Source organism: Chlamydotis macqueenii, chromosome 6 (assembly GCF_036417535.1).
Source record: "Chlamydotis macqueenii isolate bChlMac1 chromosome 6, bChlMac1.mat, whole genome shotgun sequence".
Taxonomy (NCBI): domain Eukaryota; kingdom Metazoa; phylum Chordata; class Aves; order Otidiformes; family Otididae; genus Chlamydotis; species Chlamydotis macqueenii.
Genome location: NC_141561.1, coordinates 41,218,683 through 41,332,568, shown reverse-complemented (window position 1 = coordinate 41,332,568; position 113,886 = coordinate 41,218,683). Strand labels below are relative to the sequence as shown.

The 113,886-nt window shown below is 53.5% G+C and overlaps 7 protein-coding genes and 37 non-coding genes across 48 annotated transcripts; 21 read left to right on the top strand and 23 right to left on the bottom strand.

Moving 5' to 3' along the window:
* The first annotated feature begins 4,509 nt into the window (after nucleotides 1–4,509).
* On the top strand, nucleotides 4,510–27,829 carry COL6A2 (collagen type VI alpha 2 chain). 2 transcript variants are annotated; one of them, XM_010122933.2, is made up of 27 exons: nucleotides 4,510–4,647; nucleotides 5,609–6,201; nucleotides 6,777–6,797; nucleotides 7,483–7,548; nucleotides 8,111–8,164; nucleotides 8,256–8,300; nucleotides 8,486–8,512; nucleotides 8,788–8,814; nucleotides 8,933–8,977; nucleotides 10,050–10,103; nucleotides 10,494–10,556; nucleotides 11,012–11,074; nucleotides 11,949–12,038; nucleotides 12,912–12,974; nucleotides 13,335–13,397; nucleotides 13,545–13,607; nucleotides 14,138–14,200; nucleotides 14,639–14,689; nucleotides 15,082–15,117; nucleotides 15,485–15,547; nucleotides 15,769–15,831; nucleotides 16,122–16,157; nucleotides 16,419–16,464; nucleotides 17,044–17,196; nucleotides 17,454–17,906; nucleotides 18,213–18,251; nucleotides 26,238–27,829. In XM_010122933.2, the coding sequence occupies exons 1-27, from the start codon at nucleotides 4,542–4,544 to the stop codon at nucleotides 26,843–26,845; spliced, it is 3,054 nt and encodes a 1,017-aa protein (XP_010121235.2). In that variant the 5' UTR covers nucleotides 4,510–4,541; the 3' UTR covers nucleotides 26,846–27,829. The 2 variants fall into 2 exon arrangements, with proteins under 2 accessions (XP_010121235.2, XP_086606928.1); XM_086750802.1 differs by lacking the exon at nucleotides 26,238–27,829 and adding an exon at nucleotides 21,199–22,724.
* Nucleotides 27,830–29,013: 1,184 nt separating this feature from the next.
* LOC147600314 (uncharacterized) lies at nucleotides 29,014–31,538 on the bottom strand. 2 transcript variants are annotated; one of them, XM_086750803.1, is made up of 4 exons: nucleotides 31,350–31,538; nucleotides 30,871–30,906; nucleotides 30,246–30,622; nucleotides 29,014–29,335 (listed from the first exon to the last, which is right to left on the bottom strand). In XM_086750803.1, exons 1-4 carry the CDS (start codon nucleotides 31,525–31,527, stop codon nucleotides 29,297–29,299), a joined length of 630 nt encoding a protein of 209 aa, XP_086606929.1. In that variant the 5' UTR covers nucleotides 31,528–31,538; the 3' UTR covers nucleotides 29,014–29,296. The 2 variants fall into 2 exon arrangements, with proteins under 2 accessions (XP_086606929.1, XP_086606930.1); XM_086750804.1 differs by lacking the exon at nucleotides 30,871–30,906.
* An 884-nt stretch (nucleotides 31,539–32,422) lies between these two features.
* Nucleotides 32,423–38,334, bottom strand: FTCD (formimidoyltransferase cyclodeaminase). The gene is made up of 14 exons (XM_086751008.1): nucleotides 38,233–38,334; nucleotides 37,362–37,545; nucleotides 36,907–37,035; nucleotides 36,632–36,720; nucleotides 36,221–36,400; nucleotides 35,995–36,132; nucleotides 35,563–35,694; nucleotides 34,874–34,935; nucleotides 34,042–34,171; nucleotides 33,740–33,901; nucleotides 33,477–33,520; nucleotides 33,258–33,396; nucleotides 32,758–32,853; nucleotides 32,423–32,565 (listed from the first exon to the last, which is right to left on the bottom strand). Exons 1-14 carry the CDS (start codon nucleotides 38,284–38,286, stop codon nucleotides 32,479–32,481), a joined length of 1,626 nt encoding a protein of 541 aa, XP_086607134.1. The 5' UTR covers nucleotides 38,287–38,334; the 3' UTR covers nucleotides 32,423–32,478.
* Nucleotides 38,335–38,752: 418 nt separating this feature from the next.
* TRNAS-CGA (transfer RNA serine (anticodon CGA)) lies at nucleotides 38,753–38,834 on the bottom strand. Its single transcript has one exon. It is a non-coding gene; the product is annotated as a tRNA-Ser (tRNA).
* A 258-nt stretch (nucleotides 38,835–39,092) lies between these two features.
* TRNAP-AGG (transfer RNA proline (anticodon AGG)) lies at nucleotides 39,093–39,164 on the top strand. The gene has a single exon. It is a non-coding gene; the product is annotated as a tRNA-Pro (tRNA).
* A 316-nt stretch (nucleotides 39,165–39,480) lies between these two features.
* On the top strand, nucleotides 39,481–39,552 carry TRNAA-UGC (transfer RNA alanine (anticodon UGC)). The gene has a single exon. It is a non-coding gene; the product is annotated as a tRNA-Ala (tRNA).
* A 278-nt stretch (nucleotides 39,553–39,830) lies between these two features.
* Nucleotides 39,831–39,902, bottom strand: TRNAP-AGG (transfer RNA proline (anticodon AGG)). The gene has a single exon. It is a non-coding gene; the product is annotated as a tRNA-Pro (tRNA).
* Nucleotides 39,903–40,382: 480 nt separating this feature from the next.
* TRNAS-CGA (transfer RNA serine (anticodon CGA)) lies at nucleotides 40,383–40,464 on the bottom strand. The gene has a single exon. It is a non-coding gene; the product is annotated as a tRNA-Ser (tRNA).
* Nucleotides 40,465–40,722: 258 nt separating this feature from the next.
* TRNAP-AGG (transfer RNA proline (anticodon AGG)) lies at nucleotides 40,723–40,794 on the top strand. The gene has a single exon. It is a non-coding gene; the product is annotated as a tRNA-Pro (tRNA).
* Nucleotides 40,795–41,415: 621 nt separating this feature from the next.
* Nucleotides 41,416–41,487, top strand: TRNAP-UGG (transfer RNA proline (anticodon UGG)). Its single transcript has one exon. It is a non-coding gene; the product is annotated as a tRNA-Pro (tRNA).
* Nucleotides 41,488–41,766: 279 nt separating this feature from the next.
* TRNAA-UGC (transfer RNA alanine (anticodon UGC)) lies at nucleotides 41,767–41,838 on the top strand. The gene has a single exon. It is a non-coding gene; the product is annotated as a tRNA-Ala (tRNA).
* Nucleotides 41,839–42,129: 291 nt separating this feature from the next.
* TRNAP-AGG (transfer RNA proline (anticodon AGG)) lies at nucleotides 42,130–42,201 on the bottom strand. Its single transcript has one exon. It is a non-coding gene; the product is annotated as a tRNA-Pro (tRNA).
* A 466-nt stretch (nucleotides 42,202–42,667) lies between these two features.
* On the top strand, nucleotides 42,668–42,739 carry TRNAA-CGC (transfer RNA alanine (anticodon CGC)). Its single transcript has one exon. It is a non-coding gene; the product is annotated as a tRNA-Ala (tRNA).
* An 878-nt stretch (nucleotides 42,740–43,617) lies between these two features.
* On the top strand, nucleotides 43,618–43,689 carry TRNAP-AGG (transfer RNA proline (anticodon AGG)). The gene has a single exon. It is a non-coding gene; the product is annotated as a tRNA-Pro (tRNA).
* A 294-nt stretch (nucleotides 43,690–43,983) lies between these two features.
* Nucleotides 43,984–44,055, bottom strand: TRNAA-UGC (transfer RNA alanine (anticodon UGC)). Its single transcript has one exon. It is a non-coding gene; the product is annotated as a tRNA-Ala (tRNA).
* A 152-nt stretch (nucleotides 44,056–44,207) lies between these two features.
* Nucleotides 44,208–44,279, bottom strand: TRNAP-CGG (transfer RNA proline (anticodon CGG)). Its single transcript has one exon. It is a non-coding gene; the product is annotated as a tRNA-Pro (tRNA).
* A 5,072-nt stretch (nucleotides 44,280–49,351) lies between these two features.
* Nucleotides 49,352–64,645, bottom strand: LOC104479998 (feather beta keratin-like). Of its 3 annotated transcripts, none has more exons than XM_086750934.1 (2): nucleotides 64,530–64,645; nucleotides 49,352–49,922 (listed from the first exon to the last, which is right to left on the bottom strand). In XM_086750934.1, the coding sequence occupies exons 1-2, from the start codon at nucleotides 64,615–64,617 to the stop codon at nucleotides 49,606–49,608; spliced, it is 405 nt and encodes a 134-aa protein (XP_086607060.1). In that variant the 5' UTR covers nucleotides 64,618–64,645; the 3' UTR covers nucleotides 49,352–49,605. The 3 variants fall into 3 exon arrangements, with proteins under 3 accessions (XP_086607060.1, XP_086607062.1, XP_086607063.1); XM_086750936.1 differs by lacking the exon at nucleotides 64,530–64,645 and adding an exon at nucleotides 50,488–52,567; XM_086750937.1 differs by lacking the exon at nucleotides 64,530–64,645 and adding an exon at nucleotides 50,576–52,567.
* On the bottom strand, nucleotides 54,963–55,044 carry TRNAS-GCU (transfer RNA serine (anticodon GCU)). Its single transcript has one exon. It is a non-coding gene; the product is annotated as a tRNA-Ser (tRNA).
* On the bottom strand, nucleotides 55,578–55,652 carry TRNAT-AGU (transfer RNA threonine (anticodon AGU)). Its single transcript has one exon. It is a non-coding gene; the product is annotated as a tRNA-Thr (tRNA).
* On the top strand, nucleotides 56,291–56,362 carry TRNAP-AGG (transfer RNA proline (anticodon AGG)). Its single transcript has one exon. It is a non-coding gene; the product is annotated as a tRNA-Pro (tRNA).
* TRNAA-UGC (transfer RNA alanine (anticodon UGC)) lies at nucleotides 56,656–56,727 on the bottom strand. Its single transcript has one exon. It is a non-coding gene; the product is annotated as a tRNA-Ala (tRNA).
* Nucleotides 57,007–57,078, bottom strand: TRNAP-UGG (transfer RNA proline (anticodon UGG)). Its single transcript has one exon. It is a non-coding gene; the product is annotated as a tRNA-Pro (tRNA).
* Nucleotides 57,700–57,771, bottom strand: TRNAP-AGG (transfer RNA proline (anticodon AGG)). Its single transcript has one exon. It is a non-coding gene; the product is annotated as a tRNA-Pro (tRNA).
* On the top strand, nucleotides 58,031–58,112 carry TRNAS-CGA (transfer RNA serine (anticodon CGA)). Its single transcript has one exon. It is a non-coding gene; the product is annotated as a tRNA-Ser (tRNA).
* TRNAP-AGG (transfer RNA proline (anticodon AGG)) lies at nucleotides 58,602–58,673 on the top strand. The gene has a single exon. It is a non-coding gene; the product is annotated as a tRNA-Pro (tRNA).
* On the bottom strand, nucleotides 58,928–58,999 carry TRNAA-UGC (transfer RNA alanine (anticodon UGC)). Its single transcript has one exon. It is a non-coding gene; the product is annotated as a tRNA-Ala (tRNA).
* Nucleotides 59,280–59,351, bottom strand: TRNAP-CGG (transfer RNA proline (anticodon CGG)). The gene has a single exon. It is a non-coding gene; the product is annotated as a tRNA-Pro (tRNA).
* On the top strand, nucleotides 59,602–59,673 carry TRNAA-UGC (transfer RNA alanine (anticodon UGC)). Its single transcript has one exon. It is a non-coding gene; the product is annotated as a tRNA-Ala (tRNA).
* Nucleotides 59,993–60,064, top strand: TRNAA-UGC (transfer RNA alanine (anticodon UGC)). The gene has a single exon. It is a non-coding gene; the product is annotated as a tRNA-Ala (tRNA).
* On the top strand, nucleotides 60,333–60,414 carry TRNAS-UGA (transfer RNA serine (anticodon UGA)). Its single transcript has one exon. It is a non-coding gene; the product is annotated as a tRNA-Ser (tRNA).
* Nucleotides 60,914–60,985, bottom strand: TRNAA-CGC (transfer RNA alanine (anticodon CGC)). The gene has a single exon. It is a non-coding gene; the product is annotated as a tRNA-Ala (tRNA).
* Nucleotides 61,348–61,419, bottom strand: TRNAA-UGC (transfer RNA alanine (anticodon UGC)). The gene has a single exon. It is a non-coding gene; the product is annotated as a tRNA-Ala (tRNA).
* On the bottom strand, nucleotides 61,698–61,769 carry TRNAP-UGG (transfer RNA proline (anticodon UGG)). The gene has a single exon. It is a non-coding gene; the product is annotated as a tRNA-Pro (tRNA).
* Nucleotides 62,014–62,085, top strand: TRNAA-UGC (transfer RNA alanine (anticodon UGC)). The gene has a single exon. It is a non-coding gene; the product is annotated as a tRNA-Ala (tRNA).
* On the bottom strand, nucleotides 62,741–62,822 carry TRNAS-CGA (transfer RNA serine (anticodon CGA)). Its single transcript has one exon. It is a non-coding gene; the product is annotated as a tRNA-Ser (tRNA).
* TRNAP-AGG (transfer RNA proline (anticodon AGG)) lies at nucleotides 63,081–63,152 on the top strand. The gene has a single exon. It is a non-coding gene; the product is annotated as a tRNA-Pro (tRNA).
* Nucleotides 63,441–63,514, top strand: TRNAT-AGU (transfer RNA threonine (anticodon AGU)). Its single transcript has one exon. It is a non-coding gene; the product is annotated as a tRNA-Thr (tRNA).
* A 962-nt stretch (nucleotides 64,646–65,607) lies between the features above and the next one.
* TRNAS-GCU (transfer RNA serine (anticodon GCU)) lies at nucleotides 65,608–65,689 on the bottom strand. Its single transcript has one exon. It is a non-coding gene; the product is annotated as a tRNA-Ser (tRNA).
* Nucleotides 65,690–65,814: 125 nt separating this feature from the next.
* TRNAM-CAU (transfer RNA methionine (anticodon CAU)) lies at nucleotides 65,815–65,887 on the top strand. Its single transcript has one exon. It is a non-coding gene; the product is annotated as a tRNA-Met (tRNA).
* Nucleotides 65,888–66,155: 268 nt separating this feature from the next.
* On the bottom strand, nucleotides 66,156–66,228 carry TRNAM-CAU (transfer RNA methionine (anticodon CAU)). The gene has a single exon. It is a non-coding gene; the product is annotated as a tRNA-Met (tRNA).
* Nucleotides 66,229–66,353: 125 nt separating this feature from the next.
* TRNAS-GCU (transfer RNA serine (anticodon GCU)) lies at nucleotides 66,354–66,435 on the top strand. The gene has a single exon. It is a non-coding gene; the product is annotated as a tRNA-Ser (tRNA).
* Nucleotides 66,436–67,401: 966 nt separating this feature from the next.
* On the bottom strand, nucleotides 67,402–93,103 carry MCM3AP (minichromosome maintenance complex component 3 associated protein). Its single transcript, XM_086750725.1, has 28 exons — nucleotides 92,329–93,103; nucleotides 92,018–92,241; nucleotides 91,278–91,356; nucleotides 90,067–90,214; nucleotides 88,923–89,119; nucleotides 87,789–87,928; nucleotides 87,144–87,341; nucleotides 86,656–86,924; nucleotides 85,727–85,889; nucleotides 84,539–84,699; nucleotides 83,089–83,333; nucleotides 82,160–82,350; nucleotides 81,119–81,219; nucleotides 80,719–80,850; nucleotides 80,009–80,122; nucleotides 79,364–79,516; nucleotides 77,624–77,821; nucleotides 77,248–77,316; nucleotides 76,489–76,623; nucleotides 75,904–76,057; nucleotides 75,179–75,437; nucleotides 74,714–74,811; nucleotides 73,002–73,392; nucleotides 72,603–72,860; nucleotides 71,723–71,852; nucleotides 70,549–70,755; nucleotides 69,763–69,913; nucleotides 67,402–68,890 (listed from the first exon to the last, which is right to left on the bottom strand). The coding sequence occupies exons 1-28, from the start codon at nucleotides 93,101–93,103 to the stop codon at nucleotides 68,732–68,734; spliced, it is 5,499 nt and encodes a 1,832-aa protein (XP_086606851.1). The 3' UTR covers nucleotides 67,402–68,731.
* Nucleotides 93,104–93,218: 115 nt separating this feature from the next.
* On the top strand, nucleotides 93,219–94,100 carry YBEY (ybeY metalloendoribonuclease). The gene is made up of 3 exons (XM_086751043.1): nucleotides 93,219–93,557; nucleotides 93,724–93,792; nucleotides 93,963–94,100. Exons 1-3 carry the CDS (start codon nucleotides 93,219–93,221, stop codon nucleotides 94,047–94,049), a joined length of 495 nt encoding a protein of 164 aa, XP_086607169.1. The 3' UTR covers nucleotides 94,050–94,100.
* Nucleotides 94,101–94,142: 42 nt separating this feature from the next.
* POFUT2 (protein O-fucosyltransferase 2) lies at nucleotides 94,143–110,074 on the top strand. Its single transcript, XM_086751042.1, has 9 exons — nucleotides 94,143–94,309; nucleotides 95,545–95,795; nucleotides 97,234–97,378; nucleotides 97,720–97,830; nucleotides 102,075–102,141; nucleotides 105,384–105,509; nucleotides 106,103–106,283; nucleotides 107,114–107,237; nucleotides 107,525–110,074. The coding sequence occupies exons 1-9, from the start codon at nucleotides 94,143–94,145 to the stop codon at nucleotides 107,676–107,678; spliced, it is 1,326 nt and encodes a 441-aa protein (XP_086607168.1). The 3' UTR covers nucleotides 107,679–110,074.
* Nucleotides 110,075–113,886: the final 3,812 nt, after the last annotated feature.

Genomic DNA, 113,886 nt, shown 5'->3' with positions numbered 1-113,886 from the left:
GTTGGAAAAGCCTCTTAAGATTATCTAGTCCAAGCGTTGACACCATTTCCCTGAGCTCCACATCTACGCATCTTTTCAGTAATTCCAGGGATGGTGACTGCCTCACCTCCCTAAGCAGCCTGTGTTTGATAACTAGTGAATAATTTTTTCCTAATATCCAACCCAAACCTCCCCTGGTGCTACCTGAGGCCATTTCCTCTCGTCCTATCACAAGTCATTTGGAAGAAGAGACCAACACCCACCTCCTTTCAGGTAGCTGTAGAGAGCGATGAGGACTCCCCTCAGCCTCCTCTTCTCCAGACTGAACAACCCCAGTTCCCTCAGCCGCTCCTCATCAGACTGGTGCTCCAGACCCCTCACCAGCCTCATTGCCCTTCTATAGACGCGCTCCAGGAACTCAACGTCCTTGTTCTGAGGGGCCCAAAACTGCACACAGTACTGTTTCGGGGGGGGGGGTGACAGAATGTTAGGAAACACCTACAAGCTCGTTGCGCTTACCTCCGCGGGCCAGCTGGGTTTTTTTGGTGGCAGGGCTCTACGTGGGTGCTGTAGACGGAAGTTTCTGGCTGCCAGAACTGAAGTTCTGGGGGGCTGGAGCATCTTCCTGCGGGGCAGGCGGGATCCCGCGGCCGAAGCACCTGGCCGGGGCTGCTCCCCCCCACCAGCCTTCCCACGACCTGGGCTTTCCCTGGCTAAATTCTCAGGATAGTTGGAGTAGGAGAGCTGGAGAACAGCTGGGCCCTTCAGTTGGGGTACCTTCCCCCAGGGTGCTGTGCCCAGGGACTAAAACTACGGGATATGTTTAGAGACTGTGACGAACGCTGAAGTTCCCCTCCGCGGCCGATGTGCAAACCATGGGCATGCAAACGAGGGAGGGGAGGTGCATTTATAAGAGCATTTGTTCCAAATGGGACACTTTTTTTTTTTTGTTTCCCTTGGTTTTATTTTACTTAGCAAACATTTGAGTGGAGCAAAATGCTGCCTGCAGAAGTGCATGGCACCACAAGCACTGCCCGCTGGGCACGGCCAGGAGAAAAGCTGGGATTGGGTTGATGTCAGGGCAGCAGTCCCATTTCAAACTTTATTCTGCATAGGACATAGCTAGCATAATTTCACTTTCTTGAGAGTAATGCAATTTTTGTGGCTTTAAGTAAGCTCCTGGCAGGCAGAGTTCACTCGGAGAGCGGAGCACCTGAATTTTTGTGAATTTGGGAGAAATTTGCTGAGCTGTAATAGATGTTGTGGTATTGAAGGAGAAATAGGCTGTGCATGAAGAGAAGCTTCGGATGTGTCAATGTGTGGGGTAAGGCATGGCTCTGCCTGGCCAGGCGCGTGAGGTGACCTTTCTAGTGCGTTGAAATCTCATCTATCTGACGATCAGCTGCGAATGCGCCAACTGACGGAAGTAATTTGCGCGTTTGAACGAGACGTTGGGAGTCATTTGTTTGCCGTAATGCTACATCTGGTTCCGTTGCTCGGGGTGGGAAGAGGTACCCGCAAGGAGAGAGCTCAGGTCCCCCTGCGAGACCACCGTTTTTGCAGGGTGTTAGAGATAACTCCCTGTGCTTTTGCAGTTATGTGGGTAACGGCCAGGCCACCTGGGATCTCAGTGTGGGAGCAGCAGACCAGGCCGTGCGTTCTTCTGCTGAGCACCTGAGGTGTTAGGTCAGAACACAGACTCTAGTGCGGGGAGGATGGTGCAACACAGTGCCCTCAAAATCTGTTTGGAGGACCCAAAACCACTGCTCGAGGTTCCCTGTTGGTTTTTTTTTTTTCCTTTGTGTGCATCTCATGGGGAAAGAGGGGCATCACTCAAAAATGCAAGTACTGAGAGAAGGAAATTTCGAGAGAAGTCCTTGCTGGGCCTTGCTCCTATGACACTCTTGCAAAAAGAGAAAGGTCAAAGAAGAACAGGATGGGCAGACCCCAGTGTTCTAATGTAATGAGTCAGCTCCCAATTTGTTCTTTCCATTAGTTTTCTGGACTGCCAGTGTTCAAAAATTGTCTTCAACATCCAGAAAACGCATTAGTCTGAAGTACACTCTTTAGCTAGTGAAATCTGAGCTTTCCTTTTCAGCGTTCCGCAGCAGGAGGTGGGGCTTTAAAGGAAAATATCAAATGTTACGAGATTTGTGAGAGAATCACTACAGCTGATAGCTCTCTGAGGATGACAGAATAGGCACTGTTGCCCACTCCAGCCTTGGAGACCCCTTAAATGGGGAGAGGGGCTTCCAGAAGCCCCCCCAGGAGCTATGTGTCCATCCGCTGTTAATGACCCAGTGGAAGGTGGAAGGACCACGAAGAAGTGAGGTGTGTCTAGCATTTCCGGCTGTTGCTCTTCTGCCCCGCCATGGTGCCTCGTTGATCCAGTCCAAAGCCCGGGGGGCTGCAGGCAGGGGCCGTCCTGTGCCAGAGCTGGCCCTGGTCGCCCGTGCAGTTTGACTGCTGGCCACGGCGCTGGCTGGAGAGCAGCTCTTCTGCGCAGGCGCCTTTCCCACCCACGCGCGCACGGCGGGAGGGAGGTGGTTAAACTCAGCACACTGCAATCTGTGAGTCAGACACTTGACCGAAGCCTCCACTGCTCCCAGCCTCTCCAAAAGCTGATGTCTCCAGCTTCCTCAGCCGTCCCGAAGGGCTGGCTCTGAAATGGTGCTGTCTGAAGGCACAAAGCTGTTGCATCCTACAGGCGACCAGGATCTCCTGCAGCTCTGCTTCGTGGAGGGCAAACAAGACGAGGGAAGTCTGTAGTAAGGCTAGAAGGAGGAAGTCTTGATCTTAACTAAAATACTCCTTTAGCAATGAAGTAAGTTTTTTTATCCTTATGGTACCTCTTCCATTCTCTGCGGTGGGATGAAAATTGAGCCACACTGACCTATGCAGGGACTTCGTGAGGTCTCTCTGCAAACAGCTGTGCAGCCTCTCTGAGCTGGAGGGGGAGGAAAAGGACCCCTGAACTGCTCCATAGGGACATTTGGGTGCTGAACTGGGGGCATGTGAGACTCCCTTGATGTCAGAGGGCTTTGCTGAGCCGTGTCTGTGAAGCACTTCAAGTTGGCGTTCCTGAATCTTTTGGATCTCTTGTCCCGTCTGCCCAGCAAATCTCCGGAGAGCGTGAGGGTTTCTTCTTCCCCTAAAATCCAGCCTGAGCTGGCTCTCAGAGACTTGTTTAGCACATGCGCAAGCCCCAGTAAGGAAGGAGGCCGTCACTGTTGTGAGAGTATCAGCAGCACTGGTAGGAACTGGCCTTTCCAGCATAGACCAGTTTGCAGAACCCTGTGATGCGCTGCAGCTTGCAGCACGAACTGGAATGGCATGTGTCCCACCAGGAATAGCAGATCACCACGTGGAGAGGGGTCTCCGGGGAGATGCGGGGGGAGCTGAGCTGTCTGTGTTCCTCAGGTAATGTCAATTTTCCTGCGACTAAGGCAGCAGCTTAGCTGCATTACTAACTTGACCCCCCACTCCCGCACTGCCAGTGCAACCAAATGCGCTCTCAATGTCCGTTCAAGCCTTGGACTCTTCCAAGAGCCACCCGGAAAGGCCATTTAAGGAAGAAACTCTCTTTCTAGACTGGACTCAGGCCTTCTTTTTTTAATCATACATGCCCCTTTTTCATTTGTGTTGAATTGACAACCGTGCAGGAAAGTGTCTACACTACTACTTGGTCTGTGTGCCATGGAGGGGCCATGCTGGTCAGCATCTTCCAGACATAAAGGCGAGCATCGCCTCTTCCTCCGTATTCTTTGCTGTTGATAAGTGTCGCGTGGGTTTTGTCTGTGAGTATCCTTTCAAAACCTGAGCTCCTCTGAACACTTATATATACATTCCCGAGAACTTTTCAGACTAGATGCCGCTCAAGTTGTCATAACCCTACGCAAACTATGTACAGCTGGGCCTCGGAGGCCCAGCTAAGGATGTGCACTTCTTCAAGAGCTTCTTTGTTCATCCTTTCACTCCATGGGTTGTGCCGCCTACCAACCCATGCTGTTAAGCAAGGTATTTTGTACCTTTTTGGTATAGGGAGGCGTCACCATACCCACATAGTTAGTTGGATGTAGAAAGGACCAGCTGCACGCCTTCACTGGTGGGCTGGCCAAGCAGGCGGAGAGAGGAGCATGGATGCTTACATCTGTGCAGATCAGGGGGTGATGGAGTCAATGTGATCATGGGATGGCCAGGCACACACCTGGAGAGAAACTATGAAATCAGAAGATCTCTGATGCACTGTCCATATCTCCACCACCTGATCCCTCCCTTCAGACTGACAGTGGAGCTAAAGCGCATTGAAATCTTTAGCCTGTACTCCAATGAAGGAAATATTTTAATTGCTTAGCTTTCAAGTCAATGTAAAAATTGACTTGACATTAGTAGCCCAGTGGTGCGTCACAGTGATGGAGAGGTCTTGTTTTTCACACACAGGGTTTACAAGGAGCATTTGTTGGCTTTGAATCTTCCCGGCAGAGCTAGGGGGTTGTATGTGGTGCTTACCGTGTAACTTGTGTTTTCCCACAGGCATCTAAATATCCAGAGGAACTGCTGAGATGTTCCGAGAAGCCTTTTTTTCCACTCTCCTTTGTGTGGCTCTAGTTCCTCTCCGTGCCCAGCTTGATGTGGATTCTGGAGATGTCAGTCCTACCTTATGTACAGGTAATCAACCAGATAATTTGTGTCTCTATCTCTCCTTTGTAGGCAGCAATTTCACCGAAAGCAATGGCCGTGCTCAGCCGTAGAGCCTGCTTACAAGGAACTGACAGGGGCACTTAAACATCTCCTGCCCCTTTACACTCCTGGGCAGTGCCCTGGGGTAGTGATCTGTCTGTAGGGAACACCGTCCTCCAGCGGAACGCCCGTTTCTGGGTTTGCGTTGGAGTGGAGAGAGGTAGCTATTGAAGAGCTGGGGTCTGCCAGCGGTCGCTTCTCCCAGCTCTGTGTCTGACGTCAGAAAATAGTCCATCTTGAATTTCATAGAATCCTTTAGGTTGGAAAAGATCTTTAAGGTCATCGAGTCCAACCGTAAATTGACCATTTCAGCACTTTTCAGTTGCAATGCAGAGAAGGCGATTTAACGTGTCCGGCCTGACTTACAAAAAAAAATGGCAAGATTTTCAAGATTGATTCAATACTGAGCAGATCTTAGGATTTGGAAGTCCTGGGCACTGGAGAGTCGTCTGACCCGAACACAGATGTTACTCCTAGAGCTAAGTGGGACTTGTGCTTTTTCCAGCGTTGCACTTGGGTATGATATTTTTGAAAACATTTGCAAATTAGAGAGCAACCGGCAGCCTGGCAGGCAGGGCACTCGCTTAGCGCAGGAGAGTAAAAGTCATACCCTTGCCGCCTTCATCAGAACCTGGCGCTTCGTCCTCAGTTTCCTCGTTTCCTCCAACCTGGATGGGAATAATTCCTGATTAGTGAGAGCTGCAACACCCTCGCGGGAAGCCGCACCTCCAGCCTTGCGCTGCTGTTTGCTCTCCTCACACCTCCATGTGCTGTCCTCTGCGTGCTGTCTACGTATGCTTCTCGGTCCAGGTTTCTGGGGGACGGTGAAGGGGGGTTGCAGCGGCGCATGAAGCGCTCTGACGTGATCTGAATAATTCTTTCTGTGCAGAAAAGAGGAACTGCCCCATCAATGTGTACTTCATCATCGACACCTCGGAGAGTGTCGCTCTGCAGACTGTGCCTATCCAGAGCCTCGTGGATCAAATAAAGCGGTTCATCCCCGTGTTCATCGATAAACTGGAGAGTGAGCTCTACCAGAACCAAGTCTACATCACTTGGCAGTTTGGCGGACTTCATTACTCGGATGTGGTGGAAGTTTACAGCCCTCTAACGAGCAGCAAGGACATATACCTCCCCAGGCTCTCTGCTATTAACTACCTTGGCCGGGGCACCTTCACGGACTGCGCTATCTCCAACATGACGGAGCAGATCCAGACGGCCTCAGGCGTGAACTTTGCCATAGTCATCACTGACGGCCACGTCACTGGCAGCCCCTGCGGGGGGATGAAGATGCAGGCTGAGAGGGCACGAGACATGGGGATCAAGCTCTTCGCAGTGGCCCCCAGCGAGAACGTCTACGAGCAGGGGCTGCGGGAGATCGCCAACCTGCCGCACGAGCTGTACCGCAACAACTATGCCATCACGCAGAAGGACACCCTGGATATCGACGTGAACACCATCGACAGGATAATCCAAGCTATGGTAAGGAGTGACACCTGAGGTGCAGGGTGTGTAACCGGGGGGGGGGACACAAGAGAAACGGTGCGTGGAGGGGGAGGGTGCTTTCTTAGTGGCCCCGTGGTGGGTTTTGGCAGGGCTCTAGAGACCACCGCTAGCAAGGAATAGCCTCCCTTTTGTTTCTCTTCCTTTTTTAATGTCCTTTCAGCACTTAAGGGCCAAATGGACTCCCGAGCATGTCTGATTTCTCTGGTTTGGTGCTTAACCAGCACTCCTTGGTTTGCAGCTCTGTTCCCCAGCGTGTCTGGGCAGGCTGTCGCCCTAGTCCTGGCTCTTGCCCATGGCCAGACCCATACCCCAGCCTGCTCCCCATCCAGGAGCACATGGAAGAGTATGCAGCAAAGACCCCACAGGTCTTTGAGGCCCCACCTGTGAGGCACTGTTCGTCAGGGACCTTGCTGAGAACATTTTTAAAGCCGTGGGACCTTTACCACCTCCTCTCCCTTGCTGTCGCATGCACCTCCAAGGGTGTGATGCTGTTTTTCTCTCGGGGCTGACCACCTTAACTGATTCTGTTCATCCTGTTTTCTCCTTTGCAGAAACACGAAGCCTACGGAGAGGTGAGTGAGCAGCACCTTTACACCCTTGCCACACAACACAGGTTTATAAGGAAGACTGGGTCATACCCTGAAGTACCAGGCCAGATTTCGCTTCACAGTGGGCTGCGCAGGATGGGCCTTTGCCCACCTGTGGATCAGTGCAGAGCCTGGGGACCTGTCCCTTCACCCAGTGGTTAAAATGGCGTGCTGGACTCTTCGGTCCCGGCCTCCCCCTCCTCTGCAATGAAGTCAGGTCTACTGAATGGACTCCTTTCCTCACTTTGGAGGCGTGTTTTTTAGGTGCTCTGCAGGCTGAAGCTCCTGCCCTGCTGGTATCAGGTGGATAGGGTTTGGCACACGTAGGGAGGAGGGTGCAGGGTGATGCTCCAAAAGGTATGCACGTCCCCGACAGCTCCGGAAGAGCCGGACTCTGCGCAGTCCTGTTCTTTCGATTTGGGCCCAGAGCCAAGCCGTAATTAATGTGCTTGTGGCAACTTTCTGCTTTTGATTTACGGGCAGCATTTTTCCGCATGCTGGTTGCTGTCTCATCTCCGACCTAGCTGGAACCAGGGTAGTTTTTAGCACTGTGGCCACGGGAAGAGGTGCGTGGGGGGCCGCGGCGCTGAGCCGAGCTTCAGGTGTGCGCTGGCTCAGCGCGTGAAACGGCACGGGGGTCCCACCCCCTGTTTGATTTGTTGTCTTTCAGTGCTACAAGATGAGCTGCCTGGAGATTGCAGGTCCACCTGGTCCCAAGGGATACCGAGGGCAGAAGGTAAGCTGCCTAAACCTGTGGAAGGAGAATAACGTCAATGCCTGCCGCAGAGGCTGCCGAACGCCCTAGATCTCACCCTGGCTGCAGCGGCCTCGGCAAGCGTAGCACCCAGGTGGGAGATCCCTCCCCACCGTCTGACTCGGCTGGGGACACTGCCGTGCTGCAGTGAGTGAAGCACACCGCCAGCACCGGTGTCTCCTCGTGTCCATGCCGAGGCCGACACGTCCAGAGCAGCGCAGAGAGGCATCCAAGCATCGGCTGTGCCAGGCCGCAGCCGGCACCTGAGGGCAACAGGAGTGAGGCAGCAGTTGTCTCCGGTTCTCCCACTGTCAAGAGCAAAGCTCTCACGTGTGCAGGGTGTCCCAGTCTCCTACCCCCAGCTCTGCGTGCTCCCCTCCCAATCTAGCCTGGCTTCCCCAGAATAAAGCAGGTCCTGCTCCGCCAGCACGCTGCCCCAAGCTCTGTAGGAGCAGCCGCAGTGAGCCTGATGCTCCCAAAAATTGCCATTTTTCTCATGGTCAGCACCAAGCCCTGACTCATGTTGTTTTTCTTCTTTCCTTAGGGTGCAAAGGGGAACATGGGTGAGCCAGGCTCCCCTGGGCTGAAGGGACGGCAGGTGAGTTGAGGAGAGTCCCCCTGTGCCTGCGTTAGCTGGGGCCGCGTCTCTGCCATGCTCAAGTTAACTCTGCGTGCCTTCTTCCCTTAAGGGTGACCCAGGAATTGAAGGTCCAATTGGATACCCTGGTCCCAAGGTAAGAAACCTATAATCCGTGACTGAGCTCTTCCCATTCGATGATTTTTGGTAAAGCAGGGGGAGTTCTGCTCCTCCCTCTCCACCTGCCCATGTCCCACCCGAGACCCCTGGCACTGCACTGCCTCCGCTCCTGCTGATGCCCAGGCACTAACACAGCACTTTTCTTCTTTTCTTTATGTCTAGGGTGTCCCAGGGCTGAAAGGAGAGAAGGTGAGAAAGAAAAACCCAAATGGCATGTCTGGGCACATGGGGGGTGGGGATGCACACCTTACTGTTGCAAAGGGGGAGAGTTTAGCTGTGATGGGGAGAATAACAGCCCTATTAATACGTAGTTGCAGACATGGGGAGGGATTTCCCGGTGCAACCCAAAGCCTGTCTCCTTCAGGCACTGCTCATGATCTTGTGAAGTCGTGATGTTTTTAGGATGTAAATGGTTGGGCGGTGATGTAGGAAGACTGGCTGACTCCTGTCCTCTTCTTCCCCAGGGCGAGATTGGATCCGACGGACGGAGGGTAAGAAAGGACATTTTCAAACTTGCGTGTTGTTCCAGCTACCGACCCTTGAGTGTGCATTAACAGATCACTGATCTGTTTTGATCTTTAATGATCTTTTTTTTCCCCTTGATCCCAGGGTGCCGCTGGTTTGGCAGGCAGGAACGGCACCGATGGACAGAAGGTAACAGCACTGGGAGCACCCTGAAATGTTCCTGCTGGTGCTTCATTTCTTTACCCACCCTTGTCCCCACAGGTCACTTTGTTTCTCCCATCCTCCACACCGCCTTTTTGTTCTGACTGAGTTTTCTACAAACTTGTTTGCACGTTACCCTGCATGTCCTGTAGAAATAAGGGAGCTACCTGGAGATGAATTAATTCAGGTCACAGAGGTGCTATCCCTTCATCTGCAAGCTCTCCACGGGAAAAGAGATGTGTAGCCCGGGCTGTGCTCCTGCCGCGGGAGGTGATACGGCTGGATCATCTGGGTGCAGATCTCATCTTGAGTGTGTGTGACCCCTACAGGGCCTGAACACAGAAAGTTTCGCAGAAATTTGGTTTTCAAGTTTCACAGAATCCAAAATTTCATCTCTAAGCTATGCTTGTTCTTAATATTAAAGCCCTAAAGCCAGGTTCAAGTACCTTGTAACAAAGTCCCTGAAATCCTCTGTCCCTTCCACAGTCGGTGCAGAGGACCGCAGCCTGCCTTAGATCTGCGTGCTGTGCAGATGTACCGCAGCGGGACAGCCGGGGTTACAGCTGGCTTTGTCCGCTGGCCGGCACACGTTGGGTTTGCTCTGCACTTTCTCACGTAGCCAGCCAAGTACAGCTGTGAGATGATACCAGTTCTTCCTCCTGCTCCTCAAATGCCTACTGAAGCTCTAAAATGCTGAAGTCCTCCAGTCCCCACCGCTCTCTAGCTGGGGTGAGCTAAGTGCTGCCAGCAGAGCCGTTTCAGGGCGCAGAGCAAGGTGGGCACTGCTCTCACGGCGTCCGTCCGGCAACGTGGCTACGGCAAACCTGAGCTGCTCTGAGGCGAGATGCCTGACGGAGCGCCAGCACGACTGTGGTCATGAGTTACCCCCAAATTTAGCCTGAAGGGACGTGTCCATCACCCAGGCCATGCGTGCGGGATGAGCATGCTTGAATTCCCACCAACATCTGTGCTGCCACACGGGGCTTTTACCCTTCTCTCTCCTCCTCCATTTGTCAACTAAAGCTTCTCTGTCTTTTTCTTCTGAATGTTACCTTTGCAGGGCAAGCTGGGCAGAATTGGACCACCGGGATGCAAGGGAGACCCTGGTGACAAGGTAGGAACACTTTACTCTTTCCTTAGGCATGTCAGATGTGTAGCTGCCCAACGAGTTGCACGTGCAGAAAGATACGGCCAACAAGGGGTTACTGGCCCATTTTCCTACCGGTTGCATGATCTGTTCCCAGGCCTGGGATCCCCGAAATAGGGAGCACAGCCTGAATTTTTTGTGCCTCCTTTCCATGGGCAAGTAAGCTGAGATCTCCCAGTGTCCCTCCCCTCCCCTCCATACAGAGAGGAGCAGCTGCTCCTTTCATCCACGCTAGCAAGAAGCAAAAACTGTTTTAGTCTCTAGAGCAACTTTCTAAGACAGTTGACTTATTCTGCAGGGAAAGTGCATGCTGTTGCCACTGCAAAGTGTGTGGTTCTTTGTCCTTTCCCTCCCTAGGGCCCTGACGGCTACCCAGGAGATGCAGGAGACCAAGGTGAAAGAGGAGACGAAGGCATAAAGGTACAAGTGGTCTGAACAGCGAGCCGAGCGTGGGCAGAGGCCACCAGTAGGGACAGTGAAATGCCATTGCCTATATTTGCACTTAAGTCCTTCGCGACACATGGAGCCCATCGGCCCTGGGGTCTGGAGCCCATCACCAGATACAGGAGCTGAGGGAAGAGCCTCGCCAGCCCTGCTCCTTGGGCTCCTCATGGTGCATGTCAGTGGTGCGCAATCACGTGCTGATGTAGAATCATAGAATCAGAGAATGGTTTGGGTTGGAAGGGACCTTCAAAGGTCATCCAGTCCAACCCCCCTGCAAGGAGCAGGGACATCTCCAACCAGATCAGGTTGCTCAGAGCCCCGGCCAACCTGGCCTGGAACATTTCCAGGGATGGGGCTTCCACCACCTCTCTGGGCAACCTGGGAGAGTGTTCTAAATGTAGGCAATGACCATCACTCCCTGTTTGTTTCAGGGAGATCCTGGCCGGCCTGGTCGCAGCGGACCCCCAGGAGCTCCAGGAGAAAAAGGAAACCAGGTAGGTTCATGCAGCATTCAGGGGTCTCCGGTGTCTTACTGGGTTCTGCTCTTCACGGCATGGAGCTGGAGCAGTACCAACTGCTGGTCATAGGCCACTGCAGCACAAAGGTGACTGCTTGCCAGGGCATCCTGGTGATTCTGCAAATTAGCCCAGCAGCACAGAGGAAGCACAAGCCCCTGGGTGGCCAAGTGAGCTCTCCTGCCTTCTGTGTCCCCAGTGGGCAACAGGGGAAGGGACGGTGCAACATCCCTGCAGCTGCCCAGAGCAAAATGAGAATGGGTATTGAGTGTTTGTCCAGAGCAGAGAATAGCAAGCAAAACAGACTTAGGAGTGTTTACCTTTCTAGCCGATCCGGTGCACTGCATCTTTCCTTCTCTTCCCGTCTTCTCCTGAGTAGAACGGCTCTGTTTGGCCATGGTTTCCCCTGCCACAGTCTGACGACTTCCTCAGTGTTTGTGGCAGTGCCAGTGTTTGCAGACTGGTTTTATTCACGTCAGTAAACTTTGAGGATTAATTGCTCAGAGATCTGACGCAGGCTTTACCCACTGTGCTGATGGCTAGTTACTTCTGACAGGGTAGAGAAGGCTGAAATAGCCCTCAGGCTTTAGGTAGGGCTGGACAGATGCTGTAAGGAAGAGCTGAAAAGCCTTTTGCAGTAGCTGATGGAGAAGAGGTGACACAGCATCACACTGCTGCAAGGCTGGAGCCTGGGCGCGTGGCTTTGGCACGTGAGCGTGGTGGGAGTGTGGAAGCACAAGTTGTGTGTTCATACACACCTCTGCTCAAGGGTGGACTGCTTGACACAGGGCACGAGGTGTGTGTGCACCTTGGCCTCTCTTCTGACAGGTTGTATTTGTTTTTCTTCTCCAAGGGACTTCAAGGTGACCCTGGAGCTCAAGGGCCTGCTGGAAGCAAGGGAAGGAAAGGTGAAACGGGACCTCCTGGACCCAAAGGAGAGCCTGTAAGTGTCTGAGTAGCTCCCTGGACAGTGAGCGCACCGCGAGAGCCCAATCCAGTTTCACGGATAAGCGCTGAGAAGTTGCCCTATTTAGCCTGCCCATCCTGCCTTCTGCATCCCAAAAGATGTGCAGATACTGATTTCCTTGTCTTCCCCATCTTCATAGAGCAGTAATTCCATAATCCTAAGCCTGATATTAACCATTTCACCTTTCTGACGAGAAGCATCCCGTATTCCCACGTAACCACACATGCCTCTGTGGATGCCCAGGGACCCTTTGGCTGTGCTCTAGCAAGTTCCTCAAACCTGTGGCTTCTGGTAGGAGCTCACAGAGTGGAGATCTGGTAGCCGTTAATGGTAGAGCTCTCTGACAAGGGCAGCATGAAATTGCAGCCATGTCACAACATCGACAGAGCCACGCAGACCCAAGCTAACGTGGTGGGGCACTGCAAAATTTGGGGAGTGGGTTGAAGATGATGTTCCCTGGCAGAATACAGCAGCATGGCTCCACCAGCAGCAAGAGGCCAGAGCCCAGCTGGCTTGTGTACTTGTGCGAGAACCGGCGGGGGAAGCAATGCCCGATGAGCTGGAAGGAAAGCAGAGTATTTAACCCTGCAGGAATGAACCACAAGTGTTTGTGGTCGCTGCGGTGACCATCCTCATGAAAGAATAGTCTGGCTTCCCGAAAGCCAAAGGCAAGATCCTCCAAGCAGTGCCAGCATAGACATCCCTGCTCCCCCGCTGCCAGGGGCGTGCTCGCTGAGGGGGCAAGGAGATGTCTCTAGGGCCAGGAAGGAGCAGGCAGGGCAGCCAGGCGTCACTGTTCGGGCAGCGTCCATCTTCACACTCCTTTTGTGTGACTCTGTGTCTACCAAGGGCCGGCGTGGAGATCCAGGGACAAAAGGCAACAGAGGCACTCCTGGGGCCAAAGGAGAAAGGGTGAGTAAAGCGACTGCCCAGACCGTTGCAAATGAGCCCAAGATGCGCAGGACTGGCATGTGCGATGTGCTGCGACCCAGCCGTGAAGTGTTCACTGCCAAAGCTGGGAATTGCAGGTCCCCATGGGTGCTCTGCTCCCACTGTGCCCGCTGCTGGCACGCGTGCAGCCTCCTCTTCTAGGGCTTGATCCAGAGAGGGGATGAAGGGCAGCAAAGCTGGAGGCTAAGAGACATGTTCAGAGGGCACACTGTCCTGACACTGTGTTTCAAGCCAAGAAACACCAGATTTGGGAACGGCATCATGCCTCCTCGCTCTGAGGAGCACTGTGGATGACCAGGAATATCTTTACCCTCCTCACAGGGAGATCCTGGTCCAGAGGGTCCTCGTGGCCTGCCCGGTGAGGTTGGAAGCAAAGGAGCAAGGGTAAGCATGAAGCAGGGGTTGGTGGCAGCCAGGAGGGAGGGAGAGAGAGCACTGCTGCTGTCCGGGGCAGCTCCCCCAGCTTTCCTCCTCATGCACACTTGCCTCTACCTGCCCCTTCACATTCTTGGATCTTGCTTTGCTTTGCAGGGAGACCAAGGACTGCCCGGACCCAGAGGCCCTTCAGGTGCTGTGGGAGAGCCAGGCGGGATAGTAAGTCATCCTGGGGCATCTATGTGACCGTGTCCTCCCTCTGTGGTGAGAGCTTGCCCTACCAACATAAGCTGGCTGCACTGTTCCCTCCAAGGGGAGCCTGAACGACCTTTTCTCGGGGAGGCTAAAAGCTACCCCAGAGGCCCCAGCTAGCCCTCACCGGGGCAAGGAAGAATTGCAGGACCCAGGAGTCCCTGCTTCTCCATCACTACTGGTCACAGGTGTTCCCATGACAATGTGGAAGGACCCATCAGAGCAGGTCACGGGGTGAGGGAAGATGTGGTTCCCTGGCGCCCATTTCTCCTGGGTCTGTGGTTGGTCCAGCACCCCACTGTGGCAGTGGTGCTGTGACATCCATGTGGTTCCATGGGATGCAGAAGCCCAAGTGCTGAATCAGTCACTGTCACAGTAATCTTACTGGGAGGAGAGATGGTCCTGCAGCATCATCTCAGCAGCTGGTTTCTCCAGCGTGGTCCCCTGTGTGGCCAGGGAGCTGCAGGGAATAGCCTCACCCTCTCCTTCTCCTGCAGGGATCGCGTGGGGACCCCGGCGACCTGGGCCCGAGAGGTGACGCCGGACCGCCAGGACCAAAGGTAAAATCCCTGAATGCAACTGTGCATTTGAAAGGGCATTTTTGAGTGTTTGGTTTTGGGGGTTTTTTTTTGTTGTTTTTTTTTTTTTAATGGCCAATTCACTGCAGAAACTTGTGTGTCTTTCTGGAAACAGAATGGCTTGAACCTGACTCGACCTATGGGGCAGAAATGTAGGTCTTGCTCTGGCCAAGGCAGCTCTGGTTACATCCCTCACCCTGCTCAGATTCAGGGGTGTCCCTGGCATGCAACACCCCCAAGACCTTGCAAAGCCTCTCTCTGCACAGCTGTTCCCGGTGTTTCAGGGCCAGCTGCAGAAGTCCCGGCTCCTGGTGGCGTCTCTGCCCCAAGAGGGGATGAAATTGGCTCTGGCTGTCGCTGGTATCACCAGGTCAAAAGGACTGGGTTTGATTTCTGACAGGTCTTTTTTTTCTTCCAAAGGGTGACAGAGGCAGACCGGGCTTTAGCTACCCTGGACCCAGAGGACCACAGGTACGTACGCCTCGTCCAGTGCTGACATACACGCCACGAGAAGCCTGTTCCAATGGAGGTTGCTGTTGGAGCTGAGCAGCCTGGGAGAAGAGGGAAAGAGGAAGAAGAATGATCGGGGTCACACAAAAGTGAAGCCTGCAAAGGGGGCGAGGGGGTTGAGCACCAGCAGTGAACCTGGCTGCGGCTCCATCAGCCTCACGGCCGAGGTGCCGGAGACCGCAGCCTCGGTGGCAGCGGCGGGGAGGCGGCTGTGCCCACCACCCCAACCATCAGCCTGAAGCTACACCCGCTGTTCAGCTTTGTGCCCCTCACTGCAGGCTTTGGATGCATGCACGCGCAGTGCCGGGCCGGTATCAGTCGGATGCTGACCTCTCCCTCCTCTCCTTTCACAGGGTGACAAGGGCGAGAAGGGGCAGCCGGGGCCCAAGGTGAGTGTGTTCATCTCTGTCTCCTGTTTCTGAACTGACTGAAATGCCGGGAAGATGTTGCCCGACCCTCCGGGTGTGTGGCCGGGGAGCTCGTCCTGCCGGCAGCTGCCCTGCAGGTCCAGAGCCTGGGCGTATCTCCCAAGCCCACCTCCTTTTGAAACCATCTGAAACATGTTTTGCAAAACTTCTTTCTTCATAGTCAGTGCCTGTGTAAACACCATTTATTTGCTCTGCTCTGAGCTGCTGGTTTAGAGGGTGGTCTCTTGGGCCAGGCAGGCACATGTTCTTGACGGGCTCGCAGCGGTAGTGCCTCTGCCAGAGCACATCCAGATGTGCTCCATGATCTGCTTCTCCTTCCTTCGAGCAGGGAGTAAGAGGTGAGCTTGGACCAAAAGGAGTGCAAGGGACCAAAGGAGAGAAGGGAGAACCGGTAAGCAGACTTCAGTACTGCCCACGGGGTCAGCGTGCCCTTCCCACGTCTCTGCCCACTCTCCTGCCTGCCCCGTGTCCCCAGGCTCAGCTCTGACAGGCTGGTGACCACGCTTAGCAGGGCTGTACCTGACGAGGGGGTCAGGAGGAGCCCCGAACAGCAGCGGCTGGATCGCCAGCCTTGCTGAGGACATAGTTGACCCTTCCTTATTTCTTCCCCAGGGTGATCCTGGCCCAGGAGGGGAGCCCGGACCCCGTGGTCCGACTGGGGAAGCGGGCCCCGAGGTACAGTACCATGCCATCATGTCTGAGCAGATGCTTCGGCTCCCTCCTCTCCTCCCCACTTCTTGATACTCTAAAGCCCAGCGGGACCCAGGCAGGTCTCCCCGCAGCAGGACTTGCTGGAGGGGACACCAGCAGTCAGACATGTCTGCTGGCTCCCTGCGAGGTTTTCCTGCTCTTCCCATGGCAGATCTCTGCAAAAAGCCACATTTTTTTGTTGGCCCTGGAGCCTAGTTCCCAAAAAGGGAACTCATGGGAAAGCTATGCCTGAAATCCCTGTGCTGTCCTTACAGGGGACCCCCGGCCCACCAGGAGACCCTGGCCTGACGGTAAGTACCGCTGCTCTGCAGCCCCCAGGAGCTCTTCCTCTCCGGGGCAAACGTGGCTTTGCCGTGCACAGCCTGGGAACAACACAGGGCGTCAGGTCCTGATGCTGCCAAGCAGAGGTGGCCCATGGCTTCCCATGGGGAGCAAAGGAAAGAGGGGAGGGCTTCTGCGGGATGGGAAAGAAAAGGGAAGCCTTTTTCGTAGAGGGGATGGCTGCTACGTAAGGGGAGGGAGGCACTCACCACTCACCCCTTCATTGGCAGGACTGCGACGTGATGACTTACGTGCGAGAGACGTGTGGATGCTGTGGTGAGTGCACCATCACCTCTCCCCAGGGCAGGGGAATGACCACTCAAGGGATGAGGAAAGAGGGTCACCAGAGGCTGCCTCCTTCTTCAGGAGATCCTTTGAGGGAACTCTGCTCCATAAGCTGCCCTTTGCACTGAGCCGCTGGTACGGGGGCTCTTTGTCACTCTGCACAGCGCTGCACCTTGCAGAGGAGACACCACGGGAAGTCCTTCCCTCCTTGCTCCGGCCCCAGCCCACCACCGAGTTGAGGTGACGCTGCAAGGGGCAGCCTGGCTTACCTCCCAAAACTTAGCTCTGCCATCACAGGAGCAGGGAGCTGTAATATAGAGTTGCATGGTCCAGACGATAGGATAAAGCGTATCACACAGCAAGGCTAAAACGATTTGGTTTAAGCCAACAGAAAGATGCGCGTGAAGTCTTCCCTGTGCTGCCAGCTGCGGGGAGCACCACAAGCCCTGTGGATGCTTGGTGTGGTGCTAACTGGTTCCATCTTCCCACAGATGGTCTCTTCCACCCTGGTGGCTCTTGTTCCCACCATCACTGACCTCTGTGTTTTCCTCCTTCTGTCACTCACCCCAGACTGTGAGAAGCGCTGCGGTGCCCTGGACATCATGTTCGTCATAGACAGCTCTGAGAGTATTGGCTACACCAACTTCACCCTGGAGAAAAATTTTGTTGTCAACGTGGTCAGCCGGCTGGGCTCTATTGCCAAGGACCCCAAGTCGCAGACAGGTCTGGACTGTGAGGGGACAGAGGTGGGCAGAGGGAAAATAAAAGGGTCTTGGATCCTTCCAGCTTCCACATTGTCTGTAGCTGTCCTGGGCTGCAATGCATCTGTCCAGCATTTTTGCAGCAGTTTCTGCTCTTCTCTCTTCCCTTCCCAGCTTTGTAGGCCAATCAGGCAGCTCTTTGCTGATAGGAAATTTTGCTGATTTTCTCCGTTTTTCACTGAGGATGCAAAGCCAAGTCACATGACGCTTCATTGGCAGGTGCCCGTGTTGGTGTGGTGCAGTACAGTCATGAGGGGACCTTCGAAGCCATCAAGCTTGATGATGAGCGTATTGATTCACTGTCGAGCTTCAAGGAAGCAGTGAAGCGCCTGGAGTGGATCGCTGGAGGCACCTGGACACCGTCTGCCCTTCAGTTTGCCTACAATAAGCTCATCAAGGAAAGCAGGCGCGAGAAAGCCCAAGTGTTTGCTGTGGTGATCACGGATGGGCGCTACGACCCCCGGGATGATGACAAGAACCTAGGGGCTCTTTGCGGTAGAGATGTGGTCGTCAACACCATTGGCATTGGAGACATGTTTGATCAGCCGGAACAGAGCGAGACCTTGGTCTCCATCGCCTGCAATGAACCCCAGCGAGTCCAGAAGATGAGGCTCTTCTCAGACCTGGTGGCAGAGGAGTTCATTGACAAGATGGAGGACGTGCTCTGCCCAGGTCTGTTACCTGTCCTGCTTGCATGGTTTTTATTGGAACTGGAGTTTTCACTCCTTGGGGTTTGTAGGTGGGGAGCACGTACGGCACGTTCCAACAATTGTAGAAACACCATGTCCCAGCAGGTTGGCCAGTAGCTCGTAGGTTGGGTCATTTGTGGTGGGATACGACCTTTATGTATCCCTGAATAGAGAGTCCTTCCTCAGACATGGGCCAGCCTTTTGGGGCAGTCCTTTGGAGTCCTTTCCCCTTGAAGTGAAGGAGGATGGCAACACGTCACTCAGTTTTCCTTGTTTCTTTTCCTTCCAGATCCGCAGATCGTCTGCCCCGAGCTGCCCTGTCAGACAGGTAAACGTTACAAGTAGCTTGGTGCCATTTACACAAAGGGGTGGGTCCGGGGGAGAGTGCACAAGGCTCAGGGCTGAGGAGGGTGCACAACCCTGTTCATTCCCTTTGGATGGCAGAGGTTTGGGAAATAGCGTTATTTTACATGAGGAGAGGCTCCAGGTTTTCACCTCCTGCTCTTCTCCTGTCTCTCTGAGTTCTCTGCGCAGGTAGGTACGAGCGCGCCGTGTTAGTGCACCGGCGTGGCTCAGCCCTGATGTTCCTCCAGGTCCTAATCCCTAGGAGCCCACCAGGTTTTGACCTCCAAACTCGGCAATTAAATGTCTCACTTGTTCTGTATCTCTGTTACACATCAAGCCAAAACCCCCTTGCTGAACCCTCCCATCCATGCGACCTTAGAAACGCAGAGCTCAACCTGCAGCACTGGGCAGGATGCTCCTTGGGAGTGGCGAGGGCAGAGCAGGGGGTAGGGACCGTTTGGAAAATGACACCATAGTGGACCCAAAGCTTTGGCTTCTCTAACGCTGGCTGTATCTAATTAACAATTAACTTCAGGTGTTGCATTAAAGGAAGAAGGCTGTAAGGATCCTCTGGTGTAAGAGAGACGGCTGCTGCTCGCTGCAGGTGCCTTTACTTCACCACGTTTTGCTTGTTAAGGGGCAGATCTGCAACCTGAGTTCCTAGAGATCCTGGCTGCCTGAGTCTCTGTGCCTGTTTAAATACAACAGATGCACTATTTGCTGGTATACACAAAGCTTCTAGGGGACAAAGTTTTGTCGGTCCTTGCAATTTTTATCTCTGCTGTTGCCATGAATATGTTTTTGTGAAAGTCCCCAGCCTCAACTCAGTATTATACAGAATCTCAACTTGCGTTTTCAAAGAAGTCCCTTCATCTCCATACAAAGCAAAGGAAAACTGGTCCCAGGATGCTCAGAAATCCGAAGACAGAAAGTTATTCCCGTCTAAAATCTCTCACTAGAATTTTGATTATTTGCACCTGGCCATGCAGAGAGCACAATGCCCAACTGTGATGCTGAGCTATCAGGCTCTTCTGCAATGTCCTCTGAGGAGCTTTGTCCTGCAGATCCGTGCACGAGGAAGTGACTTCCCCATACCATACTGGTGACCACTGAGGTGCCTTCAAAGGTTTTGGTCTTTGCAGTCTCCCTGTTTCTGAGGAACGCTGCGGGAGAGAGACTGACCCAAGCAGTGGCGCATTCATGTTCTCCCAGACTTGGGCCATCAAAGCGCTCCAAAGCAAGGCGAGGTTGGTGGTCCTTTCCCTGTAGTGCACTTGAGTGTTTCTGTTCCTGATGCAAGGTGAGAAGACTTCGGTGGTACCTGACAGTCCTGGGGACCAGAACAGAAATGGCTTGAGGAGGCACCTGAGGATGTTTCCTCTTGAGTGAATCCCTCAAGTCGTGCAGTAGATGGGCCAGGTCAAGTGTAGGCTCTACACTTGCTCCCTGGAGGACATGGAAGGTGGAGGGACATGGCCAGGTAGGTGTGTACCAGTGCCAGTACACCCATCTTCAGCGTGGGCAAAAGTTGTCCTGGTGTGCAAGGATCTGTGCTAGGCCTGGTAGGTTGAGTTTTAAGTGGTGTCCAGGGATTCAGGGGCCTTTGGGCAAAGCGCCTTCCACGTGTCACACTAGACAGTCCGTGGTGCGTTGCCATTATCATCTAGAAGGGTTTGCAGTTATCACATTTGCATAGTGGTAAGAGAATGTGTTGGATGGGACGTGACATGAGGCATGTGATGGAGCCTGGGGGGGCTTCTCTGCTCGGTGCTCAGCTTCCTTTGGTTCTCCAAGAACATCTCAAGAGTTGGTGCCAATTCAGATGCAAACCCTTTGGATGGAGACAGTGCCCTTGGCAGGGTGTGTGAGTGAGCTTCGTGCACATCCAATGCGTGTGTCCAGCCGTAGGCAAGCCAAGACTGGCAGCTACACCCAGCCCTTTTCTTTACCCCGTGGGTGTCAGAGTTGCACTCCTGGCACTTTAAGGAGCAAATCAATTGCTCGTGCCAGGTATGGGGTGTTGTCAACATGACAGCCTGGATATCATCAGCAGAGCAGGGAGAGGGACAGGTATGGCGTACACCCCAGCTCCCTCCCTTCTTGCAGAGCCAGGCACGTTGCCACTTCGGGTTAACATCTGCAGCTGAGGGCGTGCTGCCTCAGTGCTTTGCTTAAGGAAATCCCGGTTGTCCTATTTTCTGGGCAGACCCTTGTCTCTCTGTTGCTGCCCATCAATTACTGCAGTGCTGGCAGGATGCTGGAGTGTTAAATGAGTTAAATGCTGAACAAATCTGAACTGACCACTTGCTTCCATAGAAACCGCATGACGCTCTGTGTGGCTCTTTCTAACCCATGCAAAAGGCTTTGCTTTGAGCTTTGGGATGTTATTTGAATCTAAGAAGTCCAGCACAGCCAGATGGAGACAGAGGCTCTCAGGGTCCGGACTTGCCCGAACACGGCACAGGAGCGTTGCAGGCTGCAGGGCAGTCACCCTAGCCAATGCACAGCGGGAGTTCACATAATGCTGTTCCTTAGATGTCTTTCTGGCTGTACAGCATCTTGTGTATAGTGTGCATGTAGCAGAGTTCAGAGCTACATGATGGCTGAATCCCGTGCGCAGAAAGAAGCGGGACCCCAAGGCCTTCTCCGTCGTGCCTGTGCTGGATGAGTAGGAAGGAACTGGGCAGTTAAGGTTTCATGTCATTTTCTAGGGTCTCTCAGTTGACGTGTGATTGATTTCAGTGCAAATCCCACAGTTCCTCAGACATAAACGTGGTAGAAAGATTTAAAATCTGGTTTTAGTCTACTTCTCTGTCCCTCATTAGCTCTGTTCTTCTCTGGTGCGGTGCACGTAGGAAAGCCAGTTAGCTTTCAGAGACGCAGCCATTGCTAGAAAGCCCTGAAAATATTCTTTTGACGCTCACTTGCAGATGACAGGAACCCTGGGAACGTAAACCCACTTATTTTCCGCCCCATGGAAGAGGGAGTCAACATAAATTTCCCCAGCACCATACATTCGATCGCCCAGTTCCTAAACTCCACGCGGGAAACCCAAGACCCCAGCATGTACACCCAGCTGGTGGCCACTTTGGCCTTTACCGCCGAAAAAGCCAAGTTTGCCACTGGAAATGAGCGGCAAGAGTGGATGGACTTGTTCATTGACACCTTCAAAATGGTGCACAGCGAGATTGTGGGGGACCCAGAAACGGTGCTAGGGCTTTGCTGACACCTCCATTAGAGACCGCGTGAAGTGGGTGGAGGTGGAGGTTGAGTGGAGGTGGTAATCATCTTGCCTTGAGTGCCTGTTTGGCAGAGGGGACAGGTATATTGGTAGATGCTTTTAGTTTAGGAGAAACACAACCAGTGAAACAACTTGTTTGTGCTCAGCTGTGACAAAAGGGGCAGTTCTCTCCAGCTTGGCTGGCTGATGAGCATGGCGACTTTCTCCAGCAACGTCTAGAGATGCTCTGGCTTTGTGTGCTGCTTTTCTGCAGAGGAGCTGCATTGCCTCGGTCCCTGAAGCAGCCACGCTGCTCCCCTCCAGCCTCACCACACTCCCGCCCTGCTCTGGCAGACTAGCCTGTCCCAGCCCTCAGCCACGCGCAAGCACCAAGGAGGCTGCCGGCATGCACGTGGCTGAGGGCCAGAGCGAGCCCCTTGTTTGCAGAGAGCCTAACGGTGCACTTTTCCCTCGGCTTCCTACGTATGTCTTTGCTGACCGCTTCTGAAGCATCTTCTGCATCCTCTTCCTTGGGTTACCATGAGGGCTCTCCTTGGGTCCTGCAAACCATTTGTGCGGCAAGACTGGCAAAGCAAGGGGCATCTCTTCTCGCTGTACAACCGGTCAATGGGCAGTTGGGAATACTGAAGGGAAAGAGCAAGTAGTATGGGAGAGGGCCATCCCTGACCCTGCGTTGAGAACACCAGAAGCTGAGGATTGCTTCTCTCAGAAGCTGTATGAGCTCCCTCTGCCTTTTTCTCTGCTTGTGCATTTGTGTTTTTTCTGTCTTAATTAGCATTAATTAGTTCATTATCCAAGAGGCAGAGATTATGTAGAACCAGGCAGTCCAAAGCAAAAATCCATGATTGCACAGTCAAACCTCTGTGATACGTTACGTGAGCTATGTAAAAGCAAGTATTTAAACTTGATGTAGTACAAGCCATGCAATCCATACCCAGTGCTAATCCAGACCCACCGCCCGCGCTGTGGGTATGTGTGTTTAGATGAGGAGGGATATTTCTGTGAGCTCAGCTGCCCTTGATTTTCACAAAAAGTCAGGCAGGTGACTGCCATTCCTGCCTCCAGAATAACTACTGCCCTCTCAAGCTCTGAGAAGAGAAAACAGCATTTTATGTGCAGACGCAAGAGTAGAAGCCCTTACTGCCAGCAAGTGAATGTTGCAGTCTGTCTAGCTGCCGTGGTATTATTGCAATAAAGTATACTGAGCAAATGTCATATTTAATGGGCAGAAGGGAGATGTATGGTCTTCAGAAATGCGGCTGGGCTGTAATTTTTCCAGGTGTACAAAGTGGAGCCAGTTGCCATACTGTAGCCAGGCTCAGGCATGGGAATTGGAACAGGGAACTTGCAGACTTTGAACTTCCTGCAGAGCTTGCCAACCCAGGCTAGAAGCCATCCGGCTACAGGCACGCAGGGGAGGTGTTTTGTTGCCCAGCACATGGGCAAGCCAGGCGGGCTGCACAAAAACAGTCTTTCTCCCAAGGTTTCGGCACTTTTTGCTCCCAGTCTGCAGGGACAAGGAGCTCAGAGAGCTCTGCTGTTGGCGTATAAAGGAGGGAAAAGAGTTCAGAGAGCTTTACATGATGTGTCTGAGTTTTAGGTGAAGGCAAAAGGATGAGGATCTGCCTGTGTCTGAGTCCACGTGCCAATTTCTGGTCGTAATCCACTTATTCCACATAGCCTGTGCAAGCCAAGCTCCCTACTCTGTTTTGATTTTTATCCCAAAAGTAGTGCGTCACTTAGTCTGCAAGGATGCCGGTTAAGAGGGCATTGCCATAGATAGATTTCATCACAGCGGCAGTTCCTTCAGTGAAATTCTTGGGCAAAGGAAGGACACGGATAAGGGGTTGCAGAAAGGTCAGTCCACACCTTCCCAAAGACATGGGAAGGGCTGTGAAAGCGGGAAGCCCCGGAAAGGGCTAGGAGGTCAGTCCCCATCTCATTGTCACTTTCAATCTCCACTGTCAACACTGTAAAACAATAGAGGAAATACAGGTTACCCAGGTTTTAGGAGAAGCAGGAGCATGATGTGAATGGGTGGGGTTACTCTGCACATGCACGTAACCGGGTGGATGGCTAACGACAGGAAAACCGATGGCGTTTCTGCTTTTTGTGCTGCCGCTGTCAGACGTCCCCAGCTGTGTCCTAGCACATAGTATGCAGTACGGTGAGCTGCAGACGTTTGTGCCTTGCCGCAAAGCTGCATGAGAAGGACCAAAGATGCGCCAATTAAAAGCACGACGTGAAGATCTTAGTTGGCTTAATTCATGGTGGTGCCTCCGAGAGCTTATTTCCCAGTTCAGGATGAGATTCTTGTTCCTTGCTGCAGGAAAGGGCGCTCGGGTCCTCAGCCTCCCAGCTGCCACCGAAGCGTGACACGGAGCAGGGCAAACCCAAGGTTTTGCTGCGCTGCCTCGCATCTGTGTTACGTTCCCATGGGCTATCTTATCGCACAGCTGGAAGGCAGCCCTCTCCAGCGGTGAGGGCTGAGCAGCAAGCGACGTGTCTCCGGGGAGGGCTCCTGCAGCAGCTGAGGAGTGATGCTGCTCTCAGCCATGGTCTGCTTTACTAGGAACTCCTAAGGCTTGTTTCAGGTCATGTGGGAGGTGGGTCGTCACAGGAAGTATGACTATGTGTAGGCAGGCATCAGCGGAGACAGACTGGTAACACTTCTCCAACACGATACGAAGCCCTCACTCCCAAGCGCTTGCTTCCACCTGCTTTTGCAGACCCTTACATAGATTTCGGACTGTGTGGTTGCAAGGGGCATGCCTGCCTCCCCTTCCCCCTCCACAACTGCGCAGAGCAGGCGAGGACCAGAAGTGCAGGCGCTGCCAAGGCAGAGCATCCTTGTGGCAGCAGCGCTTGCATGCCAGGAACTACAGCATCCATGTACCTTTAGGTAACATTTCTCAAGGAAGGTTGGGCAGAGGTGAGTACGTACCTTTGTTGCTTTAAAGGAGTGGAGTATCGCAGCTGAAATTTGGAAATGCGATATTCAAAAAGCTCACGGGGAAAAAAGCATCGCTGGGAGGTTGGTTTCTAGTGCAGCCAGAACGGGTGTTGCAGAAGCCTGTTGATCGCAGTAAGACAGTGTACACTCAGCACCACTGGAGGAGTGCCGTTGCTGTGGGTATGTTCTGCAGCATCGGCTAAGGAAAAATGCCAATCTGCATGGTCAGGGAACATGATATAGAAGCAACCACGGCCTTATGCAATGTCCAATGACTTAGCTTAAACCACAAGTACCAGCAGAAGTTCCCACATCAGGTTGGACTGTTTTATCGTGGATGGAAGTGGGGCCAAATCGTCTGTGAGCTCAACGATACGCACCGTCAGAGCTCCTGCTGTGCTGTTTGATTCAGGTTGGACACTATCTCTGCGGTCTCAAGAGTGCATGTATCTGCTTTGCTTAAAATACAGCTTCGCTGTTTGCCGAAAGTTGACTACACACATGGTACTCATGTACTAAACAGCCATCCATGTGTTGCTCAGCTCGCACAAGGAGTCACAGTGATTCAGCACCCTGCCACGCTGAATCCGGGTTTACCAGCCTTCAGCAGCAAGGAAGCACTTTGTCAATTTGGGTTTGCTTATTATATGGAAATTCGACCTAACGTGATATTCCTATCCCCAAAGTTACCCCTTGTTGCCAGAAATGGAAGCTGGAGCTGGGGCTGCTCCAGAATCTCCTGTTCCTTGCCAATCATGACTTCACCCATTTGAGATGCAGGCTTAGAGCCACAGAACTGCTTGACGGTGATGCGGTCATTGCCCTGCTGCCAGCTCGGGAGGTGGCCATCCACAGCAGGTCCATCAAAAATCAATACTGCTGTAGCAATCGTATGCCTGACTAGTGCTTTCAGCAGAGAAGGAAACTTGAAAGAAGAAAATTCAACAGTGCAGTAACGGAAATGCACACAGAGGAACACCAAACGCAATACCTGTAACTATTGCAAAGGGCTGAGATAATGGTCCCTAACAGCTGACTCCAAAGATCGCTATTTTCTTCTGCCTGTTTTTTTTTTTTTGGAGTTCATTCACTGCGTGTATTCATATGCCCACATGCTCACTTTGTGGGCAGGTGCTGTTCTGAGTGACTGAAGAACAATGTCTTGCTGTGTTTCACTCCAACATTGGTCTGCTGCACGTTACAAAAGCTGCTTTACTATAAACAGGTGCAACGACAAGGATAGTCTTGTTTTTCAACCGTGTGACCCAGCCTTTATAAGCTCTTCAGGAATTAGTACTTGCCAATTAAACTAATCTGGGTGAAAGGTATGAAAACAGCTTTTGTCCTACGAATCTGTGTGTGAAGAGTAACTCTGAAAGTAAATCACTCTCTTGAAGTAACTGAGAGGTGTGCAGACGCTGCCTGCCATTAATCTTGGGATGTTCCTCTTACAGATAAGAGCTGGGCACTGCTGTAAGAAGGTGAATGTAATTCTGGGACTGAAATGCACAGACCTGTCTAATCTCGTGGATGCGTGTGGAGGTCTGTCATGGGCCCCGGAATTAACATTCGTTAAGACCTAGTGCCCAGGAGCTGAGGGCATCAGCAGCAAAACTCCTACATTACCAGCTGCAAAGACAGGCTTTGGCAGCAGGGTGGGGCTGGTCCTTCTTTAGACAGAGATGCACGGAGGCCACTCCAGCCCAAACTGCTCGAGGCAAGCCCCAACTTTATCATGTATGCTCCCAACTCTTGTCTTCTTCTTTCTTCTGCAGAGCTTGCAGTGGCCCAGTGCACGCAGCGCCCCGTTGACGTTGTTTTCTTGCTTGATGGATCTGAAAGGATCGGGGAGCAGAATTTCCACAGGGCTCACAATTTTGTGGAGGAGGTGGCCCGACAGCTGACACTGGCTAGGAGCAACAGCGACAACATGAATGCCCGGATTGCGCTGCTGCAGTACGGCAGTGAGAGGGACCAGAATGTGGTCTTCCCACTGACCTACAACCTGACAGAAATCTCCAGTGCCCTGGCACAGATCAAGTACCTGGACTCATCCTCCAACATTGGGTCAGCCATCATACATGCCATCAACAACATCGTGCTCAGCCCAGGAGATGGGCAGCGACTCGCCCGACGCAATGCGGAGCTCTCCTTCGTCTTCATCACTGACGGCATCACGGGAAGCAAGAACCTCGAGGAGGCCATCAACTCCATGAAGAAGCAAGACGTCATGCCCACGGTAGTGGCTCTTGGGAGCGATGTAGACATGGACGTCCTGCTGAAGCTTGGCCTCGGGGACCGGGCAGCCATCTTCCGGGAGAAGGACTATGACAGCCTCTCCCAGCCCAGCTTCTTCGACAGGTTCATTAGGTGGATATGTTAAGTGAAGGGAGTGCACATGTCCTCCTCTCACCAGTATACACATCCCTGATATTACCTGTTTAATTTTCTTCCCTCTGTATGGTTGCTAGCAACTCTGAGCTAGCCCAGAACCGCTGCCCTCTGGGCCCTCTGGGGCCTCCTTTCTAGACAAAATCCAGAGCTCTTTTTTTTTTATTGTCATGATAAAAAGTCATGTATCTTACATTTATGGTGCTAATTAAAGCCAAGATCGAAGCAGGATACAGAGCCATACAATGTACTTCCGTAAAGCTTTACGCACACCAAGCCTTGCCTCGCCTGCCTACTGTAATCCTCAGAGGGCTTGTCAGAGAGGTGAGAAACCCTTCCAGTGTAGCAGGACAAATTATCATCTCTAGTTTTCAAAAACTCTCAGTATCCCACAGCGTCCTGCGAGGAGCTTTACGGTTGTGACATCCCCCGTTCTTTAGCAAACGCTTTTCCAGATTATCTCGTCTTTTTCGTTCTCTCGCTACTTCTGCCCTGAGAGGACCGAGTGAGTTTACGACACATCACATGCTGCTCGAAATGGTCGGCGACTTGCTTTCCTTTTGCATGGCCCTTGGAGGCTTGCTCCTCTTCCTGGGGAGCAATGGGATGATTAGAGGTTTTGCTGCCTTCTACCATTGTCTGCAGATGCTTCCTTTGGGGCTCTATCTATCCCAAATTTCACAGATCATCTTTATTTGCCTGTGGGCTGTATGCCCCTTGCTTCCTTCTGCCATCCTGACATTCACAGAACATGTTCGTTTATTACTGCACCCAAAATCCTGGCTGAGAAGGGGCAGCATGCCTCCCAGCATCTCACAAAATACTGGGCAGCCGACGGAGCTGCCTCCCCATCACTCCGATGTGCTCAAAGTAACCGTGGTGCCTTCTTCCCACCGGTATCTGCTGAGCAGTGCCCAGATCTGAACTTGAATTGTGCTGCCTGCAAAAATAAACAAATAAACCCTTTTCACCCTAACCTGAAAAAGCCTCTTTATTCTGTAGGTTGTCTCTTTTTTAAAAAAAAAAAAAAAATTAGGTTTAACGAGCAGCTGGTTCTCCTGGTGCTAAGCGGGTACGTCCAGATAAGATTGTATTCTGCCTCTCCTCGCAAATGCAGGAGCACAAGGCTGGGGATCCCTGCAGCACAGGTGCTGAGCATCTGAAGGACCACAGGATGCAGCTCTCCCCAACTGTCTCCAGCAGTGCTCTTGCAGACCCGTTCCTTTGCCCCCCGGCCCTGAAGCCCGACAGTGCCCATCCAGACCATCATCTCTCGGCACGACAAAGACCACGTCTTCGTGCCTCGCCTGCTTCTTGTTCCTCATGGGTGAGGAGAGCGGGGGTCCTCAGGTGCCCCTCTTTGCGAGGGGCTATGCGTATCCCCACCGTGAAAGTGGCACTGCACCCGAGTCAGGCTTTCTTCAGCCCCTCTTGCATCCAACACTTGTGTGTCTGCAGCCAAGACAACGAGGCAGGGGAATCCTCTGAAAATGGGGGCATCTCTGTAAGGTGGTGGAGGTGGGGTGGGGAGGAGAGGCTGGGGCTGGGCACTCGAGGAGCCGCAGGACAAAACAGGACTGCATCCAGAGAGGGCGAAATGCCACAGCCAGCAGTGCAACAAGGATGAACGAGGCTGCGCTGGCTGTAAATCTGGACGAGGCAGGCTGTGCCGCCTCTTTTGGAGAGTCCCTCTGCCAAGGTGAGCTGCTCGTGTTTGTGCCGCTGGGTCCAGCAGCCGGTCACACCGGCTGGCAGCAAAGCCTTCTTGACAGCGGGGCTGGGAAGGCTCCTCTTGAGCCATGACAACGGGCAAAACAGAAATAAAACAGCAGCGAGAGTTAAAATTGTGGCGGTGAAAGCATGGCCAGGCTTTTCACCTTTCCTTGCAAGCATGCCACAGTCCCATGACCGCGGCTCAGGGGCTTCACAAAGAGAGCTCATTACTTTTCCCTATTAATTCGGGAAAATTACCATCCTCCACCCTGGCATGGAGGACAGCAACCCGTATAGCTCGGCAAGGGGAAAGTCACGGCGTTCCCCGGCCAGCCCTTCTGCTACAGCTGGGAAAGCTCAGGCGAAATGTAAGAACCTCTATGGGCGGTGGGATCCCCGTGAGCGGCCGGCATCGCTGCACGGGAAAAACCACACGGACACCAAGCAGAGTGCGAACGAGCACGTGATGGTCCCCGTGCTGCTACCTGCAGCCTCGGGGGTGATTTTCAGCAGGCTCTCCCCAAAGACAAAGGGTGGAGGTGCTGCCCATCATCTCACAGAGATTCCAGGTGAAGGAATTTACAAGCTAAAACCAAGAAAATCACTCAGCAGGCAAAGCGCTGCTCCCGGAGAAAGCGGAAAGGAGCGGAGCAACAAGCGGGTGGTTCCCGTGGGGCGTCCGTCTTCGCTTTTTGTCGCTTCGTGGCCGTGCGGGTGGGAGGTGTCCTCTTCAGTCAGAGTCAGAACTGCTGCTTGAGCTGCTGGAGTGCTGGAGGAGATAAAACAACTTTAGGTTAGCACGGAAGCAACCCTCTTTCACATCACTTCTGAAGGGCCAGCTGGGTCCGCGTTGAGCTTGCGGCAGCGGCGGCTGCCCAAAAAAAACCCATGTTTTAGTTTGAAGCTATTACTTTTCTCCTTGGAGAATATAATTATGGACATCTCACGAGAGGGCTGGTTTTTCATTATTATTTTACAAGCATGTTCAGGCCAATAAAGCAAAATAGAGAAGGGTTCTGTCCTCTGCCAGCACGGGTAAACGTCAAGGAAGATCAGGTTCCAAGCCAATAAACAGAGGAGGAGCTGATAGTTTGCTTTGTCTGGGAAATGCTCCCACCTCCGACGGCGGAATTGGGGTCTTGTTTAGCAGCCCCTCACCCAGACCTGCTCCAGATGGTGTCCATCCCTGGAAGGGCATTTTCTGCAGCATCTCCTCCTGGTGCAGGGAATGGCTTTTTCCTTTTTTGTGGGTTTTTTGTTTTTTTTTGTTTTTTTTGTTTTTTTGAAGAGGGAACTTAATTGCTCCTCTGCAGTGGGACACTGAGCGAATGTCCCTTACAGAGACACGACTTGCTCTCTGGTGAGCAGGACAAAGTCCTGGGATTTAACACTGCGTGGTGCACCCTGGGCTGTGTCGGTTTCCAATGACTTCAAGGAATCTCATGGATCCAGTTTCAAAAGGTTCACTTGAAATGACTCATCCTTTGCCTATTTGTTAAACAGGTGGGAGCCTCCAGGTCTTAAAAAAGCTGCTGAGGTGTTGGCAGCCCGCTCTAGCCACTGCGGAGCGGAAGGGGAGAGCCCTAGCTGCCCCAGCTGGACGCTGTGGCACGTGTTGGGGGGGGGCCTGCAGGACCACAGCAGAGATTCGGAAGGGTCTGCTGCCCCTTTACCCTTACCTTGCCTCCGTGATGCTTGGGGTGCTTCTTCTTGTGCTTCTTATGGTGCTTCTTATGGCAGTCAGGGGGGCATGGTGGGCACCCCGGCATCCCCGGTGGTCCTGGATGGGGATGCCCATGGGCGTGGTGCCCCGGCGGGGGGTGCCCGTGGGGGTGATGCCCCGGCGGGGGTTGCCCATGGGGGTGATGCCCCGGTGGGTAGGGGCCAGGCGGAGCGGGGCCGCAGGGATAGCCCCCCGAGGGTGCTGGGGGACAGGCTCCAGGCTGTGCTGGCGGGTAGCCGGGGTAGGGACCTGCTGGAGCGTTGGGATTAGGGTATCCTGGAGGGGCAGGAGGGCAAATTTGGACTTGTGGTGGTGGCACCCCTCCGGGCACACCTAGGAAGAAGAGCGGGGGCTGTTAGCAAGCAGAGTTGGGCTCTCCCTGGACAGGCAGTGCAGGGAGCTGGCATACCTGAAAACCCAAAGGACCCCTCCCGGTTACCCCTTCTTCAAAAATGATGCCCCCCTCCCCTTTGGTACTCAGGTAACCCCCCCAGGTGCCCATGGCGATTGCACTAAGCCCCTCTCCAAGCCGCGATGGCCACGTGGTACCCGCAGCCCTGCTCAGCCCCGTGCAGCCTCACCTGGGTTGGGGTTCCACATCCTCTGTGGCCCCTGAGCTGCAAGGGAAGGACAGGTGTCGTCAGTGCTCCATCGTGGCACCTCCTGTCACAGGGGTGTCATTGGCCTGCCGGCAGTCGGAACCCAGCTCCTTGGCCCTGGGCACAGAGAATGCACTTCCTTCCCCAGGAGTGCCATCCCCCCGCAGACCCCGACAGCCACCCTGTTGCTTCAGGTGACAGCACCAACACCAAGAGCGACTATCCCCACCTCTGTGCACCCCCAAAAGCCTGAGCGGACAGTTTCCATCATTAATGGAAATAATAAACCAACTCTGGCCAAGCCCGGGTGCCCAGCCCGTGTCCTCGTAGATCAGGAGGGGCTGGGGACACCACGTCTCAGTGTGGCATCAGCCATGGGGACGGTACACCATGGCCCATGGGCGCCTGCACTCCCACCACCCCCATGCTCTCCGCTACCCCAGGAAGCCGCTTTTGCTCACCGGACCTGCAGGAAAACTCCCAGCAGAGGCGATGCTGGCAGCTCCCTCTGAGAGCACCGCCGACAGCAGCACCCCTGACCGTCGTCCTCGGCACGGCTCTCCCGAGGTGACGGGCACCCGCTAAATACGGGGGCCTGGCCTGGGTGAGGAGGGGTGCGGCGGGCAGGGGTGACACCATCAAGCAGTGGAACCGGCCACACCACTCCCTGCACCACGGCTGTCACCATGGGCACACGGCAAACGTCAGCACGGCGCTCCTGGCACAAAGGTCCCACAGAGCTGATAAAATCCGGGGACAGAGGGTGGTGGTTTCACCTCCTGGCGTCAAGTGACGGGGTGAGTCAGGCGTCCCCGCTGTGAACCCTGGCGTGGAGGGGGTTGGCGGAGGGAGTCACCTGGCTGCAGGCACTGCTGTGAGGCAGCGGGGCTCAGGGTCCAGCTAACAACCTGTGCCACTGCTCAGGGTGCTGCCGTAGGGTGCGGGTGGAGGAGGTGATGTCTGCTGTCCCAGAGCCAATCAAGGAGACAGGAGGCAGGGCTGGATGCCCCAATGCTCAGCTCTTCTTCTCGAGGGGGTTCTATGAGGAGGGGGCATAGCTCCTCCTATCCCATTCCCCTCTTCCCACAAACACTCCGGATGCTGCCCGTGTCTGGCAGTTCTCCCCTGCCAGGTCAGTGAGCAATGCCATGGGCTGGTCTTGTCAAGCACCATCAAAAAGACATCTGGCAGAAAGCACTTGCCTCAGCCCTGTGGGCAGGGCGGTGTCTCAGCATGTTTTGTGGGCACAGAAACACACAGAGGTGTGCGGGGTCAGGAGGTGCCCACACCTCCTGCTGGGGAGCACCATGAGGTCCCAGCCATCCCCTCCGACACCATGAGGTCCCAGCCATCCTCCTGCCAGACCAGATGGCTCCTTCTGCCCTGGGGATGAAGGGATGGAGACTGAGGACCTGAGCCCCAGACAGCAAAAATCACCCCTGGCCAGGGAAAGGGCAGCAAGGGACATGACACTGGGACCTGCCCCAGCGGAACAGCTCTCCTGAGGTGGACGCCAAAGGAGCCCAGGCAGGGATGAGCGTATTTCCCAGCTGTATTTGTCACTGCAGAGCCCCTGGCCCCAAGCCCCTCTCAGGCCACCCGCTTCTCCAGCAACGCCAGCACGAGTGTCGAGCCTTGTTTCGCCTCCTCCAGCAGCCCGGAGACCTTCTGTGACATCTGCATGGGGAGGGAGAAGGTCCATTGTTTGCCACTGAACAGGACAGAAGAACCGTCCGCTGTCCACCCCATGCATCCCGCTGGTGGCAAAGGGAGGGGGTGCCTGGCATGGGGGAGGGTCCCTTGGGCTTCATCTCTATCTCTGTCCCACCTCGTCACCAGGCCCAGGGCACACACGTGGCCCCTGCTTACCACAAGCTTGAACTTCTCATCCGTTATGTCTTTGAGGTTGATCATGACATTGAAGTAGGCTCCAAACACAGCTGCTTCCAGCATTTTGGCTCCCACCTACGAAAAGAGGCTTGCAAGAAGCTCTGCTGCTGAACCAGAGCATCACCTTATGGTCCTGCGGCAGGGCAGACCCTTGGACTGCAGGACGCCCACCCTCCGCGACCCAGCAGCACACAACGCTTTCCAACCCGGCATTTTCAGAACGTGGCGCCGGCGGTGAGAAACCATTCACGGCCTTGCCGCGCAGGCGGGAAACCTCGGGCAAGGGCTGGTGGAGGTCAGCACCCCTGCAAGGGTTGCAAGCTGCCAAAAAGTTAGCGGGCAGAAACCACTGGCAGATTTGGGAAGCGGGAGATGAGTCTCAGAGGTCAGGACGCGATGGGGCACCTTGCAGGGAAAAGCAGTGAGCCCGACGGCCTCCAAAGCCCCCGGCGGGGCAGCGCGTGAGCCCGGGGCTCTACCTGGATGTCAGATTTGCAGGCCAGGTTGCAGTGGCGTGCCAGCTCCTTCAGAGTGGGCCAGAGCCCACTCACCTTCTCTGCCAGGGCGCAGGGCACCCTCACAGCTGTCTTCAGCCCCTCCTGCATGGCAGCTGCGCGTCTGGGAGGGGAGACAGCCCCCGGCTGAGCGTCGAGTGGCCGCACTCCCCAAGTCGGCACGTCCCCGCCAGCCCGGCTCACCTCTCCCGCTCTTCAGGGGTGCTTTTTGGCAGCTTCATTGCTTCCTGCAAGCAAGGAAAAGCTGGTGTGGTGCCATTTGGTCCAAGACGCTGTGTGCCTTGCGTCAGGGGCCAGCACAGATCAAATAATTCCATGCCCTTTAGGTGATGATGTCCCTTCCTCTGGCCCTGGCTTGGACTGAAGTCACAGCCCCACTCCTAAGGACTCCCAACTGGAAAGCCCCCCGCTTCCCTGCGGGACACCCGCTGCCGGTGGGATCTCACCATGTAGCTGCTGAAGGCGCGGGAGTCAGCATCCACCATTGCCACCAGCTCGTCCATGGCCTGGTGGAAGGGAGGGATCAGCTTCCTCATGATGTGGTCCAGCTCCTCGAACTGCCGCTTCCCGTAACTCATCAGGCCCACCATGCAGCCCAGCGCCGCTCCCTGCGAGGGCGTGGGGGGTAAATCCTCCAGCGGTACACGGTGCCCACTGCTACCGCCACGCCGGCTCCCCTCAGAGGCTCGGCACACCCAGAGGACTCCCCCTGGCAGGCAGGGACCCCATCCTGGCATGGGGCACGTACCAAGGCAGCTGCAGCCGCGGACACGGAGCCTCCTCCCGGCACTGCCATCCTCCCGCCAACTGCTCGCACGAAGGTGCCCAGCGGCTTGGTCGCCAGCCCCCCATCCACCTCTCCTGCCTGCACCAGGTACCTGCAGCACATCAGCCCTGCGGCTCAGAGCCCCTCACGTTGCGGGGACACCCACTGCTGCCACCCGGTCCCTTCTTCCCCTGTGCTGCCCTCTCCAACAGGCTTTCATCCACCCCTTGGCTCTTGCGGGTGGTTGGGAAGAGGGCTAGCCCAAAAAAAAGCTAAGGAGACTGGGGGAGAGGACAAGGAGCCCCATGGGGACAGACATGTCCTGTGGGTCTGGGGGGTTGCTCTGCATTAGGCAGCGTGGGCTCAGGCAAAGGGCATTTGGTGGGACAGGAACATCCCTGGGAGGGATATGACGAAGACTTAAAGGGCATGTCCTTCTTTCACCTCGGCACGGGTGGATTCCCCTTCCTCTCTCCCCGCAGACACGTTTTACACCCGCCGCTGCAGTGCAGCGTCTCTCCTTGGAGGACAGCGCATGAGACGGAGGTGGTGAAATTTGGGCTGGGGATGGGATGGAGGATTTAACAGGTACATGCTCAAGTTTGGCCATGAAACCCATTCCTGCGCCCCACCGGAGTGACCTGGAGACCCCTACATTCACAACATTTAGGAGCAGGGACCACCCTGCGCCTGCACAGCGAGAGGTCCCCTGGGTACGGGGAGGAGCTGGGAGCAGGCACCGCTCCCAAAACAAGCGGAGTGCAAGAGGCAGGCAGCGGGACCACCCTCTCCCACGCAGGAAGGGGGTCCCTACTCGATGATGCGCTCCCGGGGGTGGAACGGAGACAGGGAGTCCAGGCCCAGCCGGCTGACCACCTGCAAGGAGCAGCACCACTTCGTCAGCCCCAGCTCAGCACGTCCCACTGCCTCCTCGTTCCCTGCTGTTAATTAACCATGGGTGATCCAGCCCTAGGACAGAGCTGCTCGGGCCACCACCCCGGGGAGAGGACAGCCGGCGTCCTGCACCGATAAATAATTAGCTTGCTCTTATCTAGCGCGTTCCCCATAGGGTGGAAAATCCCCTCCCTCCTGCAGCTGAACAGCAGAGCCCGTCTGCTCATTTCCAGCTTGCGCTGGTCCCGGGGCAGTTTCCTGTAACTCCATGCACTGCCCTTGAGCTCTGGAGAGGTCTCCTTCCCCTCCCGGTCTCCGTGCAGGTAGACCAGGCAGCTACTGCCCATCCTATGTCCTCACAGGGTGGGGTCTCCACTCCCTGAGCATCTCAGCCTCCTCAGGACAACAAAGCAGCTTATCCCACTCGCTGCGCCTTCACAGCTTGTCGGGCACCATCCCTGGAGACAAGTGTCACAGGGCATGGAACACACTCGTGGGCTCCTATGGTCCCAAATCTCTGCTCAGTGCCAGCTTGGGAGACTGGGGTTGGGGGGGAGGGAAGTGTCTCACTTGTGATCCCACCCTTATCTCAGTACCAGGAGGACCCACCAGCCTGATTTTCTGTTCCTCCTCCAGGATAAAGAGATTTTCCTTCTTGATGTAAAACTCAGCTGTGTCCAGCATGGCCTTCTTGGGGACAAGCCCTACCAGCTGCGACCCCACCACGGGGAGGTTCAATGCCTGCAAAAGACATTGCAAACATGATTGTCCCCAGAGCCACCTGCTCCTGGTCCTCATCCCTTCCCAGGATCTGGGAGGCTCACAGAAAAGCCTTCAGGGCAGGCCAGCCACGAGCTGGGGGCTAGCAAGTTTCCAGGCTTTTGGGGTTTTCATGCCGTTCACTTCTCTGCCCCACTTCGCTGAGCTAAGCACGAGAGAAAGTAGAGCCTGACCTCGGGATAGGGAGAAAAACTTGGAGGGAGAGCTCCTCTGTGAAGCCCCCAGTGAAACAGGAGTGGCGTGCTGCCCTGTGCCACCCACCTCCGCATCTCGGCAGACCTCCTCGTAGACAGCGTGCAGCGGCGTGGTCTCAAAGTCCAGCAGGTTCGTTGAAACCTGGGCTAAATTCTCTTCCTCCAAATACCAGCCGATGCCCTGCACCTTCTTCAAACGCCCGGGCTGCCAAGACCCGCCATGGTCAAGGCACGGCCCGGCAGGCACGGAGGTGAGCAGAGCTGTGCCCAGCGTGCTGCCGGCATGGGGGTACCTGGCTGGCGCCGCGACCCTGCTCGCGGAGGTTGAGGGCAATGCGATGAGCCAGCTCCTTAGTGCACAGCAGGTTGACGTTGTACGCGATGAGGAAGGTCCGGGCACCCGTCACCGTGGCTCCCCACCGGGGAACAAATGTTGGGGGCCCAAAATCGGGAGCCCACTCTGGTTTTGCAAGCTGAGGAGGAGAGCGGAGAACGCATGGGCTGGCACTGCATGGGGACAGCATCTCCCTGCCTGATCAGCATCCGCCACAACCACCTCCACGTTCAGCAGCACCCAAAGGGTTTCACCAGCTCCTCTTGGTGCAAAGGGATGGTGCCAACTCCCAGCGCCCTCCCCGAAGTCGGGGAGGTGCGGCTTGGCTCTGCCTGGCCCGTGCCGCCCGGCTGGGTGCTGCCAGGCTCACCTTCTCAGGGAGGGCCTCGTACTCCCCGGCACGGATGGCGGGCAGGGCCTTCCTGCTCTCCTCCCGCGCCGCCTCTCCATACAGGTACACTGCAAGAGAGAGCAGGGGTGAGCACCGCCAGGCAGGGGCGAGCACCGCCAGGCAGGGGCTAGCGGGGTCTGTTTTGCCGATTTGGGAACAAACTCCTTTTGTTTAAGCTTTTGCAAAAGGTATCCAGTTTCTCCATGGCTGGAAGCATGCGGGGTGGGACAGGATGGGCAGAGGCCCCCACTCACCAGGCACCCCCAGCTCTGCCGCCAAGCGCTGTCCGAAGAGACGGGCGCATGAGACGCACTCCTCCATGCCGACGTTCATCACCGGCACAAAGGGGCAGACGTCCAGGGCCCCCATGCGAGGGTGTTCACCTGGGGACAGGGCAGAGGTAAGGATGGGAGCTGGGAAGAGCAAGTGGACAAAAGACGGAGGATGACCCTTTCCCAGCTGTTTTTGCAGGCTGGGCACTGCCACTGCAAGGAAAGTCACGTTTGTGGCAGTAATGCCTACTCCAGCCCAAGGACAGGAGGGATTCAGCTTCTCCAGATCAGGAAGATGAGCAAGATCTTTTCTCGGTCCCACCACCATCCATTCCAGCAGCGCTGCTTTTAGCTCCAGCCGTGCAAGGTGCATCCCACGCACTGCAGCCGAGGGATGCTCCACGTCAGATCATCTCCCACGCCGCCCCCCAGCTCACCTGTGTGCCGGCTCATGTCGATGAGCTGCCCAGCCACGCGGGCTGCGCTCAGCGCCCCTTCGACGACGGCTTCGGGGGACCCCACAAAGGTGTAGACGGTGCGGTTGGTGGAGGAGCCAGCATCTACATCCAGCAGCACGCAGCCCGGCGTCCGGGAGATGGCCTGCCCCAACGCATCAATCACCTGCCAGACAGCACGAAGGGGAAAGGCATCTGAGCTGGCCAGACCTTTGCCACAGCCCCAGTTTGGCAAGGCAGGGGACTTTTCTCAGCTTTCCCCCTTCCCACCAGTGCTGGGGTTGGGGATGCCCCCACAATCAGTGGGGATGCAGCCCTGTGCTGCAGAGGATGCAGGATCCAGAGGCACCAGCATCCCGCCCCCACCCAGGGGTTTGGGACACCCCCAGCGAGCCCCAGACCCGCTGTGGTGGGGGAGAGCAGCCTGGTTGCTGCTGCGCCTTTGAAGAGCATCATCACAAATTGCTGTTCCTGAGGATAGCGTCCCCTGCCAGCTTGAAAACAGATTTGGCTCTGCAAAGCCTGTTCCCTGAGAGGGTTTGCTGCAGTTTTGGGTTTGCTGAACTCCCTCGCCCCTAGTCGGGCTAAAGTTCAGCCTAGGGCTGGTGCCCAGCACAGATCCCCTTAAGCTGGACGGCATGTTGTGGCACAACAACCGCGAGTGGTATTTCTCTAAGGGGCTATGCCAGACCACCCCAAGCCCTGGTGCTACAGCAACCTGCAGGCAGCGGGAAGGAAGGGGTCTGAGCTCCCACTCCTCATCGAGGTGCCAAAAGTAAGGAAGGGCTGGCTTTGGGCATTTTCAGCATTAGGCAGGCAGGGAAAGCTCCCCCCCCTCCACATGATCCCTCACCTCCTTGTTATTCCCCTCCGAGAAGTTTGGGACGCACTCCACCAGCTTGGCCATGGTCCCAGGGTCTGCCGGCACCCCGCAGCTCCGCGCTCGGCTCCTCACGCCCTGCGGGTCTGCCTGCCCTTTCCCATCCCACTGCCGAGCAAAAGGCTCCCAGCACCCAACCCGCTGCCTCCTCCCCAAGCCGGGGTTTCTCATTAACAGCATCGATCTGTGGCCAGGAGACAGAAAGGATCTTGGGTAAACAAGATGCTGCTGGCCCTCCTGTGTCTGCGGCAGCTCCGGGCAGAAGGGCACTGCGTGCTTGCCTTCAACACTAATTACCCACCACGTTCAATTAATTGCTAGGAGAAGGTGATGCCATTCGAAGAAAAGCATCAGCTATACACAGCATCATACGGTGGAACGGGGCCACCAGCGCTATGCCATAGCACGGGACAGCTGCCCCCCAACTCCCCGCCAGAGGCTCCCAGGACCTTCAAGCTGGGCTGTCCAGGAGTGGGCAGCGGGTAAAATCCATCGCTGTGAGCAGGATTCGAACCTGCGCAGGGAAACCCCATTGGATTTCGAGTCCAACGCCTTCACCTCTCGGCCATCACAGCCCCGGCCCCAAACACCCAGGGGGGCACAGCTGCCCCCCGCCCCGGCCACCCCCATTCCCCCCCGGGTGCCCCGTTGTGCTGCCAAGTGGGGAGGTGTCGGGGTGCTGCCTGCATCCCCGCACGCACCCTCAGCCCCGCTCTGCTCCCCAGCGCCTGCCGGCAGGGCCCAGCCCCAAAAAGTGTCTCCTGGGACAGCGGGGCCCCCCAGCACCCCAGTGCCCGGCACAGCCTGGGGGTGCTGGTGCAGCTGTGCACCCCGGCTCGTTGGTCTAGGGGTATGATTCTCGCTTAGGGTGCGAGAGGTCCCGGGTTCAACTCCCGGACGAGCCCTCCTTTTGGGGACCCCCCTCTGCCTGCATCCCCTGGGGGATGGGGGACACTGGCGATCAGCACAGGGAGGCCCTGCTGACACCACGTCCCCGTGGCCAGCTCTGCCCCGAGGCTCTGCCAGAAAAACGTGTCCCCGCTCTGCCCCGCAGCCGTCCCGCATCCCAGCCTGGCATCCTCACCAGCCCAGGGGCACCCAAGAAACACCCAGGGCCTGCAAATCCCCAAACTTCACGGTCATCAGCTCCAGAGGGTTGGAGGAGGCAGCAATAGAGATTTTCTGGGACTGAGGGGAAAGCCAGGTGACAGACTGGCAGAGGGGGATGTAGCTCAGCGGGAGAGCGCTTGCTTTGCATGTAAGAGGCCCTGGGTTCAACCCCCAGCATCTCCACCTCCTTTTGTCCCCCCACACCCCCTCCCTCCTGCCTGCGGGGCTCACAGAGCCCACAGCCCCCCACAGAAGCCCTGCGCCTGCTTCCCTGCGGCACAGCTGGCCTGGGGCTCACTCCCAGCCCCCGCAGCCTGCGGGGACGTGCCCGCAGCCCTTGCCCTCCCCTGCCCGGCCACGGCAGCCTGTGCGGGGACCCTCTGACCCCTCCCGGGGGGCGGGTGGGTCGTCTCTTGGGGTGAACACGGGTGGCGGGGTGAGCGGCTGGGTGGGCAAAAGGAGGGCTCGTCCGGGAGTTGAACCCGGGACCTCTCGCACCCTAAGCGAGAATCATACCCCTAGACCAACGAGCCGGGGTGCCCTGTTGGGACCCTGCCCAAATCCTGGGTGACACCGCCCCACTGGCCCAGGCACCACACACGACAGTGGGAGCCCAGCACAACTGGGGGCTGCCCCGGGGCGCTGCCCTCTCCCCCACCTCTGCTCTGCGCCCCTCGGCTCCCACAGCTCCCCCCGCACGGGGCACCGGGCCGTCATGGGCCCCGCCCCACATCTCGCAAAAATACTCCCCAGCACCCCGCCCCGACAGGGGCCGCTTCCTCACCTCTCCCGCTTCTGCAACACCGGCAAAACCCCGGCGCAGCCCGTGCCCCTCCTGCTCCGGGCCATCACAGCCCCCGAACGGGCGGGGCGGGGGCTCGGCCCGGGAGCGGGTTCCCCGGGGCCGGAGCTGCTCCCCAGGGAGGGGCCCAGGGCCCGACCTGCCCCCGCTCCGCTCGCCCTCCGCCCCCGGCTCCCCCGGCGCGGGCAGGGGGGCGGGGGGTAAAATCCATCGCTGTGAGCAGGATTCGAACCTGCGCAGGGAAACCCCATTGGATTTCGAGTCCAACGCCTTCACCTCTCGGCCATCACAGCCCCGGCCCCAAACACCCAGGGGGGCACAGCTGCCCCCCGCCCCGGCCACCCCCATTCCCCCCCGGGTGCCCCGTTGTGCTGCCAAGTGGGGAGGTGTCGGGGTGCTGCCTGCATCCCCGCACGCACCCTCAGCCCCGCTCTGCTCCCCAGCGCCTGCCGGCAGGGCCCAGCCCCAAAAAGTGTCTCCTGGGACAGCGGGGCCCCCCAGCACCCCAGTGCCCGGCACAGCCTGGGGGTGCCGGTGCAGCTCTGCACCGCGGCTCGTTGGTCTAGGGGTATGATTCTCGCTTAGGGTGCGAGAGGTCCCGGGTTCAACTCCCGGACGAGCCCTCCTTTTGGGGACCCCCCTCTGCCTGCATCCCCTGGGGGATGGGGGACACTGGCGATCAGCACAGGGAGGCCCTGCTGACACCACGTCCCCGTGGCCAGCTCTGCCCCGAGGCTCTGCCAGAAAAACGTGTCCCCGCTCTGCGCCACAGCCGTCCCGCATCCCAGCCTGGCACGTGCACTGTCTCGGGGGACCTCAGGGACACTCAGTGCCTGCAGACCCCCAAACCCCACCATCACCAGCTCCGCCGGCAGCCAGCAGCCACAGGAGTTTGCTGGCAGTGGCAGGAAAGCCAGGACACACAGGAACCTCAATTTTGACAGGTGCCCCACGGAGGAAGAAGGCTGGGCGCTGGTGCTGCAAAGCTCTGGCCATTTCAACCGCTGCAAGGACCAGGGACATGGTTTGGAGGGGGAAAACCCCCAGAGATGGTGGGGCTTGCGGATGCTGGCCACTAATGCCCCACGGCCACCTCAAGATGGTGGCCCCATGGACCGGCCACAGCAAGAGGGACCTCCCTGCTCCCAGAGTGTGCCGAGGGCTGCACAGGCCTCAGCTGCCCCCAAAGCCCCAAAAGCGTATGGGATGTGGATGCTGGGGGCACAAAGTGGGTGCAGCACCCTGGCTCGTTGGTCTAGGGGTATGATTCTCGCTTTGGGTGCGAGAGGTCCCGGGTTCAACTCCCGGACGAGCCCTGCTTTTGGGCCCCCACCTGCCTTGGGGACACTGACAAGGGACCACGGCGTAAGCGGGGCACGGCCAGGGCGCTGCTGCCTGGCACAGAGGGGTGGGTGCCGCATCCTGACTGGCTGCATCCCCAAGGGCGGGGTGCACCCCCAACAGCCAGCACTGCATACCCTGAGGCTCTGGTTTTGGGGTCAGAGGCCTTGGGGCAGAGCAGGGAGAGCGGTGGGCAGTGGGGCAGGCGGGGGGGTGAGGGGACTGGCCCAGGCCCCCACCCCTGCCCACAGTGAGGGGATGTGGCTCAGCGGCAGAGCGCTTGCTTTGCATGTAAGAGGCCCTGGGTTCAACCCCCAGCATCTCCACCTCTTTTTGCCCCCCACACCACCTCTCTCGTGCCTGCGGGGCTCACAGAGCCCACAGCCCCCCACAGAAGCCCTGCGCCTGCTTCCCTGCGGCACAGCTGGCCTGGGGCTCACTCCCAGCCCCCGCAGCCTGCGGGGACGTGCCCGCAGCCCTTGCCCTCCCCTGCCCGGCCACGGCAGCCTGTGCGGGCACCCTCTGACCCCTCCCGCGGGGCGGGGGGTCTGTTGGGGTGAACACGGGTGGCGGGGTGAGCGGCTGGGTGGGAGCAAGGCAGCGGGTGGGCAAAAGGAGGGCTCGTCCGGGAGTTGAACCCGGGACCTCTCGCACCCTAAGCGAGAATCATACCCCTAGACCAACGAGCCAGGGTGCCCTGTTGGGACCCTGCCCAAATCCTGGGTGACACCGCCCTACTGGCCCAGGCACCGCACACGACAGTGGGAGCCCAGCACAACTGGGGGCTGCCCCGGGGCGCTGCCCTCTCCCCCACCTCTGCTCTGCGCCCCTCGGCTCCCACAGCTCCCCCGCACGGGGCACCGGGCCATCGTACGGAGCCCACTCATCATCCTGGGAAAATGCCGTGTCCCCACCTCTCCCACTTCTGCAAAACCTGGAAAACACAGGAGACCCTGCGCCGCCCTGCTCTCAGGGCATCATGTGCAGGGACAGCAGGGTCCCTGGGCAGCAGTGCCCCCCAGAAGCCCAGTGCCCGGCAGCTGTGGTGTGGCCTCGGGGTTTCTCTTCTGGCGGCACTGGGTCCAGGCAGCTGGGGGGGGGCTGGGGAGCAGTGGGGGACCAGTGTGTGACATGTGGGGGCACTGTCCTAGGCAGGGGGATGTAGCTCAGTGGGAGAGCGCTTGCTTCGCATGTAAGAGGCCCTGGGTTCAATCCCCAGCATCTCCACCTTTTGCTCTCCCCACACCCCCCTCCTCCCTGGGACACTGGGGACAAAGCCCACGTCTACCTCTGCAAGGCATCCCCAAACGAGATGGCCTGTGCCCGCACCCGGCCCCACAGCCCCCACACAGCTGGCTGAGGGGGACAACGTGGCAGCAGGACCCCCACTAACCGGGCAGCTGCTTCCCCGTGCATGAGGGGATCAGATGAGGCCCAACGGAGAAGGTCATCCACCCTCCCTGTCGTGGTTACCCAAAAGGAGGGCTTGTCTGGGAGTTGCACCCAGGACCTCTCACACCCTAAGCGAGAATCATACCCCTAGACCAATGAGCAGGGGTGCACAGCTGCACCAGCACCCCCAGCCTGTGCCGGGTGCTGGGAGGCCCCGCTGTCCCAGGAGACACTTTTTGGGGCTGGGCCCTGCCGCCAGGCGCTGGGGAGCAAAGCGGGACTGAGGGTGCGTGCGGGGATGCAGCCAGCACCCTGACACTTCCCCAATTGCCAGCACAACGGGGCACCCACGGGAATCCAGGGCAGATCTGGGGGGGGGACAGGGATGCACAGGGAGTCCCACAATGCCTCAGGCAGGGGACATGATGCCCTGAGAGCAGGGCGGCGCAGGGTCTCCTGTGTTTTCCGGTTTTGCAGAAGTGGGAGAGGTGGGGACACGGCATTTTCCCAGGATGATGAGTGGGCTCCGTACGATGGCCCGGTGCCCCGTGCGAGGGGAGCTGTGGGAGCCGAGGGGCGCAGAGCAGAGGTGGGGGAGAGAGCAGCGCCCCGGGGCAGCCCCCAGTTGTGCTGGGCTCCCACTGTCGTGTGTGGTGCCTGGGCCAGTGGGCCGTGTCACCCAGAATTTGGGCAGGGTCCCAACAGGGCACCCTGGCTCGTTGGTCTAGGGGTATGATTCTCGCTTAGGGTGCGAGAGGTCCCGGGTTCAACTCCCGGACGAGCCCTCCTTTTGCCCACCCGCTGCCTTGCTCCCACCCAGCCGCGCACCCCGCCACCCGTGTTCCCCCCAACAGACCCCCCCCGCCCCCCGGGAGGGGTCAGAGGGTGCCCGCACAGGCTGCCGTGGCCGGGCAGGGGAGGGCAAGGGCTGCGGGCACGTCCCCGCAGGCTGCGGGGGCTGGGAGTGAGCCCCAGGCCAGCTGTGCCGCAGGGAAGCAGGCGCAGGGCTTCTGTGGGGGGCTGTGGGCTCTGTGAGCCCCGCAGGCAGGAGGGAGGGGGTGTGGGGGGACAAAAGGAGGTGGAGATGCTGGGGGTTGAACCCAGGGCCTCTTACATGCAAAGCAAGCACTCTCCCGCTGAGCTACATCCCCTCAGCGTGGGCAGCCCCTCGCTGCCGGCTCCTGGGCTCTGTCCTGCCCCGGGGATGTGCCCAGCCGGGAGATGGCACTGACCCCACCATTGTGCCAGGCACCAGGGCCCGGTCACGGGTACTGCTGCCAGGGAAGGCGTGTCCCCAAAAGGAGGGCTCGTCCGGGAGTTGAACCCGGGACCTCTCGCACCCGAAGCGAGAATCATACCCCTAGACCAACGAGCCGGGACAGGTTCTGTTGCGCTGCTCTCAGCTCCTGTGCTGCCGCCAGTCGTGGCCGTGGGCACAGGGTGGTGCCTCTTGGGTGCCCCCACCATCCTGCACCCCACCACCACCACCCTGGGTGCCCCCAGTACCACCCCATTTCACACGTCCCCGTGGGTTAACCATCTCCCTCCCCGCTGCCCCACGGCTGCTGGTGCGGCTTTGGGACAAGGGACAGGAGCAGCGAGTGCCGGGTGACTGGGAAATATCCCCTGCCATTCCCTTTTCCCAACCCCCAGGAGCTGCTGAACTTGGGGGTCAGCCAGGTGCTGGTGTCGGGGCTCCCACGGGTGCCATGGCGAGGGCAGGGCTGGGAGGATGGCTCCGGAGCGGGACAGGGGGATTTTTCTCCAGATGCAGTCCCGGAGCCTAGGGCTGCCTGTACCTGTGCCAGGGTGGGAGGCCAAGCTGCTGCGGGAGCCCCAGCTGTTGGGAACCCCCCTCCACACAGGACAGCCGCAGGGGGAAGAGGAGGAAAGGCTGATTTTCAGGCAGCCGGCCCGCAGCGAGCCCCCAATCCTGACTACAATGCCCTGCAGCCTGCGCTAGCATGAGAGTTCCCTCCCTGGGGAGCATCCAGACCCCGTGAGCTGGCCCGGGGGAACCGGGAGGACGGATGGGCCACGGGCTGTGCAGGCAAGCCTCCCCCTGCAAACCACGGAGGTGTGGGGAGGAGTGGGCATCTCCCCCGATTTCCAGGTCACATAAACCCCCCACAGCTGCCCGGCTCCTTCAGTCCCACGCACCCACTGCTAACGACAGCCACCCGACACATAAACCCCATCCTCCCTCTCCTCTCTGGGAAACGTGCAGGCACCTAATTCTCAGCAAATGTGAATTGTCAGCCCTGGAATATTTAACTGAATAATTCGTGAGTGTGAAACTCAGATCCCCAAGTATTTCACTGCCAGGACCTTGTAAACCATTGGGATTTGGGCTCCACGTTAATTGCGCTCACCCCAGTCTCTCCTCAAGGGCTGCCCTCCCCAGGGGGAGCAGCTCAGAGGAGAAGGGGGTGCAAGACAGCCGGGAGCGGTGTCTGGCAATGATTTGGGCACAAGGTGCTGCTGGAGCCAACAGGGCCGCGGGCTTGCTGGGGTGCAAGCCTTGCGAGCCCCACTCCCACGGGTAGCACCAGGAGGGTCAGACCAGGATGCCAGCACCTTTTGATTTCCATGCTTCTTCCCCCGTGACTCACACGTGTGGGTGGCCTGTTATTTTCCTGCTTTGTGGGATTTCCATCCCTGGGGAAGAACCGGAGCCCTTGCCGGAGCCGTCGCCCGTCTGGCTCCCCAGGCTGGAGCGGGGCCCTGGGGTGGCAGGGATGGCACCTCGAGAAGTGGCGGTGAGCCCCTGCCCTGCAGTCAGTCCATGGGTGCAGCTGCGGGTGCCTGCGGTGGGATGTCCTCTCCATGGTGCCCTGTCCTCCCTCTTATCCCAGCCATGCAACCACTTTCTCTCCCCTTCCTAAAGCCTAAGAGCAGACGTTCTCTCTGCTTTGGTGGGAAATCATGTTGCAATGCTTTGGTGGGCGAGGAAGGAGATTTTTATTGGCAAACAAGTCGCATCTCCGTCTGCCATGCCTGCAGGCTCCCAGCTCCAGGGGCCCTGTCTCCAGCCAGCTGGTTCCAGGACGCGTGTCCCCAAGCGCTCTGGCCAGGAGTCCTTGCCTCGGCGAGGAGGATGAGGGATGCTGCGTGTTGAGGCCAGCTTGCCCTCCTGGCATTGCCCTCAGCTTGGTGTCCAGGTGCCGGTGTGGGATACGCCTTTTGCAACCCAGCAAAAGTGCTGGCAGTGGATCTGTCTCTTCATCATGTCCCACTGCTCTGAGTCACCAGGATTTTTGTCTTCTCATCTGGATGTGCAGAGACGCTACATCCTGAGATCTTGTTGACCCAGCAATCATCCAGCCACTAACAATCCCCTTCATCCCTATCACCAGTCCCATGCCGCCTGGGGCTTCCACTCCTGATGCTCCCACTCACTTGCTATTCACAGCAGTCTTCCCTTTTCCATGGCAACTCTCTACGCTTCTCCACTTGTTCCAGCTCAAACCATGACTTCACCCTCCTCCCCACCTCATCCATCTCCAAGGTGGCAAGGGTACCCACCACTACGTGTGATGCTCGCTTACCGCTTCTGCTGGCTTCCCCAAGTAGATAAATGGAGGGGAACCCAAGAAAGACCATTTGCCACACATGGTGGTGCAGGATGGGGTGTCCCCCATAGTTACAAACACCCCAAAGAGGATATCGGTACCCCCATGGATGCGACCGAGCAATGGGGAGCTACCGCCATCACTTTCCCAGGCCAGTGTGTTTCAGCTGCTCCCTGTTGAGCTGATGTACCCCGCCGTCATTCATGCACTGTAATTTTTACTGGTGCAGTTGGGTTCACCAAAGCAAGGGATAAAAGAAAGAAAATGAACGGAAACAGGGGTGTCCATAAAGCTGCTGGAGGAGGATGCTGAGTGACAGCAGGGAGAAGGTTTCTTGCAAGAACATGAGCAGATGAGGGAAGATGGGAGGTGAGCAGAAGACATGAAACACAACAGATGCAGGCATGGCCAAAGGGTTGCATTTGGCCCAAGCTCCAGGCTTTTCTGAGAAATGCTTCTGCTGCTGCTGTTGACATTTGTAAGCAGGCAATGCCGGGACCAAATCCCAGGGCCCAGCTATTTCCCTCCGTATGTGTCCACCCTTCCACCCGCTAAGCGTTATTTTTCATCTCAGTCTTGGTATGCCGTTCCCTCTTTCTCAGCAGAGCCTTTGGCTTGCACTGTCTTTGCAGAAACCTGTATTTTAGGGCCTGATCAGCAGGTCTGTGGGGTCCTGCCCTGAGCAAGCGCTGGCTAGGAGGGATACGTGATGGAGTGCGTTCAGGACGGCTCTTGAGCTGGGAGCCAAGACGGCATGGCTTGCAGCCGGGAGTCACAGCACCCGTGGGAGACAGGGTGCCAGGTCCCTTGGGATGGAGATCCCCTGCAGGGCACCAAGGTCCTCACCCCCCCAACTCTGTCTGCGCCAAGGCGTGACAATTTTCAAGTCAAATAAAGGACCTGTGTGGATTTTGGTCTCCTTTGAGACACTGGCTCTTCAGAAGAAATATCTGTATGACCTCACCAGTGGAGTCATTCGCTGAAAAGCCACATAAAAATGTCGTTATTCTGTCCTCCTGCTCCATCCTGGACTCTTCTATGCACCAGACTGGTGGAAGACAGTGGGACGAGCCCCAGAGGCCTACAGCTTTCTAACAAATTGTGATGGTTTAGCCGTCTTTTGCCGGAAATCCAATGCTTTTCCTTATTGCAGTGTCCAGGGAAATTTTGCATCCCACCTCCGCAGAAAATTTCTGGAGCTGGGCTAAAAATATCTAAGCAGTCCTTGGAAGAGGGATGTGAAACCACACCTCTCTTCTCCCAGTACTCCAACTGCCGAGCAACTGCCACATGAACTTTCTCCAAATTAGGAGGGCCTCCGTGAAGATCTCCTGAGCGATAAAACCAGTTGAGCTTGGTCAAGGGCTTTTGAAGACGAACAGGTTTTCAAGCTCAGCATAATCCTGCATTATGAACACTCATAAGCTTTATGCAAATTGTCACGCTACCAAAACGCTTGAGGTATGAAAGAAGATTTAAACAATACCCATGGAGGACTTAGTTGCAGTCTTACTCCTCCTTCCATCAGCTGAAAAGATTGATGATAAGTGGCATCTTAAAAAGAGACTTTACTCAATGTCTGGTATCTTTTCCCAGGGACACCTACATCCCTTCCCTGTAAAACAATTATTCTCCAGTACCCTAACGTGTTCAGCTAATTGGGTCCTGGTCTTTGGGAAGAGCTCAGTATGGAATTGACTGTGCTGTGGCTGGGGTCAGGGACGGGGTTGTCCTTGTCCTTGTCCTTGTCCTTCTCCTCCTCTAGCGGGGGATGCTACTGCAGGCAGGGAGTGCTGGACAAGGTGCACCCCTGCGCAGGGTGGGATGCCGTCCTCTGAGCCGTCACGCCGAGCTGGCACCGCGACACGGGTGTGTTCAGCTGACGTTATTCGCGGGGCTCACTCGAGGCAAAGGCCGCCGTCACGCCTGTACGTATGCACATCTATGTGCGCATGCAGCAGCACAGAACAAACCATTTCCAATGCTTCGTTAAGAGATACAGCCAAATGCAGACACATCACACGCCTCAGCACAGCTGGGCTATCTGGGTCTGGATCAATACATCCTGATTTGTATGAGACCCCTTTTTCCACACGCTGTTGTAAAGGGCAAGATTGAAGAGCCTAACGCTTGAGGTCTTGTTTTGCCCCAGTACATCTTAGGAATTTTTTACTCTTCATCATCAACCATAAAACACTGGATGAGTTGGGATAGGATGACTGAACATCCAAAGGAGCATCTCCTAAGAAGCCCACTTCTGCCTCTTTTCCCTGACCCCACATCCATCCTCCTTAGCTCACTCCCTAAATTGCTGCAAAATACAGAGTAAATACCATTCTGAAATGTCAAACCATGTTTGACATTTCCTCCTTGAGGGAACAGGCAACGAGTCTGCTCCTGTGGGAAGTCCTCCCTAAGCATGTGCTTGCTGTGGGGCAGCAGGTGAGGTTTCCAGGCTGAGAAAGTCACCTCCGGGCTGGTCACAGCAAACCGCACGCTTACCTCAGCACAGTGCAGAGCTGAGCAGCAGAAACGCCCATTTTAGACAAAAAAAAAAAAAAAAAAAAAAAAAAAAAAGGAAACTTCCCCCCGTCAGCAACAAGTTGCCTGCAGAGCAGGTTACCCCTCCAGACCGGAGGCACAAGGAACACCAGAAGACGCAGGCTATGATGTAGCACGACTTTAATGAGAAGGAGAATAAACCAGTTCAGAGTAGGAGAAGTGCATTGCCAGTAAAGAAACGGATAAACCCCACTCCAGGACAAGCCGATCCCCGCAAGGTGTTCCTCTGCCCCCCCGCCCCGTGACTATCAGCTCCCGCCTACCCCCCGCTATAAGCGTTTTCAAGCAGCCAGCAGCAAATGCCGTGCAGCTCCGCAGGGTGTGACGCCTACGTGGAAATACGAAGTAAGGCTTAGCGAGAAATAGGTGTGCAGAGGCATGGTCTCAAGTGACAAACTCACATGGCTCCCTTCCTCCTGGGGGGGCTGCAGGTGCCCCCCACAGCGGGGAAACCCACGGGCATCTCCTCAGTCCTCTTCCCCAGTCTTGGTCTTGTGCTTCATTGTTCCTTTCCGACGCAGCCGCTCCGCTGGCATCGGTGGGAAGAGGTGACAGCTGGGGACACCCCTACAGCCCACTGCCCAAGCAGAGCAGTCCCCCCCTACCCAGCCCCCGGTGACCGCCGGAGGCCACGGGGACCCCGCAGCGCCGCAGGTAGCTCCCGACCGCCGCTGACGCCGTGGACCCCACCGTTGTGTTTTGCGGGTAAGAGCTGAGGATGGGCCCGGGCAAGGTGACCACGACGGTGGGGGGCTGGATGATGGCGGTGGAGTCCCCGCAGCGCCGGAAGCAGGGCTGGTTGCAGCTGGTGGCCAGAGGCCGGGGACCGCAGGAGGAGGGCAGGCACAGGTCGTAGCAGGACATCGCTCGGCGAGGACGTACACCTGAAAGCCAGAGCCAGGGCGTAAATGCAAGGCAGAGGCTGGTCCATCCCTGCTGAGCCCTCATTGAGCAGCTCCCATAATAAGAGGCATGGGAGAGCTAGCTAGAGGGTGAGTTTGGGTGGTTTAGAAACCCCGAAGGAAGGTTTTCCAAATGGGTAGAAGCCGGCTTCCCCCTTCCCTCACCCCGTAACCTGCTCAGGAGAAAGTGAGGAGCTTGGTTTGAGCTGCACGTCAAGCAGCTTCCAGGGGAAGCTGGAGGCACAAGGTGCCGAGAGCACCGAGCCCCACTCCGGCACGCCGCCTGGACTTAACGTAAGCTGAGCCATCCCATCCCAAAATATAAGGGACCTATGCTACCCTTCTGTAAAGAGGGGCACATCAATCCCTGCAAACAGAGCGTGTGCTAATCTTCTTCAGCAAGGAAAACCACGCAGGATGTGCCCAGCTCTGCGGTTCCCGACCCTGCAAGCCCTGTGTCCCGCTACCCCTTGCACTCCTTGTTTTGGAGCAGAAACAATCCCTTTCCCGACATCCTCCGCAGGCGGGAGGGAGGTAGGTAACAAACCTTGAGCTCTTGAGGAGGACCGGGCACAAGGCATCGGCGAAAGCAACAGCTGAGAGGGGAGAAGGAGAAGGAGGCCGTTTCAACTTACCCAGGTGACGGAGGCGGCGGCGGTGGCTGGGAGCGGGTGGCAGGGCCGGGCGCTGTGTGGGGTTTTATAGGATGCCCTGGCCCCCGGGGGAGTGAACGCATACCTTCCGCCTGAAACTCCCCAACAACCACCAGTTTTCTCCTGGAAAGCTCTCCCAGCTGATTAAACAGTTCCCTCTTTCATCTGTTATGTTTTGTTTCCATTTAATACTGAGTAAGACTGAAATGATTTGGGCTACAAGCATTAATTACCTTGCTTCCTAAGGCCAAAGCACATTTTAGGTCTCACGCCATCAGGCAGGAGAGTGTTTCAGCAGAATTTAGGGCAAGCACATCCCCAGCATATCGCTCCCCACCTTCCTCCAAGCACAACCAATTCAGCTCCCCAGCGTACCTGAGGTGAGCCGGGGAATGGAGGCTGGGCACGAGAAACGCGCGTCCGCAGGTAAACCCTGCGACGGCGGTTTCATCCAGGGCAGGAAAAGCAGGGGGGCTGCGGGGGTGAGGGTGCTGCAGGACCGTGTACGTCTGGGAGAAAAACGCAGGAGGGCATTTCTTCTGCCCCAGCTGCCCAGATGCTACAGACGCAGACACGGGGACTTGAGCTAGTCCGGCGTGACCAAATTGGTACGCTTTTGAATCCGCTTGGAGGATTTTCCCTTTTTTTTTTTTTTTGTTATTATTCCTCGTGCCCAGGGTATGAATTCTGCTTGCAAGGCACGCCACATTGTAAAAGCAAAGTAATCATGGGCTCTGGAGTCCACCCCTGAAGGTGATGCACACCAAAACTGGCTAATTTTTGCTCGGTGTGCTGATTTCCAAGGGCGAGAGCCTTTCCGTCCGGCTCTTTCGGTATGCTAGCAGCCAGAAGTTCACAGCTAGGCTTCCTTGTGATGGAGTAACGTCGTCAAGATATTTTTAATTACAGGCTGCGGCGTGACACTGGAGTCCTCTGCCGAAAGCCCGTCAGCTGCTAAACAGCCGGGGAGTCACAAATGTTTCAACCTGCACTTAAATGTGAATCACCCACACACTGGGGAGTGGGAGTCGCTGACGTGGTCCCAAGCAGAGGAAGGAGCCATCAGGCTCTGAGGGCAAGGAAAGTTTGAAGAAGGCTTTTCATTTCACATCAGCAGAGCCCGTATGAAGGTGTAAACATCTACTGCCCCGCAATAAATCATGGCAGTATCGGGGCATATGTACTAAGCATGTGTGGAGCCGGGGGTTGTTCAGCATCACTGTTAAAGACACATCTTGTAGGGTTTTGGGGGTCATTTGAGTTCCCAGGTTGACTTGGCCCTGTATAGCCATGGTTAACAGTGCTGAATTGTCCCTAGTGACTCCTTCCTGCCCTGCCTGCCAGGGGAAAAAGCCTTTCAGAGGTGCTAGGGTCAAGCCCAGCTATTTTTAACATCGTTCTGAAAGGGGAAAGAGGAAATCAGCTTTTCCGAGGTGCAGCAGAGGACACGAGCTTCAGGCAGAAGCAACCCTCCAGCCTATCGCAGTAGGGCAGGAGGCTGTGGGCTCATCACAGCCTCCTAAATAGCAATTTGGTGAGCAGGGAAAGATCAGGCTTTATTTTAAGCTTCACTTTTCTGCTTTTTGCACCAGTCTTGAATAACAAAATGATGACACAGGTGTACCTTGGACCCGCAGCCTAAGAATTAAACCCTTCTTCTGCCAGTCAGGGTTTCTTCCCCTTCACTAATCATCTTCCATCTCTTTTTTTTTTTTGTGCCTCCATGCACTCCCGTGATCCCAGGGAAAACAGTCTTTCCCGGGGTGAGGGTCCCTTCCAGGCTTCCAGACACAGGCTGGGATCTTCTGATCCACAGCTTCACTGTATGTTTCCGTTTTGCAGCCCAGTTTAAGTACTCGAGGTTCTGCTCACATTGGACCATCGTGTCCCAGAAGAATAACCACGGATGCAGTGATGCTTGAAATAATTAGAGGGGGTGCAATTAGAGAGGGCATACTGGTGAATGCGAGCAGATCTGTGTACTGAAACAAGTCCTTTGCCTGGAGAAGGGGTTAGGGGAAACAAACGGCACGTGTCAGGACAGTGAAATAATCAGATTTGTGTAATGAATAAGATTAAAACAAAGGAAAATCACAGGGGAAAGAGCTCTTCCTGGAAATGCAGGTATTTGGGAGAAAGACTAGGACTGTTTTTTCTGACCCATATTCATTTCAGTGAAAGAGCACTTTCTGCTGAACACGTGGCTTTCTCGGAAGGAACCACACAATCGAGAGAATTTCACCAAAGCAAACACATCAGCCCAATTTCCTTAACTTCTGCAATGGATCCAGGATGCGTGGCCATCTCAGACCTGGTTCGTCCTGCAGATGAGGGCATGAGGAGAAACATGGCCCAGGACCAATACCAGCTGTGTTTCCCTTTGCATCACCAGCCCCAGCAGCGCTTGGCAACCCCAATTTCACTGCTCTGCATTTTGATTTCCAACAACCCGAGGGCTAGATGTCTCTGAGACTGGCTGGAGGCTGGAAGCTTTCCCCTGCCCCAAAATATCTCCTGGAAGCCAAAGGCAAAGGCACATTTTGAAGCAGCAACAGACCCACTGCATCCCATCTCCAAGGGCAGCACAAGGACGTGTGGGGACCACTCCCAGGCAGCTGATGGGTGAGCAGGACCCTCAGGTGCCAGGAGGCAGCATCCTGGCACAGACAGACCCACCTGGGTGGCTACCTCTCCACCATAGCTGCAGATCATCCTTGGCTGCCTGTGTCCTTGCCAGGACAGACTCGGGGTGCTTTGGGGCCACCGTGTGCAGCCCGGGGAGCGGAGACTGACCGGTGCCGCTGGGGAGATAGCCAGGCTCCGGCTGCTATGTGCCACCCCGGGGCTGTAGATGATCCAGTTTCACGCCGCCACACGTCCCCTGTAATTGCTGGGTCCCCAGGTGGGCTGATGCTCCGCGGCGTCACCGAGGCTGGCATGCTTCCCCCGGCAGGCCTCGTCACCGTGTGCCGGGGCAGGCGTGTGCCGGGGCAGACATGGCCCGGCAGGGTTGCAAGGTGTCCCAGGGCAGCCAGCTTGTCTCCTTTCCCGGCTGCCTCCGCCCTCTGCAAGCCCCCAGGTCCCATCCCGCTGCAGCAGCCCCCGGACCATGCACCATCACCCAAGGAGGAGCCTGCACCCACCACCCCTTCCTATTTCTCCGTCTCCAGCTGCAAGCTGGTTTTTCTCCAGGGCTGTAACCCCCGTGCACCAAAACCCATTCCTCTTCCCCAGGAAATCTCCCGCATCCCTCTTGCAGGGCGCCTGGCTGTCCAGGCACAGACATCTCCCTTTCCCAGGGCCGGCCAAGCATCACAGCACCCCACGGCAGCGGGATGGGACGGGGCCGGTGTTTCCCTGCGGTCTGATCACAGTTTCTGGCTCAGAAGACGCTGACAGAGGGAAGCAGTTCCCAGCTGGTCCCCAGGGGCATCTCCCCAAGGCATGGGAAGGAAATGTGGCCCCAGGGAAGGTCGAAAGGCTGGTGCAGGGCTTGCAGCGTGGGCAGCTAAGCCTGAGCATTGTCTCCAAGCCACAGCATTGCTTAGCCACATCCTCATCTGCGGAAAGAAGGGGTGGGAGCGGGGAAGGCACCTGCAAGGCTGGCCCAAGACATTTTCCCAGCTGCGTCAAAGCACAGACGTGCTCTGAAAAATGCAAGGCTTCCTTCTCTGCAACACTGCCAGGATTTCAGCCGTTAAAAAACTCCCAGCAGACGAGCCTTTTCACCTCTTTCCTCTTCATCTTGCAGTAACTCACCCTCTCCTCTCCCCAGGAACCTCCACTGCCGGCGCTGGTGCGGACGCAGGAGGGAGCTGCCCACACACAGCAGCTATGCCACCACAGAAAAAGCATCTCTAGGACCTGGTGACGGCTCAGCAACATGCAGCTTTGTTCAGGGACGGCTTTTGGCTCCCATCGGCACGACAGGGACGCCCAGCGCTTGTGTATGAGATGCAGAAAGGAATGCATTTGTTGGCAGAGAGCAGAAGGGGAAAAAAGCAGAGCCCAGGCTCAAGGTGTGCCCACATCGCTGCACGGCCAGCGCGACCAGTCTGTTGCTGGCCTCCCCTGCCCACGGTTTTGTGCTTTGCCTCCCAGAGAATGCACAGTTAGCTGGCAGGAGGGTGGCCAGAGGGTGGGCTCCGGGAATAAAGGGGGACAGGAGGGGAGCGCGGGGCCTGGCACGTTGCACAGAAGGACAACACAGGTCAAGGAGCAACTGGGAGCAGGCTCAGCAAGTGGGAGCAGCAATCCAGAGGCAGGTGTGTAATTAACACGAGCGAGCAAAACAGGGAGAGGCAGGAGCAAGCTGGCCATGCCGGGTACTGCACCAAAACTACTCCCAGGGATGTGGGTCCCCAGGACCCGACGAGGATGGGATTCGAACCCACGCGTGCAGAGCACAATGGATTAGCAGTCCATCGCCTTCACCACTCGGCCACCTCGTCCCTCGCACGAAGTGTTTTTTTTTCCAGATTTTTTCCCCCCTTTTTGCCCAAAGGTGGCAAACCTGTGGCTGGTCCTTCAGGGCGGGTGGAGCAGGTGCTGCAATCCATTTGCTCCGTGCTCCCTTCCATCCCCATGCTCAGAGGATGGCAAAAACCAAGGTGGCATTTATTTTTCTATAAAAGTGTGTGCCCCGGACTTTGTTACTTGTTGTTGGTCTCCATCATTCCCACATCAACCACCCACCCATCCCCAACCCGTGTCCAGAGGGTTTTCCTGCATGATTCAGCACCAGTTGTGCAAAATGAATGGGGAAGATGGTGAGGGTCCAACCAGCTTTCCCAAATCCCGTGGGTTCTGGAGACAGTTTGGGTCACCTCTCCACTGTGAGCTGCCCAGGGAGACGATGCAGAAGGAAACTCCTTTCTCTAAGATTGGGGTCACCAGAAACAGGGGCTCCAATGCTTGGGGCAGGACAGAGACCCCTGGCAGGGCCCCCAGCTTGGGGTGGAGAGGAAAAGCAGCCCCCTTGCCCAGGCACCACTGGGAGTCGAACCCAGGATCATCCTGTTTACTAGACAGGTGCTTTGCCCAGCTGAGCCATGGTGCCCCCCCCCCAGCACAACTGACCCTTTGCCAGCCCCCTCCTTCCCCCCACTGATGGCCCCACACCATTGCCCCAGCTGTGGGGTACCCCAGCCCCCAACCCTTCTCTCTCTGACAGCACCCTCAGGTCTGACCCGGGCCCCTGGCACAGGGAGCCCCATGCCTCCGCTACCAGCACCAGTTGGGTTTTGGGGTCTCAGCCCCTGCAGAGACTGGTTGCCCCCCTCCTGTTTTCCCAGCAGAGCCCCCCCAGTTGCCTACAGCCCCTGCACTGCCCCGAGGTGACTCCTCCATCTTGTCTCTCCCTCTCTGGCTGCTCAGCCCAGCATCCCGGGGTCCCCAGGGCACAGCTCGACTGCCCAGCTCACCCATGCGTGCTCAAAGTCCACCCGAACAAACTTAGCAAAGCCTCTGAGGGCTCGGGGAAGCCCCAAATTCTCCAGTTTTTTGAGAGGTGCATGAGACACACAAAGGGGGAGAGTGGCCAGGAGCAGCCCGTGGTGCGGCGGGTGCTGGCGACACCCAGTGCTCATTCAGATCCATTTACCTCCTCGCAGCCAGGTTCCACCACAGCAGGGCAGGGATAGGGTCCCTGTGGGCCGTGTCACCCAGGATTTGGGCAGGGTCCCAACTGGGCACCCCGGCTCGTTGGTCTAGGGGTATGATTCTCGCTTAGGGTGCGAGAGGTCCCGGGTTAAACTCCCGGACGAGTCCTCCTTTTGCCCACCCGCTGCCTTGCTCCCACCCAGCCGCTCACCCCGCCACCCGTGTTCACCCCAAGAGACCCCCCCGCTGCCCGGGAGGGGTGAGAGGGTGCCCGCACAGGCTGCCGTGGCCGGGCAGGGGAGGGCAAGGGCTGCGGGCACGTCCCCGCAGGCTGCGGGGGCTGGGAGGGAGCCCCAGGCCAGCTGTGCCGCAGGGAAGCAGGCGCAGGGCTTCTGTGGGGGGCTGTGGGCTCTGTGAGCCCCGCAGGCAGGAGGGAGGGGTTGTGGGGGGACAAAAGGAGGTGGAGATGCTGGGGGTTGAACCCAGGGCCTCTTACATGCAAAGCAAGCGCTCTGCCGCTGAGCCACATCCCCTCAGTGTGGGCAGGGGTGGGGGCCTGGGCCAGTCCCCTCACCCCCCACGCCTGCCCCACTGCCCACCGCTGTCCCTGCTCTGCCCCAAGGCCTCTGACCCCAAAACCAGAGCCTCAGGGTATGCCCTGCTGGCTGTTGGGGGTGCACCCCGCCCTTGGGGATGCAGCCAGTCAGGATGCGGCACCCACCCCTCTGTGCCAGGCAGCAGCGCCCTGGCCGTGCCCCGCTTACGCCATGGTCCCTGTCAGTGTCCCCAAGGCAGGTGGGGGCCCAAAAGCAGGGCTCGTCCGGGAGTTGAACCCGGGACCTCTCGCACCCAAAGCGAGAATCATACCCCTAGACCAACGAGCCAGGGTGCTGCACCCACTTTGTGCCCCCAGCATCCACATCCCACATGCTTTTGGGACTTCGGGGGCAGCTGAGGCCTGTGCAGCCCTCGGCACACTCTGGGAGCAGGGAGGTCCCTCTTGCTGTGGTCGGTCCATGGGGCCACCATCTTGAGGTGGCCGTGGGGCATTAGTGGCCAGCATCCGCAAGCCCCACCATCTCTGGGGGTTTTCCCCCTCCAAACCATGTCCCTGGTCCTTGCAGCGGTTGAAATGGCCAGAGCTTTGCAGCACCAGCGCCCAGCCTTCTTCCTCCGTGGGGCACCTGTCAAAATTGAGGTTCCTGTGTGTCCTGGCTTTCCTGCCACTGCCAGCAAACTCCTGTGGCTGCTGGCTGCCGGCGGAGCTGGTGATGGTGGGGTTTGGGGGTCTGCAGGCACTGAGTGTCCCTGAGGTCCCCCGAGACAGTGCACGTGCCAGGCTGGGATGCGGGACGGCTGTGGCGCAGAGCGGGGACACGTTTTTCTGGCAGAGCCTCGGGGCAGAGCTGGCCACGGGGACGTGGTGTCAGCAGGGCCTCCCTGTGCTGATCGCCAGTGTCCCCCATCCCCCAGGGGATGCAGGCAGAGGGGGGTCCCCAAAAGGAGGGCTCGTCCGGGAGTTGAACCCGGGACCTCTCGCACCCTAAGCGAGAATCATACCCCTAGACCAACGAGCCGGGGTGCACAGCTGCACCGGCACCCCCAGGCTGTGCCGGGCACTGGGGTGCTGGGGGGCCCCGCTGTCCCAGGAGACACTTTTTGGGGCTGGGCCCTGCCGGCAGGCGCTGGGGAGCAGAGCGGGGCTGAGGGTGCGTGCGGGGATGCAGGCAGCACCCCGACACCTCCCCACTTGGCAGCACAACGGGGCACCCGGGGGGGAATGGGGGTGGCCGGGGCGGGGGGCAGCTGTGCCCCCCTGGGTGTTTTGGGGCCGGGGCTGTGATGGCCGAGAGGTGAAGGCGTTGGACTCGAAATCCAATGGGGTTTCCCTGCGCAGGTTCGAATCCTGCTCACAGCGACAGATTTTACCCCCCGCCCCCCTGCCCGCGCCGGGGGAGCCGGGGGCGGAGGGCGAGCGGAGCGGGGGCAGCTCGGGCCCTGGGCCCCTCCCTGGGGAGCAGCTCCGGCCCCGGGGCACCCGCTCCCGGGCCGAGCCCCCGCCCCGCCCGTTCGGGGGCTGTGATGGCCCGGAGCAGGAGGGGCACGGGCTGCGCCGGGGTTTTGCCGGTGTTGCAGAAGCGGGAGAGGTGAGGAAGCGGCCCCTGTCGGGGCGGGGCGGGGTGCCGGGGAGCATTTTTGCGAGATGTGGGGCGGGGCCCATGACGGCCCGGTGCCCCGTGCGGGGGAGCTGTGGGAGCCGAGGGGCGCAGAGCAGAGGTGGGGGAGAGGGCAGCGCCCCGGGGCAGCCCCCAGTTGTGCTGGGCTCCCACTGTCGTGTGTGATGCCTGGGCCCGTGGGGGGGCCACTGGTCACTCAGGATTTGGGCAGGGTCCCAACTGGGCACCCCGGCTCGTTGGTCTAGGGGTATGATTCTCGCTTAGGGTGCGAGAGGTCCCGGGTTCAACTCCCGGACGAGCCCTCCTTTTGCCCACCCAGCCGCTCACCCCGCCACCCGTGTTCCACCCAAGAGACCCCCCCGCCCCCCGGGAGGGGTCAGAGGGTGCCCGCACAGGCTGCCGTGGCCGGGCAGGGGAGGGCAAGGGCTGCGGGGGCTGGGAGTGAGCCCCAGGCCAGCTGTGCCGCAGGGAAGCAGGCGCAGGGCTTTTGTGGGGGGCTGTGGGCTCTGTGAGCCCCGCAGGCAGGAGGGAGGGGGTGTGGGGGGGCAAAAGGAGGTGGAGATGCTGGGGGTTGAACCCAGGGCCTCTTACATGCAAAGCAAGCGCTCTGCCGCTGAGCTACATCCCCTCAGCGCGGGCGGGGGGGGGGCCTGGGCCAGTCCCCTCACCCCCCACGGCTGCCCCCCACTCTGCCCCAGGGACCACAAAAATGGACCCTGCAGAACCGCACTCCACCACCCCCACTGCTGCAGCTAAGGGGATCCCTCCTGGCCGGGGGTACACGCGTGTTCCAAACACGGCTCATCCCCTTTGCTGCAGGCACCTGTGCCCTCCCACCTCCCCGGCTGCGGTCCCACTACGGGCTGGGGTCCTGCCTGCCAGCAAAGGCAGGTGTGTCCCCAAAAGGAGGGCTCGTCCGGGAGTTGAACCCGGGACCTCTCGCACCCGAAGCGAGAATCATACCCCTAGACCAACGAGCCGGGGTGGTCCTGTGTACCCAGGAAGGTCGTCCATGAGCCCCAGTCCACAGAGAACCGGTCAGGGTGGGATGGGGCCTGGGTGAGCTCTTTCCAGCACCAGTGGTCACTCACAGCTGGGAGGTTCCCCTTGGCCCGCCCTGGCCGTGGGCTGGACATGGCCACGGGCTGTAACAGCCCAAGCAGAAATAGCCGTGGGGCCAAGAGGAGCAAGGTGGGCAGGACCCCTGGGTGCAGGAAAGTGCAGCACACGGGGGATGTAGCTCAGCGGGAGAGCGCTTGCTTTGCATGTAAGAGGCCCTGGGTTCAACCCCCAGCATCTCCAGCTTTTGCCTCTCCAGACCCACAGCCCCCAGCAGAACTGTCACTGCTGTCCCCAACAGCCCCTTCCCCACCCAAGAATGCACCAGCCCGGCCGTGGCTGAGCTGTGTCCCTTTGCCCCATGGGCTGGTGGGCAGCAGGTGGCTCCCAGCACATGGGGGATCTCCATCCCAGCAGAGGGGATGTGGCCAAACTGGGGAGGTTGCCTGTGTGGGGCAGAATTGGTGCAGTGGCGCCTGGGGTCAGTGCCATCTCCTGGCTGGGCACATCCCCGGGGCAGGATGGAGCCCAGGAGCCGGCAGCGAGGTCCTGGCTATGCTGAGGGGATGTAGCTCAGCGGGAGAGCGCTTGCTTTGCGTGTAAGAGGCCCTGGGTTCAACCCCCAGCATCTCCACCTCCTTTTGTCCCCAAAACCTGTTGTCGCCCTGAGCATCGCTGGAGGACGCTTCCTTTTGATGCCCTGTGAGAAGGCTCTGCTGCGTCTGGATGTTTTCCCAGCCATCGACAGATACCCCTGGGATGTTCTCTTTTCCCATCCTGGCACATGACAGCCACGGGAGAGGTGGGTGCAGGCGCTGGGACTGTGCACATGGCCCCGGGTGTTTCTCCAGAGGCAGACCCCAGGGCAAAGCTGGGGTGTCCTCGCTTGAGGGGTGTCAGGGGCTGTGATGGCCGAGGGGTGAAGGCGTTGGACTTGAAATCCAATAGGGTTTCCCTGCGCAGGTTCGAATCCTGCTCACAGCGACAGATTTTACCCACTGTCAGATAGATTTGGGGGCCAGGGCAGCCCCCATCTCATGGGAGGCAAGGGTGGGAGTGCAGTGGAGGGGGAAAGGGCAGAGCTGCAGGTAGTTGGGGGGCCTGTGGGTCACTGAGTTCACATGCTGGACAAGCCTTCCTTTTGGCCACCAGCGATGACCCATGGACAAGGGCGAGGGATGACCTCCGGTGTGGGATGACCTCCTCAGTTTGGCCACATCCCTTCTGCTGGGCCCGTCTCCTGTACTGTGAGCGACATGCTGCCCGCTGCCCTGTGGGGCCAAGAGACATGGCCGGGGCTGGTCCCCTCATGCGTGGGGAAGGGGGTGTCCTGCTGCCACGTTGTCCCCCTCGGCCAGCTGTGTGGGGGCTGTGGGGCCGGGTGCGGGCACAGGCCATCTCGTTTGGGGATGCCTTGCAGAGGTAGACGTGGGCTTTGTCCCCAGTGTCCCAGGGAGGAGGGGGGTGTGGGGAGAGCAAAAGGTGGAGATGCTGGGGATTGAACCCAGGGCCTCTTACATGCGAAGCAAGCGCTCTCCCACTGAGCTACATCCCCCTGCCCTGGAGAAGTGTTGCCCAAAAAGAAGAATTGTCCCAAAAGAAGGGCTTGTCCCCAAAAGGAGGACTCATCTGGGAGCTGAACCTGGGACCTCTCACACCCATAGCAAAAATCACACCCCTAGATCAACGAGCCAGGGTGCTGCCCCCCTTTTCCACCCCCAGCCCCTCTGCACACCCACATTTTGGGGTGAGGGCAGCAGCTGAGGCTCTGGTTTCCCCCAGCACACCCACAGCCTATGGGTGCCAGGACACAGCCCTGCACCCTGGGGCACAGCTGGTGCAGGGCTTCTGTGGGGGGCTGTGGGCTCTGTGAGCCCCGCAGGCAGGAGGGAGGGGGTGTGGGGGGACAAAAGGAGGTGGAGATGCTGGGGGTTGAACCCAGGGCCTCTTACATGCAAAGCAAGCGCTCTCCCGCTGAGCTACATCCCCTCAGCATGGGCAAGGGTGGGGGCCTGGGCCAGTCCCCTCACCCCCGCCGCCTGCCCCACTGCCCACTGCTCTCCCTGCGCTGCCCCAAGGCCTCTGACCCCAAAACCAGAGCCTCAGGGTATGCAGTGCTGGCTGTTGGGGGTGCACCCCGCCCTTGGGGATGCAGCCAGTCAGGATGCGGCACCCACCCCTCTGTGCCAGGCAGCAGCGCCCTGGCCGTGCCCCGGTTATGCCATGGTCCCTGTCAGTGTCCCCAAGACGGCAGGTGGGCAAAAGCAGGGCTCGTCCGGGAGTTGAACCCGGGACCTCTCGCACCCAAAGCGAGAATCATACCCCTAGACCAACGAGCCGGGGTGCTACACCCCCCTTTGCACCCCCCAGGCTCTGGGCCCCACAAATCTGGGGGTCAGGCAGAGTGGTCTGACGCTGCCTTTTGGCTCTGGAGCAGGGAAATCCATCTTACTGTGCCCAGGATGCGGGGCCAGTGCTTGGAGGTGGCCACAGGCAGTAACTGCCCCAGCCCCAGTGGCCATGGGGGCGGCTGGACCCGGGGGGGGTCAGCAGGGATCCCCAGGCCCCTCCTGCCTGTGCTGAGGGGATGTAGCTCAGCGGGAGAGCGCTTGCTTTGCATGTAAGAGGCCCTGGGTTCAACCCCCAGCATCTCCACCTCCTTTTGCCACCCCACACCCCCTCCCTCGTTCCTGCGGGGCTGACAGAGCCCCCAAAGCCGCACAGAACAGCCCTGGGCGTGCCTGCAGGCACGGCTGGCCCAGGACGGGGGGGGACAGGAGCAGTGCACGCCGTCAGTGGGTGCCCGCACCCGAAGCTGGGACCCCCAGAAGAGGGAGCTGCCCCACTCGCCCTGCCCGGCCCAAGTCTGTGGTGACTGTCAGAGGAAAGGAGGGGACAAAAGCCGACAGTTGACCCCAGATGAGCTCTGTGCTCCCTCGCTAAAAGCAGGGCAGGTTTTGCCCAAAGGCAGGACTCGTCCAGGAGTTGTACCCAGGTCTTCTCGCACCTGAACATGGAACAATACCCCAGGCCTGTCTTGGGCTCCCCAGCCCCCCTCTTTTCCCCTTTGGCCTCACGGCCCCGGGTTCGGTGTGGGTCCCATTGGTAAAAGCATCTGCAGATAAACTCACAACTGACACCCCACGACTGTGGATCCCTGATCTCTCTGGGTGGCCCTTGTCTGCCATCACATCGCCATCCACACCTCACGTGGCCGCAGAGCGAGTGGTCCATGGCTCCCCGCTGAAGGGAGCCTCACCCTCCCGAGCCTGCCCGGGAGCAGGTTCCCCCGGCGCGGGGTAAAATCTGTCGCTGTGAGCAGGATTCGAACCTGCGCAGGGAAACCCCATTGGATTTCGAGTCCAACGCCTTCACCTCTCGGCCATCACAGCCCCGGCCCGAAACATCCAGGGGGGGAAAGCTGCCCCCCGCCCTGGCCACCCCCATTCCCGCCCGGGTGCCCCGTTGTGCTGCCAAGTGTGGAGGTGTTGGGGTGTTTGCTGCATCCCCGCACGCACCCTCAGCCCCGCTCTGCTCCCCAGCGCCTGCCGGCAGGGCCCAGCCCCAAAAAGTGTCTCCTGGGACAGCGGGGCCCCCCAGCACCCCAGTGCCCGGCACAGCCTGGGGGTGCCGGTGCAGCTCTGCACCCTGGCTCGTTGGTCTAGGGGTATGATTCTCGCTTAGGGTGCGAGAGGTCCCGGGTTCAACTCCCGGATGAGCCCTCCTTTTGGGGACCCTCTGCCCCACTTGCCCCCACAGAGCTCATCTGGGACCCGACCATTTCCTTTTAACCCCCAGGGACACCCCACAGTCGCCGAGGCTTCGACCACAGTGTGACACGCAGGACTGTCCCCCGTGCCCAGCGTCCCAACCCCATGCTCCAGCCCATTAGTTCTGCAGGGTAACGCTGGTATCAGGGTGGCAGCGGGATGGGGTCCGGGCCTGGGCAAGGAGCCATGGCCTGGGTGTACCCCGTGGCCATGGGGCACCCCACAGCTGTGGGGCAGGGGGGCGCCATGGCTCAGCCGGTTAAAGCGCCTGTCTAGTAAACAGGAGATCCTGGGTTCGACTCCCAGTGGTGCCTGGGTGTGGGGACTGTTTTTCCTCTCCACCCCAAGCTGGGGGCACTGCCAGGGGTCCCCCACTCCCTTCTGCCCCATGGCAATTTCGATTTACACCGCAGCCTCTTGCCCTTTGAGTAGGGGTCTAGCTGTGCTTTCTCCATTAACCCCTTTTGCTGCGGGATGGTGCAAACAGCCTCCCGTGGTCCTGCATCCCCACGTCCCGGCAGGGCCGGCAGCAGCCCCCCTTTTCCCTGCCCCCTGCCCTGGTCTGCCCCCTCACAATGACAAAGCTGCCCTAGCGCGGTGTGGGTGCAGGCTTTTATCAAAAGCTCATTTCATAGAGTAAAAGGGACAGCCCTGGAGACGCTGGGGAATATCTGGAAGTCCAGGTGGGAGCAGAAGGGAATTGGGATCCTCTCTGAGAAGTGGGGTAGAGTTTGGGGGGCCAGCAGCAGCACATAGGCAATGATGGAGCCCATGGGGAGAGCAAGGCGGTGCCCTTTGAGGGAACCGAGGCATCTCCTGATGGAAGTGGGGTCCTGGGAGAGGGGACCCCGGGCACAGGCTCCGCTCTGTGGTTGAGTCATGGGATCAGGTGCCCTGCAGTGGGTTTCCAGCGCTCATTATGGGCAGCAGAAGAGACGCGGGTGATTCGAGGCCGTGTTGTCCCTCTTCGGCCCCTGTGCAGGATCCTGCCGTGTCTGGATGCCACACACCACCCTGGGGTACTGGGGGCTCCAGCCGCCTCCCTGGCCCCAGGTGGGCCATGGTCCCAGCAGGATGTGCCCATCGGAGCCAGCAAAGCAGGCACTGGTGGCAACCACTTCATCGCTCAGAAGTCTGAGCTGGGGTGCCTGGACCCGCAGCACAAAGCCCACCAGGCGCCCTCCGTGCGGACACCAGTGAGCCTCCGACCAGCAGCCCCATCTAGATGGGGGAGAGAGGAGATGGTGGGTGCCCAGGCCAGAGGAGGAGGCAGCCACGGAGGAGGCTCTCCATCCCTGGGAAAGGGACCGGGGACCGCCGAGGGCTCACCTGCCGCCCTGGGACTCAGCTGCGTAGGTGCTACTGGGGTCCCCACCGCGGGAGCAGTGCAGCCGAATCCCGTTGAGTGCCTTGTCATCCTCTGTCACCCCCTGGGTGGCTCTACCTGTGAGGAAATGGAGGTGGGAAGGTTAACTCCCTGTGGAGTCCCCAGATTGGCCGTGGGCACCAGGGCGGAGGATGCACCCTGAAGCTGACGCCGCTGGCGTAGGAGCCCTTGGGACACAACTCCAGCCAAGCCCAGTCTCCCCATGGTACCCCGTTGGAGACGGCGATGACCGAGGCATCGCTCCCACCCCTGTCCAGCTCCCGCCCTGGTCCTGCAGCGCCTGCAAGCCCTGCGAGTAGCAGCAGGATCTGTTCCCCCGGCATGGCTGCCCTGCCTGCGGCTGGCCCGCCAGGCTCTTACACCCAGCAGGGCCGGCAGGAGGGACCCGGCAGCATCTCAGTTACCTCCCCAGGGTGTCTGGGTCTGCGGGATGGCCGGGATTAGCCACAGGAGAGGGCTCATCCGGGTGCGGTGCGGGGAGCTGATCCACCAGCTCTTCCTTTGGCTCCCTCACCCAGCATCCTGGTGCCATGTGGGGCTCGGGGTGGCACGAGGCCGGGGCCACTTTGTTCTCCTCCTCTGGGCTCCCACTGCGTGCAAGATGGGGTTTGCACTCCGCCTGTTGCTCTTTCTTTCTTTTCTGTGGTCGAAACAAAGAGGGACGTTCTCCGATGGCTCTGGTGGAAATCCCCTGCCCTCACTCCCCAGGGTATCCATGTCACCGCGGCTGCACGCCTCGTTTGGCCCAGTTTGCCTTCCGGCTGCACCTTCCTCTTTCGGAAGGTTATCGCCTTCCTGCCTAACAGCCACTTTCTGCAGTAATAGCATTTTTCGGGATTTTTGAGTGGGGTTTTTTGTCACGAGTCCTGGATAGGAGACCTCCAGCCACCTCCACGCCAACACCCGGCTGCCCTTTTCGATGCTGCTTCAGTTCCTCCTGCCTGCGCTCCCTCCCGCCCTCCCCTTCCCAAAGCCGACCGCTACTGCAGAGAGGGGGTAACTGGTGGAAGCAAAAAGCCCCGACGAAGGTGGGATTCGAACCCACGCGTGCAGAGCACAATGGATTAGCAGTCCATCGCCTTCACCACTCGGCCACCTCGTCCTGTCCCGCACCGCCCGCGGCCCCGCCCCTCGCTCACCGCTGCGGGGCCCCGCTGCCGCCGCCATCGCCGGGGCCCGGCCCCGGCCCGGCCCGCTGGAGGCCCGGCCCAGGCCTGGGCCGCCATCGCTCTCTTAGCGCAGCCGGCAGCGCGTCAGTCTCATAATCTGAAGGTCCTGAGTTCGAGCCTCAGAGAGGGCATAGTTTTTTACTTGGTTTTTTTTGTTTGTTTATTTTTTTTTTTCCGCAGGGTTTATCCCCTGTTTTTTGCAAGCGGGGAGGAGCGGGCGCTGGGGGGGGCTGCGGAGGGGAGAGCTGCGGGCGTGAGCCCACCGCAGAGCCCTCTCACGCTGCCGTGGGGCTGCGCGGGGCAGCAAAATGGCGGCCCCCCCCCGCCCCGTCCCGCCGCAGCCAGGCGGGGCGGCCCTGCGGAAAAAACCAAACCCAAAAAAAACCAAGTAAAAAACTATGCCCTCTCTGAGGCTCGAACTCAGGACCTTCAGATTATGAGACTGACGCGCTGCCGGCTGCGCTAAGAGGGCGATGGCGGCCCAGGCCTGGGCCGGGCCTCCAGCGGGCCGGGCCGGGCCCGAGCCCCGGCGATGGCGGCGGCAGCGGGGCCCCGCAGCGCTGAGCGAGGGGCGGGGCCGCGGGCGGTGCGGGACAGGACGAGGTGGCCGAGTGGTGAAGGCGATGGACTGCTAATCCATTGTGCTCTGCACGCGTGGGTTCGAATCCCACCCTCGTCGGGGCTTTTGCTGCCGCCCCTGCGATGTCTTGGGGTGAAAAATGTAGGGGGACGGGGAGCCAGGGCACTGCCCTTAGCCCACAGGGCAGCAAACGCGGGTGTTTTACACCAAACAACCCGGGGATTAAACACAGCACAGTACACTTTATAGAATAATCACAGGACGGTTTGGGTTGGAAGGGACCTTCAAAGCCCACCCAGTCCAACCCCCCTGCCAGGAGCAGGGACATCTCCAACCAGATCAGCTTGCTCAGAGCCCCGGCCAACCTGGCCTGGAACGTTTCCAGGGATGGGGCATCCACCACCTCTCTGGGCAACCTGGGACACTGCTCCACCACCCTCAGCGTAAAAAATTTTTTCCTGATATCCAGTCTAAATCTACCTCCCTCTATTTTAAAACGATCACCCCTCATCCTGTCACACCAGGCCCTGCTGAAGAGTCTCTCCCCACCTTTCCTGCAGCCCCCTTTAGGCACTGGGAGCCGCTCTCAGGTCTCCCCGGAGCCTCCTCTTCTCCAGGCTGAACAGCCCCAGCTCTCTCAGCCTGGCCTCACAGCAGAGCTGCTCCAGCCCTCTCAGCATCTGCGTGGCCTCCTCTGGACCCTCTCCAACTGACCCACATCCTTCTGATGTTGGGGGCTCCAGAGCTGGACGCAGCGCTGCAGGTGGGGTCTCACCAGAGCGGAGCAGAGGGGCAGAATCCCCTCCCTCGCCCTGCTGCCCTCGCTGCTGGGGATGCAGCCCAGGATGCGGTTGGCCTTCTGTGCTGCAAGGGCGCATTGTTCAGTTTCTCATCAACCCCCAAATCCTTTGACTCTCAAAGTGTCTGGTACCAGGAGCTTTTGCACAGCAACGAGGCAACAGCTGAATTCAAGACACTAAAAATTTATTAGGTACAAAACAGATTTTACACCAGATGGTGTGAACCAGGGCCCAAAACACTTTTGGTTTGGTTTTTTTTTTGTTTGGTTTTTTTTTTTTTTACAGTTGAATTCCAGGTGAAGTGAGAACATCAAGAGCAGCAAAGCATGGCTGAGAGCATCACACAAGCTTTGCTTTGCGTGTGACCAGGGCAAGCATTAACACAACTCAACTCAACACAAGCAGAAGTATATGAACAGGCTAAAAGCATAGTTTCTTCAGTTTAAATTTCCTATTTCAACTTAATATTAGGCTACCATTGCCATTCTATGCTTTAGAGAATTAATACAAATGCTATTTTAAAAAAAAAAAAAAAAACCAAACACCTATAAAATTACTTTTTTGGAAGACAGCTGACAGTTTTGGACTACCAAAAATTTTAAACGAAATTATAAGCAACTCAGACAACTGGCCTCTGGCAGACGAGATAATCAGTGGTTACGCTCAAAGCTGCAGTAATTTGGATTTCACCAGGCAGAAGGTTCTGTCTGAGAAAAATCTGCCGATATCGTAATTAAAAGAGTTGCTTGTACAGGAGTACTGCAGACATGAAGTACATCTTTATACTATTTACTGGGAATCAAACGAAAAACTTCAGCTTCCAGAGGCACAGCTTTTTAAATACTGGAGAATGCAGGTAATCTGCTCTTCCAGAAAAGGAAAATTCTTTCTCCATAGCTGTTTACTGAAGAAAGCGTCCTGCTTTCCAGCAAGACAAGGATTTTGTGGAATATGCAACTGATCTGGTTTCAATGCCATAAATATACAACACAATAAAACTTGGACCCAGCAGCACATTAAAAAAAAAAAAAAAAAAAAAGTCTTTCTGGATTTGCATGGAGCATCATGAAGCACAAAATTCTGACAACTGTTGCACTGACTCCAGACAGTATTGACGTTCCCAGGCAGCAAAACAGCAACCTCAAACCACAGTGCTGCTGCAAGCAAGCAAGCCCAGAGCTGGGAGAGCATCCCGGGAACTGCGACTACGGAGAGCAATTGCTCTGATGTTCCCTGGCGCCCCTGCTACCCTACTGTTTTCTCCTGGTGGAGCTATGAGAGTTGGTAAGAAAGAAAAATCACCGCTAAGCGTCAATTTAAGATTTCCAAGAAAAGCATTTGACTTGTCTCCGTGCCTGCGAAGCAGAAGACGAGGGAGCCGCAGGCCAGCCGAAGCTCAGCAGCGAATGACGACACACCGTCTCTGCGCAAGGCAGCCATGCGAGAAGGGCCCAGGCTCCACGTCTGCTCTGCGTTCTTCTCCCAGGAGGACACCTGCTTCTTCTGGAACGTGCCCCCGGAGCTCATCTGTTGAATCCCTCAGCCCTGGATTTCTTTACCAAGTCTCTGGATCTGCACGTGCATCTCAACTCTGCTCAAATATCCACCATGTCCATCAGAGTAGACAGGTGGAGCTCGGAGGCACCTTCACCCTCCTTGTTCGCCCTGAGGAGCCGTTGCAAGTGTTTCAGTCTGTCCGACAGCGTGGGGCTTAGCCCCTCCACCAAAAGCTTGCATCCCTCTTGACTCCCAGCCTGGTCAAAAAGAAAAGAGATGAGACTGAGAAAGAAGCATTATTCAGCATCAGCAAGGAGACTACTCAGCTCACTGGCTGCTGGCTGTTCCCCCACTTTTGAGAACAATCACAGAGGTCAGCACCCTCTACCCCTGACGAGGAACGCAAAAATATCATGTTCTTCTTGACAGGCTGAGAGAGCTGGGGCTGTTCAGCATGGAGAAGAGGAGGCTCCGGGGAGACCTGAGAGCGGCCTCCCAGTGCCTAAAGGGGGCTGCAGGAAAGGTGGGGAGAGACTCTTCAGCAGGGCCTGCTGTGACAGGATGAGGGGTAACGGGTTTAAAGTAGAGGGAGGCAGATTCAGATTGGATATCAGGAAGAAATTTTTTACACTGAGGGTGGTGGAGCACTGTCCCAGGTTGCCCAGAGAGGCGGTGGATGCCCCATCCCTGGAAACCTTCAAGGCCAGGTTGGCCGGGGCTCTGAGCAACCTGATCTGGTTGGAGATGTCCCTGCTCCTTGCAGGGGGTTGGACTGGATGGGCTTTGAAGGTCCCTTCCAACCCAAACCATTCTATTTCTGTCCCTAGCCTTCCTTTAACAGGGGAAGCCGGCCCACAACAGCGATTCCCTGAGTTGAAGTGCAGCACCACAAGGGAGAGCACTGTACCTGCCAGCAGCAGAGAGCATTCACACCTGTAAAGAACTCTCATTCCAGATATGCAGAAAGCATTCCTCTCCCTGGAAAGTCAGTTTTTCAGTTCTTTTATTTCCCAAGCCTATGTGATGCTGCACACCAAGGTAATTCCCACTAAAGGTTTTGCAACTACAGCAGGTTCGGCACATGCACTCCTCAGAGCTACAGTTAATTCTCAGTACCACTCTGTCTTACCTCTTGAGCAGACAACACAGGACTCTCCATCAACGGATAGGTGACAGTTGGGGTGGAGACCAGAGACTGGGGGAGGTACAGAGGAAGACCTACGAAATCACCAAGGGGCTCAATGTCCTCAGCTAGACACCGGTGCAACTGCTCTTCAAACCTGGAGAGAAAGATCAAGAGCACCAGTCAGACTGCAGCCTGGATTTGTTCTCGTAATCTGCGAGTTAACCAAGAGTCTGGGGTTCAGAGGTGCCCGCAAGAAGGATCTGATCTTCGTAGTCATTTCTGACCCTGTCTGACGTATTCCACTGCCATGATGTAAATCCATCGTAGAAGGTTGTGGTACAGAAAGGAGCCACACAGAGTGAAGGCAGCAAAGACAAGAAACCCTTGGGCCAACCTCCAAAGCTACAGTTCTTCAGCTTTGTGGTCTGCATCGCCAGAAGTACCAAACTGACACCCCAAAGTGGACCTCTGTGATACTGCAGGACACACAGCCTACTGTGCACGCTGCGCTGCTTTAGTCTGTGCTCAGTCAAGCTACCAATACCGTTTCCAATCATTCCTCAAACTTCCAAGTACTCCTACCATCCTGGACTGTTCCTGCGATGCAAGCAGGAGCTGGCAGGAAACTGCACTGTGCTGACATACTTGATGAAATTCGATGAAAACAGAGATAATCTAGCCTGGTTCCTAGCACAGCTGGACTTCAACTTCACATTACAGACAAGTTAAAGATTTTTTACAACCCTGAGCTGGGGCTGCAAGGAGAAGGCAGCTGCTCTGGGAACTTACCTCCTGCTTTCTATTTTCTCCAGTTGCAACTGTGCCAAGAGACGCTGTGGGAAAAGATCCTGGGCAGAGGCTGTGTCTGTGAATTCATCTGCACTGGGAACGCTCTTCTCTTGACCCGACAGCACGCTCATGCCAGAACCGTACTGACTCGGCATCATGGAGACGCTACGGGGTTTCTTAAAAGACTTGGGAGATTTTACCCTTGACCTGAGGGAGAAGGAAAAAGAAACCAAAAACAAACAAAAGCACAGAAATTGGTGTAAGCGTGTTGATCTGATCATTTGGAGACATAATTCCCTTGTACCAGGGTACAACATAGCAACCATCACCTGTGCATGGGGTTTGAGAGGAACTAATTTGACAGGGGGTTGGAATTCATCCCAAAGAAAGGTGAATCCTGCTACATCTCCTGCTACACGGCAGAGCAGCAGATAAGCTTCCAAGAGGGAAGAGAGATCGGCTTCACTCTGAGCAAGGCTAGAGAAGTGAGCTAGACTCTCAAGGTCTCAAACATTTAAATGCCACGCAGCTCTAAGGCACCCTCCCTCCTCAACCTCTGGCATTTTCTCATAGCAGTAGGACTGTCTTGATGTCTTCCCACAGGTCGGGGACAAAGCCTCCTTTTTGAACTTAAAATGCTGCAAAATTAACATGTAATTACCAAAGAGGAAATCTGCAAATCATCTAACACGTAATTCATCTGTTGGGTTCAGGCTGCGACAGAAAGCCAACGTAAGGGAGGGGGTGCTATTAAATAAAGGGCACGCTCATGATTTATCCCTACGCTCTTCCCTAGCCTCACACTGTTTTTCCTCCATGCTTTGTGTACCTAGAGTACTCGTCTAATTCCACAGCCTCAGCAGTGTTTTTCCTTGGCAGAAGTTAATTTCTCCATTTACAACGCTTTAAGTGCCTCCCAAGCAATCGATTTCTTCGAGAGCTGAGTAACACCGCAGAAAGAAAGAAAATCTCCTTGCTACCCTGTCTCAGCACACCCTTGCACATCAATTCAAGGAGATACACACAAGCACGTTCTGGGAGGATGCCCTATGCTGGTTTTCAGCATCATGATGGCACCGTGTTCATCGTAGAGGCCCCCCACAACCTCCTTGGGGTTCACTCTGCTGGCGCAGCTGAATGCTACTCCCACGGGCAGTGCCAGCGGCCACCTCACCTCTCGTGACCTTGTCGGATCTCCTCCTGTGTGCGCAGCCTGGCTTGCTCCCACGAAAAAGGCACAGTGAAGTTCTTTAAATGTTCCTTGAAGAAGTACACACGAATCTGACCATCTTCACTTACTGCTTCTGTGAACAAACCCGAAGTTTATTACTAGAAGAGATTTTCCCTTTCATAAGAAAAGCCCAGTATTAAAAAGCCAACTTGAGGACAAAGCGTGTTTTCACTTTCAAGTAGTTTTAAGTTGTAATCTGCATGTAAAAAGGATCCTTCTTGAGATGATCTACTGTTCAACAGAGAGCAGATGACTAGGAAAGACTGTAAAATGCTGCTTTATCTTCACTTTAAAAATTCTACTGCTGCCAAGCTCGGTGCTCAGTGGGTTAACTACTCATTACATTAAAAGAGGCTCCCTATAGTTAAGCCAACTGGGCACCAAAAAACCCCCCAACACTTGAACATAAACAGAATCCAAGACTTCATTGGTCCAAGAAAGTGCGCATTACCAGTGGCAGCCTGCCATCTCAGCTGACGTGAGCTTACACAACTCCGGAGGGACCAATCCTTGTCCTCCGGTTGAACATCAGCCCTCTCCTACTGAGAGGAGGGCTGAAAGACTCTGACCATATTCCTCCAGACAGAGATAAAATTTTTAATTGCAACCTCAAGTCAAGTCACAATCAACACGGAATACAGACTGCAAAGAGCAGGAAGATGAGCAGTAAGCACAATGTCATTCTACAGCGTGGAGGACATCAAGACCATAGCTCCCTCCCTGCTACCTATCACTCGCTGCCACGCATAAAGGCACCACTGCCAAGTTATTAAACACAGTTACGGAAGAAGCATCATCCACGTTGCAGAAGGACACGCGATACCTGGAGCAATAGGCAGTTTGGGTGGTTTCCAGTCTCTCAGTTTATGATCAGTGCAGATTGCCAAGATATCATCCCAAGGGATGTCATCAACAGAAGGTCCATCTTCATCAGAGTTCCTAGATGTCCTGTTTTTCCACTTCTGGTATGTTTTGCTCAGCAGATTTTCCACTTGAGACTGGATGATCGGTCGAGTATGGGGAGAACTAGCAATCTGAGACACATACTGAAAAATCATGTGGCAAACCGGACGCCAAGGAGCTACGGAAAAAAACAAATAAATTGAAGGAATCTGTGTCAGAGCCAAACTACCCATCTTATAGGGTGGTAGTTCAACACGGCGCAGGCACACCTGAGAGAATGAGGTGCTGCCACGAGGATACTGCAGTGTGAAGCACGTACCGCCTAATGGAGGCAGATCTAGGTACGGGATCTGGAAGAACAACACAGCCTTTTTCAGCCAGGCCAGGTGATCAGGCATGTTCCACTGCAGGTGGGGCAAAAGCTTGTTACCCCCGGGCTCTGAAAACTCAGTAACAGGCCAAGACAAGTCACAAAGGTGCTCCGAGGATGCCACATCCGAAAGGAACTGCAGCACGCTGTTGTACAGCTCTATGATGACCCCAGGCTCCTGAGACGGCAGGCCAGCTAAACGCCTCTCCTTCCGGTCATGGTAGAAGCGCTTGCCAAATTCACCATCAATCCCATCCTCAACATAATCCCGAAGGGTCTGACTGCTGAGCTCAAGGGAGTCAGGGCAATGGGAAACCAGCCAGGCCACAGCCGCAGAGATCTACAACACACAAAACATGGGTGGTTGGGAACTGCTCCGCAGCGCTCAGGACACAAAGGATTCAATCCCGCAACCCTAAGTTTGACTTAACGCTGTTCTCAATACTACGCAGCAAAACATAAACAAGCCGACTATCGGCATCCCGATATTTGCAACAATAACTCTCCAGCTAGGTGGTCACAAGCTAAAATCACACGCAGCAGGCTCAGGAAGAGACAGAAAGAGGCTGTTCCCACCAGGTGCAGTCTGCTGTGGAATTCCCTGCTGCAGGATGCCAGAAATGCTGAAAACTTATCTGGGAGAAATTGGACAGATTCACAGAAATTAGCCCAGAGTGAGTATTCTCAGAGAAGCCACGTCTGATCCTGGCAGTCCCTGAACCGCAAAGAGATGCAAGCCGTGAGGGTTTGTGGGGGGAGCATCACTCTGGGCTCGTCTTCCTCCCACCTTCTTTCCTAGGCACCTTCTTCAGATACCATGAGAAAGGAACACTGAGCTGGAGCTGCTTCTGGTCTGAGCTGGCTTGACCACTCTTCACCATTACCCTCTCCAACCCACTGCACTATGATTCATACGCAAAAAAAACCTATTTCAGACTTTTGTTTTCCATCATGGCTTTTTGTTTAGTCCCCAGGCCTCTACTCCCAAGCACACAGCAAACCGAAGGACAAGGGGAGAGGCTGGTGTCTGGAGGCTGTCAGGGACAGACCTGTACAATCCTTTGTATTTGTGAGAGGACAGAGGCATCCCTCAACTCCCACCCACCAAGACAGAGCGATACTGGGTGATCTCACAGCAGCCAGAAGAGCTACAAAGGGTCCTTTGCATTTTAGGACTGGGAGAGTAAGGGTACAAAGGCCTACCCACCACTAGCACTTGTCTGTTAGGTGGCAACTGTACCCCCACTACTCAACACAGGCGGGACAGGCAAGAATGGATTTATCACGTATTTCGGTCTCAATGCAATTTTCAGTATTACACAGAAGAAACTATCTTCTACGTAGCAAATGCTGATGTCTAGTAATTTAACATAGAATAGTCACAAATAACGGAAAAGTAGCTGAAATATTTCATTTCAGAGTAGTTCTGGCCGATATTGGAATCACTGTTAACATGCAAGTATCGGACTCCAGCAAATTCAAGTGTGTGAAAAAGCTGGCAAGAAACACAAGTTATGATAACAAAAAAAATAGCTCAATACTCAGCTGCAATTTAAGCTACTGAGAATGTAACAAACATTCCTTATGAGACATTAGTCATTAAGAGAGGTTAATGATAAACCAGTCAAGTATCTCTTTATATTCCAAGTTGCTGTTCTTACCCTTCTGGTGCCTTGTAAGTCATTGATAGAACCCGGTAGCTCAACAACGGTGTAGTCTGAAATCAGCTGGGCTGAAATCAAGTCCTGCAGCATCAAACCTTAAAAAGAAGAAAATCCACCAAATACACAGAGAAAGAACAAGTGAGTATCTCTCCTACTCTGACCTAGTTTCACACTCTGCTTACAAAGCATCACTGCTCTCCTCCACCCTTCCCCATAGGATCTCAAGATCAAATACCGTATGTAAAGGAAAACCAGAAGCCAAAAGAAAGTTCATCTCCTTCCGTACTGATCAGCTCTTAAGGCCTCAGGATTCCTGGCAAAGCTCTGAAAAGCACTGTGCTTCACAGACTCTCTCTTTACCAGACGCCGTATTTGAGAGACCGCACTAGCCACCACAGTTCTACTTGGGGCAGCCCTAAACACCCACGTTGTTTTTTTCAAGGCACAAAACTAACTACGTACCTTCTTCTACTTCTTTCTCTGCGGCCTCCTCTTCCTGACTAGGGACCAGAACCACCAGAGGAATTATCGGGTGGAAAGGTTTGGCCTGAAGCAACTGTTTCAACTGCAGCAAAGCTGAAAGCCAATAAACATCCTCTTCCGCAACATCTTCAGTCCTAACTCGAGGGGGCAGGAGAAGAATGAGACCACTGGTTCCAAGCAAGTCTTTTTGCATCTCAGCTGTATCAAGCTCCGAATCAGACAGTGCACCATGTACCACCTATACAAGCAACAAAGATGAGAACAGTGAGGTAGCCAAAGCTAAACAAAGCTATTTGCGTACAGAAATCTGCAGCTTGCTATCATCAGCATTCTGCTTTAACATTCATTACCAGGAGCTCTACAAATCCTAAGACAACGAGCTTTTAGACAGACAAACATGGACGTGTCCAACAGATGCAGGTGAGCACAGAAGTGCACTTCAGCACCTGATTTGGGATCAGGAATTGAGATGACTGAGGTTTTAACTATTGCACTGCATCTAGGTAGGTATTTACTCAGCTGACCGGAAACAAGGACAAAATCCATCTTTTTTTCCACACCTTTTCAACAAGCCCATCCCTCCCAGTACCACCTCTCTCCATCTGATGGGACACAGTGCGAAAAGCCTCCGCACGACATCCACTGGAAAAGAGCACATCCTGCTTTTACGGCCTGTTAAGTATCATAAAATTGTTCTCACCTACCTTTATACACACGCTGACTTTAATGCTTCTGCTCCCTTGCATGCTGGGAGAACTAAACAGTGCCAGTGTTTGAATTCTGCCTTCCGTATGGGAAGTGCTTTTCTTCCAGCTTTTGTCTCCCATAAATTTGGCTTTCAACCAATCCACCAGTACCCTAGTAAACAAGAAAGAGCGGGATTTGGGGGTTTTGTTCTAAAAAAATGGCATTTTAGTGCCAACACCTCTGAGACATCGCAATCTGTCACAACCCCGACCTTCACATCACTTGGATTCTGCTAACCAGCTATTAAATGTCCTGAAATTCCCCACACTGTTACATATCTCAAGGTTTTCCACTTTCAGTATGAGTAAAAGGAATTCAAGGAACAGTGTCAGAAGATACAGACCACTGCAGTACATCACAGCTATACTCTTTAGAGTGTGCTGGAGGAGAAGAAAAAAAAAAACAAAAAACAAAAAACAAAACCACCTGGAAATTTGACATAGTAGAGGAAAAACATTTATCAAGGACTGTATACTACCACTCCTCTTCTTTTTAACTACCCTACTTGAGAAAGGGACCCAGCAATCAACTCTTTTACTTACCTGCTGGGATCATCCTCCGCATATTCGTCATCATTTGGCAAAACCAATAGCACCTTCCAAAAAACCTGTTCTTGTTGAACTGGAATATGTTCAGCGATTGACGAGACAAGATCCAGGGGAGTCCAAGCTAAATCACTTGGAGAGAGACAGAAGCTGATGAAAAGACCTCCTAGTGCTCATTCCCACCTGGCAAACAGCCCAAAACTAGAGCTAATTCTTTAAATCTGCTGCCCATCTATTTTACCACAGAGCAGATGCCTTTAAGAGTTGCAGCTGCTTAATCTATTACAGGAGCCGTATTTGGGGAATTGCAGGACCCTGCCTGTTATCGCTTCTCTTCCGCACCGCTTCAAAACCCTGCTCCAACAAACACGCAGGCCACTGGAGTGCGTGAAGAGCCACGAGAAGGCAGACCTCCCGCTGCACTTTAAACATCTAGATCAAACCCTTCGTGCCGCAAGGCAGGCTGGTAACAGCTCATTTACTCCTCTCCTATAGTCCACCACAGGCCGCATCCCACCCAGGTACAAAAAAACCCCGTAATATCCACCAGATCCTTAAAGTTACACCCACAGCAACAGGATCAGATGGCTTAACACTTTCATGAATTTATCTTCCAGTTTCCCTCATCTGGAAAATACACCCAGGATGAAGACTGCAAGTGGACACTGGAACAAGTAACCTTACTGACATTTGAGATCTCTGGCATTTCTGTTACACTTTGTTTGGAAAGAAAACAAGGATCAAACACCAACGTACCTTAACAACTGCTGGTAGAAGTGCTGAACTTTAATTTCATGTGCTGTCTTGTTTCTCAGCCAATTCAATCTGAAACAGAGCATTCCTGGTTGTCATTTTTTGGTATAAAACAAGTACTTTAATAAAATTCAAGAAACACTCACTAAGACCTGAGAAGTACTGCAGGCACTTTAGAAAGCTGCGTTAACAGAAGAGTTTCTTTAGGTTTGCAGCCTTTGTCATGGCATTTGTGCAGAGAGGGACTTTTTGGGGGTACTTAGGAACAAACAGTTTTGCAAAGCCATTAATGTTCACACTGGAAGAAGAGGGCTACTCTGTAAGCTGCCTTACAGAAACCGAACAGACTGTCAACTCCTGTCACTAGAAGTATCCTTACCTCGTGCAAGAGGTCCCCAGCTTTCCTCCGTTCCCCAGGTTTACAATTCTCTTGCACAAATTCTCCATGGCTATAGGCCACTCTGCACTGGGAGACAGTGCTTTCAGTTTATTTTTCGGATCTGCGCAACAGGGAGCAGCTGGAAACGCCCTCATTTGCCGTTTCAACTTCGTTCGAGCTGCCACTGCCTCCCTCCACCTTCGGAAGAGAACAGATAAATAGGTCACGTTAATAACCTCTTCTGCAGGCCAAACAGGTTCTCTCACCTTTGCACTTCAGATTGGATTGGGCTCTCCAACACCCCACAAGTCGCAGTCTGCCCAGGGGCGAGTGTGAAGCGGTGCGCGTGGGTCACGCGGCGGGCTCAGGCTGTATTTCTGCACACGGCTGCAATCTCACGGCTCAGACGGAGCACGCACAGGATGAGGTGAGACCTGCCAGCTCTACACATGCGATGTCCAAAAGGGACAGTCTTGTGCCCCATTCAAAAAAACAAACAAACCAACCAACCCCAAAAAACCCAAACAAACAAACAAAAAGACAAAAGGGAGCAGCTTTCTGCTTAGCAAGCTGCACTTGCTCTCAGTGGCCAGAGAGATCACAGGAGGGAAGCAGGATTGCCCCTCTTCCATCTCATCCCTTCCTCAGCTGTGCTGTGCCTTCTCCTGCACTTCCCAGGAAAAATTTCAAGCACAGTTTTCTTCCTCCGTTTTCAGTGTGTTTATCCCTAGCGCATAGAACATTTTACAACAATCCCCTATAAAGCTTCTCTGGTATCTCAAGCGCTTGCTGCAAATACCTTTGCAACATCTACAATACCTTTGCAACATCTTACTTGCAGTAAGAAAGGTACGTGCCTTTTTTCTTGTTCTGTTTTTAAGGAACATTCAAAAATGCAAATTCACCAACAAGGAGCAAACATATAACAAAGCCTTAATCATTTGATGTTCGTGTATTTTTCTATAATCAAACGATCCATAATGGGGGGCAGCCAACAGTTTCAGAGCACCAAAATGCCAATTTATTAATTTAAAATGTGTTATGGTGTTGCTCAGGTATTTTCAGTGCTTATAAAGATATTTCTGCATCATCACATTGTCTTGACTGCTGCGTGCACACTTGTTTCAACCACCTTCAGGCTCCTCCTTAGTCTTCCCTATTGCACTGAAGGCCATTAATTTACACACGCCCCGAAGAGACACACAAACTCAGTTTCAGGACAGAAAGAACTCTGCAAGGGAAGGTGCTCCACAGAAAAAAAGAGACTAGCCTGCTCTGCTTCCTCTTTAGCGGTGAGAAACGCCACCTGAAATACACCTTGACCTTGCTGCACTGGGGCAGCACGGCACAGGGAGAAACGAATCTCTGCCTTGGAGCACCCCAACAGCCACTGAAGACATATCCAGAAAAGCAAGTGTCCAACAGAAAAACTACCAGGAGAAATTCTTACAAGTTTCTAGACAGGATGAAGCTGAAATCTCCTACTAAGCTCATTACCCGACTCTGATGAGGTGTGCTCCCCTCCCCACATATAGCTGAGTAACTTGTTACAGGCTGGTTAATAAGACAGTAAGTCTACTCTTAGAGTGGAGACAAGACACCAGCAAAAAGAAAGCAACCAGACAGCTGTAGTTCAAACTCTACTAACCACTCCTTGCCAATCACAGAATCATAGAATGGTCTGGGCTGAAAGGGACCTGCTCCCAAGAGAAGTAGTTACATCACAGGGTGGCAACTCACCGTTGCAAGTATTTGCAGAAACACTGGAGTTCCTGAAGAGTTTCCTTAGCAATCTGGAAAATCTCATCCTCCAGAAAGAGGTCCATGACCTGACCACAGACTTCTTCTGAACACCGGGCAATACGGGCTTGCCGGTCTCTTTCTAAGGCACACCTAGTTCAAAATGAAACAAACCAAGATCTCTAGTGAGGCAAAGGCTGCAGCAAATGGCAGTACAATTAGTTGAGGTGCAAAGAGGGACGACCACCACATTTAGCAAAGGGGAGGGATTTTCCACACTTCTACTCCACAGCCCTTCTAAATAACACCTGTAATCAGAAGTCATTCAGGTTTTACACTGATCATGGGCTTCCAAAGAAGTGTCTACAAGAGAGCCCACAGCTGAGCCGTAAGGGAGTCAGAAGGAAAATAAGCACACAGGGCAGCCTTGTCCTAGACAAAGCAGCTGGGAGGGCTGCTACCACCCGACACAGCGTGACTGCAAATGGACACTGTACAACCAAGGACACTTGCCCTCTCTTTGAAGTAGCTTACTGAAGATGACCTTAGAGAAGACCAAGCAAGAAGCCCACCACTCCTTGACAAATTCGTACCCTTAGGAAAGCATCCTACAGCAAAGCAATGCATAGAGCGTGTTGAACGTACTTTAACTCGCTGTCCGAAGCTTCTCGAACACTCTCCTTTATTACTTCTTCCATTAACTCCATACCCACCAACTGGCTCAACTGCTTTATTAACTGTTCTCTTTCCTGCTTTTGCCTGGAAGGATGGAGAAAAAGGTTTACACAAGTGGCAAGACAAGAGTGGCGAGATTTACACAAGTTAAGAGATTTACACTGGCCAACCTGTCGCTGAGTTACACAAGCATTACACGCAGTGTCAGACAGTTCATTCACTTAAAATTGAGTTCCCGCTAGCTGTTTTCGCTCTCTAAACAGCTTTGCATGGAGCTAGGTTTCCATCAAAAATACAGATAACAATGGGGCTATTCTATTCTTACCCCATTAAGCTACACACAACTCACTCAGAAGGAAAAGTTCCTGCATACAGCAGGGCCAGGATGTATGTCCCTCTCTGGAAGCTCTGGGTGAATGAAAGCTCCCAGAATTCCCACTCACCATTTTCACAGCGGCTCTGTCAGGTCACCAAAATATTAACTAGCAGATCATCTGAGAACATGGAAGGGACGACCTGTCTGCACACTCCCAGAGCGAGACAAACTGAGTGCTGTGGGCACGGCAGACGGACGCAGGGCCTGAGCACACGTGCAAGGACTTGGGTTGGCACCAGCTGTCCTTACGTTGCCTAAGGGTGTACGCAGCCCAACCCGCCCCACAGCCAATGCAGCAACTCACCTCTCTTCTTCCACTCTGCGCCTTTCCTCTCTGACACGCTCTCTTTCTGCGCTAGCCACGCTTTCAGCCACTTGTCTGAGGATCTCCTCTACCACTTCAGTCACAAGTTCCTCCATGGTGGTCTCTGAGACGCTGTGCAGAAACAGTGATTCTCTTTTCAAAGCCAGAAAGTTTTCATTCAAAGCCCTATGTCCGTGCTTTTCCCAAGCACACCCTTGCTCCATTGTGGTGGGTCGACTACGGCGACCAGCCAAGCACCCGCACTACTACTGGCTCACTACCCTCCTCGCATCAGGGCGCCAGAGAAAACAGGGAGAACAAAAGCAAGAAAATTCATGGATTGAGATGAAGACAGACAGTTCAACAGGTGAAGCAGGTACCAGTAACAAATACTCCTTACCAGATGGCAGCAGTCACATAAGCTGCTCCTGCTCTGCCAACTTCTCTGCAGTCTCCTTTGATGACATCCTGCACAAGCCTCTCCACCACTTCAGTGATGTCCTACAACACAGCAGAGGAAGGAGCTGAAGCAAGACGCGGTCCTGCTCAGGAGGCCTGGGCACACACGTGAACTAGGCGTGAGGCCTTTCAGCCTTGTTTGACTGTAATTGGCAATATCTCCTGTGTTTCTACTCACATACTGAACTAGCTTCATCAAACACAACAGCCTGGGAGCTTTAGTAGTTACTAACCTGGAAGGTTAGTAACAGCCCGGAAACAAAAGTAGCTCTCTGTATTAAATATGAGCAAGTTAAGAAAAGTGAATTTTGAGCTGGATTCCTATTTTCATACTTGAGAGTTTCTCTCATTCTGGCTGATTTAACTCCAATCTTCACTGAAATGTAGCCACATTTAGGTAGAATATGGCAGCTGCACTTTAAAAAGCAATGCAACACTCCGAGGCGGGTTCAGCATTAGTGCGTATCTAAACGTGTGTGGGAGGGAGAAAAAGGGGAAGAGCACAGATACACAGGGTGCGCATCCAAGACCCAACGTTAATATTCACGTATCCACAAGAAGGAACTTCGCCGTGTCTCATTTGAAACAGGAGCCACTAAGAAACAGCTCATTACTATTCACCAAAGCAACGTTTACCTACTAAGTCAGGGTAATAACTTGCTACTGTGACTTTCTGACTCTCCCCTTAGAGGTTTCTCAAACGCTAAACAGACAGGACTGTTTATCCTACGAAAGAGTCAGAGCAAGCACTGACATTCTCAGGCTTGCATCTGAAATCACTCAAAACTTTCTCTTTTCAGAACGGTTCAACGAAACAACTTCTCAAAGTATCCACAGCACTGCAGCAGGGAGCATCTCCTTTTGGCTCTACGTAACACGTGCAGATTCTGGAAAACTAAAACAACCTAGAGAACTCACTCATCTTTTACTACATTTCACAGATCTTTCCCAAATACCTCATGATTGTTTTATATTTCCTTACTGTGTCTGTGTAGGGAGGCTGAGGCTTTGAAGGGAGAGGCTCAGGCTGCCCAGCAGGCTGGGAGATCGCCTGCGCAGGAGGCAGCATTGGCACAAGCTGACGAGGTAACAGCGAGGGCAGAAGATGAGCAGGGGGCTGGACTCTCACTGCTGCAGCATCTAAATCCAGACCTTTGCTTTCCACTCTTCCTTCTTGGGAGGGAGCAGGGAAGAGAAAAATTAAGGAAACTGTGTCAGTCACAAATAGAAGCAAAACTATTCTTGTCTTCAAAACATAAATTGTTTGATAAATCTCATCAGGTCATAAAACAAGTCCATAACAAGCTTGCTGCCTTAAAGTTAAAAATATAATTACATCATAGAAACTAATTTATGAGTATTTTATACAAAACAGTAAAAAATTTCATTGCGCATTACCTCCAATACCAAGTACATACATTTCTAACAAAACAACCAGTTTAAGTCAAGTACACCTAGCACCTACACACAACTCTTGAATAAATGCAAACTGCATGTACTTTCAAGAAGGACGAGAAAAAGCGTATGTTCAGCTAACTCGAAAAACACCACCACTATACACACAGCAGGAACAAACAGCTGCAATACAAGATCTGCGAACTGAAAAAGGAAGTTGGCTGTCTGAGGTAGCCAAATATCTAGTTATTCCTGCCACGTTGACAACATTGCACTCATTTCCACTAGTGCATTTCCTGTACCGGCAAATATATTTTATTAATCGGGTTGTTTCTTAGCTTTTACAGACATGTAAGTACATTTAAACTAAAAGATGCTTTCATTACATCCAAATTGCCATGCAATTTCAACCTGTATGAGCCAAGAACAGTTTCTGCTTTGTAAAATAAAACTACTCACAGACCTGGCCCAGCAGTCTGTTCCTAAGCAGCATCTAAAATGGATGTTTGCTCTTACCTGTTGCTTCCACGTTGGATTTTTGGCTACTGCTAGCTTGATCCACAGAGGTGCTTCCGCCGGTATACTTGTTCTGTCCATTGAAGCTGGACACAGGCACGTGGTGAGGCACCGAGGGCAAGGGCCCACCGTTTACGACCTCCCCAACTGAGACAGTTAGCTTCTGGCTGACAAACATCGATTTACGCGGCTTGGGTAATACATCTGGCTCCAAGAAAGCCGAGCGATTCAGCTCCACGTAACCGCTGGGGGAAAATAAAAAACAGGAGAACATTCTCAAAGCTCCAATAGCCCACAGGTTCTCGGTTGAATAGCTTAGCAGGGCAAAGTGAGCCAGGTACTGAGCGCTTGGGATTGCTTCCTGTAGCCTGGATCTCCTACCTTCGGCAGGGAGAGAGCAGTGTCCTCACAGCTATCCTCCCAGGACAGAGTACAAGCTGCACTAACATTTCTGGGTATCCTCACGGACTATTTTGTGTCTCTCTCCTTTTAACCTTTATCCACTGTTTGCATTATTCATTTTACCTAGGCTGCACCCCAGAGGACAGATGCCAGGGTTATCTATTTTAAAAGCTGCAATCTCCTTCCAACCTTGGCACCTGTAGTCCGGCTAATTTATTATTTCCAAACAGAATGTTAACAGGAAATAGAGCACTAACTGGCACACTCAAGTTTTTTTTGCCTTCTCCAGTCCCTTGATATTGCAAGTCCCTATGAGCACACCTTACAACGTATGTACTCCATGGCAGGCACTCTTATCCACAGACAGCTGCCTCCAACCTCCTCTAAAATCTGGTTTGCACAGCTCAGCTTCATCCCAGCTTATGCGCATCACCGTAACTCCAACTTCCTGAGAAGCAGAACTGTATCCTCTTTTCCTACGGAGCTGCAATTTACTACAATTCAACTGCAAGATAAAGACCCTAAAAACACAAGTTTTTTTCCTTTCGACTGGTTTACCCACAATGTCTCTTTCTAGGCAGGAAGCCCCTGGAGTCCAGCGGAGACTGAGCTCCATATGCAGTCTCTCCTTCGGGGTAAATGTTTCCCTCATTTTTCACCACCTTCCAGAAGGCTGAAAGTATTCTGAGCCCTTGAAATCTCTTGTCATCTTATCAAGTCAGGTAAAAAAAAAAAAAGTGCAAGTGCAAAAAAAAGCTACTGTGGGAAGCCACAGCAGTTACAGGCATACAAATCCCACTTCTTGCAGGAAAGATGCAAAATTAACTTTTCATAACGTCAGCAATAAAAGTAGAACACATCATTAAAAGCTGCACCCATCGCTATCCTAGCGCTTTGCTTACAGAGCCCAGCCCCTGTCCTTCACCTGTTCCTCTCTTTTCCTGGTCGCAAACTCTGGGGGCAGCCTGTCCACACTTACGCTTCACCTAACATTGGTCTAACCCCACCAGGCACCCTAAGGCACAGGCGCCCTTTTCCCTGCACTTACCCCTCAGATACACTCAGGCCATAGTAACTTATAAAATCAGTGGCTTCCTCGCAGTCTTTGAAGAGCAGCATGCGGACCAGGTGATCCAAGGGAAACACTGTACATCTTTGGGTGCTCACAGTGTAGGCAATGTTGAGAGATTTGAGAGCATCTTTACGAATCTGGAGGAAGATAAAAGGAAGAGTCACGTAACTACCGTGCTGAAGACCCCAAAATAGCTAAAAGTGTACTACAAACATGAAAATCATGTTTAAAATACATCAGTACTTTGTCATCAAACAAACAACTATTCAAACCTCACTTTCTGTTTGAGTTCTATTCTAGTTTCTGCTCCTTTCCGATGCTGCTCATTTTGAACATATCCCTTTGCGATTCTCGTGCAGAAGAAAAAGGTTGCAGGGGCTTCTGAGAGTGCAGGTTGATATTTCCTTTGCAAAAGTCTCAAGCCTGCTTTTCTGCTTCCCAATTATTTTCAGGAGAAATAATAAGTATTTGTACACAGTTACGGAAAAACATTCATAGAATCATAGAGTAGTTTGGGTTGGAAGGGACCTTCAAAGCCCACCCAGTCCAACCCCCCTGCACAGAGCAGGGACATCTCCAACCGGATCAGCTTGCTCAGAGCCCCGTCCAACCTGGCCTGGAATGTTTCCAGGGATGGGGCATCCACCACCTCTCTGGGCAACCTCGGACAGTTCTCCACCACCCACAGGGTAAAAATATTCTTCTTTATATTCAGTCTGAATCTGCTTTATTCTATTTAAAAACCATTACCCCTCTTCCTATCACAACAGACCCTACTAAAATGTTTGTCCCCATCTTTCTTATAAGCCCCCTTTAGCGCTTACAATTACTTGACTCACTTTTATTTCAGTAGCAGTTAGACCTTGAGATCTTTAAGAAAATACTATTAAAATCGTTGTAATTAATGTGAATTTATTGCTTAAGTATCTCAAGGGGGTGATAAGGCAGAGAGACCAGATGCTGAGAAGTGCATTTTAGTATTTGCCCTTTATATCACAGCAGAAAACTCTTCATAAGTTTTTAAACACTTCTGAAGAAGCAAGAACAAGATTATTTTTAAGGCTGAATATCTACTAAGTTTTCTGCTCTCTAAGATTTCCTCCCAAAAGTCCCAGACTATTTTACAATTAACACTGCAAAAATATCCATCTGCCTTTTTCTCACCTGGTTGAAATAACAATGTAAGAGACAGGCATTCAGATAGGAAGCTGCTTGCATTAACTTGAAAAACCTCACAAAGTTGTTGCTGTTTAACGCAGCAAAAGCTTGAACTGCAAATCTAACTTCAGCAGAGTTTCTAACCTCTGGATGAAACTGCTGTACTTCTCTGCGGAGACAAAAGACAGGGTATTGAAGCAAAAGGCTTGTCTAACAACCATAACTCGATAGCGACCTGTAATAAAACTGAATTAAAATCAGGAGCTTTAAGACAGACGTGCAACTCCAAACCCATGCCAAAAAAACCCAAAACAAACCAAAACAAAACAAAAAAAAAAACAACCCACCCAAAAACCTGTAAATTAAATTAAATCTGCAGCATTATTTACTGATCCCTAAACTTCTAATGATGCTTGCATAATCAGCATGCTGTTATTCAGCTTTCATGTACATCGCTCCCACGTCTACGGAGGAAGGCAGTTAAGAGACTGACCGGAAAAGCAAAGTATGACTCTGCCCACAATATTGTTTTTGCTTGGTTCTACTGCAGATAAAGCAGTGAAGCTTGGACAGGAGCTTCCCCCAGGAAGCTTCCCACTCTGGGAAGAAGAAAAAAAAAAAAAAAAAAAAAAATCAACTCCCTGACTGAGAAAAGGGAAGATTTCATTTATTTTTTCTAAACTACCTGCAGAAGCTCTAGTGAGTTATTCAAGGAGAAAAACACAAAGCTTTTTTTCCTTTTCTTAAAAAGGACATTTTTTAAAACGACCTACCGAAAAATTCAATTAAAACATCACTACAGTACACGTTCTTTGCTTTGGCAAAAAAAAAAATTGCTACTAAGTTTGTTTCCATTACAGTTTGTCCAGACTCAATCCTAATCTCAATTCTTCCCAGAGACAAAGGAAAAAACAAGTGATATCTGTTCCTCCCACCTGAGAATATCGCCCTTGTTGAGATTCAGCAAGACATTGTAACCCCTGAACTCTGCTTCACTCTTGCAGTAAATCCCCTTGTTAGCCAGGTCCTGATACATCTCCTTCAAGCTCTGCAGGCATTTAGTCATGTTCTCATTGTTGATTTTGGCGTCAAAGGAGGACATGGGCTCTTCACACAAGTGGTGAGCACAATGGATGTGAAAGCGAGTGCACTTCTCAATCAGAGACACCGTCAGCGGGTCGCAGAGGTGTTGCTGGGTTATATCCTAAACCAGAATGATAAAGAACGCATTGCGTGTATTTTTAAACTACAGTTGAAGAACACAGCCATCTGGAACTACCTTTGCAAAACCCATTTCAGCTGTGCTTTCAGTCCCTTTGCAGTTCAAAATATTTGAATTACTATTGCTTTTAGCTTCACTTTCTACACCATTACATCATCTCTTGCTCTCCGTCACCAAACAACTCCATCCAAAAGTGCTTACCTTTCTTATTCCACGAGTTCTGTTCCAGACAAAGTCATACCATTCTCGGTAGTTTCCTTCTCCTTGATCCATGATGTTTGTCACCAAATAGTCCATGGTCATGCTCAACACCTCAGAGGGTCTCAATTCATGGGGCAAAGGTTCCTCCTGATCTGCTGAAGACCTGCTATATTCCTTAATTGCTGCTGCATGATCTACCTGCAAGATGCGGACAAAAGAATCAAAGTCCAAGGAGTACGCTCAACTCTTCAGGAGTATAGAGGACTCCATCCCATCCGTGCCTTTACTTTAGTAAAGGGCAGACTATCAAAGAGGTTTCTCTTTGTTCACACTAACAGCCCACGTCCATTCTTTTACACTAGTAAACGTATTTCGTTTTATTTTAAGTGTTGATTTGGCAGTCTCAAACTCGTAACCTTCAAGACAGTGTAAACCGCTGCCCTACAGCTTCAGAACTACAGTTCTAAAAGCCTGTCTGCGGCTAAATAAAAGACACGACCTTTGAGTGAAAAAGCAATTCTCCAGTCTTCTTGTCCACCAGAACTAATCCTGTAGTCAATTGGGTAACACTGACAGCTTTATCTAAGCAGAACGCGAACAGATGTTCCGGGAACAAACCAACCCCTGCGTACAGAGGGCTCATACCTTGTCAGATCCTAGAAGCAATTCAAAGACACTGAGCTGGTTTCTCGTCTCCCTCATGTAGCGCTCCTTTTCAGGACACATGTCTGGGCACGTGCCAACAACAGTTTTGGCTTTGCCAAGATCGGTCCTTTTTATTCGAGCTAAAAATAAATAAATAAATAAATAAATAAATAAATAAATAAATAAATTTGGACAAACATCTCTTGGTTTTGCTTTTGTGACAAGCTGTTACCCTGATGTGCCAACAGACCCCTAAGCATGCCAAACGCCTCAGCTGGAGCCTGTACACTGGCCAATGGATGGGTGTCGAGAAGCACATTGCTAAGGCAACAGGTCACCAAAAAGCAGGTAGGAAGAGGTCTCTCGAGATTCCCATTCTACCTCTAGACAGAGTACGGCCATACCCACACCCTGGTGTGGTCAGAAACGCACAAGAATGGGGTTCCCCCACTGTGGGGCCTGTCCCAGGGCTGCACCACTCCTTTGGGCAAATTTCTCCTACTGTCCCTCCCGGATAACCAGAGTTTTGCTGAAAAGACTGAAGCCTCTAAAAGAGACCTGATGTTTTGTATCCTAATAACCCATCCTGCTTTTTGCCTAAACCAAGCACCAGCAATGTCCCAAGCCCATGTCAAGTGGCCGAGAAATCAGTTTGTCCATATCAAAAATAAGATCTTAAAAGTAGGCTCAGCTTTGAAATGGCAAGAACAGGATGGAAGGGTTTACAACCCAGCACTGTGAAACAAAGGGACATTTCTTGAAATAATTACCAGCTACGTTGTAGTTCGAATTTAGAGAAACACAGTGAGGCTCTGGGCAGCTCGCTTCAAAGAGCCTGCATGGATGCAAATCTCCCCATACGGCCTCCTTCACAGAAGATGAACAGTCTGCTATTCAACTTTTCTCAAGAAATACACACGTGCAACAAGTAAAACAAGTTTTTCCCTGTTCTACAAGAAATTAACGTCTATAACAATCCCTCACAGTAGAGGAGTACTTCACAAACTGCTCCGTGTTAAACTCTCCCTTTAAAGCTATTCCCGTAATTTCACAACAGCTTTGCAACAGACACCCAACACTTAATTTCTTTCCAGCAGCGAAGCAGATGTTGCACTCATTAACTTGTGTAATTACCTTGTCGCATGATTTTGTCCCTTTGGTCCAAAAGACGGTATCTTTCTTCAGATGTCTCGGCCACTAATCCTACCAAGTTACTAAGAGACGACAACGAAGCTCCCAAGACCTCTGAGTTCTGCCCTTCAGAACTAGAATCAAACAGATCTGCTTCAAACTGCAGCGCCTTTCGCAGACCAGGCTTCTTCGCCGGAGAACTAGAAGCAGAAGATTTTTATCAGTTCATCAGTTCACTGTTCTTTAGGGAGTCGATATCTCTGTTTAGGAGAACACTTGGTTCGCACGGCAATGTATCAAATAAATACCGACACGCTAAGGTTGTTACGAGCTGACGCTGCCACTGGGAGTCAATCTGGTTAAATCTCAGCACTGCCTTGACAACACTGCCAAGCGTTCTTGATTTGTGCTGAAAGCCTCAACCTTTGTACAACAGAAACGGTGTTACCGAATCCGCCTTTGATGGACAGAACCAGAGAGCTGTTGCGGCATTTTTGCATCACTAAGGCACAGCAGTTTGCGTTTTAAACCAGGAACTAGCCTGCTGTTTGATGTGAAAAAGAGGAATGCTTTCTATAGCAACAGAGATTATTAAAAGATTTTACAGGATTCAGATACAAACATACTTTCAAAAATCAAGAAATATTCATTCCTTCATGACATATTACTAATTCTATAATTTCCTGATTACATGATCCAAACTCACCAGCTACTCTGAAAAGGGGATTCTCATTCCACAGAACAGTTAATTGCCTAGAAATGAAACTATTCTGTGGTCATGATTAATTAAATGAGTTTCTGAAGTGAGTAGTGTTATTACTGCTTGGTCCTATTTTAGCTCTGCAATTCCCTTACGCCTCACTATTGCCGCTCTTGTTACAAACAAAACATTGAAAAGAAATACGTGAACCAAAAAAAAACATAAAAGGCCTTAATAAGCAGCTAGAAGTACCTTGCTGACAAAGCGTGAGCTCTGTAAGCTTATAGCTCAGCCAAAAAGCCACATGTTTGAAACAAAAGCACGTCAGGAGAAACAAACGAAGCACGCTCCCTGTCAAGAACGTGACCACCTGGCAGACACCGATCATCATTTTCCTCCACGCACCCTTATTTCCTGCCAGATGGATTCCTAGAGGAGCGGACGTACCTTTTAGCAGGCATGACACTGCCGGCAGAGGATCTTATTAAGGGTTTTCGAAGAGGGGAATGCTGATACTTTTGCTCCTCGCTGCTTTGCCTTCCTTCATCTTCACCCGCTTTCTTCTCCTTGGATGAAAACTCTCTTTTTGCTGGACCTGGAATGACATATAAACATGAAGCCAGGTACTCAGCAAATAGTTTAAGCAACAATTTTTTTTTTTTTCCCTCATGGAGGTGGTGGTGGTGCACAGCTCGTTTAAAAAAATAGTATTAGAAAATAAAACTAAGAGTCATAGTTTCACACAGGTATGCAAAACTTCCAGGACAACTTGCACTAGAAGCTGTACTGAGTAAGTCTACCAGTTGCTAGTCTGCTTCACTGTTCTATAAAGAACAAGCATTTTAAAATAAAACGTCGCCTATCAAGAACTGGAATGGGTCAGCAGATTGTCAGTCAATGAAGTCTGATCATCACCTGAACTTAAGTTCTCTCAGGTTTGGGATATAATCCACAAGTCGTAACTCCCTATGGGATACGAAATCCATTTCACCTGTGTAAACCACAGTTCCTAGTGCTCCTGCGGAAACATTTCAATGATTAACTTCACATACCCAAGCGCAGACTGGGGCTGACTTACATCTACAACTTGCAGCAAGGGAGAACTTCTCCCAGGAAGAAATTTTCAGCCGGTGGGGTTTCTTAAATCCTCTCAGATTAGATGCTTTAGAATACTGCCCTTCACGTTGCTACAGACTTAAAGCCACAATAAAATGACAAAAGCAAACAGGCAACCCTACAGCTGCTGCTTCGAGACGTTAATTCTCAGGAACACAACTCTGCAGCTGTTCATTTTCTGGAAGGCAAGTTTGTATTCTGGGAGCAATTAAATGCTTTATCCTGTTCTTTTTTTTTCCCCTTCCCCGCACATTCACTATCAGACGCTGCCAGAGACAGAGCTACCTGGGATGTCACGTAAAACACAGGACAACTATTTTTATGCTTCTCTAAAGAGCAACCTTCAGCGCTCTGAGCGTCTCTGTGCACCGAACAGCACGACTGCTAGAAGCCGAAGGGAACCACCATACTTCCGGAGCTGTAACACTCCTACTGTGGAGATCATCTTTGTGTCATTCTCAGCACATCAGGAAACAAGAACAGAGCAGACAGCGTGCCATTTGCGCGTTAGCCGCTCATCACACCTAGAAACACAGACTTACTCGTTTTCTTCTTTTGCCAAAACGTTACTATGTCTTTGTGCAACTCTTTCGCTTTTTTTCTGGCAAGAGCTGCGGAGGCCTGAAAGAAAAACAAAAGCAGGGTATGAAAACCTATTAGCGTCACAACACCAAAGCACACAGTGCAGGTTTTGCCAGCGAAAAACACGTACCAGTTCTCTGTAAAATCCTGGTTACTGCATTTTAGCCTCTCACTTAGGACCTACATGCAACCAGCAGGACTGGGCAGCTTTGCACAGAAATCACAGCTTTTTGCTACAGCCAGCTTAGAGCACTTGAGACCAAAAGTGTGGTTTTAAGCACAAAGCAGACACAGAATATGCAGTTTCCGAACTCAATGCACCTCAGCACTGACGCTGCAGTGGTATTTCCAGTGAGCAGGTCACCCTGCAAAGGTCGCACGAGCTCACCTCGCCCTTGGCACTGCCGAGAGAGAACGCAGCGGCGTACGTAACTGGAATTTGGGTGATGTGAGACAACAAACTGGGGACATTTGTTTGGTGTTCGAGCTGGATGCTAAACAGAACAGTGAAAGCCAGGCAGAGCTCCGGCAGCTACTAGGTTTTAGGTGCAGCTCAGCAGTTCCTACCCCTGTTTGTAAAGCAGCACTTGGGATCAAAAGCTTTCCCCCAGGTGAAAAATACACAGCGTTTACCAAGCAGGAGTGCAGTCCTCTGCAGGGCTGGACCCCTCCCCAAGCACCGATCGTTTCCGCTACTCACATGATCAAAAAAGTGGAGAACGGCCGTTTTTTTATTGCGCCTGGTCATGACCCGCCGGACTTTCACGAACTGGCCGAAGTGTTTCTCCAGCACCGTCCTGTCGTTGAGGTAGTCGGGGACGTTCTTGCACTGGATGGCCGTCAGCTCGCCGGGGGACAGGCCCCCCAGCCCCTCCGCGCTCTCGCTGCCCCGAGCCCGGCGAGCAGGGGTGACAGGGGTGGAATCTGGGAAGAGAAAGCGGCGGTCAGCTCAGACAGTCGCCAGCGGGCTGTGAGGGGCGTCCAGCTCCCCGCCCCGGACCCCCGCCCTACCTTCCCGGGGCGGGTCCGGCGGCGGCTCCTCGGCGGCTCCCCGCTCGGCCTCGCCGGCCTCCCCGCGCTCCCGGTGCCCGCGGCCCTGGCTGCGCAGCACCTCCTGCAGCGTCCGCCCGAACAGCGCCCCCCCGCGGGGGCGGCTCAGCACCACCGCCCGCTTCTCCGGCGGAGCCGCCACCGCCGCCCCCCGCCGCGGCGACCGCTCCCTCTCGTCCTTCCGCTTCAAGCCCTTAAGCGGCGGCTCGCTCGCCTCCTCGAAGAGCGGCCGCGGGCCCTTCTCCTCCGGGCGGCCCAGGGCGGTGGAGGGACGCGAGAAGGAGAAGGGCCCCCCTGCCGCCGCCTCGGGGCCTGCCTCGGGCGCGAAGCCCAACGGCGGCGAGAAGGTGAAGGCGGCGGGGGCGGCCGGGCCCTTCTCCGCCTCGCCGCCCGCCAGCGGCTTGAAGGCGGCGGTGCTCTCGGGGGCCTTGAAGCGGAACTCGGGCGCCGAGAAGGCCCCGCCGCCCGGCGCCTCGCCCGGCCCCGGGAAGCTGCCCAGGTTGGTGGGCGGCTTGAAGCTGAACCCCGCGTTGCCCGCCGGGGCCCCGCCGCTGCCCGCCGCCGCGAAGGCCGCCGCTTGCCCTAACCCGTAGGGCGACCCGAAGGCGGCAGCGGCGGCTCCAGGGGCGAAGGGGAGCCCGGCGGCGGCGCCCCCCGGCCCGAAGACGGCTGCCTGCCCGAAGCGCAGCGGCGGCGGGAAGGCGGGCGGCCCGCGAAAGGGATCCCCGCCGTTCATGGCGGCGGCCGCCGACTCTCCTCAGCGGGCGGAGCCGCGCCGGCGGGCGGGGCGGGGCGGAGCGGGCCGGGAAGGGACGGGAGGGGCGTGAGGTCCGGCCGCCGCCGCCGCCATCATGAGCGTGGCGGTGCGGAATGCCCAGCGCGCCGTGCCGCTCCGCCGCGCCCCGCTCCGCCGCGCCGTCTGCGCCCTGCGAGCCGCCCTGGGCGCTTCCCGCTTCGACGTAGGGGTGGTCTGCGCCGGGAACGGGCTGATGCGGCGTCTCAACGGCGCGTACCGGCAGCGCCCGGAGCCCACCGACGTCCTCTCCTTCCCGTTCCACCAGGTCGCGGCGGGGGAGCTGCCGCGGCCGAGGTGCCGCGACGAGTACAACCTGGGGGACATCTTCCTGGGGGTGGAGTACATCCACCGGCAGTGCCGCCTCACCGGCGAAGATTTCGACGGCGTCTTGGCGGTGAGCCCCGCCGCGGGACCCCGCTTTCAATTTAAAGCCGTTGCCCCTTGTCCTGCCGCCGCCGTCACCCCTCGAACGCGCCGAGTTTTTGTGGTTTGGTTTTTTGTTATTTATTTATTTATTTATTTTGTTCCAACCTCTCGTTTGTTCTTTCCCCTTTGCGCAGGTGACGGCAGCCCACGGGCTGTGCCATTTGCTCGGCTACCAGCACAACACCGAACCCGAGTGGCGACAGGTAACGGCTGTGCGGTGTCCGGCCCGTCCCGCAGCGTACCCGGGGCAGAGGGGGAAACAACCCCCTGCCTCGCACCCCCGTGGCGAGGGACCTGCGGGGCTGCGGCCCAGCCGCCGAGCGCGGTTGCCACCGGCGGTTTGACCCTGACCTCCGTGTGTCTCCTCCCGCAGATGTACCAGAAGGAGGTGGAGATCCTGGAGGAGCTGAACCGCCTCACCGGCGCCAACCTCCGGCCCCTCACCGCCGGCCTTTTCTGAGGGGGCCGCGCCGGAGACCTCTCCGTAGCCGCCCCTTCCCGCCCACCGAGGGGCTGGGGCCGCCGCCGGGGCCGCCCCGGACGTGGTGTGGGAATGGCGGCGCCCGGCGGTACCCGTCCCTTGGTGCTCCCGCTGCTTCTGGTGCTGGGCCTGGTCGCCCCCACGCCCCCCTCCGCCGCCACCCAGCCGCCCCCCGCCGCCCTCCGCGCCGGCCACGCCGCCTCCTCGCTGCCCGCTGCCGCCGCCGCCCCGCGCACCAGGTCAGGAGCGGCCCCCCAGCCCCAACCTCTGCGGGCCGACCCCGGCCCCAGGCCAGTCCTGCCTGCCAGGGCCAGCCCCCGTCGGCCCCGGGACCCTTCCCCTTATCGCAGCCTCCTGTCCGGTGTCCCGAGGGGAGCGGGCGGGTCCCCTGCCCAGGCGTCCTGCTCTGTCTCTCAGCTGTCGTTGGCTGGTGGGCACGTAAAGGCCGTCTTTCACCTCCTGGTGCTGTTTGGGTCATTTCTGGAAGGTGCTGCCATCACAGCTGCCAGGGGGATTTTGCTGCTCTGAGGGCAGCTTGTGCCCTTTTCCCCTTCCCCTCCTGAGCTCATCCTCCCACCGTTGTATTCAGCGCACAGGGATTAGCCCGTAGTTTTGTTGGCTCACAAACGGAGTTCATCACCCGGTGTGTGATATGCCGGTCTCACACACACGGAGCCGAGATATCAGTTTATTTTGAAATTGCGCAAAGTCGGGCGCTAGGTGGATTTCCACAAAGCTAGCAGGCTACATAAAGGAATTACAGTGTACAGAGTAAAACCCTCCTAAATTTATGTTCGTTGGTTAGTAATTACCATTCTATGTGTAAGAATAGAATAGCGGTGTCTAAATTAGCCTTGCTTGCTGTGTCAGTTGGCACACATGCTCCTTGGAGGTGTGAGGAGGCAAGTTTTATCGGTCTTGAGTTGAGTGGGTGGTGGCTTTAACTGTAGCTGAGTTACCGCAGATTCTTGCTGCCTTCGTGCTCCTTGGACAATCATCAAGCTTTCAATGCCTTCTGAGGCAGGATGTTTCATTTTTAGCAGTCTTTCAGCTCTTCTTCAGGGGTACGGTTGTTAGCAGGGTATGCATTGTTTATACAAAGTAACTGGGCTTGCACAGGCCAGATTCACAAGCTACGCGTTGTCCTCGCCTAATGGAAAATGTCATAAAAACTATTGTGTGTGTCAGTTTCACTGTTCTCACCACACAGCATGTTACCCCCAGGACGTCCAAGACATCTGAGGGATTCACTCCTTGGTCCCCTCACACTCTGCCCTGCCGCAGGAAAGGCTCGTGGCATGTGCTGCCTCGACGATGTCCCACCACAAGACCCCCGTGGCCCCCCAGCCCCTGCAGCATGTGCTCTACCTTCCCCTACTTTCTCCCCTTCTATCTTCATGAGGAGGGATGGTTTTCATCCCGATAGAGTTGCGCCAAACTCCCCTGAGTGATCATATGGCTTTGTTCTTGTCAGATACCTTTTGTATGACGTAAATCCTCCTGAAGGGTTCAACCTTCGCAGAGATGTCTATATTCGCATCGCTTCCCTTCTAAAGACCTTGCTGAAAAGTGAAAACTGGGTGTTGGTTCTGCCTCCCTGGGGCCGACTTTATCACTGGCAGAGCCCCGACATCCTTCAGGTCCGGATCCCTTGGTCTGAGTTCTTTGATGTCCCAAGCCTCAACAGGAACATCCCTGTCATTGAATATGAGCAGTTCCTTGCAGGTAGAGTATGGAATCATATAATCTACAGTAAACTAAATATTTGAGGTGTTTTCTTGAGGTGTTTTAACCCTAACCCCTAACCCTAACCCTAACCCTAACCCTTTTTTTTTCTTTACAGGTTTGTTCTTAGATGCACTTTTATCCTTGTACATGAAATTTAAAAAAAAGTTAAAGGTGGGGAGAGGAGAGATGGAAAGAATTGTGCTGAGTAACAAACCACTAGGATGAAATAACCTAATTATTTAGCCGCTCGTTTGATGTAGCACTGTCGTCCCCTCAACTTCCTGGGGACCCTAGAGAAAGGCAGTTAATGCCCCTGGTTAAAGTCATGAATACTTCTGCATAATCTCTGTCAGGAGAGAGAGGCAGCCTGCAGCGCTCTGTCGAAATCCAGACAAGCCACCTTTCTCTGGAGGTGGCTGGACAGTGAAAGTTTACAGCGGGTTCTTCGGTGAACTCAGTTTTTCGTTGCCGATGCTGCACGTAGTCCAAATGCTTATCCCCTGCTTTTTGTGTACGAAGTGGTATATAAGAGAGAGGTTTTCCTTGAGAATATCGTAGAATCATAGAATGGTCAGGGTTGGAAGGGACCCTCAAGGGTCATCCAGTCCAACCCCCCTGCAAGGAGCAGGGACATCTCCAACCAGATCAGGTTGCTCAGAGCCCCGGCCAACCTGGCCTGGAACGTTTCCAGGGATGGGGCATCCACCACCTCTCTGGGCAACCTGGGAGAGTGTTCCGCAACCCTCAGCGTAAAAAATTTCTTCCTAATATCCAATCTGAATCTACCTCCGTCTATTTTGAAACTGTTACTCCTTGTCCTGTCACAACGGGCCCTGCTGAACAGTCTCTCCCCGAGATATGGAAACGGTGAAGTTGGTTCCTTTAGCATTGAACGCTGTGTTGAGCTAATCATTGAATGCCAAAATCTGCAGCACTGTGACAGACTTCTTCAGCAAAGGAAATAAAGGCCACCAAATGTCACGCTTCTGTAAAGAGTTCTGAAGGAATCGTTGTCCCCTACCTTTCAGGAAAAAGCCTTTAGAAACTCTGACATTTCGGGGAAGAAGGGCTTGTACTCCTGTTTTCTTGGAGGCAGCATTCCCATAGCAGCTGCCTACAGCACTGAAAACCTCTCTGTTTTGTGGTGTGTTTTACACAGCTTTTGCGTTTACATTTCCATGGCTATTCAGTTCTGTTTGGCCCATTAAATCACACCGAGGTGGGTGGGAGTAGTGGGTCATCGCGTCCCCTGACCCTTTTAGCTTTTCTGGATCGCGCAGGACTTCCTTTCCTTTTTTATAGGGGAAACAGGGAAAGGAGAGAGTAGTGTAATATTGGCCTTTCTAGCAGGTGTTTAATGACAATTAATGTTAATTCGTATCTTTATCATGTGGTTTTTCATGCTCGTAAATGCTTTGCTTTGCCGTCTGCTCAGAGTCAGGTGGGCCCTTTATTGAACAGATCTATATCCTACAAGGCTACGCAGAAGGATGGAAAGAAGGAACGTGGGAAGAAAAAATAGATGAAAGGCCGTGCATCGATCAGCTTATCTACTCCAAAGACAAACATGAGTATTACAGGTAACATCTAGCAGTCCTTTCAATCTTCTTTTTGGTTGTGTTCAGTGAGGCGTTTGCCTGCTCTTAACAGAACAGACTTGTGCAGTTATTGTAGTGTTGTCTGTGAATGTCTGGGTTCACTTTGTTTTTAAAACCTCATCAATAATAAAGTATTATATTGATTCTAGAAGATCTAATTTTAGAAAGTTGTCGTTTCGCACAAAAACCGCATAAAGGAGCTGGCTGTTTTATTTACATTATGTATCACCTTTCTAGGATGTACTGTTTATTTGTTTCATTATATACATGGCATTAATTTAGAGTACCAGCCTGTGAACCAATACTTTGTGTTTGCCTTTCAGGGGATGGTTCTGGGGTTACGAGGAAACGCGAGGCCTAAATGTCTCTTGTTTGTCTGTCCAAGGATCTGCCTCTATCGTGGCTCCCATTCTTTTGAAGAACACTTCAGCACAGTGAGTTGCCTCCTGTTACTATTTATTGTTGTATCGCGTGCCCACAAACCCATTGCCAGGCAGGAAGAGCAGGGAGAACTTAGAGGCTGTGTCCTGCTGTTGTGGTACTTGATCAGTGAATTATTGTCATCCATTAAAATCATTACAAAAGGAATTTGCCCTGTAAGAAACACCTAACTATAAGTTAGGTTAAATGCAGCAGTGCTAAAACCTAAGAGGAAATAGCCTTGAGCTTCCTTCATATTCCCTTTCAGGTAGCTACACGTCCTTGCCACACTGGGTTTACCTCCCCTTTCTTTACCCTTCGATGCTGGGTCAAGAGGGAATGAACAGAGTGGAATCAGTGTTTCCCAAGCCTCTGATTCTCAGATCGTGAGGTGCAGTGCCTGGTCTCCTGTGCCATCCATCTTCAATAGTGTGAGAAAGCAAGCAGCCTGTTTAGTCTTTCCACTCTGAGATGTGACTAGGATGATCAGAGGAGAGGAAAGCTCTTATGAGAGATGGAGCACGCTTACATTGTGCCAGTAGCAAAGTATTTCCAGTCAGCTGTGACCCTCTAACCACTGAAGGCAAAAAAGCTACCAGGGTACAGGGAAGAACAGGAAGATGAAATAATCACTATCTGTGAATACATCAGGGGAATAAATCCATGGGAGAAACACAGACTGCTGAAGCTGAAGTGCAGTTTTGCCATGAGAGCAAAAAAGTTAAAAAAATTGATATTGATACAATTTAATTGGAAATGAGATGAAGGTTCCTCTAAGTAGAGCAATGGGGATCTGTAGTACCTCCCACTGGGAGCAGAGGAAGTAAAATCCTGGTTTTTAACAGGGATGTTGTTCTATTTGTAGGAGCTATACCCTGATCTTTGCCAGTGACAGCATAAAACTGGATTAAATACTCCATAGAGGTCTCTGTGTTTAGCCGTACAGTTAACTCTTTCATGGCAACTGTCAAAGATCTGGCGATGAGGAAAGTCAAGAGAAAAAGAAGAGGAGGAAATAAAAATGAAAAGAGGAAAGTCAAGAGTAGTGCCCAAGTATTCCTAGCACACGGACAAGGTGCCGTATCCACAAGATCATATTTCTCAATCAGACACAAGTAGGAAGAAGTACCAACGTAACAGCGATGTAAGGGCAGCTTCAGCGGTTCGCGTTAAAGTTGATCTGGTTTAGCGTGTGAAATCCAAGAGTTGCTTAAATCAGGTGTCTGGGGAAAAGTATAAGAACTGGGCAAGTGTGTATAATGCCTCCCCTGAGTCCTGTCACACTCTTCAGATTTGAGATTGTGGGGACTTCCTGAGCCAAAAGTGGTTTTCCTATCCTTCAGTGAGTCCATGGATATGTCCAGCTTCCTTTGAACCCCCCTGCACACCGTTAGCATCCACAAAATCTTGGGACAAGACCTAAAGGTTTCACACCTTAACTGTGCCTCCTGTGCCAATCCACCTCCTTTTGTAACTGCTACCCGCATGTTTCATCTGATGTCCCCTAGTTCATGTCGTGGAAGAGGCAGCTCTTCCATATTCACCTCCACGCCACGCGTGATTTTACATCTCTCTATCATTTTCCCCCTCGGTTGTCTCCTCTGCAGCATGAAGAGTCCTGTCTTCGTTACTTGTTCTTCGTGCGAAAGCCGTTCCATGCCTTTGGTCATCCTCGCTGCTGTTCTGTGGACCTTCACAGTTCAGCTGGATCCCACACGCTGCGTGCGGGTATACCCAGTACGTAGCGGTAGAGTGACAAGCTCTGTTCAGTGCACTCTTTCTGGTAGTTCCTAGTATACAAGTTCATTTTTTTTGACCGCCCACAAGTGTTGTCTTGACGTTTTCATCAAACTACCCTCATTCCTAAGCATCGACGGTTAGCATAGAGCCCTTTAGTTATCAGATGAAGCCCATGGTTTTTTTTCAGTAGACGCACTCCTACATTAGATTTCATCTGCCACTTTATTGGCCAGTCATTCTTCACAACTGGCCTTTGTCTTCGCTGCTCTGAGTAATTTAAAATGATGGGCAAGCTGTGTCACCCCAAAGCTGACACCCTTTGTAGGTTGTTCGGGAATATGGTGAAAAGCAGATCCCTCTACAATGAGAACTGGACATTGATCTCTATCTTTAAACTTTTTTTTTTTTTAATCCATGGACCTTCCCTCCTGTGCCATTACTGTTAAGTTTTCTTAAAAGCCTTTAACGAAGGCTGTCAGGCTGTCATCGCCTGGTAGGCGATGTCAGTGAGATTTCCCTTATCCGCATGTATGCTTATGTCTTCAGACTACTCTGATGGTTCCGAGCTCCCTGTTGATACTTCTCCAATTTACTTTAGGTATCCATTAATTCTGGTTTTTGTAACAGTTGCTATTAAGTTGTCCAGTACCGACAACAGGTTTACCGCTGTGTTGCATCCCAGTCCTCCCCAAGTGCGTTTTCAGAAAATGGACGTTTGCTATGCTGCAGTTCTTAGCGAGAAATTGCATACCAGAATTAGTGGCGCAGCTGCTCCATCCTTGCGTTCCTTGATAACTGTTGAGTGAATACTGCCTAGCGTTGGCCGTTTGTTGGTTCATTTCATCCAGCTGTTCCACCACTGGACGCTTCCTATGGATGCTTTGGTTTGAGACATGCTCTCTGGTGGGTTCCCCTGTAAAAAGTAGTTCTGGCCTGTGAAACTTCCCAGCTCCTCCACCTAGCGCACAGCTACGGAAAATTACATTAGCTATTTCTGTCATGGCATTACCATCTCTAAGTGCTTGTTAAGCCTTTGGTTTCCTTTTTCTTTGTATTGGAAAGAAGATTTGTCATTAGGCCTACTTGCTCAATTTTTTTTCTTTTTTTTAATCTTCTTTGTTGTTCTTTTTTCTGTTTAATCTCATGGAGTTTATGAGCCTTTCTGTGCTCTTCACTTGGGTACTAGTTCTGCATTTTTGCATAGTCAGCTTTTTGAAAGTGAATGCAACCGCGATAGCTTTCCTTTGGCCACTGCTGATCCAGTAGGATGGTGAAGATGAGTACGTTTATGGCTGCTGTGACAGAGTAGCTCTTCCCCTGTGAGATTTTGGTCCGTGTCTTGCTGCTGCTGCTCAAGACAATGTGAGGAGCTACTCCCTTGTTCACAGAACTGTTCTTTGTGTCTCAAATTGCAGTTGCTTTGTCACGTCCTGCTATGACACTTGCCCAGCCTGCCTGGGAATCGTTGAAATCTCCAGTGGCTGTGGTGGCTTGCACACCATAGCCTCTCTGATCTCCTGTACTGCCCTTTTGGCCAGGCAATCAGTTGTATGGTCCCAATACTGTATTATTACTCTTCAGGTCTGGTTGCTTGTAGGAATCTTCTTGATACATTTAGATTATTAATCTGATTCACCTCCAAGCCTCCTGTGAAACGCAGTGCTGCTTCTCCACCAGCAGAGTCTGGTCTGTTTTCCAGATTATTTGCAGCCTTATGTGCAGGTGTCCAGCTGATTATCAGCAGTGGTAATCTAAAGTTGATTTGTTATTTGATTCCTCTCATTTTAGTAGAAGATAAAGATGATGATTTTGACCCCCTTCAGCAGAACCGTGTCTCTGTTCACTCATATTCCGTGTGCCCAAAGCACAAACTAAGCCCACATCCTCTTGCATACTCAACTCTCAAAATCTCTTCTGCTTTGTAGAACTTGGATAGTGCAGTTATGTTTCCAGAATGCAATCCTGAACTGCGTGCATTTATGGAAAGCACAGGCTGTTTTCGTGTTAGTGAAAAATTTTCATTTTAAAATCTGTGCTTAGTTGCTAACACGTTTTTGTAGTGCACATGTGTTCTTTGATTGTTTTTACTGTAGGACATTTTATTCCACACGTGGACAACACCTTCTCTGGTTTCGCTTTTCTGAGCGTGACTCCTGCTGCCTCCAAGAGGCTCTCACATGCTGTGAGGCTGAGCGTCATCTCCTTGGTCGCTTCTCCCCTTTGGCTCACTCACCCTGTTGGCAGTCTTTGTTTCTCCAGCAGCAACTGTCGTAATTATGATTACGGTTTATTAAGGAAGAGAGCAGGAACACGCAGTGGCATAGGTCCCTTCTCTCCCCAGCAGGCTATGGGTCACAGTGTGCCTTATACAGAACAGGTTGCCAGCCTGTCCCTCGTTCCCTGTGCTCACTTTGCAAACATCGTAGTCCATGCTTTATCCTGACAACTGTATAAAGAAACATCGTAATGTAAATTCTATTCCTAAGGGAACTGCACTCAGTTTTACAATTTTTAATAGGTCAGTGATGTTAGACAGAGCTGAAAACCTTCTTCATGACCACTACGGAGGGAAAGATTATTGGAATGTGAGTATTTTCCAGTTAGCTTCTCTAGACTTTCTACTTGGTTCTGGTAAAAATTCGATAACCAATATGTGCTTCAGTTTTGCCTTGTGTTTCTTTTCTTGAAAGTAACTTGTGTCTTATGTATCAGCAGTATATGCTAAAGATGTTTCAGCAGTATATGCTAAAGAGGGTCTTCAGGCTCCCCTGAAATTCAGACTGCTGTGGATTAATGTAATGCAGGAATTTGTCCTGGTGTCTTGTCCCCAAAGACTCAGTGCTGCAGGGCATGGCGTTGAGAAGGACCTCCCCTCTGCAACACATCTGCAATCAGAAGGGAACTGCCTTTATGCAGTTTCTTGTGTAGTCAGCCTCAAGATTACACTTTTCAAAAGCATTCCCAAAAGTGCTAAATATTGTCCTAATTGTCTCCCCGTTGGCTTCAATGGCAAAATTCCCATGGGTTTCAAGGTAACACTGAGCACTTTGGGAGACCCTACCCAAGAGTCTATGGTAAAATAATTCCTATGGGAAAAGCTTTAAGAATTTTATGACAAAGTTAAAGGTTCAGCCACAGGAAAAAGGAAAACAATATGGAGTGCCTGATGTAATTAAAATTTCTAAGACAAAGTGACTCTCATGGTAGTACGAAACAAGATACATAGACCTCAGTCTTGTAAGGTATAAAAATCTGGTTATTCACTTGGTATATGGCATATTTTTCAGAAAATGACCAAGCAGTAGTTTGCTAACTGAATTTTTCATTGCGAGTGACTTTCCAGACAGAGAGATGGAACCCATTTCTGAGTCTGACTTGTAGTCCTGTAAAAACAGACGTGAAATCCATTTCTTAACAGTGGCACTTTAAACATTGAGACAAATTTAAATTGTTGAGACAAAACTATTTAAAACTTTCTGGAAAATATTCTACTTTCTTACATTTCTGTTTTAGCTACCTGTATGATTCCTATTTGTTGTTTTTTTCGTAATAACTCTCTGGATAACATCTGGAGTTCTTTATAAATTATGCTAACAGATGCCCTCTTGTCTCAAAGAAGTTTTTAAATTGTAAGTAGCCATCTTTCCTTTGCAACCAACCTACGTCTTTGGTGTCCAAAGATGTTTGAACTTAATATTGAGCCGCTTTGCTCTCACTGTTGTCGCCATTTTTTGTCTAGACTTTTCTACCACTGCAAGCTGAAGGGTATTGTTTTGGGATTCTTAATGGTTGAATGACCACAAAGCAGAAAAGACCTCCCAAAATGGTTTAGAAGCAACTGTTGAATCTCTTGAAGAGCATCACTGTAGCATGTAGTCCACATGAGCGTTTTACCATCTATATAGAAGCAGAAAGTTCTCTAAGGACAACTCTAGAAAAGCCAGCAGCTTGCGTTTGGCTTCACCATTTTGGGGGACAATCTCGAAGAACAAGAGGATCTGTACCATTAACTCAATTCACGTACAGGAAAGGGAGCATAACCAGCACCAGTTTTGTTTGTTTGTTTCCCAGACTTGGAATCCTAGAAAAATTGAGGTGGGGAGGTGTCTCGGCAGCCCTGCCTTGAGGTTTGCACTCCAGAACTTGATCTGATGGTTTGGGGCTGTGTTCAGCTGAAGGTGGAAAGTCCTGACAGATGGAGATCTGGGTCTCTCTGGGACTTGTCCCGTGGCTGTACCATTCTTGTGGGTGAGAGGTTTTGCCTGATAACCAAAGAGAAGTTGCCTTGCTGCAGCTTGGGCCCATGGCTTCTTGTCTTTTTCCATGCGCCTTTGAGAAGTGTCTCTCCCTGCCCTGTGGTTTGTTTCTTCGCAGACAAAAGAGGAGAAGACGCGAAACTTGGAGGTAGTTGGAAAGGGTGACAATATCACACGTGCAGATTTGAAACCTGTATTTTAAATACGAGGATAACCAGATACAGAGAGCATCCACTTCAGAAAGTATATCAGTAGAGGTTCACACATTCATCTGTTTTCTCTTTTACATATGCTGTTGCAAAATAGCTGTTCATCCAGAACAGTTGCTGTCAGAGGAGCGCTTTGTGCCCAGAAACGCTCAGCACAGCGTACTGCGTGGGTGCCAAACGTGACGTGGCAGTTGGGGAATCTGTCAGGGTGCAGTTCAGGGGTGTTTGACGCAAGCATAGCATTCAAAGCGCGCTGGCATGGGTTGCGTACACGTTTGCTGCCTCTTGGACGTACAGCGTTCATCACATCTTGGGTGAGGTGCTCAATGACTTGACTCGGCAGGATCGTAGTGTTGACATGTTACAAAAAGGAGGGAAAATGTCTCTCTCTGGACTGCAGCGTGAGTGTTCTGCAGAGATGGGGCATCATCCTCCCTTGCCATAAATGTTTTGCTGGAGGATTTGGGATGGAATTAGAAAGCCAGTGCTGATCTCTTTAAAGATGCTAGAGGAGCAGGCTTGTACTCCCGTCAGATGTTGAGGGACGTGAATCTCCAGGTACCAGCGTGATGGATCTTACAAAAGACTAAATTGTTCTGTGTCTTATTGAATGATATGGAGGAGGAACCAGTTCAACCACAGCGAGTTTGGCATACAAAGAAATAGCTGTGTAGCGATCTCTGTGGGCTTCACCGTGCATTGGAAATGGAAGAGAAGTGGTTTTGTTGCACCTTCTTTGGTGCCAATCACACGACAGACTACAGTCTTGTATAAAATTAAGGGTTAGACCAAATTGCCAAGTGTCCCTTATAAGCAGTGTAAGCCACATGGGATTTCCTTAGCTTTGTTTTGTGTGCCTGTTAATAAGGCGGCTCTGTGTAACTGTGTGCAGTGGTAACTGCATCAGAGGTGAAGGAAATAATTCTTTTTTCGTCACTTTTTCAGTGAATTTGACAGGAGTGTCTGTGGCTAGATGCATGATTTTTTTTTTTTAAGCAGGTTTTATTCTTACAGGTGTTTTGGAAGCTAAAGTCTTTGCGGAGCTTTTGTTTCCAAAGGTGAGACATACTGCTAGAGTGTTTAATTTGGTGTATTATCTGTTCTGTTGTGTAAATAACTACTGTCTACTCTGTACACCTATGTATTGCAGGGTCAGATGAGCATACTGGTTATAAATGTGGTTATGATTAGGATTAAACAAGTAAAGCTCAGATGAAAGGTTAGAAATGGTTGCTTGTAGTGCTGCCTGCATGTATCAGAGACAACTGCATCCTGGAAGCTTTGTGTATGTGAAACTATCTCATTTTAGTCATTTTTAGCTCTCCCTTTTTTCTGACTCGGCATCTGCTCTTGCTCCAACAGACCCGTCGGAGTATGGTGTTTGCGAAACACCTCCGTGTAGTGGGAGACGAGTTTAGAAATAAATACCTTCAATCCACAGATGAGGCAGACAGGACTCATTACAAAGAGGACTGGACACAGATGAAGGTAAAATCCTAACAGTCTCTTTCCCGTAACAAATGTCTTTTTTAAATTTTTTTTTTTATTTTTTATTTAATTGGTGTACTCCTGGCTGTACACTGCAGGGAATTTTGGAAGATACATGTGAACCTAGCTCTCCCTGCTCAGATCAAGGTGGACTGGACGTGCATGTTCCTAGCATATCATCTTCTCCTTGTGTGACATGTGTGAACGGAGTCTGTTGAGATGTGGCTGAGTGGTTCTGGGTGCCAGATTTCTGTTACCCTTGTTTCACTAAAGGAAGCTTGTATTTCTTCCTGTATTTAGCATCGTCTTGAGTGTAAAGTTCAGCTGCAAACTGCTAGTTGTGGATTTTGTCAAGGAGAGCAATTTTTGCTTACAAAGATTTCAGACTCTAGTTTCTCTTGTATGGTGCAGGCCACGCAAGATCAAAACATTGCAATAAGTGTCCCAAAATACTTCCTATCCATACCTTAAAATTATTTTCTGCAGCTAGAGTAATTCAGTGCCTTATCCCAAGATTGCGCATTCAGGCCTTTTCAGTGTGAATGAATAGTGGTGCTCTCAAGTTTTAAGGTTTATTGCTCTTTTTCTCTTAGGTTAAGATGGGCACAGCTCTAGGTGGTCCGTACCTTGGGGTTCATCTCAGAAGGAGAGACTTCATTTGGGGTCACAGAGAAGACGTGCCTTCCCTGCAAGGAGCAGTAAAGAAAATCCGCAGCCTCTTGGAGATACATAAACTTGAAAAAGTTTTCGTAGCCACTGATGCTGTTGAGGAAGGTAGGCAGAGTATAGTCAGTTTAGGATTGATAACTTTTGACAATGAGTGCAGCAATTACCACTTTGCTTTTATAAATGACTGGAAGTTCATGTGCCGCCATCGTTCAATGGGTAACTGAACAGGATTGGGCAGCTGAATAGCTGGTATCAAACCATTCATTCGTTATTTCCTGTAGGAGGCTTGACAGTCTCAACAATGGGAAATTGGGAATTGAATTCATCTCTTCCTCCTACTCTTTCTTCTGTCTCACCTTTTTTTCTTAGCATTTCAGAGACTCTTGAACGTGTTGGTGGAAAGGGTCCTCTGAAGTCTCCCACCCAGCCTTCCCCTTGCGTGTGCCCAACACCAGCCTGGGGTGGCCGTGGCCGTGTGTGGCCAAGGCTTAGGAACTCCCAAGAGTGGGGTTACCCCTCCTCAGGCCTTATCCCAGGGCTGCACCTCCCTCCCAGTAGTGTCTAGGGATCTGTTTTGATGCATGATGTTAGAAAAACCCTGCAGGGCATGGCATCTGTGATAAATAATTAAGTTTGCTGTCAAGAAAGGCTTCTTGGTACATGTCCCCTGTTTAGGGTCAGACAGTGAGGCTGGTGGTAACGTCTGTTCTACCCCTTGCAGGCTTCCCTACCCCCTGAGAATTGTCCCCCTGGCTCCCACCCCAGCGTACAGTACTCAGGCATTTGACCAATATGTTGCAAAATTTACGAGTAGATTTTGGTTTTGCTTACTTTGTAGCTGTTCACCCAGCGTTTCCTTAAACGCATACTTTTCGTGACAGCAGCGAGTCGCTCTTTATAACGTAAAAATAAATTTGTATCTTCCGTTTTTTCAGAGATTGAATTGCTCAGGAAACTGCTGCCTGAGATGGTGAGGTTTGAACCCTCTTGGGAGGAGCTGGAACTCTACAAAGATGGGGGCTTGGCCGTGATTGACCAGTGGATCTGCGCACATGCAAGGTAGCAAATCTGACTTTTCTTGGAGGGGCTAAATCCTACTGTCACAAAACTGAATCTTGGTTTTGACCCAGATATAGTTGTTTACAAATCATACAAGACATGATATTATATAATTGATACATATAAAATAGATGTAGAATAGTTAATTATACGTATAATCTATATGATAATTTCATTATATAATTTCAATGAACATTAAAGTACATTGGACTGAAATAAATTCCTTGCATTTTAAAAACTGACCCCCTTTACAAACCTGTTCTGTTGGTTTGGTTTTTTTTTCACAGGTATTTTATAGGCACCTCAGTTTCAACATTTTCCTTCCGGATCCATGAGGAAAGGGAGATCTTGGGATTTGATCCAAAAACAACTTACAACCGATTTTGTGGTGAAAAAGAGAAAAACTGTGAGCAGCCAACTCACTGGAAAATTGTGTACTAAAATACAGAGAGATCCAAGGACTTCAGTAGGGGTGAGCTCAAAAGAAGAAGGAAAAACTACGGGGAAATACCTCCCTTTGACTAAACTACAGCTCAGTCCTCTACCCTCTTCTCGATGTTTACTTGACATGTGGGTTTTGAAGTACAAGCAATTTTCACCTTCTTATGCAGGCACTGGTGGGAGGGAGGCAAATCAAGTCAGCCTGGGATCCAGTTCTCAGTGTGGCTAGGATTAGAGGACAATACCAGACGCTGCAACCGAGACTTGAAAGACAAAACTCTGTCCTGAAATTGAGTAACAAACCATGGAACTCACGGCTTTCTTTGAAGTTCTGGAGGAAGAAGAGGAGCAGTTTAACATCTATAAATGTAACTCAGCTGTGGTCTGTACTGTGTTTCTGTCTTTATTTTTTTGTTCTGTTCAGTCTTTGTGACCTGTGCTATGTGAGCCACAGATTGTGCGTAAACTCTGCCGTTCCCTGGGGAAATCTTCCCTTTTCGCACAGTAATTTGTGAACATTCAAATTACCTGATGCAATCAGTGCTGGATAAAAGAAGAGGAGGTGGTATTTCTACCTGAACACCAGCTGCTTTGGATAGCCGTCTCAGTGGGTCTGTGCTAACAGAGACACAAAGATGAAGCTTGCAGGCTGGTAAAAGAAAAGCTATGTTTCTGCTCACGTTTTACCTTCACAAAGGACACTTTTTCCTTTCCCCCCATCATCCTCCCAAAGGCCTGTTCAGTTGGACTGATGCAAAAGTCAGCACCGTTTTGGGATCACCCAGTCACTCGGTTCAGTGAGGGTGACGCCTCGCTAGGGAGCATGCTAAAAAGCCTTCCAAGTTTCCGTGGATCATCCCAGTAATTCAACAAATGAAATTTTCTGCGTTTCTGCTTTCAGTTTATGCAGGGGAGCAAACCGAGAGCAATCAGACAGCAGAGGTCGCTGGGCCCCGAGATGGTGTGTGTAAGCCTATGTGGTGGTTTAGCGCGGATCACCACACAGTTTCTCGCTCACCTTCCCCCTACCCGGCAGGACGGGGGAGAGAAATTGGGAAGAAAGGAAAACTCGTGGGTTGAGAAAAAAAACAGTTCACTAAAAATACTAAAACCTACAAAGCTAACAGGACATAAGGATATTAATATATACAAAATGAATAATGTACAATTTCTCACCACCCAATGTCCGAATGACTGATGCAGCCCGTCCCGAGCAGCGATCATGGAAACGACACCGAGCAGCAAGCAAGAGGGGAGAGCAAGGTAGGAAGGTAGAGGGAACGATGCCAGCGAGCAAGAGAGAAGAAAAGGATGCCAAGGGTGACCGAACGGATACTTGAATGGAATGGATGCCAGAAAAGAATGCCCCCTCCCATGGGCAACCCCCACTTCTATACTGAGGATGACGTTCAGGCATGGAATACTCTCTTTGGCCAGTTTGGGTCAGTTGTTCTGTCTGTCTTTTGCCCAGCTTGTTGCATCTGCACGTTAACGAGACTTTAATGAGACTTGGAAAGCCAGACAGTGTCCTTGGTCTCATTAACAGTAACTCGTATCATCAGAGTATTTTTATCAACATTCTTCACATACGAAATCCAAAACACACCGGCTACTGAGAGGAAAATTAACTCCATCCCTGCTGAAACCAGGACAGCCTAGCAGTCAGGAATCTTTCAGGTGAGGTTGTGCTCTGATGGAGATGACTGGCTGGTGGTAGAGGGGAAGAGCCCCGTGCTGCACCACCAGACGGGGGAAAGCGCAGCTCCTGCTGGTGAAGGGTTTGGTGTGAGTACCAATTCTAGCTCCTGCAGTCTCCTGCTGCGTAGGATTGGCTGCTGGGAGGTATTCTGCTCCGTTCTGTGCTTCAGGTGGGTGTTTTGTCCTGCAGATCTACATGGCTCTGTTAAGCCGGACAAACCTTTTTTTCAAAAGTGGACTAGAAGACCAATTTCAGAAGGTGAAGCAGACATTTTTCCTTAAAGTCGGTTTTACCAGATTGCATCGCTGTTAGCGGACCCTTCGCTTGCTCTTTCCTCTTGGCTTGGGTAGGAGTATGTATAACCCTCCTGGTCTGTGCAGTGGACATTTCACAGATGCTTCCAGACAATGAGGTTGTTTCCTCGTGTGCAAGCGCAGTGGAAGCTGTGAAGACATTTCGGACAGTAGTAGCAGCACCTCTCCTCCTCTTAACAGCTGTTTGTTGTGTCTCCATGCAGCAACTGAGCCTCTCTGGCAACAGAGTGGGGAGCCCAGCGTGTTGAAGCAGTGCCTTTTCCTGCCAAGTCAAATGTTCTTGTTTAGCCTGTGCACCAATGTAAAGCGACGGTGGTATTTTACGTGTAATGTAAACCTGGGTTTATTAAGAAAAATAAAAAGCTTTGTAGCATTTTATGTGACATGTCCATGCTTCTGACTTGTTTCTAACAGCGTGGTTTGCTGTCTCCTGGCTCCCTAGCATTGGATTTCCGTGTAGGAGAAACTTGGGTGAAACCTGCGTGCCCTGACAAGGATTTTTTTCATCATGTGTTCCATGAGGTGCTGCATGAGCAAGCCAGCCTTACCGTTCTTGATGCTAGGAGACTGCATCTGGTACATCTTAGTGCCCCCCACTGCAAGAGGGACGTAGGCAAACAGGAAAAAGCAAGACTGCTAAAAGCATCGGCACCTGGAGTACATGGTGCATGAGGAGAGGCGGAGAGGCCTGGGCTTTTTCAGCCTGGAGAACATGAAAGAGAGTTTTCAGATAAGGACGGGGAGAGATCCTTCAAGTTACTGTTACAGTCAGAACAGATGCAATTTGGGGAAAACTATTTCAATTTATTCATTATAAAACCAAAGCAGGAGAATAAGAGAGAAAAAAAAAAAAAACCACAAGTTTTCCCCACCCCTCCCCTCTTCCTGGGCTTAGAATCATAGAATGGTTTGGGTTGGAAGGGACCTTCAAAGCCTGCAAGGAGCAGGGACATCTCCAACCAGATCAGGTTGCTCAGAGCCTCATCCAACCTGGCCTTGAACGTTTCCAGGGATGGGGCACCACCGCCTCTCTGGGCAACCTGGGACAGTGTTCTACAACTCACACTGTAAAATTTTTTTTCCTAATATCCAATCTAAATCTACCCCCCTCTATTTTAAAACCATTACTCCTTGTCCTTTCGCAACAGGCCCTACTGAACAGCATCTCCCCATCTTTCCTGCAGCCCCCTTTAGGCACTGGGAGGCCGCTCTCAGGTCTCCCCGGAGCCTCCTCTTCTCCAGGTGGAACAGCACCAGCTCTCTCAGCCTGGCCTTACAGCAGAGCTGCTCCAGCCGTCTCATCATCTTTGTGGCCTCCTCTGGACCCTCTCCAACTGGTCCATGTCCTTCTTGTGTTGGGAGCTCCAGAACTGGACACAGTACTCCTGGTGGGGTCTCACCAGGGCAGAGTAGAGGGGGAGAATCCCTTCCCTCGACCTGCTGGCCACGCTGCTCTTGATGCAGCTCAGGATGCGGTTGGCCTTCTGGGCTGCAAGTGCACATTGCTGGCTCATGTTGAGCTTCTCGTCCACCAGCACTCCCAAGTCCTTCTCCTCAGGGCTGCTCTCAATCCATTCTCTGCCCAGCCTGGATTTGTGCCTGGGATTGCCATGACCCAGGTGCAGGACCTTGCACTTGGCCTGGTTGAACTTCATGAGGTTGGCACAGCCCCACCTCTCTAGCCTGTCAAAGTCCCTCTGGATGGCATCCCTCCCTTCCAGCGTGTCGACGGCACCACACAGCTTGGTGTCGTTGGAGAACTTGCTGAGGGTGCACTCTATCCCACTGTCCATGTCACCAACAAAGATGTTGAACAGGGCCGGGCCCAACACGGACCCCTGAGGGATGCCACTCATGACCGGTCTCCACATGGACAATGAGCTGTTGACCACCACTCTCTGAGTGCGGCCATCCAGCCAACTCCTTATCCACTGAGTGGCCCGTCCATCAAACCCATGTCTCTCCAGTTTAGAGAGAAGGATGTCGTGCGGGACAGTGTCAAAAGCTTTGCACAAGTCCAGGTAGATGATGTCTGTTGCTCGTCCCTTGTCCACCGATGCTGTTGCCCTGTCATAGAAGGCCACCAAATTGGTCAGGCACGATCTGCCCTTGGTGAAGCCATGTTGGCTGTCACCAACCACCTCCTTGCTCTCCATGTGCCTTAGCATGCTTTCCAGGAGAATCTGCTCCATGACCTTGCCAGGGACAGAGGTGAGGCTGACCAGCCTGTAGTTAACTTGGGTCTTCCTTGTTCCCCTTTTTAAAAATTGGGGTTACGTTCCCTCTCTTCCAGTCATCGGGGACCTCACCAGACCACCATGATTTCTCAAATACGATAGCCAGTGGCTTGGCAACTTAATCTGCCAGTTCCCTCAGGACCCGCAGATGGATCTCGTCAGGTCCCATGGACTTGTGCACCTTTAGGTTCCTCAGATGATCCTGAACCTGCTCTTTGAGTACAGTGGGCGGTTCTTCATCCTCGCAGTCCCTGCTTGTGCCTTCTACAGCTTGGGTGGTGGGACAAGAGCCCTTGTTGGTGAAGACTGAGGCAAAAAAGTCATTGAGTACCTCAGCCTTCTCCACGTCCCAGGTAACCAGGACACCGGTTTCCTTCTGGAGGGGGCCTACATTCTCCTTCGACTTTCTTTTGTCCCCTACATACCTATAGAAGCCTTTCATGTTGTTTTGGACATCCCTGGCCAGATTCAATTCCGTCAGGGCTTTGGCCTTCCTCACCCGATCCCTGGCCACTCGCACAGCCTCTTTGTAGTCCTCCCAGGCTACCTGTCTCCGCTTCCACCCTCTATAGGCTTTCCTCTTCACTTTCCGTTGGTCCAGGAGCTCCTTGCTCATCCACGCCGGCCTCCTGGCCTTTTAGCCCGACTTGTTCTTCATCGGGATGCACCTCTGCTGAGCTTGGATGAGGTGCTCCTTGAATGTGGACCAACTTCCCTGGGCCCCTCTTCCCTCCAGGGCCGCCTCCCATTGCACTTGTCCCACCAGGTCCCTGAAGAGGCCAAAGTCCACCTTCTTGAAGTCTAGGGCAGAGAGACTGCCATGTAGTTTCCTTGCTGCCCCGTGAATCGAACTCACCATGTCGTGGTCGCTGCAGCCAAGGCTGTCCTTCAGTTTCACACCCCACACCAGCCCCTCCCTGTTGGTGAGCACAAGGTCGAGCATGGCACCCCTCCTCGTCGGCTCCTCTATCGCCTGCAGGAGGAAGTTGTCGTCCACGCATTCCAGGAACCTCCTGGACCGCCTGTGCCCTGCCGTGTTGTCTCTCCAACAGATGTCAGGGTGGTTGAAGTTCCCCATGAGAACCGGGGCCTGTGACCATGAGGCTGCTCCTATCTGGCTATAGAGCGCCTCATCTTCTCTGTCCTCCTGGCCAGGCGGCCTGTAACAGACCCCCACCATAACGTCCCCTGTCCATCCCCGTCCTCTAATCCTGACCCATAAGCTCTCTGTCAGCTCCTCCTCCATCCCCAGGCGGAGCTCCACACACTCCAGCCGGTTGCTGACATAGAGAGCAACACCCCCTCGTCGTCTCCCCTTCCTGTCCTTTCTAAACAGCCTATACCCCTCCATGCTGACGCTCCAATCGTATGTGTCATCCCACCACGTCTCTGTGATGCCAACGAGGTCGTAGCCCTGCTCGTGTGCACGCATCTCCAGCTCTTTCTGTTTATTCCCCATGCTGCGTGCATTGGTATAGAGACACTTCAGCTGGGCCCCCGACAAAGCCGACTTGCTGGCTGGAGTGGCAGGGGTGCTCCAGCAGTCTAGGTTCATTTGCACATACCTGCGATCCTTCCTCAGCTTCTGGACCCTCGGTGCTGGCACTGGCACCATGCTGACAGCAGTGGGCTGAACTGTGCTCCCCCTCCCCCAGCAACACCAGTTTAAAGCCCTCCGGACGAGCCTGGCAAGTCTTTGTCCAAGCACACTCTTCCCCCTCTCGGTTAGGTGCACGCCATCCGCCCCTCGCAGCCTGGGCTTCTCAAGGCACGCCCCGTGGTCTGGATACCCAAAGCCCTGGCTGTAGCACCACTCCCCAAGCCACGAGTTGACCTGCCAGATACGTCTGGCCCTTTCAGGTCCCTGCCCTTCGACCGGGAGGATTGATGAGAATGCCACCTGCGCCCCAGAGCCTTTGACTGTTGAACCCAGAGCCCTGAAATCCCTTTTGATGTTT

Coding starts and splice junctions, on each gene's coding strand:
- COL6A2 (XM_010122933.2), top strand. CDS start 4,542: ATGTTCCGAGAAGCCTTTTTTTCCACTCTCCTTTGTGTGGCTCTAGTT. Junction 8,815..8,932: donor TTGGATCCGACGGACGGAGG/GTAAGAAAGGAC, acceptor CCTTGATCCCAG/GGTGCCGCTGGTTTGGCAGG. Junction 18,252..26,237: donor CGAGCTGCCCTGTCAGACAG/GTAAACGTTACA, acceptor TTTCTTCTGCAG/AGCTTGCAGTGGCCCAGTGC.
- LOC147600314 (XM_086750803.1), bottom strand. CDS start 31,527: ATGGTGTCACCCCTGCCCGCCGCACCCCTCCTCACCCAGGCCAGGCCC. Junction 30,623..30,870: donor GATGTGGAACCCCAACCCAG/GTGAGGCTGCAC, acceptor TCTTCTTCCTAG/GTGTGCCCGGAGGGGTGCCA. Junction 29,336..30,245: donor CCAAGCATCACGGAGGCAAG/GTAAGGGTAAAG, acceptor TATCTCCTCCAG/CACTCCAGCAGCTCAAGCAG.
- FTCD (XM_086751008.1), bottom strand. CDS start 38,286: ATGGCCAAGCTGGTGGAGTGCGTCCCAAACTTCTCGGAGGGGAATAAC. Junction 34,936..35,562: donor AGGAACAGAAAATCAGGCTG/GTGGGTCCTCCT, acceptor TGCTCCTTGCAG/GTGGTCAGCCGGCTGGGCCT. Junction 32,854..33,257: donor CCTGCAAATCTGACATCCAG/GTAGAGCCCCGG, acceptor CTCTTTTCGTAG/GTGGGAGCCAAAATGCTGGA.
- LOC104479998 (XM_086750934.1), bottom strand. CDS start 64,617: ATGACAAGGCACTCAACGGGATTCGGCTGCACTGCTCCCGCGGTGGGG. Junction 49,923..64,529: donor GCTGAGTCCCAGGGCGGCAG/GTGAGCCCTCGG, acceptor TCTGGCTTTCAG/GTGTACGTCCTCGCCGAGCG.
- MCM3AP (XM_086750725.1), bottom strand. CDS start 93,103: ATGAACGGCGGGGATCCCTTTCGCGGGCCGCCCGCCTTCCCGCCGCCG. Junction 83,334..84,538: donor GGCCTGAGTGTATCTGAGGG/GTAAGTGCAGGG, acceptor ATTTTCCCCCAG/CGGTTACGTGGAGCTGAATC. Junction 71,853..72,602: donor CAAACTGCCTATTGCTCCAG/GTATCGCGTGTC, acceptor GTTTGTTCACAG/AAGCAGTAAGTGAAGATGGT.
- YBEY (XM_086751043.1), top strand. CDS start 93,219: ATGAGCGTGGCGGTGCGGAATGCCCAGCGCGCCGTGCCGCTCCGCCGC. Junction 93,558..93,723: donor ATTTCGACGGCGTCTTGGCG/GTGAGCCCCGCC, acceptor CCCTTTGCGCAG/GTGACGGCAGCCCACGGGCT. Junction 93,793..93,962: donor CCGAACCCGAGTGGCGACAG/GTAACGGCTGTG, acceptor CTCCTCCCGCAG/ATGTACCAGAAGGAGGTGGA.
- POFUT2 (XM_086751042.1), top strand. CDS start 94,143: ATGGCGGCGCCCGGCGGTACCCGTCCCTTGGTGCTCCCGCTGCTTCTG. Junction 94,310..95,544: donor GCCGCCGCCCCGCGCACCAG/GTCAGGAGCGGC, acceptor TGTTCTTGTCAG/ATACCTTTTGTATGACGTAA. Junction 95,796..97,233: donor ATATGAGCAGTTCCTTGCAG/GTAGAGTATGGA, acceptor CCGTCTGCTCAG/AGTCAGGTGGGCCCTTTATT.